This window comes from Spea bombifrons, chromosome 1 (assembly GCF_027358695.1).
Source record: "Spea bombifrons isolate aSpeBom1 chromosome 1, aSpeBom1.2.pri, whole genome shotgun sequence".
NCBI classification, from domain to species: domain Eukaryota; kingdom Metazoa; phylum Chordata; class Amphibia; order Anura; family Pelobatidae; genus Spea; species Spea bombifrons.
The window spans coordinates 155,415,602-155,548,881 of NC_071087.1; the positions used below are offsets into that span (position 1 = coordinate 155,415,602).

General features: G+C 40.8%; 3 protein-coding genes across 7 annotated transcripts; all 3 read right to left on the reverse strand.

Moving 5' to 3' along the window:
* Nucleotides 1-4,528: 4,528 nt before the first annotated feature.
* Nucleotides 4,529-24,604, reverse strand: LOC128465392 (O-acyltransferase like protein-like). The gene is made up of 15 exons (XM_053448163.1): nucleotides 24,452-24,604; nucleotides 21,142-21,281; nucleotides 19,905-19,983; nucleotides 19,612-19,750; nucleotides 18,565-18,767; nucleotides 17,750-17,917; nucleotides 16,872-16,974; nucleotides 13,005-13,106; nucleotides 12,445-12,610; nucleotides 10,737-10,816; nucleotides 9,129-9,242; nucleotides 8,099-8,225; nucleotides 5,528-5,714; nucleotides 5,142-5,284; nucleotides 4,529-4,673 (listed from the first exon to the last, which is right to left on the reverse strand). The coding sequence occupies exons 1-15, from the start codon at nucleotides 24,597-24,599 to the stop codon at nucleotides 4,575-4,577; spliced, it is 1,998 nt and encodes a 665-aa protein (XP_053304138.1). The 5' UTR covers nucleotides 24,600-24,604; the 3' UTR covers nucleotides 4,529-4,574.
* A 2,031-nt stretch (nucleotides 24,605-26,635) lies between these two features.
* Nucleotides 26,636-47,899, reverse strand: ZNF532 (zinc finger protein 532). 4 transcript variants are annotated; one of them, XM_053448169.1, is made up of 11 exons: nucleotides 47,761-47,899; nucleotides 46,430-46,843; nucleotides 45,248-45,343; nucleotides 37,806-40,153; nucleotides 36,524-36,705; nucleotides 35,500-35,676; nucleotides 33,310-33,472; nucleotides 32,869-33,153; nucleotides 29,329-29,441; nucleotides 28,555-28,684; nucleotides 26,636-28,225 (listed from the first exon to the last, which is right to left on the reverse strand). In XM_053448169.1, the coding sequence occupies exons 3-11, from the start codon at nucleotides 45,291-45,293 to the stop codon at nucleotides 27,731-27,733; spliced, it is 3,939 nt and encodes a 1,312-aa protein (XP_053304144.1). In that variant the 5' UTR covers nucleotides 45,294-45,343; nucleotides 46,430-46,843; nucleotides 47,761-47,899; the 3' UTR covers nucleotides 26,636-27,730. The 4 variants fall into 4 exon arrangements, with proteins under 4 accessions (XP_053304144.1, XP_053304143.1, XP_053304145.1 ...); XM_053448168.1 differs by having other exon boundaries at nucleotides 46,430-46,901; XM_053448170.1 differs by having other exon boundaries at nucleotides 47,218-47,899.
* A 26,841-nt stretch (nucleotides 47,900-74,740) lies between these two features.
* MALT1 (MALT1 paracaspase) lies at nucleotides 74,741-109,900 on the reverse strand. 2 transcript variants are annotated; one of them, XM_053448172.1, is made up of 17 exons: nucleotides 109,732-109,900; nucleotides 104,161-104,327; nucleotides 96,943-97,064; nucleotides 94,911-95,061; nucleotides 88,769-88,935; nucleotides 88,148-88,247; nucleotides 85,854-85,898; nucleotides 83,777-83,806; nucleotides 83,008-83,031; nucleotides 82,172-82,375; nucleotides 79,355-79,532; nucleotides 78,833-78,907; nucleotides 77,815-77,942; nucleotides 76,872-77,021; nucleotides 76,178-76,335; nucleotides 75,757-75,882; nucleotides 74,741-75,199 (listed from the first exon to the last, which is right to left on the reverse strand). In XM_053448172.1, exons 1-17 carry the CDS (start codon nucleotides 109,893-109,895, stop codon nucleotides 74,840-74,842), a joined length of 2,349 nt encoding a protein of 782 aa, XP_053304147.1. In that variant the 5' UTR covers nucleotides 109,896-109,900; the 3' UTR covers nucleotides 74,741-74,839. The 2 variants fall into 2 exon arrangements, with proteins under 2 accessions (XP_053304147.1, XP_053304148.1); XM_053448173.1 differs by lacking the exon at nucleotides 85,854-85,898.
* Between the last annotated feature and the right edge of the window lie 23,380 nt (nucleotides 109,901-133,280).

Here is a 133,280-nt window from a genome sequence, read left to right on the forward strand (position 1 = left end):
AACACAGGAAGGCCAGGTGCAGCTGGACCTTGAGATTTTGGAAATAACCTGTTTGTTGGCTCTGTAGTTTATTTGATAATAAATAAAATACCTTTGTTGATAAGATAATTACATTGTCAACATTTTAATTTAAGCTATAGGTTTATATATATATATATATATATATATATATATATATAAATAGTTTATATCTATATCGCCATATATCTATAGAGCTATCTATATATCTACGTGTATATATATATATATATATATATATATATATATATATACATATACAGGTAAACTGATGAAAAATGTATCGTCTGTTATTGCTATGTTAATAAAGCTGTGGAAGTGACAAGTCTTGGAGGAAGCCAAGCTTTTCAGTTCTTGACATAATACAGGAAGCCATTTTATGGTTACATTTGAGGAAAATCACCCCCTCACAGCCACTTCCTGTATCAGTTCGCATAAACTTGGCGCTAAAATACACAGCCTAAACCCATTATACTGCACAGTATACTAAACAGAGTTTTTCTTACAAAATAACATAATAGAAGCGCAAGTAAATAATAGATAAACGCCTAATTAGTGGTGTACATTAATATCTTATAGAACAGACTAAAAAAAATAATATGCACCGTGCACCTGATACCCTTAAAAACATTACTTGCACTGTTTATTTTAGTTTTTTTGCTCAAATCTGCTATTTTTTCCCTCTCATTGGCAGCTTGAATGACCACATTAACCATTTTTTTGAGAACACAAATATATTTTTTTGATCAGTACAATAAATGCTATTTATTGGCATTTATCTCCAGTGGTTAGTGAACTAACAGACTAGGAATAACCTAATGTTTCCCAGCAGCATTATGTATTGAAAGCTTTGGTTTAATAGTTGAGGATAATAGGTGTTGTAGTTCAGAAACAGGTGTGGAACTGCCTTCTGGTGCCTTTTCAGCTTCCCAAATCTGCAGAAGTATACCAGCGGATATTGTACGCACGTCCAATTGCTTTTCTGCAATAAGGGCTGGCTTGAATCAATGAGTATTTGTTTCAGTTTGGCCGGTGATGCCAAGTACAGACAGATGGGATGAATGTGTACAGATTTTTTTGTTTTTGCTATTAACTATTGTTTTAAACTAAAAAAAATTGTGTCGTTGAACTACAGGTTTCACTACAGAGTGAATATTTCTAGCCATAATGGATGGTTATTAACACAGCTCCTTGTAAGAGTAACAATCTAAATTCATGGGTTCACCAGATGGATGTAGGAACCACCAAATTTTAGTTTGGCACAATGACTACTACCCCAGACGGCATTGACAAAAATCCTGGCTTTGATTCATTTTGATACCACAAACTCCCTTTATCTGCAGATCTGGAGGCCGCCATTGTTGTTAGTCGTGATATTTTGCATTATTTTCCCTGCTTAAACACGACAGACACTGAGCTGATTCTTTATGGCAATGCTGATGAAGTCCTGTTTGTCCAATGAAGTCCTTTTCTCCGTAGGATTTCATGGTCTAGCTGGGCGAGTTCACTCTATTGTATAATAAGGAGTCATGGTGATGGTCTTGCAAATTTGGCTAATATAATAGAGCTAGAACACATATAAATGCCTAATAAAAAAAACACATATCATGCAAAAACTAGAACTATTTTTGAAAAAGAAAGCAGCACAATACCTAAAATATATTTTATCTGACATTAGTAATAACTGTAGGAGTTCCCTTACCATGGTGATTAGCTAAAGAGATGATTGGCCACATTTATGCTCAGGATTGTTTCACACGGGCTGAATAGGGCTAAGATTTGTGACATGTGACATTGAGAAGGCTGATGAATGTGCATTGTTTAGTGCATCTCTCTCCTTCACATATCGTATAGAGAATATAATTATTTACTATGGGTGACAGGCTTCATTAATTGGGCTAATCATGCTCATATACTGAGGGCAATACTGGAGGATTGGGGAGGATGTCACTGCAGGGTCGCCATTTTGGCAGAAGTCGCTGCTGGGTTATGTCCGCGGAGATGCGGAGGAAGAAAGATAGCAGATGGAAGATAGAACAGAGGAGAGAAGAAAGAAGATGAAGCTGCCACAGGGAAAGGAAGCCAGCGTTTTCTCAAGATAATGCCATCGTGACATCACCATAATCTGTTGCAACACACATGATTTATTACCTGTCCCTCGATATCCTGTTCCCTCTTGGGCTGGGTTATATAACTCTCCAGCCTGTATTGATTATATAGAGTTTATATAAATTATTTTTAACGTTTCAAGATAAATTCACAATCTACTGGGTTCTAGTAGCATATTTTTTTTTTTAAAAAAACTACCTATGGATGTCATAAAACAATGAAATATACTAGTTAATATTTATTATACGGTATTATTATATTTTATACACGCTTGGATGTTCATCTGATAAAAATGCTTGGATTTGGAAATGATACTGCATCCAATATAATCTACTAAATTAAAAGCATAAGTGTAATATCAATATATTGGAAATATAGAAAGGTTAAATGATTTAGGGGTTGAGTATACATTTGACACACTTCTTATGTTTGAGAAGGTGTTAGTCCAAACCTACCATTCGCTCAATATTACAGCAGAACCCATGTGCGTCTTTTGCTATTAAGAAGGGAATGAAAAGGTCAAAGTAATACCTTGGCCATTTTATTAAATATTCTTGAAATACCGAACTCCCTGTAGGTGGGAATGAGAAATAACATTTGGATCGTATATTGACAGTAACGTACTTTTTTACTGAAATAGATAGAGTAAAAGAAGAAGCAAGAGTGACCTTTGTAACATTTTTCACGATATGTTTTATTAAAGTGTTATATTCTGTGTTTTTACTTTATCACTTTGTAGCTTGTTTTTTTAAAAAAAAATCTTTAAAATCCCTTCCTAATACATAAAATGTCAGGTTTTCTTTTTTTATTACTTGTTTAAACATTTTTCCATGGCGTTCCTTTCATAAACTGATAAAGTTCATTGAAAAAGACTGAATATTTTCAGATTATGTGTAGATGAACATTTTAATAATCATTTAATTATAATCATTTTGGAAATACATAGAAAAAAAACAGCAGACAGAAGCAAGTTTGTTTTCCCGACACATCTTGTGTTTCTTTACTTGGAAGCCAATGATTACAACTGACACAACTTACAATCTTCAATACAGATAATGATACACTTACTGTCAGATAAAGTGCTTCTCCGGAGAAAAAACCCTGGTTTATAATAACCGTTTGCTCACAATAGCGTAAATTCACTGGTATAGGTTTTTGTATCCTTGTTTGTTTGTCTGCTTTCAATCTGTGGTTAATAGAATCTTAGATTGTAGGATAAACTAGCGTTGTGTATTTGCCATGGATGGCAGATTGTGTTATCAACTATCGGTATTAACCAATCCTTATGCATATATCATTATGTACATAGAAGAAATCCTTTACTCTAAATACAACTAATAGCAATAGCCAGTGGGGGGTTGGTATTTTTAATTGCTGAATAAATCTGTATGTATATATATATATATATATATATATATATATACATACAGATTTATTCAGCAATTAAAAATACCAACCCCCCCACTGGCTATTGCTATATATATATATATATATATATATATAAATATATATGACACTTTGGAGTAGTGCCAGCATGCTAAATGGGTTTAGGAAGTGTTTAATTCTGTATGTTCTGGGCATTTGTCTTCGTAATTCAGCCTTATGTTCACCAAGTTATTTCCCTTTAGCTTTTTTATAATTCTACTTCTTGTGCCTTGTTAAATGACATTGTGTACTAGAGCTATAAATTCATATGTCCCATTCTTCATCACATTTACTTATTGCCAGTTAGACTGGAATTTTAATAAATTAAGGACACTTTTCCGGTATCTTATCTGCTGTCAAATTCTAGGTTTATATGTTTCTACGTAGGCTGTGACCGTACCCACAGATCTATTGTACGCTGTCACTGGGAACAAAAGGATAGTCTCTAGAACCCCAAATGTATTTCCTATTTGCATCGTCGTTTTATGTGCTGCAGAAATTACACACTAAGAGTTGCGCTTCGGTCCATCTATTGTTCGATGAAGGTCACTAAAAGGTTAAACTGGATATAACCCGTGGACATATAATGCATTGGGCCATGTTGATAAGGAGACGTTCTAGAGGAAGAAACATTCCTCTGGTTCTTCCACATTTCAGTTGTTACCGCAGAAGGATAAAAATGCCCCAAAGAGCTTACACTTTTCCTAAAACAATACCTTGGCCCAAGGTAAGCAATCTAAGACATTGTTATCATTTTGAGATAACTCCAACTGATTTTTTATACTAGAAAACCTATAACTATTCTAAAGATGATAACTATATACGTTACTCGAGTTCTTTGGTTTTGTCACATGGTCAGGAAGTCATATTGCACCCACTTTTATTGTATATACCTACTGATGGAGGCTTTGTTGCGCCTAATAGAATGGCATTGCTCTGATAACTCTTAAGAGAGAAAAAAATACAACAGTTTAATAACTGATCATTTAATATAATAAAACATTAGCAATGTATACAAGTGGTTAACTATAAAACAATTGTTGGAATGGTTTTTCAACCAACACTGTCAAAATAAATCCGGCGGTGATCGTCAGCATCGAATGTCCAATAAACATGTAAAACTGGGAAATAAAAATGGAGAATACATAGTAAATTAATGTTTTAGTGGAAGCTACACATGTACGAAGGAGGACTCTTTCTTGCTCTTGTTTATTCTTTATTTTGATATATATATATACACTATATGTTCCTATTCTACATAATTCAGATTCAGCCCTAGTAAGAAAAATACATGTATACTCCAGGCCCTAAGGGTCACACACAGACCTGTTTGATGTCACTGTGTGAGCTGTCACTACTCAGTCTGGGATATACTGAAACTCCGGCCTCGTTGTGGTCTTCATGGCAATCTTTGCTTAGCCTCCTTTCCATGCTTTCTCCATTCATCTTTATTCTTTTTTTTCTTTGTTTATTGTTATATTAACTACATTCCACTTCTCCCCAACATCTCTAATAATCAACCAACCCTTGTGTTCCTAAATTCTGCATTAAAGAAGCCAACTAGATATTTGGTAGTAAAGGGACCTTACCATGTTTATGTCCAAGTAGTGAAAGAGCGTTTCCTGGAGTCCGCAGTAAAGGATTATAATTACGGGATGTGTTAGGTAGCAGGCGTAACTAATCCTTGACAGGAAGCTCCATGTGTTACAAGACAGTAAAGTATTTATAAAACCTAAACATGAATGTTGGAAACAAACAAAAAAATCCTTTATCAACCAAAGATTATTCCTTCCAAAGGAGAATTCAAATTTTTGAAACGGTCAATGGCTATAGCTCAGTATAGATGTGCTTTTCCATGTTTTTTATGTTTTGTTTTGATTTGTGGTATAGGAACATTTGAAATAATGTTTTTTTTTCTCTTGTTTATATTAGGTTGATGTCTTCTAACTGCATGGAGGACTCTAACCATCCTCACCTCCATATCCCTCCTGACATGAAATAATAATCCAGGCAACAGCAGCCGCCCATAACGTCCTATGGAGTCCTTGGTAAATTGCAGCCATGATGGAGTAGGAGGTAGGGGTGTCATCCAAAACAAAGCACAGTGTAATTATCAGAAGCATGGTGAGAAGTGAACAGAACCAACCAATAACAGCATGTACCTGTAGAAAAACAATCAAGTAACATGTCACCTACTTCCCATAGTGCCAACTTTACCCCCAAACAGCTTGTCAGTACATTTTTGCCCCAAACAAATTACAAGTTCTACCTTTTGCCCCCAAACAGCTTCTCTGTCCTTCTCTGTCCCCAAACAGCTTGTCAGTGCCATCTTTGTGCCCAAATAACATACAAGTGCCATCGTTGTCCCACAAACAGCTTACCAGTGACATATTTGTCCCCAAACAGCTTGACAGTCCCATCCTTGTGCCCAAACGGTTCTTTGGTGCCATCTCTGTTCCCAAACAGCTTGTCAATATCATGTTTGCACCCAAACAGCTTGTCAGTGCCATGTTTGTCCCCAAACAGCTTACCAGTGCCATGTTTGTCCCCAAACAGCTTACCAGTGACATACTTGTGCCCAAATGTTTCTTTGGTGCCCTCCCTGTTCCTCCAAACAGCTTGTCAGTATCATTGTCAGGGTTTCTGCCTGGACCCTGTCTATTTTATACATTGTTATGCCTACCTGCAGCCACTAGTGGCCACACTTTCTTTCAGGAGCACCAGTTTCTAATTATTTGGGACAGCTGAGCCGCTTTATCTGGATGTTAGCCCTGCCTTTATGTACCTGCTCTGCCCTCCAGTCTGGGCCTTTGCATCGGGTGTATACAGTGCTGCTGTTTCTCTGCTTCATGGCACTGTGCTGTTTCTAGCAGTGTTCTACCCATTTTGACCCGGCTTGTACTGACCTTGATCTTGGTTTCTCATTTGGCTCTTGTTCTTGATCTCTTGTTGCTGACTCGGCTTGTCCTGACCTTGCTCTCGGCTTCTGATTTGGCTCTTGTTCTGAGCAGTTCCAGCCTTGTCCCCTGCCAAAGAACCCAGTCTGCTCCAAAGTCCCCTATCCAAAATCTGCTCCTCTGGTCCCCAATCTGATGTCTGCTCCAATGTCCCATATCTAAAGTCCGTATCGTGCCGTGGTGCATCTGCCTTTGTGCCTTTATCACGCTTGTTAACCAGTCCTGCCTCTCCTGCTCTGCCAGCACACTCCAATATAGACTGTTATCTGTATATATATATATATATATATATATATATATCCAGCCTCGTGTGTTTTTATTTGCCTGTGATGTATTTACATTTTGTGTCTGAGAAAGTGTTCTACATGAGCTTGATGGGACATTAGAGACAATAGGACAGTAAAGTAACCTTCGGCATACTAGGGGTTGTGTACTCTAATCCCCATAATGCATGTGCAGGTGTTATAGTATGGCCCTCATCAGTATACAGTTAGCCAGACATAAATATCATACAGTGAAGCTATATAGTGAGCATAAGCACATAGTGAGCCTGACTTATGTGGTACAGCATAATTCACATTACAATATATAGACACTGATGGTTGAACTGCATAACTCACATCATTAAATCGTAAGCCGGACACTGAGGGTAATACAGCATAACTTCTGTCATTTTATACTAAGCCTGGCGATGGTACAATATAACTCCTATCAATATAAATGAGCCTGAAAGTGGTAGACAACTACCATCATTATATAGTGAGCCAGACACAGACAGTGGTACACCATGACTAATCATTATATAGTGATCCAAACACTGAGGGTGGGAAAGTATATCTTCTACCATTATAAAGTGATCTAGACCAGCGGTTCTCAACCTGTGGGTCGCGCCCCCTTTCACAGGGGTCGACTAAGACCATCGGAAAATACATATTTCACAATATATAATTACATAATTTTATGGTTGGGGGTCACCACAACATGAGGAACTGTATTAAAGGGTCGCGGCATAAGGAAGGTTGAGAACCACTGATCTAGACACAGACGGTGGTACAGCATGCCTCCCTATCAATATATGGTGAGCCAGACACAGAAGATGGTACACCATGAATCCTCTCATTATATAGTGATCCAGACACTGAGGGTGGCACTGTATAATTCCTATAATTATATAGTGATCCAGACACAGAAGATTGTACTGCATGAGCTCTCATTCTCTCTCATGCTCTTGTTAACTCACCCACTCTCTTACACTCTCTCACTCTCACTCACTCTGTCTCTCAATTTCTCCCTACCTTATCAGCTGACCGCTTCCATGTCCCTGCCTCCCTCTCCCCACACAGTGAGCTCCCAGCCCGATGTTCCCCTGCTATTAAGAGCACCCGCCTAGGCGTGGCCCTAATGGACAGTGATATATTTGGGTCAATACTCCTGAGTGATTCTAACACTGGACACACTTATGTTACTGAGGAACAAAGTACTCCAGGATGAACATGTATGATAAGTAAATGTAAAATGTAAAATAAACTTTATAAATTATGTTTAAGAAAAAAAGCAGTTATAGTTATATATAATATGATTCCAGTTACCTTATATTTAATGCAAGGCGATTCCTTTTTGGATATCCAGATTGCCAAAGTTATACCAATCAGAAATGGTCCGTATCGGCAATAAGGTTTTGTATAATATTCAACCCAGTAGTTCAGACGAGAGTGGCTGTGAAAAATACGATTTTTTATTTGTACTTAATGATAAATTTCTTTTCAGGTGTTTAAACCTCTTTCACATTATATAAGTAATTTTTTTTTTACCTTAATCACATTGATCAGTAGTTCCACCCACATCTTCCTTTTTCATTCTTGTGCATTCTCCAGCCATTTTTGTCATATTGTCCCCAGATTCTAACTAGGCCTGCCTACAGCATCCCGTGTTATTATTTAATTTTTTTTAAATTTGCAAGGAGTATTAAATGCAGCCCTACGGATCATCCGATTTCAAATTATAGTTCAGTATTATTGAAAGTGAATCCTATTGACTCGATGGCCAAATTCGCAATACATATTCAATACACAATTCCACACAATATGATAAAAACCATGCAGATGCAATATTACTACTTTAAGGACAACAGACTTGGCAAATTTTATAATTTATTAGCCCATTGTCCAAGCAACCGGAACGTAGCTGTTGTTTTCTTTTTTTATGCCATAATATCATGTTCCTTATCTATAGATAATGTAGTTGAGTAAGCCTTGAATGTCATCCTGTTCAGAGGGCATAGCCCCAAGACATTACCATCTTTATATGTGCTTGTATGCAGGGTATATAATGCAGAATACACCCAAAAACCATGTACCACCCAAGATGGTAGCATACAAGACGGTATGTTCTGATGGAGTAGGGGCAAAAGTGTCCAAGCTCCTGATGTGCTGCTTTATTTTCTACATTGTAAGGTCATTTGAGCAGGGCCCTCCTCATCTATTGTTTCTTTGTCTTCTTGTTATATACTTATTGTTATGTCTTTTCTACTCTTTGTCTGATGGCGCTATATAAAACAATAAATAATAATAGTAATTTTTAGGCTATTGTGTGATAATACTGTAAATGATTAACAGATACCTGTCCCCTGTTGGATACCGGATTGAAAGTTGAAGATAATACGAGAGTAAAGTTGTTACGAGGGATGAAGTGAGAAGTAGCAGCACCGCCACGGCGAACAGCGCACGCTTGGCTCTAAGAGATGAAAAAGAGAGGAAAAAGACTGCTAAATATATACACTAAATATTTAGCATGCTATCCCAGTGTGTTTGACACTTGCACAAGTTCCATTGCACTAGGAAACAAAATCAGTTGAGACAAATGAGACTTCTGCCTGCCTGTGTATGGATAGTAGCATGCCCGCTCAACTCCCAGATATATATAACAATCAGTGTCATGTGCAAGAAGGGCTGCCAGCAAGTGTGGGATTTCAGCTCCTGTTGAGTTGGGAGGTAAGATGACTTGCGCTACTACTCATGCGAGGGCAGGGTACTTAAGTATGCTTCCTGCTTGAATGGATGCAGGCAAGGGAGGAGGAAATTACACAAGAGCTTAATTTGCTAACTTGCCAAGTTAGGGCGTAATAGTATTATGCACCAGTTGAAACATTTCCCCCACGGCGCATGGTAGATCAGATGAAGATCAGATGAAGTTTAACATTCTTAGAATAAGCACCAGCTACACTTCCATACATTATGAGTTTCCTTTGTTCTCATTCTTTTACAATGATGGCAATGATGTCACGAAACACGAAAGACTTACGAAAAGAAGGTCTATCTAGACCACAAATAAATCCCTGATGACCTTATGTTGGCTAATTGCTGGTACAACAGTCAGAAATGCAGACAGTAGAATCCTAGTGACATCGCTGGGCTCTGTATAATTATTTATGGTTGATCAGCCCCTCCTGCCGCACAGATGCCTCATGTGTGGTGTGCAGAGGAGGCTTTCAGTTCTTCAAGAGACTCTTTTGGGTTAAAATGCAGTCCCACTGATTCAACGCCTTGGTAAGCAATATAGCCATGAAAAATTAGATAGGACTCGCCAAACTTGGGGTATTTTGACATTGTGGCGGGCTAAGCGATATATGGCCATAAAGTGTGACGGAATCCCCAATATTTATGCCTTCAATAGGTGCTTTTGAATGGTATACACTTGGTATGCGCTGATTTTTTGCTTCGTTTTGTATTATATTTTACGTATTGCACATTTGTTATTTTCATTTTTTATCTGCTTAAGAGAGAAATGACTGAGGCTTTTAAAGACCCCAAATTTATCTGTAGTCAAAAAACCTTAAAGTAAAAAAAAAAGAAATAAAATAAATACATAAATTGTTTGCCAAAAGATTGCAGTATGGAGGGCCATGGAAGCATAGGGAGCAATGCATTGCACATCTTTCTGATAATAATAGTAAAGGTTAACCTAAGATTGCCTTAATATTAAAAGTCACAGTCTATCTTCCTTAATTAGTCATCTGATGCTTGCTATAAAAATACTCTTCATTTTTTGTTACAGTTGGGAATTAATTGCACACATATTGTTCATAGACGAGATGACACTTTTGTGGGATTTTGTCCTTTCAATGATCTATGTTGTTAATATTGGCTATCACCAGGGACTTCAAAACAATCTACCCCTAAAAAAGGTACCGCAGCCCAAATAATTACATGAGGCTGCGGAAACACTTACTTGACGTAGAGGAAGATTAGGACTGGTGTTGTGAGATGGAACTGGAAATCGTTTGAGAGGTACCATGCCCAGCCGCTGCACTGAAACATAACACAATATCACACGTTAGCCGCCATTACTCTAGATCAGCTGTGGACACAATAAAAGTGTCATATCCCGGGAATCTGATTTTATCAGGTGCAATTACATTTGTGACAATGTATTGATTAAACACAGATCCACAGATCGATGGTAGAAACCCTCAAAATATACCCCGCTGAAAACATAGAATTGGTCAGCAGACAAGGGTCATTTGGTTGATCTGCCTATTTATAAGATCTCACACAGCTTCTTAAAGAGTCTCCTTGAACATAAGAGGTTTGTGTGTATGTATGCATATTTTTATATATATAGCACATTATGTATTCACCGCTTTACAGTTTACAGTAAAATAAAAAGGGAGGTATAATATGTGCTGTCATATAATAAGTACAACAATTATGCAGACATCTTCATTGAGGTACATTTGCTATACATACATTAGGAAAGAAGGTCCCTGGTGCATAGAGCTTACAGTCTAAGTAGTAGTTTTATTAAAAGATATAATATTGTTTTAGTGTAGGAATATATGGTATTTAGGAGGAAATGGAGTATTCTGATTAAAACAAACTACAGGGGAGAAATATGGGAAGCAGGAAGACCCCGGTAGGGGTGATCTTAGGGCTTCTGGTGGTTGGGTACAGGATTGTTTTGGCACCTACATTAATTTACGCACACACATACATCCAGACTAAAACACACATTCTAACACACACTCACTCTAACCCTAACCCTATATGATAACAAACACTCACTCTCTAACAACATTCTCTAACACACACCCTAGCACCATATGCTAGCACACACCCTCTATCCGCTGTCAAACACACATACACGGCTGCCTTCTGATTCTTAGTTAAAGGGTGATATTATCTTAGACGTTAAATAAATTATTAGGGTCATGCACTGTATGGGAAATGTTAGATTTAGCTCAGGTGACATCCCTCTTAAACTTGCGCAAGGTCTATCTTGTGAGCATTCTATGTGCGTTACATTGTGTTATGTGACCCTGTAGAGTCATTCACAGTCATATTAAATATGTATGTTTTGTGACATTAACTGTAGGTGGAAAGATAACAATCTCAATTGGTAGAATGAGCTCCAAGACAACTCTTCCACTATATGGACGAAAGTATTGTGACACTTGACCATTACCCCAACAGGGATGGTCAGGGCTCTGTGCGGTCGGTCAAGTTCTTCCACACCGAACTTGCCCAACCATGTCTTTATGGACTTTGCTTTGTGAACTACTATACGGCCAACATATTGGGACACACCTCCTAATTATTGAAATCAATGTGGGGTTAATTATTTCCAGCAAAGGAAAATGTAATTGCTTCAGCATACCAAGACATTTTGGACAATGCTATGCTTCCAACTTTGTGGGAACAATTTGGGGAAACCCTTTTTCTGTTCCCGCACAAAGCAATGTCTATAAAGACTACAAAGGGGGGGACCAACATCCTATAAATGTCTACAGTATGTACCAAAGTCCCTGTTGGTGCAATGGTCAGGTGTCCTAATACTTTTGTCCATATATTGTATAATGTATTGCTTGTATATTACCGGTATATATTTTTTTCAGGAAGAAGGGAAAAACGATAATAAAAAATATAATCAGAAAACTCACTGATTCTGCAACAGACACAAAGTTGGTTATCAGCAAGACATTAGCCCACCAGACACGTCGGCAGTTGTCCCACTGATGTTTAGGGAGCTCCCAGAAAGATCCCCAGTGGACCAATGTGATCAGAGCAATGGAAAAACAGATAGAAGCCAGATGAAGGGGCTGGAGCCTAAAACAAAAAACTTGGGGGTCAGATAATTGCTAAAGGGGGCAATTGACCAACCTGGCATTATGCCCTCGGCACTGTCCTGCAATCTCCTATAGCTATTGATGATGCCAATTCATGGTATTAGTAGGAGAGTTTGGGGTTAAATCAAACCTGGTTTTTTTCTTTGCCCCATGGAGTTTTTGGTTGAAATTGATACCTTTTGTTGGGTCTTGTAAGTGCTAAGAACATATTTTTCCACACTTACTTATGCCACATATAAAAGTCAATAATAGAAAATATTTAGCCATGTTTATATTTTTACAAAATCATTAAACGGGATACATAAATCTACGTATTTGTTCATGCAGCCGTACTTTAGCCACTATTTAACTGTTTTTGCGTATTATAAACTTACCTCCTTAGTCTCCTGCATATAAATTTCATCATTATAAGAGGCGTTAGGGTTTTTTCTGAGTTTTCTGTTATTTTAAGGAATGATATTGCACTCAAGAATCCACTATAAAAAAAAGAAAGCACTTTAATAGCAGTAATAAATACACTATTATACATTAGGATAATGGAGTCTTTAGTCTAGGCTGATACCATTTATTGAGTCAAAAATAAGCTTTCGGGACCTCAGGTCTCCATAAGAATGAGGGTGGATGAGCATATTGAGAGTTCCATAGGTTCCATATCCATCCCCTTTCCATGCAGGAAAATCGATGCCCGATGATAATTATCCCTTTCTTTTTTGTTTGCTGAATGTAATGAGAATTCTTGTGTCTAGTGACTGGAGGAATGGCTATTCGGATGCCAGTGTAAATATCCCTGCCAACCGTCCTGAATTTTTTAGCACCATATAGCAAATGTTGATTGGCCCAAAATGTTCCGTTTATTCAGACTGCCGTCAGCTTTGCATACTTAGTGCTCAAATCACGCACCGTGCATGTGCATAGAAAGAGCATTCAATAAGCAGAACCTTCAGCAATCACGCCGCTGCGCGTATGAGCAAATACTCAGAACGCCACCTTGTCTGCCAACATAGACCCCTTGCAAATGAAGTAGTGAATTCTAAAGGTTTATATGATGTAGTTTAAAAACATTACAGAGATGCAACTCTAGGAAAGTTTGGTCAATTCAATAATCCCCAGAAGTTTGTGGAAAGTTTGGTTACTGTATTCTGCTGGACCCTAATGGTGTTGAAGGCTCTACCAAGGTCACTAGGATATATCGAAAGTTTCTTGTTGCTGAATTTTAGCAAGCTTTGGAGAACGCCTTGTTTTGAACTAAAGGGGCAGAAGTTCTGGGTGTGATGTAAGGCTGTTGAAATGTGGGACAGCCACCCAGCAGGTCCCAGCATGCATGGGACAGGCATATGACTATCCTGAACCCTGAAGAAAAGGCCAAGGAATGATTAAGGTTTTACTCTTTACAGGGGGGGAAACGAGCAGACTTGATGGGCCAAATGGGTCTTATCTGTCATCAAATTCACTCGCATAACCAAATGAAACTCAAATCGGTAGAGGATATCTCAGGGCTGACATTCTCAAAGTTTAACCCGCCTAATTTTATAGCTACGTTAACGGATTACCTGTGCCCCTCTGCCCTGTCTGCCTTGGGAAATGACATCATTTTATATAGAAATGTTACATTAATGTTTTTATAAAGCTGAAATAAAAAACCCTCCAAATCATGCAGTTTCAGGCGCCATAGACAGATGCGATAAAAATCAAATTTAGGTTTCCCAAGTTTAATTAGTGTACTCAAGGTCTACATTAGCTTTATCTACTTGCTATATCTTATTTATTAAAATGGCATCTTGAATCCCATAAATGACTAGCGGGCGATTTCAGGGAGAAGAAGTAATTAAGTCATGTTTTATAAGAGTAATCAGCGCCTTTTCGCGTTTACGTACATCCTCCATGACCCCATTAGAGTGACAGCTCTGTGACATTTCTGTTAGATATTATCATAGAGCGCATAACGACTTCCCACCCGCAGCTGCAGGACACATTCAGTGTTCGTATTTCCTATCCACGTGAAGAAAGAATGAAGAAAGTACAATTTCTCATCTTGCCAAATTACATTTTGACCCTGAGAAGGATAGAAAGCTAAAATAGAACTTATAACAACTTGGTTGTACAGGCGCTATGCATTTTGACTGCATAGCATCGATTATTTAAAAAGAAACTCCCAGGTAAAATGATGTTGTAAAAAAAAAAACTCAGTCTACAAGACAAACACCCTGGCTCTTTATTATAATGCCACAATAGAATGACACAGTCGTAGCCCCTTAGATGCCCTTAGGACGTACCGGTGCATCCTTAAAAGCTGCCAACTGATCTTGTGTAATGTACTTGGCACGAGCGATAGAACATTCCCTTCCAGTAGGTTCACAGTTCACTGATTCTGATTGCTCCCCCTGCTGGCTGATCACACATATTGTGATCAGCAATGTACAGCTACGGAACCCTGCTTGCTGATCACAGTTTGATCAGCACAGAGAGATCAGGGGGAGGAGATGGAGACCCTTTCCGCTCCGGTTATCTAACGCAGCATCGCAGAGGTTAACGGGAGCGGAAATCCGTAGGTTCGCTGTCAGGAGTTAAAAAGGCCGTGCGAGTGAGCCTATTGGTCACCTGCAGGATCTTCCTCTGGCATCAACCAATCCTAGTCAAGAAGTCCCATTGTTGCCCCCCACAAGGGCATTAATGTATTTGGAACCCAAATGTAGGCATAGATCTCCTGGGCATGTCCCCCAATGCACTGCGGAGCCCTGTCAGGTATCAGATGAACTTTTATACAGTGGGGGCATTTTCTGGGGTGACTACAATTTCAATTTATTATTTATACCCCCTATAAATAATTATTAATGTAGCCTATATTGAAATTATCTGGTACCTTTCCATAAAGTGATACCTTTAAAACGTACAAATTTCCACTTACAGCTACAAAAGCCTCATTAAAACATTATAACCTGATTAAAATTAATGATTACGACCACCATAAACTGTCATCTGAGAACATCAAAACTTTAGCCGGAGACTATTTGCAATGTACATAAATTAAGGCGATATTCAGAGCCGTGTCGCAAACAGCATGCCAGTGAATGTCAGGAATTATGTGCACCGGTATAAAATTGCGTACATCAAACATTTTCAAAATGCCTTTCTAATTATATTACCTTTTTTTGCTAAATGTCTTTTCAGCAAACGTGTTAAAAAGGCCAAAATCATTTACAGCCCGGCTAAAAGATCACGGCAGAGCTATAGCCAGACGGAACTTACCATTTTCTGGAAGTTTGTTAATGTGATAAGCAGCTAAGGCATGCCAAGTGAGAGGTATCTCTCCAGTCTTGTTATTCTGTGGAGTCTCTTTGTGGTCTTATGTCTCAACAATTAACACGTTGTGTCCATTTTTATATTTATGTTCAGCAATTTAACGATACATGTTCTTTTGTTTATTATTCAAACTTATCCAACTTGGCTGAAGCCCACCAGAGATCCAGTCTTCATAACTGGGGACTTTCAGGTTCCAACCAGATTTTAGCCAATCAGCACGCTGCAGAAGTTGTGCCAATGGTCACTATTATTATTATTATCTTTTATATATATATATATATATATAGCGCCAATGTCCAACAGCCATGAGGATTTAGTGCTACCTGCTGAAGTTTTATATTTTATGCTTTTATTTTTTAACGTTTCCATTACTTTTTTTCCGTATGTTTGGTTGGGTCTTCAACTAATATTAATGACCATCAACTAATATTAATGGACATACAAGAAATGTTTAAGTATTCGTTCCTTGCTTTGAACATTTTATACATTTCCAGCTATGTTCCTCTAAGATAGCATACTGGTTTACATTTTCTAGACTGTTGGGTGCGCTGGTCGTTTTATTTGCCCGGTTTGGTATTTATGGAGTCTTCCAAGCCCTCTTCATTTTGGAGAGTCCAAAGTTTGTGATACTCTTAAGTCAACCAACTTGTGCAAGATAAGACGTAGAATCTCATAAGCTTTCAAGACCTCTGTGGTCACCTTAGATAAAATTGTATTATGTATATTCATTCTTTTTTGTGTGTAATATCACCTGATGACAGTAAAATAACCTGATTTATTTGTATTTTATGCATTGTTCTCTTTCGAATCTTCTTTATGTAAGCCCCAAAACAGAAATCATATTCTCAAGCAACCCAATTGGTACATGGTAATAAAAGGATGTAACGGTATATAATGTATGTTCTACACATAGTCAATGTAACAGCACGATGTGTTTTTACCTCAATAAGAAAAAGGAATCCACTCCCAAGTACACCGGCCCGCTCAATGTGTAGAAATATACCGGCTTCTCTAGAACCTTTGACTTCCATTCAAAAGAATTATCTGCAACACAAGTTAAAGAAACAGTCATTAGCGCCTTTTAGAATTTATTTTTTAAATGGATGACCTCCTTCCCAGTGCCCTGCACCATGTAACGTGTTTCCCCTTCTCCTCGGTGTCAATGATCTCGAGCGTGTGACATGTCAAGGGTTCCTCTGGGTTTTGTCTTAAAGGGGAGAACAACGGTTTACAGAGAAAGATTGAATCACGGATTATGAAACACTTTGAGACGTTTCCACCAGTTATTGTGTTCAGGTTGGTTAGGCACAATATATGAAAAAATATATATATTGCTCAGATATTCATGTTAATTAAATTAGAATTTATCAGAATACTCAACAAAATCTAAGTTCCATGGGGCTTGGTTAATGTATTTGTGCCTACTGTACCCAGTTCATGATGTCGATATGACTACTGTACTTATAACTCACTTGCTTCACCTGTCCTCATCGAGAAGATCATGAAGGTGGCAGTTTCAAGGGAGGCAGCTTAACCAGGGGCAGATCACCAAATAGTGTCTGTAAAATGCAGGTTGCCGAGATATGACATCATATCCTAGGAGAGAAGACAGCAACTGCGGAGGGAGCAGCTGGGGCGCTGCCCTGGGTCTGTTGTGTTTTTGATCTTTTATTAGGGAAATGATACCAAAATCATCCCATGCATTTAACGTATGATATTGGAAGACTAGGTTTTAAAATCATTTATGTAGATCTGGCATTGTTGCTGAAAACGCAAGGTAAGATGGAAGGCATCAGAATGAAAACATTAAAATTTATACCCATATTAAAGACTGACGCGAGTTGACCAGTATGTCCTGAAACGATCCACAGGAGACTGAGAACTCTGATTCCATCCAACGTTGGATATTCCCGGTTGGTTGAACTCTTCAATAAAGTGGAAATGTTCTCTTGTAAGCAAAAACTCTTCAAAAGGTGATCTATACAATCTTTAAAAAAAAAATAGGCGTTAATTTTATGAAACGGAAACCCTTCACAAATATTTTACTTATGTTGAGTAAATTCATGGAGCCATTGGAATTATTTAACGTCTTGAGCGTTGGGTATATTAATGAGGCACACATTTACCATTCTACTGCTCAGATTTGGGTTGATCCCATGGGCGGATCCATAGGCAGCGAAATGGGAAATTGCCCCCCATGATATTTGGGTGCTTTTGAAAGTGCCTCACCAGGCTGAAGAGTTGTTGGTGGAAAAATTGCCAACATCAACAAGGACATGACGTGTCACATGACCCCACGCCTGGCACTGCTATAAAGCCATGGATGTAGAATGTACACAGTTTTCCTTTCGGAGATTGGGCTCTGGATCCGCCAATGGCTACCCCAGAACTCACAATATATAAGGAGCTGTGCCTCAGTTTTAGGGTGAAAGGGCATATTTTTAGGGTCATGTTCTTCTTCTTGATTTTCTACACTAATTACACCAATGTATCCTTTGTACCATATTGAAACGTAGACGTTGACGGCAGATAAGAACCCTTTGGCCCATCCAGTTCCCAGCGTGACCATTCTTGATCTGTTTAAAGGAATTGTCTCATTTATGTTTTAAGAATAACATTTGTAGTATTGTTTACTTCTTGTCTTTTTAGGGCCATCATTCCCAGCCAGCGGCAACGAGGATTTTAATGCGAGTTTATCGCGTTCTGTGCTGATGGCGTCTTTCCTTTTGGAATTAATACTCCTGAAGCGTGCAAAAGACGGAGTGACTTTTAGCTGCTGAACTCCGGTGTAAATGGATCCAATTATAGGCAGGGTGATTAGAGCACCACAGAGACATCTGCGGGAAAAACGTATAACTGGTTATTTCTGCAATAGCACTGGAGGGATTGCTGAACAATTTACCCAGTTTCTTCTCTTTAATTTTGTATGTCACAAAGCGTTAAAAAAGATATTACTTTGATTCATATTATGGATTATGTTATGCGTGTTCGCTAGTAATGGGACAGGAGTATTATTCAGAGCAAAGGTCTATGGCCAACTATAATGTTTACGTATGATGCCACCCTAATTTTTATTTTTTTTTGGGGGGGGTAAAGATACATCATCCAAGGCAATAAACATTCTAATGTAGCCATTGTGTATTATATTTGTTGCTTAGGCTCCCTAGTTGAAGGGGGTATCTGATCATGTTTATTTATAGCCCCCCCCCAAATTAAGGTGAGCAGATATGGCCCAATTAAAAGGACATATCATTGATCCTATGGGATTTTGTTGAGAAAAGTTAGAAGATTACATTTACTTTTGGGCTTTGTTCACCTCTGCGGTTTAATAGATAGCCGGAGACTGTATATATTATATGGAGGGGATGGGTGTCTGTCTGTCTGTATATATCTGCTGATATGTTGCCTTTGGCTTGATAATAGGGGGTTAATGATGGACCAATTCTAAAGAAATGTAAAAATATTCATTTTTTTGCATACAGTAGTATATAAATATATATATATATATACTACTGTATGCAAAAAAAATGAATATTTTTACATTGCAAAGAATTGCCAGATTCTAAACAAATTCTGAAAAAAGGACATGGAAAATGATGATGTACAATTTTGAATTTGTAAACAATTCTCACAATTCAACAGATTTTTGTATCTTAATTATCTTATTAAACTTATACTTACAGGCAAACAATTGCAAATGCATCGATCGCAAAGAGCCCTTTCACGCACGTCGCAGTCATCACTGTTAGTGAACTCTCATTTTGGGTCAAAACAACAGGCAAAGGAGCCAAAAATGAAGTGCCCTTATATTCAAAAACATCTGAAAGAGAGTATATTAGTAACACTGAGCCCTATTAACCACGCGCTGTTAGCGTTAATCTTTACATCAGCACAAGCGTCTCCATCGTTTCAAAAACAAGGACATTTCTAAGTGACCCCAAGCTTTTAAACGCATGTGAATATTTTATTCTCACCCATTTTTGACAGCGAAGTTATGTCTTGGCTGCTGCATGAACTTGGAACACAAATCCCGATGACAAATTTAGTTCCTTCCTTTAATGGAAATAAAGTAAAATGTATACCTTTTAGTACACTTGCAGTAACAAAATATTCAATGGTAACTAACTACATCGCATCACCACCTTATTTCAGAAATAATTTATGCATTTTTCAGGAAAGATGGACGACTGAATTATCTGTGTCCCCCGTATTAATACCTCTTCACCCCGGTCTACCCAATATCTACCCAACTCTAATGCTTACTACACAAAAACGGTATCTGTATAACCAGAAGGTAGCGATCCCTCCAGCCAAAATAACAATAATAAAACTTCAACTGTATTAAATCATTAAAATAAGAAAAATAATTAAAAGCAGAACCTCCACATTCAGTTCCTAGTGTTGGTAGTAGAGAGAATTGAAAATACCAGGAAGACTCCATATTATAATATAATCAATTGGTTTAAATTAAAACCTTTTTTTGATGAAAAACCTTCCTAGGGCAGGTACACACGAATAAAGTTACAGTAAATTCCTTCTTCATATACGTTACCTAAACCCTAAGGATTAAACTCTCAGCAGCCAGGGCTTGCTTCAACTCAGGGGTCTATTCTTTAAAGGAAGTGTTTGCAGGAAAGTTTTTAACTCTTTGATTTCACTATTCAATATGAAGGGCCAACACTGACAGGTTTCTCCTACAAGAATGGCTGAGCTGGCCCTGTAAAATGCATAATTCAATGTATAAGGAGATTTCTTTATATATATACATTATACAGGGCCCAGCAAACAGAAGCTCATCGCGGACGGACCTGCCTAGTATACAGCGAAGTCATGGAGCTGAAACACAACTCTCCCGTAAACGCCCCCTTTAGTGAATAAGCCCCTCTGTGTTTTCCTGTTGTGTTTTATGAGTGTGTTCTTACATTTCTACACCAATTCCTCACTATCTAAGGAACCACTTCAGTGCGCCTTTTATACTAACCCCTTCTTTCACAAACGACTTCCCTTCAATACCCCACATAACTCCAACCCAATCCAGCAGCCATAGATTAATGACATTGATGTGCTCCTCGCTGCTTCCCATTTGCAGCGTCACCAACACCAACTCCGCAATAGGAGATTTCTTTATTTTTTCTATACTCCGCAGCTCTAGCCAAGGAGCGGCATGGGGTATTTACTGCCGCAGTATCCGAATGTGACATTTTCATACACCTGTTCCACATGCAGTTTACAATATTCCCCTGTGAAGTTCCTCGAAGGAGCTGTAACTGAGCGGCATTGGCTGTACGATCCTATTCTGTCGATGTTCCCACTCAGAAGGTTGCTTCCTTGTTTCCCCAAAGCATCGTACACTGCAACAGAAAACACCACATACATTGTCATCAACCTAACGTTAAAAGCACAAAGGGTTAAAAAAAAACTTTTTTTAAAAAAATAACATATTAATTATTTTGTTTCGCTCTTAACACAAAATATAGGCTTCACTTCCTCCCTTGTTCTTTATAACGGACCCAAAATCCATCTCAAATAAACATTTCAAGTCTTCAGACGGAAGAACAGAGGTTACCGTATCATACAAAGCAGTCACCTCTTAATAACGGCACGATTCGGTAAAGTCCTATGAGATGATTTTTGGGGAATATTTTATGTTTTTACTTGGATTTGCCGAATTTAAGAATTTATTAGACTGCACATATTAGAAATATCACTGCATATCTGTGTCCTTCGAGGATTACTGCAAAGGCGACTGTTTCTTTCCTAAATAATGTAAAACAATAGTATTTTATTGCGAATATATTTTTGGTCACTTTTGGTCTTTTCATAGGTAAATAGTGCACATTAGATCTTAACAATTTATAAGCACAAAAGTGGAACAAAAAGGTACTTTAGCCTTAACTATTTCTGAAATGTATATGATTCATTGGCTTTTTCCAAAAGACCATGAGCCTAAATTTCTTTCCCCTTTGCTTCTTGGGTCCCAGAATTTATGGTGTGTAAAACAGGGTTGCCATCAGAGGGTCCAAAAAGTACTTGTGTATCGGCCCAGGGGGAGGGTGTGGGTGTATTGTGTCTTCTTTTCGGAATATGGCACCTCGTGGCCCTTTTTCTTGGGATTGGATCCCAATGATGGCCCTATCAGGAGTATGGGGCATGTCTTTAGGTTTATACCAGGCATCAAGATTTCTGATAACAGCCCTGCTATAAGCATATTTTAAAATAGTTATCCCAAATATAAACATCGCATCTCCCCCAAATGTATTGAATACAAAATGAACGCAGGGCTTAAAAATTGGCCTTACGTTTAGCAGGAATCAGATTTTTTTTTATTTTGACATATTTAATCGTCCATATAATATGGGCGGCCAGTGTTTGGGTCAGTATGGAACATCATCTACAAGTAGACAGTTTTCTTTAATCAATTAGAAATCTCAGGGAAAATGACCTTTTAAATTATATTTCTTTTCTGTCTGCCAATAAAAATCATAAACATGCATAAGATATACAGATATGTAACTAACCCTATATACAGGAATAAAAATAGGGTAAACCACTTTACAGGCAAATTCCCGAGATTGGGGAGGGTGGCACGTTATAATTTAATAGTACACAGTTATATGAATGCTTTTGTCAGATTACTTAAACCTGGCCAACGTGTGGTCTGTTCACTCAAAGATTTCATAAATGAAGGGACCCTTGCCATGAAGATCTTTGAGTGGTCTCTGCGCCTACGGAATTGATGTCTCTTGTTTTACCAGCAGGTGGCGCCAGGGATCTAATGGCTAAAAAGTGGTGCATTGAAAAAGTGTAAGTGTGCCCCAAAATGTCCATGTTTAGCCTCACCTAGGTGTAAAAACTGTTGGTGGCGCTAGGGTACTCACGGAATATGAAAGGTACAATTATTCTTTATATATATGCTATTTAGAACAACAATAATACATTTTTGTTATAGAATTTAATCTATAAACCCATTTCCGGCTGTTTCGATATACATTGCAGTCACTTTTAGGGCTGTAGAACCCTGCGATGCCCTCATAACCAGCAAACATTCCGAGCTCCTAGAAACGAGGGGCATCAGGGGAGGAAATTAAAATAGAAGGATTTGGGTCCCAAAGTGGGACCATCACTCTTAAAGAGGGACACTTAAAAGATATGAGATTACATATTATCAGCGGTCCTATCCCGTTAAAAAATGAATTTTACAATGTATCTTAAGCTAAAAAAAATTGCTTTGTTTCATCTCCATGGAAAAACAAAGAAAAAAAAAAAATCCAATATCTAATGTACGGTATTTCCCCTTTGTACCCATAAAAGATGGACTTTTATTATTTTTAGAGAGTTCTCAAATGCTTTTTATCCAATATTCTTCAACGCACATGGCTGTGTCTTATAATATATTGAGCAGCTTACAGCAGGGGTACTCGGAAAATATAATAGTTCTAATACCCAACAGGTTTACAATGCAATACTATCATTAAGAGATGCAATCTTTAGTGAATGAAGTGCAGTGCTTGAGGATGTAACATTTGCAGTGTGTCTTCCAGTTCCCGGGAGCTGTAATAACCCCCCCCCCCGTTGCTTTTAATGACGTAGTGAGATAGGTAACAGGCTATTAAGCCGAGAAGGGGCTTATTCTCTATGCGGAGTTCTTCGCGTGGAAACACTCTGCAGGAAAAGGGCCGTCTGCTAAAATACTAAATACTAAAATGTATGGACTATGAGGTTTATTCACTAAAGACGGAGTTGGAGTTCCAGCGTTGCAACTTCACTATGTATTTAGTAACACAAACCTTTGTACGTTTATTCTTCGAAAAGAGTGGAGATGGCCCTCGTTGATTTACTAACCAAGCTCTTCTTGCATGAGAATCTCGCTGGGCTTTGCCCTTCCCAATGCAGAGTACTACTAGAGAGTTGATTCCTATAACTCTCTCGCAAACTCCTGCTTTACTGAACAAACGATGAGTAAACTATGACTCAGATTATCAAAGAGACCTACAAAGAGAGGCAATGACTAATTGACTTTAATACCATATTTTGGACAAAGCACATTAGCTCACATTGGCCCTTAGAAGCACCCAAATGTGGTTAGAAAAAACAGAAATAGCGATATATATATATATATATATATATATATATATATATATATACACACATAACAGTTACAATCAAACACAATAAAATAGAGTCAAAGCCTCCTAAAACCATACTTAACCCCTTAAGGACAACAGGTTGCCCTTAAACCTATTAGTGACAATGCATTGTGAGCCCGTACATGTACAGGCTTTGTCATGAAGGACTTAAATACATCCGTAAAATGGAAACAAACATTTTGCCAGAAGGTAAGAACCATTTGACCCGTCTACTCCACCCCTTAATCAGTCGTTGGTCTCGTCTCAGATTCAGGAGCCATATGTCTATCCCATTCATGTTTAAATTCTCTCACTTTTTAGCCTCTACTCATTTTGTTGGTAGTCCGTCCCACCTATCGACCTCCTTCCCAATAAAGTAGGGTAGATAAACTTACTTAGGACAGCATACGGTTGCGGCTCCTTGGAATTCAGGTCAGATAAGAAATCCAGGGTATCTCTGAAACATGTTGAAGATACGTTTGTCGTGTTTTCGGCGATGGAAACCAGAGAAGCTGTCAAAAGAAGCAGCCTTGGTACAACCATTCCGACGGGACGCCGCCAACCTTTGAAGGGCTCCATGCAACGTTCTCCGTCTTTTATAGACAGCTGTCCGTGTAGCAGACAAATCAGGGAGCGCGTTTGCGTCTTGCATCTGCTCCAGCTTGTTTTCCATTGCAGATGTAAAGCATAAAGAAACAATTTGTACACCCGCCATTTCTCTGAATAAGAATCGTCTCCTGTTTCCTGCCCTTCACGTTGTCTAATCCAGCTGAATCTTCCGGTGACGCAAATCAAATTAGCTACAATGAAAAATGTCTTACAAAGTAACTCTACAATACCTGATGGACAAGACGTTGTTTTCAAGAACCGCGCGTCACGCGTCCTTTCTTTTTGAGTCAAATAACTCTGTTTTTATTTACATTTTCCAATATGTTTAATACATTTTTTTTTCTTTACAAGACACAAAGTATGTATAGAAACATCTGGACAGCAGCAAGACTTCAGGAACCGGTCAAACACAAACATAGATCATGCACTTTCAATATATACAGAAAACAATATAAAATAAAAAAAAACATACAAAACATATTGATAGTTAAGAAGTAAAAAAATGGAATACGGATCCTAGAACTCTCACAGAGAAATATATCTTAAAGGGACAATAGCTGTGCCTTTCCTGTGTCCTAAAGTGTACACTCTATAGAACCTATAGAAGGACTAACTTCACAAGAACTGTGCAAATTCATAACGGACTCACAATAAAGTAAATCACACGATCCCGATAGCAAAATGCTAGCAGAAACTGCCCCCCCGTGTATCTTAAAATCACAAATTCACTAACTTTAAGTGCCCGGGGGCCGATTGCTGTGGATTTGCTCTCAACCTTTACCTTCTGGGGCAAGAGGGGGATATGCAGGCCACTTGTATGCCTAAGAATACGAGCATTGGTTAATACATACAGGGCTTGTAGCAATCTAGGATATCGGTGCTGTACCCATATGGGAAAAAAAAGTAATAGAACATTTCTATTAAAAAGTAATAGAAATGTTCTTTTTTCTTTAGAACAATTTTACACGGCAGAGTGCCTAACATTTAGAACTGCTTGATGTTCCCTTTTAGAACATATACATATAGGATGGGAAGTACATATACACACTACAATTCAAAAATGTGTTGCCACTTAGCTGTTTTCATGGAAAACAAAAGAATTTCCAGCTGTAACATAATTGCAAAAAGGTTTCTAACAATCAATTAGTGTTTTAAACTTAAACTTGGATCAGTGAACACAAAGCACCATTGGACATAGGAGTGATGGGAGTGATAAAGGGCCATTGGAACACAGGAGTGATGGGAGTGATAAAGGGCCATTGGAACACAGGAGTGATGGGAGTGATAAAGGGCCATTGGAACACAGGAGTGATGGGAGTGATAAAGGGCCATTGGAATACGGGAGTGATGGGAGTGATGAAGGGCCTCTGTACGCCTATGAAGAGATTCCATTAAAAATCACCCGTTTCCAGCTACAATAGTCATTTAGAACATTAACCCCGTCTGCGCTGGATTTCTGATCTATTTTATGTTATTTTAATGGACAAAATTTGCTTTTCTTTCCAAAACAAGGCCATTTCTACGTGACCCCAAACTTTTAAACAGTAGTGCGTTTATATATAGGGTGGAGCTTAGAGAGAGAGAGAATTGGAGATTATAGAAAGGTAGTGATACCTTTAATGTAGAAAACATTCATTCATCTGAGGTATTTTCATATACACACACACGTGGAACTGCTGGTCTCTTCGCTGCGTTACGATGATGGAGCATATGCTAGACGCACATTCTAGAAATGCAAATTATAGGTAACGTAAGTCAAGGGGAAATCAGGATCAAGTGTCCTTTTTCATCAAAACAGACGTTACTTCTTTGCTCACATTATGATGCAAAGCAACTTAATAGTTTATGATCTTTCCCATTTTGTTAATACTGGTGGAGCCAGATCCTACTGGCATATTATACACTTCAAATTTAATAAACAGAGAACACATCCGAGATCCTTCATACTAAACAGTCAAAAGGATGAAATATTTTATTAATCCGCCTACGTTCTTTTTATCTTGGGGGGGAAAAATCCCCTTGGTTTGAATACTTTAAAACCAAAACGGCATATTGAAGAAAGGGGTATCTTCATTTTACTTGGTCTAGTAAAAATACTCTAGATTAACGAGAGAATTGCCCTGTGCCTTTAAGTGCTGAGGTCACGGCGCCAAACATTGTAAACCGGGATATTAAATGTACCTCTGGACTTGATATAGACAATTAAATATAACCACAATTCCCTTCTGCAGCTTTCCAAACAAATGATTAAAAGAAAAAGCTTATTCGTACCAACCAGATCGGCACAATCAAATAAGATTAGATTTGATATATATATATATATAAAAAGAAACAGAAATCTTATATTGTGATGCACATCGATACAAGAAAGTAACAAAGAGTATAAAAATTATTAAATATATACATTTGTCGTTTATTGTACGTTAAATACTGCTTTAATACTTAATGAGAATGTTTCCTAATGAGGCAGGTGAGATACAGGAACCGCACAATGTATTGCCACAAGTTCTAAAGTTCTTTTCAGATCTTTACGTGCGGATATTATTTTTCCACAATGCAAACGACTTAAAATACAGGCATAAGACTGATGTCCAGAGGCTAGGTGTGGGGACCACGATCCGTATCGCTCCTTGGTGGAGTTCCGTCCTTACACCCATTCCATGGGTGAGCTGGGTAAGGACAATGGGACATATGGTCTACTGGAGAGTTGAGCACCTTGTTACCGTCAAGAGAATTGTAAGCAGATCTTTTGATAACTTGAAGGCCATGTCATAAGTAGGCTGGATGGGGTTGATGAGATATATCCAAGGCCAGACAAATCCCAGGAGCCAGGTAGCCATGCCTACTAAAATCTTGCTGGAGACCCATTCTGTGTGCTTGCTTCGACTTGCATCACCTTCTAACTCCTAAAATCTTCAAGTTGGATCTTAAAAAATACTTGACCAGCACCTACATTTTCCGTAGATTTGTCCACCCTTGGATATGCTCAACACGAGCCGACGAGGCGACAGGTGGCCTATGTAAGGTCCACCCGACTTAAGTCTTGTGTTGGTTTCTGACTCCCGTCACTTGTCAGTAGAGCTCATTCTTTTTGATTTGATGAAGGCCATGCCATGAGTTCTCATGTGTGTGTTTAACACAGCTTCTGTTTCGAACGTCTTTGCGCAGACTTTGCATGTTCTTTCGCAGGTGATGTTGTCGGCCGCCTCGCTGCCCGCGCTGGGTTTGTTCTCCTGTTGATTATCTCCAGCGGAACCGTTCTGATTTGGGGAGAGTTGAGGCTCCTTTAATTTGTGAACGATAAAGAGATGCCTGGAGAGAGAAACGTGGGAGGTATAGCAGAGGCCGCACTCTCTGCACTGGTAAGAGGATCCGTTGGATTTGTGCTGAGGTATGTGCTCGTGAAACTCAAGGAGATTTTCGGTTGTAAAGCCGCACACCGCGCACTTGTGGACTTTGAAGACGTTAATTTTTAACTTTTTTAATGGCTGTGTTATGGCTCCTCTGGGTGGTCTGAACTCCAGAACTGACTCTTCTAGCTTACGCTTTTGGGTTGGCACCTGTTAATACATAAAACAGACAGTAAATAGTGAACCATGAAGTAGGGTATTGTGGCCATATCAGCCGTTTATTGAAAGACACGTATGACGCGTGTAAAGTGATGTCCCCTGCACCATGTGTGATGTATAACTGGGTAACTGATTCAATTTGTTTTATTGTTTATGGGGTTTTTTTTATATTTTTTTCTGTTCATGATACATTATATAATAAATTGAAAGGTATTCTTTAAAGGAATACTGCAGGCAGAAGTCACAGCCTACAGTTTAAGATGCGCTATAATAAAAGCCGCACTTTGATTTGGCCGCTGCTACTCTTTTAGTTGCGATACCTTCGAGTCCTCCTGGTCGGCTGAGGTCTCTGTTGTGTTTGTTTCAGGGTCCTTGATGCCGTGCATGAGCTGAATATGCTTCTCTAACATCACCCGTTTGGTAAAGCCGCGCTTTGTATCCGTGCAATGCCTACACGAGAAGACGCGTACAAGAAAGTTATAAGAAATCTAAGTCAACCTAAAAAATTGAGAATTACATGTTTTAAATTAGTTAATAATTTAGTTCCCCCTTTTGTGCAAAATACACAATTTGAGGGTTTTTGGCCCTGCTTTCAGTGGTGTCATTATGTACCTCATCTGTTGAGAAGTGGGCTTAAAAAATATATAACTAAACAACCCTTGGTCATCAAATGGTTAAATGACTTCTTATGGATCCTGGTAGTCCAAGGAGCACTTATAGGAAGTGGAGTTCAGATTCCTCATAAAGATATATCCGGAAAAAACACGCGGATATAAATATTGGTTCTTGTAGTTTAATATTAAATTTTTTTTGCTTCAGTCCCTAAAAATGACCCCTTCAAAAAATACTTAGCGGGCTTTTCACGCACACACTGCCCCCGTGTGGTCAGGTTCAAGACTGACGCCAGCTGCGCCCTGTCTGTTCTGTAGTAAGAGACACCCCAGGATGCAGGCTTCACCAAATAACTTGTCCAATAATAACTGATAGTTTATCCTGGCCAAATATTATTTTTGGGAAAAAAATGGATAACAACATACAGTAAATACCCAATAATAAAATGTACATAAAAAAACAAAAAAAATGTCGGAACTCACACGCAGGTGTAAACTTTGCGAATGCCCTTGTGTTTGATGCGATTGTGCCGACACAGACTGTGCGAGGAGCTGAAAGATTTGTCACACTGGCGACACGGGTGCTTTTTCATTTGCTGCGGGGGAAGAAAAAAAGTATTTATTAAAATGTGTACAAAATTAATTTGAATTGCGTTAAATATAAAAATATATAGAGTAACATCCAAAAGAATGTTCTTGTAACGATTTAGCCCAAGGGTGGGCAATAACATCTCCAGTTATGGACTCCAATTTTCTATCTTTTTTTTTTTATGTCATATTTTGGGTGACGTCTGGCGATTTTGCTTTATAACTGGGTTTTCTTTCCTATATCATGGATCCACAGTAAAATGTAGATGTCCACGTTTACTTCAGATGTATAAAATGTAGTGGTGTCGTTGTTAAGTGGAAACGTTGGCAACAAGGGCTCCCAGGACCATCGTGGCTTCGCCCAGCTTGTATAGAGGGGAAGAGAGTGACCTGGACCTGGCTAAATCCCTCATCTTCCATAATAAAACGTTCACACACATCCTTAAGGACACACATGGACGCCCTTCATATCTGGCTCAGGAACAGCTTGCGCTCCATCTTGTGTTATTGCGGCACAACCAGCTCAGCCACCTTTATTCAATACCTCCTGATGAAGCCACGTTGAATATCTATAGGGGGACACTCACACTCCAGGCCTTATGATGCCCACCCCTGGGTAACCCGGTGACCGCACCAATGTACCCTCCTTGGTTTTTAAGAGTTCTCTAGAATAAAGCCATTATTGAGTTCAACAGAAACTCCATTCTGGGACTTAACTTGGTGAAAACCCATCAGACGCAAGCTGCCAACGAGTCTACCCCAAAGTACATGTCAACTTCACACCACTCAGCATAAATAAATTAACTGATCAAAACTATGTAGGACTTCTGCTTTTTCTTGTGATATTTAGAAAAAAATTAGCTTCCCTTCCTCAAATCTTCCTATTTTCATTAGTTAAGACGGGTACTCCTGGTAGAATGCAAGATGGGTTTCTAATAAAAGATATGGCTTTTTTCAATCAGAGCGACATATCTACTTTAACCCCTTAAGGACGGTCCCTAAACCCATTGAAAACAATGCATTTTTAGCCCGTACATGTACAGGCTTTGTCATTAAGGGGTTAAACAACTTAGATCACATTTATGATTTGTATTCCGTGATCCCAATTCTTAGTTTTGTATTCGGCACGGCTATTTAACAGCTTTTCAATGTAATATCTTTAGCTCGAGCCCCGTCACACCATCCTATATCTTTCATTTATTTCAATAATAACAGAGCTGCGGAATCCGCCGGTGCTCTATAAATGGAATGTAAATGTTCTCTCTTCTTCCTCCTGCCCCTTTTTCCCTTAAATCTTTTCAACATTTTCCACGGCCAGAGGGCTTTGATATTTTAGTAAAAGGAACTTTTCTGCACTTTCGCTCTTAAGACCACGGATTGTTACAAACAAAAAAATAATAATCGGGCTGCATGAAATGAACCTGAAAGGCTTACTTGCCAAGGAGAACCCTTTTTTTTAGCTATAAAGCTTAGCACCTGTTAAATGTATTGGTTTATAAGCGCTCAAAGTGCCTCTCGCTTTTACCTTTCATGAAACATTCAGAAGCACTTTAGAAATGCAGTTGTTAAAACAAGTACAGAAGTTCTACATTTGCAGAGTCATTTAAATAACCCAGTCCTCCGCCACACAAAACTATGGATCAAGAAAGCAGTTTCTCAACTAGACTTTTGGATATTATTACATTTTTGATATTATATCACAGCTTTTGTCCTTTCCGTGAGCGGGTGGCTATTTAACCATACATGTACGGGCTCAAAATGCATTGTTTTCAATGGGTTTAGAGACCACCCATTGTCCTTAAGGGGTTAATTGGCATTGTGGCTATTTATTTAGACACATACACTACCTGTGGGCATTTGATAGCCGAGAGGCTCTATTAAATGTTTGTGGCATCCCCCCTATTCCGCAGAATCCCCCTTTCCTCACCCTCAGCTATATGTCGAGCCCATCTCCATGCCAGGGAAGAGTTTTCCTGCCAATGATTGGCTGCTTCAAGAAACGTTGGACCATTGAGAAGGAGGTCAGTTGCAGGGCTGCAGCTTCTACTACAGTTAGGCGCTTTTTTTGTTTTGGAAAAAGGCATATTTAAGTACTCTGTAAATACACATTCTTCTTTAGTGGGGGTGTCAAGGACAGTAATCTGCCCCTTTAAACGAATCCAGGAAACATGCATTGTAGGGAGGGACAAAGAAACCCCTCTATGACTTTACAGTAGATTTTATGCTGCAGGTACACACTTTTAGGTCAGAAAACATCCTTTTTATGGATCTGCATCTTCAGTTTTACACAAGTAGGGGACTCGTACACCACCATAGGTGCTTTGTATAGAAAGTAAGAATAAATATTTAATGCCTCGTTTAATCTTGCTAGGTTCTGTCTGCTTCGCGATGAACCGTATTAATCCTGCTACCTGTTGTGTGTTCAAAGTCTGCAGCACTAAAAGGGTTAATTATAGAATCAAACAGACTACAGATATATTAACAAGATATCATTGCTGGATACATTGGACGTCACGTGTGCTTAAGAGTTTGGGTGACCACATCAGCCATGTTTTCCGGGACACATATAATTTTTACATATTGCCAGATAAAATGCTGCCCTGCAGTATGGAGGATGTATAACGGACTAACTGGTTCCCTTCCATAAGTCTATACACTCCCTATACTGCAGGGCAGCATTTTATCTGGTCTGGTCAGCTACATGTAAAAATGATATGTGTCCCGATGTGGTCAACCTATTTAGAGTGTTTGGACGTGTTTGTTTGGTCTTTGCAATGTGTGACTGTCCAACATTTAAGGAGATTGTTATTTACCACTGGGTCAGGCTGCTGCCTGAAGGGGGCAGAATCCATTGACACATCAGGTCCATCAGCTGGAGGTACAGCCTGTGCTGTATAAAGCCTAGTCTCTGCGGCAGGGAAGGACTGGCGAAGACAGGGTGGTCCTGGCTCCTTAAGGCCAACAGCCCCATGCCCACGTAGCCTGCGGCCAGGCACATCCAACCGCTGGCTGCACTGTGCAGCACCCAATCTGGCACGGGAGTGATCTGAGTTGAAGGGGGCGAGGCACTATGTTGACACAGACCCCAAAAATGTCATTTATTGGAGGTGCTTGGTAGCTGCAAATTGATGGAGCAAATTGCTGGCCCTCCAATAGATAAAGCACCTCTCGGTAAGCACTGTGCTGCTTGTACCACCCGTCACACCATGTTGTTACACCTGACACGCCATGTGAATACTAGAATAAACCATCAATCAAGTATACCGTAAATATATATATATACAATAAATGGCAGGATTTTTTTCGGCTTCGCTGCTATTTTATATTTTTGGGTTAGAAAACAGGGGAATTTTATTACATATGGCCAGCATTTCATTTGGTTTTATTTGCTATTTAGCTTTACTGCCCCTCTGCGAAGAGTAGAATCCCGCATACCTTTCCGTGTTCCTTTCTCATGTGTGTTATATAAGCCTCTCTCTGGTTGAAGAGCTGATCGCAATCCCAGCAGGTCCAACCTGAGTTGGTGGTTTTCTTGGGAAGATTTGGAGTCTTTTTGTCTGCAGTTACGCTTTTTCTCTCCGGCTTCTCCGCCCCGTTGACCGGTTTTGGCTCTTGCTTGGTGGGACTAGTCGAATTCTGAGTGGTGGGTTTGGTACTCAGAGGTAGATTTATACCAAGCTTCGGAGGGCCTTCAACACTCTTCAAGGTCCCATGCATAGACTGAAAAAACAAAGACTATCATCATCATCCATGGTTCACATTTTTGGGGAATTCCTTTTTCTAATTCAAGAAACCACATGTATGAAAATGTAGCACTGCAGGCTTAAAAACAAAAGAGTTGCACTGACGGTAACGAGTTAGATATAATAACCGTACCTTGATGTGGTCCATCATTAACTGCTTCTGTGCATACAAGAGCGAACAGTCCGGACATTTGAATACGGACACCTTTTGATGTTCCAGATGTTGGTCGAAATGGCGGTAAAGCAGCGGCTGAAGAGTAAACACTGTATCACACATGGAACACTTGTAGATAATTCTAAAAGAAAAAGGAACATTTGGCTTAATCCGTGGTACGAACAGAGAATTCTCACGGTCAGGAAACAGGCTAAGAAATATTGAAATATAGTATAAAACCCTTTTTTATTCACCCTGCTGGCTTTTTCAGAGGTTGAAATGTAAAAAAGAAATTCTTTGAATAAAAGCCCATTGTTGTAAGTAGGGAAAGTGCACATTGGGATTGGGGGGTGGGGTTTAAGTATAATGGATAAAGCAACGCATAAAATAATGGGAGGGGCATAGGCGGAACTGGGTGAAGAATGTACAGGATTGGGTAGGGATAGTGCTAAGCCCCTCCTCTTTTCTGGCTCAGACCCCCAATCTTTATTATTAAAACACACATATACGACAATAACCCCCAATGCTATTCCGATCCATTGCTGGTTTTATGCTTAGGGTTCAATAAAACACCCAGTGTGGAGTTTTTTTTGTTTGTTTGGTTTTTTTTTAGAAAAGATGGGACTTTTTACAGATCCTTTACATGAAGTACATCATATATGTTGCCCAACGCATCCTTAACCCTATGTATGCTGACTACGAGGCAAGCCGAAGCAATTGTCAGAATATCGCAGTCATTTATCTTTAAGTATAACATTTTAGCCGTCGCACAGAACGTTGAGGAATAAATGTGCGATAATAAAAGAAATTTCCTCCAGCATTCAAAGACAAATGAAATGTGTGATAATTGCGGGTGCAAACATCTGCATCCGGAAACTTAATACGGCATTGTGAATGCGCCGAGCTGCTAAAAGCAGAACGCTGTCTTTTCTCGTCTAACACAAGTTTTCGAAGGCAAAATTGCATAATTTCTGAATAAAATTTCCTTGTTTTATTTTTTTCCGTCCTGGGAGCCCTCTTCAAAGCCCTGCATATTTTATAAGGTGAGAAACAATTAAAGATGAATGAGATGCCCCGTGTTACTTATTTCTCCATAAGCATCTTACGTCTTAAATAGCAAAGTGATAGAACAGAGTGATAAAAGCCCCTGGTCCGTAGGAAATAATTCTTCACCATGCACTTTTGTTTCCTGGTGACTTTTAGAAACAGTATTTTAATATAGTGGGGGGGTAAAGGGCTCCATGTAAATGCCGTATTATCTGTCTGCAATAATTTAACAGCGGCGGGGACAGCAACCATTACTGATAAGAGAACCGTTCATACAAGAAAGGGGACATTTATAAGTAAGTCTCTTGTGCCATTCTGAGAAAGCTGGCTTATCAGGGCAACGTCTTCCTTCGGAAAAGGCTAATAAAACTACCCTCTGAAGCTCTGACGTACGCCGTTGATCTGGGTTTCGACATCTATGTAGAAGACAGACTGGAATTGGGATATTGGAAGACGACTGCTAAAATAGTTAATAATTATTCACGGGGATCTGCATGGTGGAGCTGGAGGGGGCACTTGGCAAATCTGCCCCTCCCCTACAAATCCTCAGTTAATACTTGGCTAGCTATGGGCAGTTTTCTTGTGAACAATGGTAGGAGATGGCCTTCTACATTGTATGTGCTTGGGGAACCTCATATCATATGTAAATGTAGCCTAGGCTTTTGAATTCTCTGTAACCCTTCCCATCTAGCTTCTTTAATGTGCTAGTCCGCTGTAGGGTATAACATACTATCATATAATTTTTATTGTAAAAAAAACAACAAAATCCCACGGAGCACCCCTACTGATCCGCTTTTGGGAACGAGTGAGATCATGGGCTGCTTTGGGACATCCTCTGATTTCACCTGACGGGTCAAGTAGACTTATGTTCCTGCCCACCTCCAAGCGTGTCCTCCTAACGATGGTGCCCAGATTTGGACACCAGAAATGGTGAGGGGTATGAAAATGTATTCCGAGTCACTTTCCTCAGAAGGCTATTTTATACTAGAAATAAAAAAGTATTACTACAAGAATAATGACATCGACCTCTTTCAGTGTCACTTATTCTTCCCAGTTCCAGACCTCTCTTATCATATAAGACACAACAGTATGTAAAGAATATGGTATAAGATCATTACGTACTTGGGTTCTCCTATCTTCACACCCGGGTGATGAGTGTATGCATGGGAGTGTGTGCTTGGGGCAGATTTAAAAGCCATAGGGCAGATTGGACATTTATAGAAGACTTCGCAGTGGGATCCTTGAATGTGACACTTCAATGCAGCTATTTCGGAATAAACCACATTGCAATGGATACACCTAAAAAATAGAGACAAAAGAGAGTCATTATTTTTAAACACACACGTTTAATATGCTGTATCTGAGCAAGTGCCTACTCCCTGAATGTGGAAGCTGCATGCGTAACATATGTTAAACTAAATAACAACAATAAAAATGTATTTACTTCCTTAAAAAGAAACAAAAAAATGTTGTAAATCCACAGAGAGAAAAGAAAGACCAAACTACAAAGGGGCTACTGGTACTAAAACCCTTACTTGGCGGCAGATCTTCCCGCCGTTAGACATGTCCCGGGTGGTCTGCAAGCTACTCAGCTCATGCACCCTGTGACCAGCGGGAATCGCTGTTCTGTAATATCTGTAATTTTAGCCAACTGTGAGGCTGCAGTGAAATGCGGAGAGGCATATGGGCCCTGAATCTAAGACAAGACCAAGCACTGGTTAGGATGTGAGTCTTGACAGCGGGAAAAATGGGCCGGCTAGATGGGCCGAATGGGTCTGATCTGGCATCACATTCTATGTTCCTTCAGCTGACACAGATCGGCATGGGGGGGGTATCCATCAAAGGCATGAACTGCCCCCCATAAAAGGGAGTGTCAGAATATGATTACATCATTACGGAATTATTTTTGGGAATTCCATCCGAAGAAGAGACTTTAGGTGACTCTACAGCTTTTTTTTTTCTCTTTGGCCCAATGAAAGGTATCGACTTCAACTGAACACTCCATCTCTACCCTCTTGTACAAATACAACTATAATGACGAGAGTTTGGGCATCCACGGTAGTAGGAACAGTGTTTCTGCATTTAGTTATAAAAATGTTAAATGTAGCAGAGTAGACGGAACAGCAACTTTAAGCACAGCACTTACCGGAAGCCTATCCTGCGTGTGTAGTGCAAGCAGTTCTTGGTGACGTGTGTCTGAAAGTGGACAGACCGACAAATTGCTCCGCATTCAGGACACGTGTATGGGGATTTGTGATGATGTATTCGTTGGTGGCAAGAAAAACTGCATGGGTTCGGTAGCAGCATCATACAAACACTGCATGTCCTCTAGAAAACAGCAACCATCAGAAGACCATGAGCTCAATAAGTATCATAAACACACCCATACTTAGCGTTGGAACTTTTATGAAAAGTAATATTAAAGTAGGTTATATACATGTAAAACGTGGCTCCAATGCAAACAGCCCCTACAGAAAATGTAGTAGTTATGGCTACCTTGTGTCTGGAACTGGTCTGGTTTTGTTGGGAATGTTTATAAGAATCCACCGGGATTTCATAAAACGTCATTAGACTTTAATAATAAAAGAATGAAACTATATTAAAATCCTTGCTGCTTTATATGATGCATTTTTATGCATCTTGGATTCCTGGTTTGAAGGAAACATCTTGTGGAGATATTTCTATAAGAAATCTGGTGACCCTAATTTAAAGGAAAGTTGATGGGACCTTATGCGGTGAGGAGAAATTAAACATTATCAGCGTGAATTCCAGAGGCAGACATCTCAAGGTGTTCTGAGAGCCATTTGGCTTCCCTTTTACCCTGTAGTCCAAAATGGCCCACGCAAGCCTTGTCTCTCCCAAATGAGGTCCACGTGTGGATCCTTTGCCTATCCCTATTGCCTATCCCTAAATGTCTTCTTAGTTTAGAGTTTTACTTAAGGAAGTCAGGTTGATTAAACTAAAGACACATTCTTCACAATACATAAAACAGTGAATTTCTAGTTGATCTAGTTTATCACAAACTTAACTATTCTGCCTCTTAATTTCCTTAAAAAGCCGGCAACTTTGCATTCCATTTTACGAAAATATAAATAATAATAAACAATACCAACGCAAACCGAAACAAAAATAAGAGACTAAAATTCAAAACTGGCACACATTGAGACATTGGGATCTATTTAAAAAATGTTTACTATACATTATGAAGGACCAACCCCAGTGAACTTCTGCTGCAAGAAGAGCTTGACTGGCCCTGTGTAATGTATAATTAAATCAACAAGATTTCTTCATCGCTGAAATTCTGCATTACACAGGACCAGATCATCCTTTGTAACAGGGGAAACCCAACTGTCCTTTTAAACTCTTCCTAGACCCCATTGTCAATCAATCTATCTATATACATATACATTAAAGAAAAGGTACCATACTTGTCCACTGGAGTCTGTGGCTTGCTGATAGTGTGTAGCAAGTGAGGTTTCATCTTGGAAAACTTCATTGCATTCCAGACACTTAAGGCTATGTCGACACAGCTTTGATGGGTCTTCATCCAAAGGCATAGCAGGAGTAACAGGTGCACTTACAGGGGCCGAGATCACAGGCCCTGTGATGCCAGGCTGTACTTTTGTTATGGTGTGCGCCACAACAGCTACAGGGCTTTGACGGGGAGCTGGGCTCGTTGTGGAAACGTTGCTCTGAGGCGAAGAGATCATCTGATCTGTGGGAACTGGTTTCAGGATTAAGTGTGAGCATTGCATTACCACTCCTTTTTCTTTATGTCCTCGTGCATGAGAAAGAAGGCTGCATTTATTGTAAAAAACTAAATTTTTGGTGCAATGGTTGCACGTTACTTCTATCCGTACACTCCTACGATCGTAGTGTTGCAAAAGACTCTTTTCAAGGGCAAAAGCATCCCCACACTCCAGACATTTGTATCCCCGGGCTGGCAAGGTGATTCCTGCATTAGTTGGAGGAGTGAGGTTGGGGACGTATACTGGAACTGGATTAACGCTGCTCAGCACCTTGTTAAATGCTTCCACCACTGAACTCTGAGAGGAGGCCACCACTTGGACTCTGGACACCTTTTTCGCTGCCGGAATTCCAGCGGCTGATACAATTGTTTGCTTGATTTGCTGCTGAGGTTTAGTTAATACTTGGCGAAGCTCCGAAGTAGTCTGAGAGCCTTGAGACAAGATATTGAGATTGGCAAAATGCACCGTTTTTGGCACGAGTTTAGCGTTGGCAAGACTAGATGCTGGAACCACTACCGTCTGCTGCTGCATAGCATTGGCAGCTTTAATAATGGCGCTGCTGGCGCTCTGGACAGATGCAGCAGATATTACAGTGGCTTTCACTGTAGTATTGTTAGCAAACTTCAAATTTATGACTTGTGACCCTGCAGTTTTAACTGCAGATACAGGAAGGAAAGCAGTGGCCACAGGTTTAATGGTAACTTGCTTTGGAGTCACATCTATTGACGAAGCAGCAGTGGTGGCCACCGTTGGCTGCAAGGATGCCCTAGTTGGGGAGGAAAGGACAGTACCAGAAGTAGGCGATGACAGAAGGGATGAAACTACCATAGAGGTTGTCTGGTCTGAAATATTTTTTTCTCCTTCCGCTTCAAAATCAGGCAACACTCTTGTAACCGTCCTCTTAATTTCACCAGATGATGTCTTAATGGTCTTAATTCTGACCTTGGGAATCGCAGGAGTTGAGCCACCAGATGATGGTGAGTCTTTGCAACTGTTTTCACTCGAAACACTTCTGGGGCTATCGGGTTGTTTTGAGATCCCCCTTTTTGTACCATCAATGAGATTTTGCACAGTCAGTTGAGAATCTCCTGATTTATCATTTGTAATGGAGCTATCCCCAACTTCTTTTGGCACTGGAGATGTTTCCCCAGAATTCAGTTCTAAATCCTTTGAATCACATACTGACTTTTTAGCACTTAGAGCGGCGATTGCAGCAATGCAAGAGGAAAGCTTTGCAGACGACCTCGACTTTGATATCTCTACTCCATTGGTTTCACTTTTTTCAGTATCAATTACTTTATTTTCGAGTAGTCTCTGGGAGCTGTCCTTAAGCTTCTCGTCTATTTTTCTTAGTCTAAATCCATCATATAAATTTAAATGGGTTGAGCTATGCTCTAAATCTCTTTTACTCTCTTTGTGTTTGTCCACTCCGCTTAAGACGACACTCCCAGATTTAATCGAATGCTCCCCTATAAGCATCTTGTCCTTTGCATAAGCCTGCTGAGAGGCTGATCCTGTCAAAATATTGGCACTGAAATTTGAGCGTAACTCTTCCCTGTCAGCGGGATCGTCTACTTCGATTTTTTCATCATCATCAAATTCTTCCGCACTGGAAATAGGACTGAATTGATTGAAAGTGGAATCTTTGAGTATGGTGTCAGATACGACGGTACTGTCTTTAAGGGCTTTCAGTTCTTCTTTATGAAAACGTTCAAGATTTGACACGGTGAGAAAACCATTGGGCAAACCATTACCAGAATGATGACTGTCTTTTTCGGGCACCTCCGCAGAATCAATGGTCCTCACGTTTTTCACTATAACGCTTACACCAACATCAGACGATGATGGCACATGACTATCATCATCTACTTGAGAGGTTTGTTTGATATGTCCATCGTGATCTTCGTGTCCGGACTCAATAGCTGCTTTGGGATCTACCATGTCAGGTATGTCGAAGGCTGCAAGAAGGTCATCAAAGTCTGGGGTCTTCATATCTCCCATGTTCACGTGCTTGATTTCATTCAGTTCTAGGACAAAAATAGACAACCGTAATTGTTATAAATGGCAACAGAAATTCGAAGTAGCCCACAAATATTTAACTAGGTGCGAAAACTCATTTTGAATTTCTTGCTTTCAATATATATATATATATTGTTTTATATTATGAATTAATTGAATGAGACCACTTTTACAAACATATGCACAGTTTATTAATCAATTAAAACGTTTATATATATATATATATATATATATACATATATATATATATATATATATATATATATATATATAAATATACACCAATCAGCTATAACATTCTGATCACTGACAGGTGAAGGGAATAACACTGATAACCTTGTTATCATGGCACCTGTCAGTGGGTGGGATGTATTAGGCAGCAAGTGAACATTTTGTCCTTAAAGTTGATGTGTTAGAAGCAGGAAAAATGGGCTCTTGGGGGGTAGTCCCGGTCTGCAGTGGTCGGCCCGTGTAGTCAAATCCAGCAGACAAGTTACTGCAACTTGAATTGCTGAAAGCGTTAATGCTGGTGTCAGAACACGCAGTGCATCGCAGTTTGTTGCGTATGGGGCAGCGTAGCCACAGACCAGTCAGGGAGCCCGTGCTGACCCCTGTGCATTGCAGAGAGCACCTACAATGGGCCCGTAAGCATAAGAACTAGACCGCAGAGCAATGGAAGAAGGTGGCCTGTTTTGATGAATCACGTTTTCTTTTACATCACGCGGATGGTCTGGTGCGTGTTCATCGCTTACCTGGAGAACACATAGTACCAGGATGCACCATGGGAAGAAAGCAAGCCAGCGGAGGCATTGTTCTACTGGGAAACCTTGGGTCCTGCCATTCATGTGGTTGTTACTTTGATATGTACCACCTAACGAAGCATTGTTGCAGACCACGTACACCCCATTATGGACACAGTATTTCCAGATGGCATTGGGCTCTTTTAGCAGGATAATGAGCCCTGCCACAAAGCAAAAATAGTTCAGGAATGCTTTGAGGAACACAAAGAGTTCAAGGTGTTGACTTGGCCTCCAAATTCTCCAGATCTCAATCCAATCTAGCATCTGTGGGATGTGCTGGACACAAAAGCTTGATCCATGGAGGCCCCAACTTGCAAGTTACAGGACTTAAAGGATCTGCTGCTAACATCTTGGTGCCAGAAACCACAAGACACCTTCAGATGTCTAGTGGAATCCATGCCTTGCAGAGCCAGGGCTGTTTTGACCTACTCAATATTAGGCAGGTAGTCATAATGTTATGGCTGATCGGCGTGTATATAATATACGCCTATCCAAGAAACAGGAGTCTACACCCTCCACAGCAAAACTCAGTCCTGCTCTATTGTAATATCTGGTTCCGGGTGACCAATGGTTTTATAGGGGAAGGATGACAGAAATGGGCACAAAATGGCGATGAGATGGCTCAGTTGGTACATGCTCCTAACTGCAGAGCCTATTCAAATCTCATGGTCTTAGGTTCAATTCCCAGCAGGGTCAACTCAGCCGTTCATCTTTCCGAGGTCAATAAATGAGTACCGTTGGGTAATAATCACTTTGAGTCCCATTGGTGGAAAGGCTCTACATAAATACTAGGTACTAAATATGCTAGAATGACCCTGGGTTGCCTACTTTTCAGACTGTAGCGGTTTTGAGATCTGTGAGTGCTGTTGGAACTAAGGCCTCGGAATTCTAAATTTTAAAATATTACAAATTTGGAAAAAAAATATGTGCACCTTTTAATATTTGCCCTATAACTGCCAAAATAAATGAAAATCCTAGACGTATAAATATATATTGTGTGTTTTTGTGTCTCATTTGTACTAGCTGTGTACAATTTATAACAAGTAAAACTGTAAAACAATGTGTTTCCTTCACTATTTTTCCCAGATTTATGAGGGAATATGAGGGAAATTGCAGTTGAACAAAGACATTCATTATGAGAGTCAACACTGGCAAGTTTCTCCATTAAGTAGGTCAGAGCTGGCCCTTTATGATACATAAGGAGACTGAGAAATTGCGCTTTCCACAGCAGAAGCTTATTGTGGATGGGCATTCATAATCTATGGTGAAGTCAAGGATTTGAAACCACAACTATCCTGCAAACTCTCTCTTTCCCAGTGGTATTAGTTTTGTATTGCGAACATAAATTGTAAATAATTACAAGCTCCTCTGCCTAAGACCTTCCTTAACCAATTATGACAGAAAAGAAATGTTTACACAGAACACTTTCCAGTAATCCTTAAGTAACTTTCTTTATTATTTTTTGGTTACATTTCTGCTTCTAGAAAGTCACAAATCCCTTTCTATATAAAACACTACGACGGGGCTTGGCTGCGTACAAGGTAATCCTTTATGTCCCCTCCTTTACAGGAAAGCAGCAGACAGCCGTGTAGAGCTCTTAATGTCTGTCTGGCGGGAGGAGAGGAAGTGAATGCCAAAGAATTTCACAATGCGTGCGGAGGAAAATGTGTCTGTCTCCAGCATAAAACCCGCCTTATTTATAACCGGCAAAATGGCCCCTAGAAACGGGGTGATTCTACTGTTGCGTTTAGCTCTACTATCCCACCACATTCAAGATATGTAGCCTGTGCCCAAACAGAGTTTATAAGCTCCCCACATTTCAAATGGCCAACGAGGGCCACGTGTTTTAAGCGTGACCGCTTGACGTGTAGCTAGGGGTAGCACCACCATCCACCCCCTATCCGGCCACCATCCACATGATGTCATATCTCGACACAGCCAGTTGGGGAGATCAGAGATCTCCTCGTAGCATGGACATTCAGAATGTGGTATTAGCTAGGGGGTCGAGATTTATCAACGTTTTTGGTAGCTGTTTATGTAACCAAGGTATTTAGAAAAGGAGAGTTTTAATTTATGCCACTTAACCCTTTCAGCCACATACACTACTGTTCCAAAGTTTGGGGTTTTCATGGAAAACAAGGACATTTCTAGCTGTAACATAATTGTAAAGGGTTTTTTAGCAATTAGCCTTTTAAACTTTTGGTTGGTTAAGCCTAACCTAGAATACAGACACATGGCTCATGTTGAAAATACTTTCTGTAGTATATTGGGATTGGTTTTCTATATAAATTGTGTTTCTTTAGTTTATTTATGGTATTCAATCCCATTTTATGTGCAATATACATATATATATACACATATATGTATATAAACTTTATGATCAAAAGTACGTGGACATCCCTCCTAATTACCGAGTTTAGATGTTTCAGCCACATCCATTGCTAACAGGTGTATAAAATCAGGCAGGCGGTCGTCTCCATAGACAGACATTGGCAGTACAACGGGTCGTACTGAAGAGGTCAGTGACTTTAAACATGGCACTGTCATGGGATGCCACCTTTGCCACAATTGACTGTAAGGGCTATTATTATGAAGTAGAAGTGTGTAGGAGTAACAACAGCTCAGCCACGAAGCGGTAGGCCACACACACTCAGAAAACGGGGCTGCTGAGTGCTGAAGATCATGGCACACTGTCCTCTGTAGCATCACTTAGTACAGAGATCCAAACGGCCCCTGGAAGCTACATCAGCACAAGCCCTGGCCAGCCCAGGGATGTGAAAAAAAACATCAATGGTTGCTGATGTGCAACGGCACAGACCTCTTTTGTAGCTACTACCTTGGAGCAATTTGGATAAGGTAGATGGGTGGTCATGCCTCCCACCCACTTCTGGGTCAATCCCGCCACTCCCTGCCTCTTGGCACACCCCATCAAAGATTTTCCAAATTTGGACGCCTGAAATGTTAGGGTTATACATGTGACTGTACTGGTAATGCAGAGTAACGTAATGTGACTTAACTGACCTACCACCGGTTACTGATATGTGGCCGGTGTCCGTGCACTGGCAGAATATCCTTTAGCACACCAGTGCCCCCACTAGCTTGTTGCCCCTGGGTGGATGCCTATTGTTTCTAATGGATAATCTGCCACTGGACACCCTATAGGTCTACAGAAGCATGCACACCTTTTCAATGAAGCCCAGGATGTCTCTAGCCCTTTGTCGTGTCACTTGGTCAAGGTATTTGTGTCAATGCCCTCTGTCAGAGTAGTCCTACAGTAAGGATCCCTGGTACCAAATATCTGACCCCATAGGTATAGGTTTTGTGCCAGCCGACACGCACGGTCTATTGGGCTCAAGAAAGTGCTGCGGAAACAAAGCCCTCTTACTAGAAAAGAGGGAAGCACTTGATTGGGGTCTTGCCAGGTTTTGAGATGAAGAAAGCACACAATACATTTGGCTGATTAGAAAAACCATGAAGAATGGAGATCCTCTACCAGCTGCTTTTACCTTCCTCCATCCAGCAGTCTACTGTGGTCCAGCTGGAGCATATAAACATATTTTTAGTTTTTGCCTGAATTGTTAAAATGAAATGTAGCAAAACATGTTGCTTGTAATCTAGCATTCTGCAGTCTAGTAATTAGAAAATACAAAACGTTGCAAAATAAATAATCCGTTGCCGATTCACTTGCACTCCAGTTATGCTCTGTTACGAGATACAAGACATGTTTTAAAAAACACTTACAATCATTTCGCACAATAGCCAAACCTGAACATCTTATTAATATGATAATCATGAATTATGTATATATACGGTATTTTAAAAAAATCGATCAATGAAAACAGAGCAACCAATAAAAATTTTATGTAAACATGACAAGAATAAAAAGATTTTTGAAAAGCAATTTTATAATCTTTTTTTTATTTTTTTTTAAATAAACCAAAACAGAAAAAGCAATACTATAGACCCATGGCATTTAAACAAGGCTTAACCTGTACTATATGTCCCCAAAGCAAGGAACACCCATAGAGTTCTGGAATGCATTTCAGGATAATAAGAAAAAAAATAAATTACTAATGTCGGTAGAAGCAAAATCTCATATATAAAGAAGCTCAGGGTACTACCTAAAAAAGAACTAAGATATAGTATTTTTTAAGATGGACTTAGAAAGCATTTCACCAGAATATCAAAATATTCCCAAAATATAAACCGTGGTTTCGTTCTTTAAGCCGTGTATGAATGACGTGTCCAGAACATTGCTATATTTCCATGCTGTCATTCCCACAAACAGAAATCAAATCCTACCTTTTTTTGTGAGCATCAAGGCCCGTCTGGCAGAGAACAAAGACATGCTTAGTGAATGGGGCCTGATTTTTCCATTGCAGTATTTATCAGGCCTACCTACAAAAAAAAAAAAAAAAAAAAAGAACAAATGACTTCAATGTGGCCAGTTGCCTCTTGGTTTAATCTGCAGGTTTTTTTTCCCCAGAAAATAGAATATGATATACATTAAAGTTTAGGATGGAACGTACAGTTATTTTTGTGTTTTTTTTTTTTTTAATTAGTCTTTTCTTCTATTCATCTCTTTCAGCCAAACTAGCAGTTTCCACGCATAGATTCCTGCTCGGGAAGCAGGGTAATACAGCTGCAGGCAATAACATTCAAGGGAGAGAAGGAAAAAAAAAAAACGCAAGCCAGACAGGGCCTGCCTCTGTAACGCTAGCCGTAAACAAGGGGCCCTCCAACCATTATGTTCTTCAATCCAGTGTCCTATAGAGAAGCCACCTAAAGACACAAAGACTTCACCGGTCTGCAATTAAAGCACCACTGTTCACGCTAACCCTTAATAACCATACAATAGGCCAGGAGAAGCCAGGAGAAGCCAGAGCAAGAATATTTATACGAATACATGGACTAAGTCTCTAAGCAATGCAACATCGAACAAAGGCAGGCCTTCATGTCACACCTAAACCCACCGATATCTCGTAAACTGATACATCTATCAAGCAGAACAGCTCAGGGGATACTGCATGCTTCATAAATGAATTCTTTGTTTCCATCAGGATTCAAAGAACAGGCTAGCCAAAATTCCATACTGGCCGTGACATTGCCCCCCCCACCCCCCCCCAAATAAGAGCCACATTTACCACATTTAAAGGCATTTAAAAGCAAGACACAAAAACACTATCTCTTTTAGACCTTAATGTCAACCTAGCTGTCTGTAATCGGATGCTGAAAGACCGAGAGACAAACAGGGAATTTGCCTTTGAAAGAGGAGGAATTTCCGGAATGTTTACTTCCCTGCACTGGGCAACGCTAAAGAAATATCTGAAAGCTAAATCCCCGAACATTGATGGTCAACAAAGCATTAGATGTACTGCAGATGACTGTGATCAAGAAGAATACAATTTATATATATGTATCTATTCTTAAACACCGTCTGACGTCAAACATTAGGGTCTTCTGCCCTGCGGTTAAGCAACTTACCCAGTCCAAAATTTCCCAAGGCTTTATGGGCTGCATTATGCTGATGTGGGCAGTACAAGGATCCCTGTGTCACACTGAATAACTGAATACATGTTCCCTATAGATCTCCATTTTTTTCCCCCTTGATTGAAGTTCACACAAAGCCAGCTGAAGGCCGGAGCCGATCTTAGAATCGAAGTGGGCGAGATCGCAGGGGCTGTGGGTTTCCTGTTTTAGGAAGTAACAGGAGATTTGTCCCTTTTTTTTTTTCCAAGACGGAATGTTTAGCAGTCCATTCTCTCTGCTTTATATGCGTTCGTTCGTCCTTTCGACTCATTCACTACAGCTGCCTTCGTACTCCTGCGTGTCCCTCTTCTGCCACGCTCTCCCTTCTCTCTCAGGCCTCCAGCTTACAAAACAAGATGCACACGCCAGCTTCAAATGAAAGCACATTTTTTTTTTTTAAGAAACAGGTTTTGTTTAATTTCCATAACTGTGAAATTGGAAATGGAAAAAAACATCAATTTCGCATTCGACAGACACAGGTCCCACACACGTTCTCCTTATTTCATTTAAAATGACAGCATTTTTTTTTTTGTGTGGATATTTTTCATTAAATTTTTTTTTTTTTTGTCTGAGTTAGGAAAAGAGGCGTTTACACACATATAGGGTAAATCGCAAGATTTAGTAAGAGTCGACATGCTGTACGTTATTTTTTTTAACCCCATTGGATTTTAAACGTGTAAAATACAAGCAAAAAAAAGAAGATGGTACAAAATTTGCATCAAAAAATATTTTTCAAAACTCACCGTAAAAGATTAAATTGTGGTCCTGAGCGCGTAACATGAATGTCATAAGAGGCGCGCTCAGAATGCCACAATCGCATCTTTTTTTGAACTTTGACCTTTCGGTACCTGGTCCGGCGCGCAAGGGGTTAAACCCGAAGCGGACACTGTTACTTTGCAGGTATCCCGATCATGAAAATGCCTGTTTGACGCGCTCTCACCTTTGATGCTCGCTAGATAAAATGTATCATTATTCTTTTTTTTTTCTTCTTTTCTTGGGAACATTTGCAAGCAGCACATAAAAACGAACACAGAAGGCATGCACCGAAATACACTTCATGCAACAGAGAAGAACCCCTCGACCATGTAACCCCCTTTGCTTCTTAAGATGTGACGCTTGTTCTGTTCTCCTGCCCTAGCCTATGCAATGATTGCAAAATGGCATTTCAATCTCAGATCTGTTCTTTGCTTAAGGAAAGAAAAGCAGCAGACACGACCCCCCCCCAATCCGACCCTTTTTACCCCCAAAAATATGCACACATATGCACGTGTGTTTTTATCACGTACCAGTGCTGTGTGTCTATAGTGCAATTCATACTGACTGGGGATGATACCTTCCTGCAATCTCCTCTGCATGCCATGTAGGAGTTATCCCAATGTAGCTGTGACTGCATTGTTACATGAGCTGATCTGCCTCAAACCAGTTTCAGCCGGATCTGGACACCCTACGTTAAAGCCGGTGGCAACCCTAGGATACATGCATTAGTTCCAAAATCATAGGCCTTTCTAAATAAAATGCCCCCAATATTTTACACCCCACCCTCCGAGAACAGGAGAAGTGCGTAGCCGGTTTAATTTGATCCTGGTTAATAAACGTTTAATAGGGTTTTATCGATCGCAGAGAGAAGCAGAGCAGCTGGGCCTTGCCTGCCACAAGATTTTCTTCGATGTTCTGAGAGGGCTTGGTCATTCTGGTCCTATAGAATGTATGGGTCAAAAGTCCAAAATAACCTTCGACAGCATGGCAGTGTCGTAAATCATAATTAGTTCCTAGCGGACATTGGGGGTTTCCTAATACACGTGTTAAAAGCTCTAGGGAGTTCTTGTTTTAGTCAACATTCTCAAAATAGATTACAAAAGATTAACAATAGAGGATGCAGAAGTTGACTCTTATAGCCCTATATGTACAGCTGGCCCACCGCAACCTCAGCTCTTGTGTGATATGTCCCCACCTCCTTCTAGATTGTAAGCTCCTTTGAGAAGGGTCCTCCTCACCTTTTGTTCAAGTTCAATTTATGTGACACTCTACTTGTCCAATTTGCGAGCTCTGTGGAATATGATGGCGCTATATAAAACAATAAATAATAATATTCCAATAATTGCTCTAGATTGTGTAATCCTCTGGGGAAGGGGTTCCACTACAATCAAGGTGGTCGCCCACTCGAGGTGAAGCCCAGTTGTATATCCCGTTTAGATATGAGATGACAGCTCTGTTAAACCCAACTGGAACTTCTGGATCATCTAGAATGATACAAAATATCCTCCATAAAATGCACTGCACATCATATAAATAATTACCTACAGCAGTCTCTTTTCCACCAACACTGGTGGGGTCTATGGACAGGGGAACATGAGCAGGACCTTCTGGTCAATGTGTCTACTAAGCTGTCTGGACAAAGACAGAAGAAGACTTCTTAATACCTATTGTTTCCATGCAAACTGTAGAGTGAGAGTTTAATAATGAGGACCGTTTTAACTATTTAATTGCTGAATTGCTTAGTGAGAATACTACCCCTGACCGCCCCCCCCCCCCACACACACAGTAAGGTGAGAGTATGTGGGGGATGGGGGATATTGTTACATGTAACAGATTGAAGATGATGAGTCCCGCAATCACTTTAACCCTCCTGCCCACCATAATAAAGTTTCCTTCCCCGATTATTATATAATATACATTATATTTATTATAGCTTATATAATATTATTGTAAAAATAATTGTACATATATATTAAATATATATATATATATACTATATATAAAAAAGCTTTTCCCCAATTATATATATAGTTTAATAAATAACGACATTAAGAATATCATCATTCTACATGGATTTTTTAACTTAACCAGGAAGAATATATCCAGTGTATATTTCATAGAACAAAGTTACATATTTATACATAAAAAGAAAAAGGAGGAATATTATTATTAAAATAGATATTATGTATTGATTTATTTAGCACCATCATATTCTGCAGCGCTGTACACAGGACATAACAAGTAGTGCATGGCATAACGATAAAGGTAAGGAGGGCCCTGCTCAAAGGAGCTTACAATCTAGCATGAGCATTATTTGTTTTTAGAACATTTAATATCACTGATGTTATTTTAAGGGTTTTATTCAATAATATTAATTGGCTGGCAGGGATTATATAATGAAATTCATAATGGTAAATACAATAATGACATTTGATGCAAAACAAAGTTGCTTATGCAGTATAGAATTTATTGATAGACTTGGGACCAATTTTGGGAGACAAAGAGAAATCAGAGAACTGCCTCCTGAAAACACAGACAAGATAGAGGTACCCCATATGGCGTGATGTTTACATATATATATATATATATATATATATATATATATATATGTTTACATGCATGCATCTAACTAGCCCATGGTGATGAGGGGCTGCTTTAAGCACTAATACCCTGTAGAGGCCTCCCTGGAAGCTATTATTGCACCGGCCTCTGTGATTTAAAGCTCCTCCTTACTTTCAGGACCAGTATATTTAACCCCATCAGTGCCAAAGGGGTTAAATTCCGCAGGAAGGAAAACCGGCCGATACCGCACAACGACCGGGGAGGGTTCCAAGAGTTTTAATCTAGGAGGATCCTCGGAGCAAATCAGAATTATAACAGATGTTTGATAAGCGGATGATAATGGTTATGATTTCTAGAATGTAATTTATTAACCCATTTCCTGCTGTTTCTATACACATTATAGGGGGGTTTTAGGGCTGTAGAACCATGTGATACCCTCATACCCAGCAAACATTCTAGGCTCCTAGAAAAGAGGGGCATCGGGGAGGGCAGAAGCTTCCTATGAGTATTTATTAACATTTTGGTTTCTTTTGTTGTTGCACCTAGCAGCGTATGATGTCTTATTTTATATCACAACACGCTCCATCTGCAGAACCGGCGGGCTTTGTCCTTTGCGCATGCGCTATCCGTGTTTAGTCAGGATCCTGTTTTCAGCCTTAATAAGTCTTTCTTCGAGAGGCCCGACCTCGGCTGCGGAAACACCAGGACTTTATTTCTAGCTGCTGTATGTGTTGACAATATTCCAAGTCTGACTAACTAGGGATGCCATATTGGATATTTTTTCCCAGGACACATATGTATTCCACTTGTTACCGAGCAGCGTATGTAAAGTGCTGCCCCCTGCAGTAATTGGGGTGTATAACCAAGAGACTCCCTTCTTTTAGTATGGAGGGGGGGGTGTTGCCTTGACAACCCTAGTTACAGCAATTGATATTTCTGTTTGGTGCAGTGAGGTATGGCTGCTTAATTCTCCTGCTGAGTACTTAGAAAACGTACTCCCCGCAGGGAAGCCAACAGAGCAATCGAGTTGCCGTAAATCGAGTCCTCATTGAAGACGGTCCATTGGGTTTTACCATCTCCATACACCCACCCATACATGGGTTGCCTAGCAACCCTCTGAGCTTCCTTAATATCCAGCTGAAGCTGTGGAGGTGAGAAAACAGACAAGAGTACTTCCTGTCTAGCAATTCCCAATACACCCCCTCCCCCATATCTAATCCCACCAAGGCTGCTGTGGGGCCTCCATACCTGGGAACTTTCTAGAGCTGACCCTGAGACTTGAAATATTAACCCTTTAATAGGTCACCATGAAGATTATATTGGCAAATGTGTTACCCAAATGGCCCCTAATACCGGTCCTCATGGAAACCTTGATTTGTCACTATTAAAATTAGTCACCTGCATTCAAGCAGGAATACCAACCAAAACATACTGGTAGCAAAATAACGTTTGGGAGTGTTAGGTATGATCACAGCAGTGTAGAACAGAAAGTAGTCAGCCAGACTGTGTTACTCTGAGAATCTGCCTCTTCACCCTGAAACTGGGGCAAAATCCTTGAGACCTCCCAAGGTCACCTGTGCTTTGGTAGAGGGCCGCATGGTTATTCCTCTCCTGTGGTTAAGTCGGTAATGGGCGGTGCAGGGAGGAGAGCACTTTAGGAGAGGAAATCAATCAGAAAAAGCTAATTCTGATGTTTTCTCTAATATAGCTCTGTTTCAGGAGTTAAAATTTTAAACCTTTAAGTGCCAACAATGTATTACAAATCTGGACCTAGCCAGCCAAACACATGACCCTTTCCTGCTGTGTAAGGGGCTGGAAATGATAGGACACGGGGACAGAAGTTTATATGTAATGTAAGAAAGTTTTACTTTAAGTGGAGCAGCCTTCCAGCGGAGGTGGTAGAGGCTAATACAGTGAGGGGATTTAAACATGTATGGGATAGGCATATGGCTGCTGAATCTAAGACCCAGAACAAACAACTGATTAGGGTCAGGAAAAAACAGGCAGACTAAAACTATGTATTCATGTAAGGTTTGCAATCTTACAACAAGAAGATATAGATATACTAGATGGTCCAAAGCCCCGATCACTTGGCTCCTATGATTTGCCTGGTCTTGAGAATAGCTTAATGTTTAAACCACATACCTGCTGATAAGTGTTTATTTATGTCACTCGTACATCCTTTTGAGGGGAGGGGGAGGGGAGGATAATGGGAATGGGATCTGTCTGAATACAGAGGAGGAAAATACTAGCTGTTTGTAACACAAAGGACTTCCAGCTGTCTCTCTGTTTACCTTCCATGGCAGCCATTGTTAATCTGGAGGGAGACTTGGCAGTGTGACGGACCCCCTGGAAAGTGAAAATGTATAATTTCTTCCTTTAATCATTCACACTTCTGTAATACGTTTAAGGGGTGTTATTTATAAACCATGGAACGGGGTAATATGTTCTAGTTTTTAGTTTTTCCATTGAATTACTTATCTTCCCGTGACATGAATAATGACGCGTGTGTATGTAGCCTCTGACGTTACCCAAAGGCAGACTTACCGGTATTATCGAAATAATGTTGCTGTTGCTACAACAGGCCAGAGCGCACATTTTGGGAACCATGACATTCCTGAGATCTATCTAAATGAGATTATGCAAACAGTAACCCTTAAACAGCCCTTCACCAATATAAGAGAATTCATGACATACATATGGTCTTTATGATGACCATGGCTTTTCACTCACGATATTCTGAATTAGGTCACCTGTTTTCAAGCATTCCAGCTGTGATATACTAGTGAGAAAAGCACCAGTTGTGATCTTTAGATACGTTGAGACTTGGGGCAAACCCTGACAGTTCCCAGGTGGCATTACTATAGGTGGCACAAATGTGCTTAAATCTTGAGACTTAAGTATGGTGACCACAATGAGCTTTTTTTCCATGATACAGATTCCCCCAGTGTGCGTCAGCATAAGTGTGTAAGTGTGTGTCGAGTAGGAGTACGTTTAAGTTTGTGTTAAGTGTGTGTGTGTGTGCAGGTGCGTATGTGAGGTGGGGGGCAAGGGTCCGATGGGCTTTATTTGCCCCTTGGGCCAGAAGGTGCCAGCACTTTACATGTGAAATTGATATCCATCCTGGAAAACATGGGTGATATAACAGCACTGTAAGGGCCAAAAGTCCCAAATTTTCAGAGGCAATTGAACTTATCGATGTCTCGGCAGGTGCATTGAGACTTTTGACACCCCAAAACATTTCAAGCATCTAAACCAAGGCACCTTTGCTTGGGGGTGGGGCTTTAGGCAGATAGGATGTGGTAATGGGTGGAGCCGGGGGCAGGACCATTACTAGGATATGACATCATGTTCTGGTGCACAGCATTACCAAATCCCAAAAGGGCCATGTGAGAGCTTTGATCGATTTTATAGCTCAATGAAGAAAGGAGAAAGAAGAGCTTCTTGTCAGAACAGCGCCAGAAAATAAGGAGTCTTGGTAAATATTCATCTATGATGTCATACCACCACCGTTACATGATATTAATAGGCCTATGGTACTACAGTACACAGTATGTGTCTACATGGCAAAAATACTGAGCTCCCTTTTCCTTTGACATTAGTACAAAATAGACTTGCACATTGGACGAAAGAAACGAAAAAAAAAATGTGCGCAATGTGAAAATCTTCGTTCATTCGTTCATTCATTCCATCGCAGCGGCCGCCATTTTACACTAAGAGGAGGAGAATCTCAACTGTGCCTGCACTAAGAGCAGGGACATTGACTGAGCTGATCTTCATTTGTCCAATCAGCTCACTCCTGTCACATCATGCTGATGGCTTGTACATTGGCTGTGCTGCATCTTTCAAAGAAAATAAAAACAAACTAGTAATGAAGAGAGCCTATATAAGAGCAGAGCAGGCAGAGGATCCGTTCATTTCACTGTAACTGCTTTATGTGACCCTGCTGTGCAGCCTCTGAGCATTTTACAGAGTGAGATTCTTCTGTATAAGACTTGGTGAGCCTCTACCTGCCATTTCTCACAGTGTCTAAGACTCTCTAGCTAAGTAAGATCATTTAAATAATTAGCTAATTTAATTAAGATCATGTAACCAGTCCACTACTATCCTTAACCAGGGGAGGGCTGGCAGCCTAAGGCCTGGGGGGCAAGTCTAGTCAACTGGCACGCACCGCATGCCTCAGCTCTTCATCACACCCCTTTTAAGACGTGGGAAGAGGAGCTGAGGCATGGCTGTTGGGTTCTGACAGCCGCATGATGCAGGGGCGTACCTAGAGGATTTGGCACCTGTGGCAGACCCTGTATGTGGCACCCCCCCCCACACACACACACACACTTTAAAACTGCATAGTTTCTATGGTTAGGCAAACATTGACAGGGGTACAGCAAAATTGTTATCATTATATACTTAGGGATTACGCAGCACCACCGTCAATGTGTGCCTATACATTGAGCCAGACACTGACAACCCCTATCACTATATACTAAGCCAAACATTGATGTGGTGTAGGCCTACCACTTTAGTGACTGGCATAGTATATGGTAGGGATGCACCGAACTGAAAATTCTGGACTGAAACTAAAAATTCAGCATTCACTTGGCCAAAACTGAAAAAAAAACCTTTAAAATACTTTATTAAAAGTAACACCAAAATTAGACAAAAAAATTAACAACAATATTAACATATATATATATATATATATATATATATATATATATATATATATATATATATATATATATATATATATATATATACACACATATATATAACAACAATGACAATCCTATCATGCCCAGGTTCTAGCATGTGCTGGCTGACTTAGCATGATAGGAGTGTGATTGCTGTTTGCAAATATATATATATATATATATATATATATACCGTATTGGCTCGGATATAGGCCGCCCCCGTATATAGGCCGCACCCTAAAAGTTTGGTGCTTTTTTAAAGAAAAAGTTTTTTTTCTTTAAAAAAGCACCAAAAAAAACATGCTGCCACTCTGTCCCCCCCCCGAGATATGCTGCCACTGTCCTCCCTCCCCGAGATACGCTGCCACTGTCCTCCCTCCCCGAGATACGCTGCCGCTGTCCTCCCTCCCCGCGATACGCTGCCGCTGTCCTCCCTCCCCGAGATCCGCTGCCGCTGTCCTCCCTCCCCGAGATCCGCTGCCGCTGTCCTCCCTCCCCGAGATCCACTGCCGCTGTCCTCCCTCCCCGCGATACGCTGCCGCTGTCCTCCCTCCCCGCGATACGCTGCCACTGTCGCTGTCCTCCTCTGCCCCCCCCCTCCTCGACTTACCGGAGCAGACTCCCGGGTGTCTTGCGGGGCCGGCGAGGGACATCTACGCAATACGCGTATGCAACTTCCGGTACCGGAAGTTGCATGTGCGTATTGCGTAAATGTCTCGCCGGCCCCGCAAGACACCCGGGAGTCTGCTCCGGTAAGTCGGGGGTGGGCAGAGGTAAAACGCTTAGATAACCTCCCGTGCCGGCACCCCCCCCCCCCCCGTGGGAAGTGCTGGCAGGGGAGGCTGTCTGAGCGTATCGGGGAGAAGGATACAGGTCCCCTGCACCGCTGCGGGGGATCTGTATCTTAACCCCGCTGCCTGCCCGGCGCCCGGGACTGCATGTCCCGGGCGTCGGGCGCTAGAGCCCGAATATAGGCCGCACCCCCACTTTAAAAACTTAAAGTGGGGGAAAAAAGTGCGGCCTATATTCGAGCCAATACGGTATATATATATATTAATACTGTCATTGAATTATTTTAACACACCGAAGTTGAACCAAAAAATAATTTATAACAGCAATCACACTCCTATCATGCCTAGGCAGCCACTACATGCTGGAATCTGGGCATGAAAGGAATGTGATTACAGACTCCCTATGCCAAGCTATCCCCCAACACTTACACATCCATGCAATCTGAAACCCTCATTCACAAACATTCAGCATAACACCCGTCACTCTCACACACTTACATTCAGCATAACACCCATCACTCTCACACACTTACATTAGGCATAACACCCATCACTATCACACACTTACATTCAGCATAACACCCATCACTCTCACACACTTACATTCAGCATAACACCCATCACTCTCACACACTTACATTCAGCATAACACCCATCACTCTCACACACTTACATTCAGCATAACACCCATCACTCTCACACACTTACATTCAGCATAACACCCATCACTCTCACACACTTACTAATCCACTCTCTCCTACCTTTTCTTCTTTCACTCTCACTTTTCCTCCTCTTCTTCTTCTTCTTCCTGTCCTGTGCACGGACCGACCCCCCCCGCCAGGTACGCATGACGGCCGCATTCAATCCTGCTCGCGGCCGCTTAGTTTTTAACTTTGCGGCCGCAGCCGCATTGAATGCTCGTCTGCCGGTCGTCCGTCCGGCCCACCGGCCCCGATTTAGGGCGGCCTGGGGGGCAATTGCCCCTGCCCCCCGGCCCAGCCCGCCCCTGTCCTTAACCCTATAACTCTAAGCTAATTTTGACCCTCTTCCTTCCATCCATTGGTCTCAAATTCCCTTTTCAACTTCTTCTACATGTTTATTTCTTGTTTCCATGGCAACCAAACGAACAAATGGGAATACAAAGAACATGTTTCCAAAAAATGAACACAAATTTTCCACCAGCAAAAAAGTCTAGTACAAAGCATATAAAATAATAATAAAAAAAAGGCTTTGGTTATATATTATAGCTCCTAGCATGTTGTCCACACACCCTCGGATACTGTAAAAATAACTTAGGAGAAAGAACGTTTATATGTTTCCTATGTTATTGTTCCAAGGGTAATGGGGAGAGGACCACAGTCTGGTTTTCTATCATATTGATTAATGAATTATTGATGACTAGAATGTAATTTACTGTAAAATATCTTTATGATAAAATAAATGTGAAGCAGCTGTGCATAACTTCCAGCGATTATTATCCTTTAATAGCTCAGGAAAAAAGAAGCATCCCCTGAATGCCACTCTCTTAAATTTGGTGGGTCCCTGCCTTTCTGACCCTGTTTCTACTATATGTTTTATTCAATTGGATAGTCAATATATAAGCATGTCAACATGAAAATCTCTGCTGTTTAATTCATCTTAATACTAAGCAGACAGCATGGCCAAATTTTACAACATTTTCATACTACTGTGATACATGCAATACATATTTAACCCCTTAAGGACCAGGCTGTTTTTTTTCATTTTGCACCCTTCGGCTGTTTTCTAAGGTATTCGTGTTTAGCTGTAATTTTCTTCTTTCTCATTTAGTGAGCCCACACAAATTATATATATATATATCTTTATATTTTTGTTTCAGGACAAGAAATTTCTTTAGATACCATTCATTTGATGGTATGATATAGTTTTCTATATAGTAATAATAAAAAAAACTGCTCAATATATTATACAATTTAGAAATACCCAATGTTTTTTTTTTGCCTTTTTTTGCACGTTATAGGGCATTAAGTACAAGTAGCGTTTTGCTATTTCAAAACCTTTTTTTCAAATCCGTGTCCTATTTGGGACATCTTTGAAGCTGGTCAGTTCAATTTACCCCCATCAAACTGCAATAAACGCTTTTCAGATATTAGTGCAGATATATATGCATTTAGGTGAAATAACATTTAACTTATTTTAAGCTTTTTTTTAGCTGAGTGTCATATTAAAATTGTATGTATTTGTTACATATTTGATATTTAATCATCAATCATTTGCAGTTTCTGGATATGTTTCCAAAATAAATCTACACATCATCACATTCCTTTAACAAAGTACTGGAAAGATAATCGAGTTACCGGCTTTAATAAGGTTGCGACAAATAGACCCATTTTTTTTTTCAAAAACATTGTGTTTATTTTCTTCACACGCTTGAGTTTGGGGCCATTTGTTTTCTAAGAATCACTATAGTAGCTTATTTCAAATTGGATTTGACCCCCTCTGGGAAACAGTAAACGCTATAGAAAGCAGATTTAAAATAATCAGAAACACATCAGATGTAATGGCATTTTATATTGATCCCTTTAGGTGATTAAACCCAGACTCACTGCTTAGTTTTGTATAGCCATCCACAGATAGGATCCTAGGTAGAAGGCACCATGGGCAAGATTCAATGACCCGTCTAAATGTTTATTGGTGTTAAAGCTGGCAAGAAAAACCAATAAACTACTCCGGGTCTGCAGATAAATGAAGTTTATTGAAACTAAATGGTAACGTACAGTATTGCATATAACCAGGGCCGGCCCTACAATGGAGCCAACTGGGGCAATTGCCCCAGGCGGCACTTTTGAAGGGGCGGCACATTGCCGCCCCAAGCGCTTTTTTTTTAAGCGGAGGAGAGAGGGGCGCCGAGTGGTTTTCGCTTACCCGCTCGACGCCCCTCTCTCTCTCCTCTGTGGCGAGTCTCCGTGCTCTGCCACGGTGCCGGCTTGTAATGCTGAGCTCAGCATTACAAGCCGGCACCGTGGCAGAGCATGGAGACTCGCCGCAGGACTGTTTAAAGGTAAGTACCGGGGGGGGGGGTTAGGGTAGATAATGGCGGCAGCAAAGTTTAAAATGCCGGGGGGGGGGGCGGCATTTTAAACTTCGCCCCAGGCGGCATTAAGTCTTGGGCCGGCCCTGCATATTTATGCTCGAAGGAAAACATTTTTTTCCCCGTGTCATACCAGATGAAGCACAGTAACGGGTGAAACATGTTGTGGAGGGAAAGAAACCTGGCATCAGTTTTGAGGATCTCCATGTGCACTTACCCTTTACCCTGTCTTCTGGTGGATATTATCTGATTTTACTGTAAGATAGATGTTGGCTTAATACTTGAGGCTTAATTTTACCCTCCATAACTTATGTAATGGTATTTCTTGGTTACCCCAAGCCTCAAGTATTAAGCCAGTATCACAACCTCGTGCTGACGAGTCCCATTAAGGATGAAACAGCTGTCCATGAGTGGTGATCTGGATATTGTACCTCTTCCCGAGTTTTGTTTAAAGGCTGTCCTGTACAGCGGGCAATTTTAAGGCAAGACAGGAGGCTTCCTATTTTGCATATCTTCCTTTACTCCTCACAGTAGCAGCAAAGAAAGAGTTAACAAGATAAGTTGAAAACAACCAATCGCATAACAGCACGTCTGAGGTATAAGAACCCCTAAACCATCCTCCTCTTCCTCTTTCTTTGCTGCTCACCGTAGCTGCAGGTCAGTCCTCTTCCATTTATCCTTATTAAAGGAATTATTTGACTCATTTTCCTGGTTTCGATATATGATATATATATATATATTTAATTGTATTTATATAGTATTATCTCTTTTGATTATATGTCGTTTTTAGATTTTATGATTTTTCTCCGGTTTTAGATTCTTTTTTCCCCGGACCTTTTGGTCCGCTTGGGGTTATTCCCCTTATTTCTCTGTCCAGAGGGGCTCCCGCCCCCTCCTTTTTCCCTCTTTGCCTTTTTCCCGGTTTCCTATCCTTCGTTTTTTACCTACCTTTCTTCCGGGAGTCCTCTCTTCTTGCAATATCTCCCGGCACTTTCTTTGTCTGTCCCGCTTTGCAGTGGCTCTCCCCTCCTGCCCGGCACCTTTCTCGAGTTGTTCGGCGGAGTTTCGGGTCTCGAGTCCTCGCGGCGGCTCTCTCTTTTTCCTGCTTTTCGCGCGCTTTGCGGCGGCCATGTTTGTGTTCCTCTAGTGCGGTTTTGCCGCGGCCATCTTGGGATTGGCGGCCGGACCACGTGTCCTCTTATCGGTGTTCCGGTGGCTATTTTCTGTGTTTTTTCCTACGAATCATTCGTTTTTCTCTCCATTACAGCGGTTATCTGGTGCTTGCACACAGTGATTTTTTCAAATCTTCATCCTTTTCAGTGTTTATTTGCAGGTGAGTCTGTTTATTTTTCTTTCCCATTTTTCAGGCTAGGTTCCACTAAGGTTCCCTTTAGTTTTATGCAGGCTATTTCATTTGGCTACATCCAGGCAGGCCTAGTCCTGCATTACTATTACATTTATGTCACATTTATGTCATTATTTGGGGGATTTATCGGCTATGTGAGTTTCAGACCCTGTGGATATATTCAATTGATTACAGTGTGCCTATTGCTACTGCCCACTTTCACTACCCTCATTTTCCTTTTTCTCTGCAGACACTATGTCTCAAGATAATATGCCCTCTCAAGATGCCTTTATGGCTTGGCTTGAAACCAAATTTTCAAATTCTGTGGAGTTACTCTTCTCCAAGATGTCAGCTAATATTCCCCAGGCTCAACCACCTACCCTCCCAGACCCAACTTCAATTCCTTCGGGATCAGAGTCTGATAAATCTGCAGGGGAAACATCTGGCTCTAAGCGACCCTGGAAGGGCAGTAGCATCTCAGCTGGCAAAGGCAAAGCACCCGCCAAACGCCCCAAAACCTCTGGCACACACATTGAAGACCCACTGTCAATAGTGGATGAATGGCGGGCAGGTTCTTCTAATGAATCTGAATTGTCAGCAAATCTGGTTTCGTCCAGAGACTTAGACTCCGGGTTCGTCCGTGAGTACCTGGTGGATGAGCCCCACCATGCCGATCCCCAACAGGCACATACAGCCTCCACGTCTACTGACCTCCCGGTCATTGACCCTACTGGGTCTTCCCTGTTTGACCCCTCTACTATGCGTCACCCTAGAGCCACCGAGTGGGCCCCTCCCGAGCATATAGCTCTATATCTGCATAAGTGGCTGCGGAAATCTCTCCCTAAGGAAATCCGCAATAAACTCAGAGCGGAATGCCCACGTCCCAGCATTCCAGATAAAGTAGCCCTCACCCCAGAGTTCGACCCTAATGTGGTCGCTTTACTCTCTATTAATAAAAAAGACCCCAGGAGAGGCTTAGAACAAGGCCTGAAATCGGCACAGGATAAACTCCTGGATTTAGTGGGGCCGATTACCCAAATTTTATCCCTGGCGGACAGGGCTTATTTACAAAACACACCTCTGGATGCCAAAACTATTCGTGACTGGGCCTTTCGGGTAGTTTGCCTGCTAGGGAATGCCAATGTGTCCATAGCTACCGAACGACGCAAGGCGGCTTTACTTCGCATGGATCCCCGCTTAGCGGAGTTAGGCTCTAAAGATTTGGGAGCTGCCGCCAATGGCCTACTTTTCGGCGACACGTTCGTTAAAGAACTCAATCGTCACGTCTCACTGATGACATCCTGGAATAAAGCCAAGTTATCTATGCGTAAAGTTTTTCAACCTAGCCCCCGTTTTTCCGGGAGGGCTGGACGACCGCGGGGCCGGGCCGCCAGCCGATCTGCTTCCCAAGGCTCCAGGACCTTCCCACAAGCTCCAACCTCGTACAGACCGCCTTTCTTCCAGAGATCCTTCATTCCAAGGGGCGTCAGCAGAGGCAGAGGCTCTCAAGGATTCCCCAGAGGACGTTCCAGTTTCGGTAAGTTCCAACATTTCTTACCTTTCTTTCCCTCTTCGGGTTGGGGGTCGCATATCCCATTTTTCCCACAACTGGGAGTGGATTTCGTCAGACCCTTGGATCCTCCAAACGGTCCAGGGTTTCCGAATAGATTTTATTTCCCCACCCTTTCAGGTATGCCGTCCTCGCCTCCCCGTCAGGTCTTCGACCGATCAGGCCCTTATAGAGACGGAACTCCGCGCCCTAAGAGACAAAGGAGCTATTCAACGGGCTTACAATCCCAGGGGGTTCCTCAGTTCCATTTTCCTAGTGCGCAAACGCACGGGAGATTTCCGCCCCGTGATCAACCTCCGGGCTCTCAACGCCTTCGTGGTCTATCGCCACTTCAAAATGGAAGGCATCCACCTCCTGCGGGACCTGATGTCAGAAGGCGATTGGTTCACCAGATTGGACCTCACCGACGCATACCTTTCCGTCCCAATCCACCCAGATCACAGACGTTACCTCCAATTCCGCTGGGGCAGCCAAGTTTGGCAATTCAAGGCTCTTCCCTTCGGCCTCAGTTCGGCCCCTTGGTGCTTTACAAAGCTCCTGAAGCCGGTCATGGCTTTCTTCCGATCCAGGGGCATCCGATGCATTATTTACCTGGACGACATTCTCCTGTTTTCAGGGTGCAGGGAGACTCTGCTCACCCAGACGGATTTTGTGGTCCGTACTCTTTACGATCTCGGTTTCCTCGTGAATACTCTAAAGTCCGAACTTGTCCCGAGCCAACGCATTCTCTTCCTGGGCTTCGAGATAGACTCTCAATCGGCCATGCTTCGACTCCCCAGAGCCAAGATCGTCTCCATTCGGAAGGAAATCAGGGCTCTTCTTCGCCAGGACTCTTGCTCCCTCCGTCTCCTGGCTCGGGTGGTAGGTCTCCTCTCGTCCTCTATTCAGGCGATTTTTCCAGCCCCGCTCCACTATCGAGCACTCCAACGCCTCAAGGCTCACCATTTGCGGAAGACGCCTACTTACGACCAAGTGGTCCACCTGACTCTAGAAGTTCGCCAGGAGCTCCTCTGGTGGCTCCGCCACATGGAGGCTTGGAACGGGAGAGCGATCTTCGGGTCTCAGCCGGATTTCATCCTCGAATCCGACGCCAGCCTACTAGGTTGGGGAGCGGCCTCCGACTCAGAGGCGACCGGAGGTCGCTGGTCTATGGAAGAACGCTCACTCCACATCAATTGCCTGGAGCTAATTGCGGGCTCATTCGCAATCAGGAGTCTGGCCAAAGACCGTTCGGACTGTTGTCTTCTCCTGCGGATGGACAATTTTTCGGCGGTCCGTTATATCAACCGCCTGGGTGGCACTCGGTCGAAGCAACTCACAGAGGTTACGAAGGACATCTTCGACTTCTGCCTAGATCGCAACATCACCCTGCGGGCGGAATATCTTCCAGGTGTCGAGAATCTACTAGCGGACTGGTTCTCCAGGCATTGGCGAGACGCAAGCGACTGGAGACTCCACAGTCTAGTCTTCCAGGATCTCCATCGTCGGAGGGGCCCTTTTCACCTGGACCTTTTCGCCTCCAGGACGAATCGCCAGACGGAGAAGTTTTACAGCTGGCTTCCGGATCCGGAGGCTCTGGCGACGGACGCCTTCATGCAAACGTGGCCCACCTCCGGTGCGTACGCGTTTCCCCCTTTCGCCCTCATCTCCAGGGTCATTCACCACCTGCGTCGCGGCGGAGGCTCTTTGGTCCTGGTGACACCTCTCTGGCATGCGCAGCCGTGGTTCCCAGCCCTGCTGCAGTTGTCTGTTCGGGACCCTCTTGCGCTCCCTTCCTTCCCGTCTCTTCTAGCGGGCCCGGAGGGTCAGATCCACCCTCTCATCCAGGCAGGTCATCTCTCCCTGGTGGCGTGGTCGATTTCGGGAGACCCCTCTCTAGCGTGGGCCTATCGGAGGCAGCTCACTCCCTGCTGCGCGACTCTTGGGCTCCAGGTACCCGAAAGTCGTACCGGGCAGCTTGGCGAGCTTGGGCTGCTTGGTGTTTGGGACGACAGGTGGATCCCCATTCGGCCCCTCTAGAGTTCGTTCTTAACTTTTTAGCGGAGTTGTTTTCCTTGGGTAAATCGTACCGTACGATTAACGTTTTTCGTTCGGCCATTTCCTGCAGTCATGTGGGGGTTTCAGGTGAGCCGGTTGGTAGGGCTCCCCTGGTCTGCCGCCTTCTTCGCGGTATTCGGTTGTCCAGACCTCCGGCATCTCGCTATAGTTCCCTGTGGGACGTTGCTTTGGTGTTGGATTTTTTGCGGTCTTGGCCGGATAACGATTCCCTTTCTCTTCGCCAATTGTCGGCTAAACTTACGCTCCTTTTGTGTCTTCTCTCCTTTCGTAGGGTTTCAGATGTGCGGGCTCTCGATGCGCACGCCGTCTCCTTTTTCCCGGAGGGACTGGTGTTCCAGATCCACAGGAGAACTAAGACTCTTTCCTCGTCTATTTCCTACCCTTATTTCCTTGACGATCCTAAAATTTGTGTGGCCAGATGTGTTCGGTCGTATCTGTCCCGTTCTGCACTGGTGCGTCCACCTTCGGAGTCTCAGCTCCTCATCTCTTATGTTAAGCCGTTCAAGGCCGTGTCTTCCCCTACGCTTGCTCGCTGGGTTCGCTGGCTTCTCTCTCTGGCGGGGGTTGATGCTAGCTTCGGGGCGCATTCAGTCCGGGGGGCGGCGGCGTCGTGCGCCTTTCGATCCGGGGCTGCCTTGGCTGATATCCTCAAGGCGGCGGATTGGTCCCGAGCCTCCACCTTTCGGGAATTTTACTTTCGCCCGGTCTCCTCTGCGGCAGTGGCGTTGGTTTCTGGCGTTAAAAATGCAAAATAGGAAGCCTCCTGTCTTGCCTTAAAATTGGAAATTATTCTAGCCTAGGTGCACGAATAATTATAATTTTAATAAAGACAGGAGGCGAGTATTTTCCCTCCCGGCCCCTCCCGTGTTGGGTAAGTTTGGTTTAATGGCTCTTATTACTTATATGTTTTTTCCAATAGCTTATGTGCAGGATTTTATTTTATCCGGGTCCGTATTTATGTGGGGTTTTTAACATGCCTGAGAGAATCTGGTCCTGTTATGGCTTCTCTTTTTGTTTCAGCGTGATGCCCTTTGGGCTGGTTCGTGACTTGGCTGTCCGTTTTTGAGCTCCGTTGGCTGAATTCGGTGTGGCTCTGATGATCCCTGGTGGATGTTGATCCTGGTTCCGGTTCCGTTTGCCGTTTCTGGTCGGTTCTACGCTGCTGCTCTGTTGGAGGACGTTTTTCTTCAGTCCGGTTCACAGCGTCGAAAGAGGAAGAGGAGGATGGTTTAGGGGTTCTTATACCTCAGACGTGCTGTTATGCGATTGGTTGTTTTCAACTTATCTTGTTAACTCTTTCTTTGCTGCTACTGTGAGGAGTAAAGGAAGATATGCAAAATACTCGCCTCCTGTCTTTATTAAAATTATAATTATTCGTGCACCTAGGCTAGAATAATTTCCAATTACTTTCTAGGGATCCTTGTATAAACTGGATATAGAGGCAAAAGTTGATAATTGTTAACCTTATTTGCATGCGGCTACCCAGAATCCCTTGTGGTTGTGGCAGCACTATAAGATTTCTGAGGAAAAAACAAGCCTTCTGGCTTGTCTGGTGTCTGTAGATGAGTGTTTAATAACGCTTCTACATTTCTTAGAAGCATCAACATTCAGATTGTTATCTAGTCTGGAAAATAACAGAAACACAGTGCCCTCTAGTGCATGTCAGAAGAATTACACTTCCAATATTCTGTACTAAGAATGCTTTGCAAAGAAGAAATAATCAGTAGGTATATTAAGCTCCAGCATATTCAGTTTAGCTGTATGATACTTTAGATGTAAAAATATCCGAAAAAAGTGACAAACCCATAATCATACTCATTGACCATCTTGCTTTATATAAAGCTTATTACAATTGCAAAAAAAAAGGAAGCCTTCAATGGGTGAAATTTTGTTTGAGGACGCATGGCTCTAAAGTAAGGCCTATATTTCACCATATGATCATTACATTATTTTTTTTTATTGAAAGTAGAAAAGTTTGATCCCAATTCCCTGCCTTTTAAAAAGTGATTTTTCATTATGGTAATCCATTTGAAAGGAAAGTTTATCACGTTAAGATACAGACTGGGGACGCATATATTAATTACTTGAAGACGTAGTAGTAGTAGTAGAATTAGGCTGTGAGGGTCTCACGATGATTTTAAATAAAAGGCTGTTCCAAAATCATAATCTTCAGTAATTATAGAAAGCACAATCAAATATAGTTGATCTCAGCCCCAGAAAAGAACCCGTAGATCTATACCCCCTGTACCTGGTTCCCTTCCTGGTTATATACTTGAATAATGACTTTATTTATATAGCGCCAACAGATTACGCAGTGCTCCTACAATAAGAAACAGTAAAAATAAATAATATAAAACAACACACATTAACTCAAACTGGTACAAAGGGAGTAAAGAGGAAAATATGAGTTCAAGTAAACTAAAGAAAGGAATGACTCATATCACAAGAGACCACTACCGGTAACCGCAAGTGGGTCAAAAAGTGGAAAGTGTGTGGTCCAGTGAGAACTCAGATAACATGAAAGAACAGAACAGGACATTTCAGACACATAGCGTGAACCCAGAATACAATTCCAAATTGAAAAATATAAAAATGTACAAAACACTCATTAACCCCTTAAGGACCAGGCTTTTTTTTCTTTTTGTACCCTTCTTGACCAAGGCTGTTTTAACATTTTTACGGTGCTCATGTTTAGCTGTAATTTTCTTCTTACCCATTTAGTGACCCACCCACACACACATATATATATATATATATATATATATATATATATATATATATAAGAACAAGAAGGGCTTTCTTTAGGCATGTTTTGCAGCACCAGTTAAGTGTTAGGTAGCTGTTAGTTTCGTTGCTTACTGATGAGGGCAGTCACAGCCCATGAATTGTCCCTTTGCAAATTACTACATTGTAAACAAGAACTTGTGTGCACATCACCAGGTTTATTTATAGATGGCAGCTCACTTTTGTCATTTACGATGTCACAGATTAATTCATGATCACATACAGACAGAAAATGATTAATCAGATCCACTTTCTGTATTTATATCAGTTATATAGTTGCACTTTACGTATATAAAAATCCTTTTAGGAAGATGACTGGTCCGTTTCTGGAAAGGTACCCACTGTCGGACTAGAAGATCAACTAGTCAACGGTGGATCTTCACCCCAACTGCTTCCCCAAAGAGGTAGCCTCCAGCGTTAAGTGGTTACAGGGCAGTGAGTGGAACCACATACTACTGCCCTGGTCATACATCAAGCCCTAATGGTTTTGATAACTGGAGTGCCCATCATGGCCAAACCCTGAGCTCCCAGGTACGCTCCGAGCAATACTACTCTTATCAGAGCTACCATAATAATAGGCAGCCAATTCCCAAATTTCAGGAATAGGCTTTAACTCTCACCATGCTTTGCCAGTTAAAATAACACCAAATGGATATCAGAGGTAGATGGTTGTTGTACTTGGCATATGTCTATGTCAATAAGTTGAAAGCTGGTATAACTATCATTCCTCTTTATTCGCAAATTCCATTATACAATTTAAAAAAAATATATATATAAATATAAAACACACAGGACACTATAGGACAATACGTACATGCCATGAAAGTATATATAGTTTGTAGGTCAGGTCATCAGTAAATAAGTGACACGTGACAGATATGTGAGTCATTTTCTAGTAAAGCTTGTTATTGAAGAGTTTCCAGTAAGAAAATAAGCGTTTTGTTTCTAAATGTGGCTCTTACCTAGTGAACTGCGACGGGGAAAGCACTTTAGAGAAGGTCACCTATGAGAATGTTACATTAATCAGCAAAGAAACAAATGTTGTGTTTTCTGACAGCGATCAGTAGTAGTCTGAAGTTCCCAAACATGCCCATGACCAGTTTAATCCGGTTTTAATGTAAAGGAACGTTTTAAAGAATGTCATTGTTATTGTTGTGATAGGAAGAAAATAGGTGAGGGGTAACACTGTCTACCCCGGGGAAACGCTCACCTCGCTGATCTAAGTTTCTATCGACAGGTACATCACAAACGTAAAGTCTATGTCATGCGAACGCTCGTGATGTAAGGCTTCAGGTAATTTCACTTGTGGCATGAGGTCAGTGGGTGTAAGGGTGAAAAACGCTGGCGGTGGTGTATACTGGACTAGGCTGACTATGGCTATGACGCCACGTCTTGTAGGTCAGGGAACGAATCGCACCTTTGGATGATCAGCCCCCCAGTATCACCAGTGCTAAATGCCCGGCAAGGAAAATCGATTATCCACCTGGCCTTTTAACACTATGGCGAGTCAGTATAGCCTCCATCGTTAATTTATGCCCACTCCATCCTTACATGGCAGAGTGCTGAGCTATGATGTCATATCCCGGCGCTCAGCATCAAGAACCACTGCGAAAAGGAGGGTGTCGCGGCTCTAAAGATAAATCCAGAACTAAACTCCGGTTAATGCATTTTCAAAATATTCTGTATATTCTACATTGTTAAGCTTGTTTCCTAATAGTACGCATTACTTATTATTTCATATTTACCATTTGTACAGTTCTTTGGCATATGATGGTGCCATGCAAACCAAAAATGATAATAAAATATTTTGAACATAAGTCATAAGGCAATTAAAAGCTTTTGATGACACAACGATTGACGCTGCCAATGTAAAGATCCACCTTGAACCAATTCTTTTATCTACCGTCATACCTTTTATTGGGCCAACGTAGAAAGAGTAAAACCTGTTAGAGGGAGAAGTGCCATTGTTTTTATGAAGAGTATAATCGACGCAACCAACAACAAGCAACCGCTTTTAGAGCAATATATCAAAACAGACATTATCAAAATAGACATTATGTAATTTTTTTTTCTGTCTGCCACCCTCTTAATTAGATTGTACTAAACCAGCCAAACTGGTTTGGCAGGATACACCGAGTCCCGCGTTCAGCTATAAAACCGCGTGTGTCACGTAACAACGTGTAAGAACAACTTGAAGGTCTCCAAGCATGGATAATGATATGTTTTTTGCCAAAATTGTTTTCATTGCCTTCTACCGATCTTTTTTATTTTAACACATAATAGGCCAAAAATTCTGGAATTACTTGCCTATTATCTAATAGGGGTTTCAACATTTGTCATTATTTATTTAACCAGAGCCAAATTTAACGTAGGCCATAAGGGGCATTTGCCCTTATTACCTTAGGGGCTGATGGCATCTGTGCCATGGGGCTATCAACAGATGCCATAGTCCTGAGGTGGCCAACTGCACAAGCGGCAGCATAGACCTCTCCATTAACTCTTCCTTTCCCCGAGTTCTGCACATAACGTGGTGGGGAGCCCTAATGTAGATGACATTATAACCTGGATAACAGCAGCAGGAGGCATGCAGACCACTAAATGAGAGGACTACACAGATCTCCACTCACACTCATGTATGGGGGCATGGGGGACTGCCTTGTGCATCATAAGTAAAAAGACGGCACAGAATTTAACAATATCCAGACTACGTAATGATTGAAGATCATTTAAAAAGTGTGGTTACATGATACAGCTAAAGATACACAGCACTTCTGTTCCATTTCAGTTCATGCTGTAACTGGCAAACTTTCATTCTAGTAGATTTTGTTAAAACAAAATAAAATTTTAGATCATTAAAGTGTTTGCCAAACAAAACTATTGTACAGTTTTAAAATGATCTGTCTTTTGTCAATTTGCAACAAATGTAGCCAGAATATTTGGCCAAACAATGGTCTACAGCTAAAGACACTATATGGACAAGTATTAGGACACCTGACCATTACACCAACAGGGACTTTAATGACATCACATTGTAAATAAATAGACAATTCTATGTTGCCCCCCCCCTTTGCGGCCATAACAGCTTCCACTCTTCTGGGAAGGCTTTCCACATGCTTTTGGGGAGTTTCTGTGGGAATTTTTGCCCATCCATCCAGTAGAGCGTCTGTGAGGTGAGGCACTGATGTTGGACGAGACGCCCGGCTCGCAATCTCCATTCCAGTTCATTCCAAAGGTGTTGGATGAGGTTGAAGTCAGGGCTCTGTGTGGCCGGTCAAGTTCTTCCACACCAAACTCATCCAACCATGTCTTTATGGACCTTGCTTTGTGCACCACTATATGGACAAAAGTATTGGGACACATCTCTTAATTGTTAAAATCAGGTTTGAGCCGCTTACTTAAAGGAAAATCTTAATGCTTCAGCCATTTTGGACAGTGCTATGGATAGTGGGGGCTGTTAGCTAATGGGTGAATGGGAAAAATTCCCCCAAAATCTTGTGGAAAGCCTTCCCAGAATAGTGGAAGCTGTTATAGCTGCAAAGGGGGGATCAACTGCATATTAATGTCTATGTATTTAGAATGTGATGTCATCAAAGTCCCTGTTGCTGTAATGGTCAGCATATTGCTGTAATTGTCCATACAGTGTACTTTAGATCTTAAAGAATTTTGATTATTTGGTGCCCTTGAGTAATGTATATGTAATTGTTTATAAACCATTTAGACTTTTACATAACACTGAATCACGTTGTACTTTGTACGTTACCAGGAAAGAGTCTAATCAGTTAAATATTTTGTTTGACTGACTGAGATTAATGCTGATTGTGTAATTCTACAACTTTTATTTGTCCGGAAAAACATGTTCACTTGGTGAGAGAAATTCCATTTTAGATGAAGACAATTTTTTTTGTAAACTGTTGACATACAGATACCAATTTTGTTTTACTAGCCAGTGGCATATCATGGGTGCTGAGGGTCCTGTACCTCAAAAATCCAGGTACCTCCACCATAATTCTTTGCCTCTCATGCCCTTACCTTAACACCAGCCGTTCATGGTGGAATGTTGTCTGGGGGTAGTCAGTCAATGAAGGTCCACATCTCTCTTTGCACTCTAAACAGATATACCGGTACATGGGGAACGTCATGTTGTGACATCATATCCTGTCACTACACAATTGATACAGGTCTCATGACTTAGTACTGGAGCACTATGGACATCCCTGTACATAAGGCCCCCCGACGGCATGTTCTCCTGGGAAAAATTCTTGGAGAAAGAGAATCGTTTCTGCACCTCTCTTTCTCTGCTAATCTATCTGCATTATTTCTTGTCTCCTGTTTCTGTCTTCTTTCTTTGTCTGCTTGTCGCCACGTCTTCTTTCTTCTGACTACACATGCCAATATAGACATATCTAAGACTGAGATACCTACATTAAGTTATTTTTGGATTCCTTACTCAAATTTAATACAGACAAACAAAACAGCCTTTATTGGCTTTAATTTACTCCGAGGATTATAATATCAAATAAAATTCTAGGAGGCATACCTGGAAACCTTATGGGACCCGGCCAGGACTGCCCGCTGACGTCTAAGGGGCATCCCATTGATGTTACGGGTGGTGCCTGCTGACGTTGCAGGTTGGCCCACTGATGTCAGTGAACAGTCCCACTGATGTTTCGGGCAACACCCCAATTTAACGGGGGAATAAGCAGGGAGTGAGGCGTGTCAGCACCCTTCTCCCGTGACCCGGAGGATTTGGGTGTCAACCTGGAGAGGTGGGGCTTCTCCCAGAGTCTCCAGACAAAACCCGGAGAATTCCCAGCTTTGCTGGGAGGGCTCTGGGTCTCAGATGAAGGAGCGGAATATTCATTCATTTATTCTATGATATGTATCTGATTCCGGTTGATGTTACTGTTGTTAATGTTGTTTAACTCCTATGATAATTTGCATTCCATCAGATTACATCCTTAGGATACTAACCACACAGACATAAATTTACAACAGTATGTTGCCTCATATCCCTCCTATGACTTGTATCCTGTTGCCGTAATGTCTGATTATTGCGACCTAATGTATCGGTTTGTCTTAGTCTGTCAGTTCTTGTCTTGTCAGACCTCTTGAATTTATGTATTGTATGAAGCGCTGCGTAAATTGTTGGCGCTATATAAATAAAAGATAATAATAATGTATTTCTTTCGTCAATAAAAAGTAAAAAAAAAAAAAACAACAAAAAAGCTGGCCTTAATATGCTTTGTAATTAAACTGACCTACATAGAAACATAGACAGCAGATAAGAACCATTCGGCTCACATCCCCTATCAGTACTTGGTCTGGGTCCCATAGTGAGGATAAATTCCCTCCAGTATTAGTCTCCACTACTTCTACTGGGAGACTGTTCCATTTATCTACTACTTTCTCAGCCTCTAGGTTTGGATTATGACCTCTTGTTCTAACATTTCTCCTCCTTTCAAATAATCTTCCCTCCTGTACTTTGTGAAACCCATTTATGTATGTAATAACCCCTCTTTCTTCTCCAATAATCGCTGGGAAAATAGCAGACGTCTTCATGCGTTGAGTGCTTTGAGGCAGGCATGGCTTACATTGTATGCTCTAAAACCATCTTGGGCAGGTTCCACAAGGAATTCAGAACCACGGGCGTGCCTCGGCAAAAATAATAATCCTAATAATGTAAACATTACAGTAACAATATCATTACTGCAATGTCCATAATTATAAAACATTCAATCAAGCGCTTCCCAAAATAGGGAATGATGCTTAATATAAATAAAAATGAATCATGTTCGGCCGGTTGGGCAGGCCCACCGTATTGCCGAGACTGTCGGGCGCGAGCAGGAAACGTATTTTAAAATAGACGCTTTGTGAACCGCAGAGACACAGCAGGAAGTGAGCAGACACCCCGTCAGAAGGAAACGCTGCGCAGTAACAAGCACAGATCGCTTTCCTGGGAGAAAGGCAACTTATATATCCAGGAGACGGCTCGCTGGAGTGGAAATCCGCAGTTGCTTCCACTCCCTGGAGTCTATTCACTAAAGGGAGAGTTTGCAGGAGAGACTCGTTTCAGCTATTATACAGCTGGTCCTGCATAATGCATGTCTCCCAACTTCTGTCCCCGGCGAATCGGGAGGTAGGAGGGGCGGGTCTTGGGAGCATGTCACTCAAACCAGCAGAGCTACATGTGCACACTGTGGGGACTGAAGACGCAAAGGTTAACCCCTTCAATATGGTGATTGTGTCATCATTGAAGGAGTTAACACTGCACAATAGCTCTCATACAGTAATCATGCAGCATGAACTAATTTGTACTCGGGGTATAATACACACACACCCCTCCTTTTCAGAACTCTTGAAAAAGGGGTGCATTTTGTGTATTATACTCTGGATTTTTACGGTACTTGGAAATTCTCTAAATGTCGATCAAAAGAAATAAAGTATTTACATGCCCATAAGAGAAAACCAGCGTTTTGACCCACAGGTCTTCCTCAGGGCTAAAAAGACAAACTAAAGAGTCAGTTTGGTTAATAAATAATTTTGTGTTTAGCAAAACAATTTTACAACATTTAACACACGACTTCTTAAAAAAGAATAGGTTTTTTTAGTTTTATTAAAATATATATATTATATAATTATCCTAATATTCACCATTTACTAAATAAACCCCTAATATGAACTTTAATTTGAAAGTGAAGGCATAGAGTGATTTTCCGATGGATTTTACATCGTGTAAAAATCAATCCTTTTAGTAGCAAAATAATATTAATACAGAAGGCTTAATAAAAGATCACCATGAACATAATAAAATAAGATCAGGATTTATTTTTAATGCAGAAATAAGTAAAAAATTGATAAAAACAATATATTTATTCTAATATCTTGAGAACTCATCCATTGGCTGTGTAGCTACAAAAGATATCACCATAACAAAACAAAAAAAAGAATTTAATGCATATGATAAAAAAAAGTCAAGAAATCTAGAATTCTATTACCCTCAAACTTTAAAACCCCCATAAGTGAGAGAACAGGATAAATACTTGCAAACCACGCATACAATCTCTGGATCTCATTGCATCAAGTTTTGTGCGGACCGAAACAATTTAATATATTATTAGAAAGAAAATGGACACATTATACTATGTATTTCACTATATGCATCTTCCAGGGCCAGGTGTAGCAATAGGTGCTAACGGTATTGATAGATACTATAGATATAGTATATAGTTTAGCTTTCAATCTGTAAACATGATAGATAGATAGATAGATAGATAGATAGATAGATAGATAGATAGATAGATAGATAGATAGATTGAAAGATAGATAGATAGATAGATTGAAAGATAGATAGATAGATAGATAGATAGATAGATAGATAGATAGATAGATTGAAAGATAGATAGATAGATAGATAGATGATAGATAGATAGATAGATAGATAGATAGAGATATGAGATCATTTCAATATCTGTACAACCTAGGTCTACAGTTGATAAATAAGTGCTGAATATTGCAATAAAAATGGACACAAAACTGTAAAAAAAATCTTCATGTTGTGCTAACAGTTTGAGAACAGGTCTCCTTCCTAACTGGAACGAAGGTTTGGAATACTGACACTGGGAAGGGAAAAAGAATACGGCAAATAGGACTGACCTTAAAGGATATGGGAGCAAAGCAGCAAGGTGCAGCCCGACCTGTAATATATCCAGCCAAAGAACACACAGTTGGCCATGGAGTATTATTATTATTATTATTATTATTATATATAGTGCTGTACAACGTGGTATGGAAACTGTAGATAAAAACACTCACTACTTACTTGGCCCTTGGTCTTGCCTTGATTTAGACTATATCTCCCTTACTGTATTAACTTCTACCACTTCTGCTGGGAGGCTCTTCTGCTTATATTACACCCTCTCAGTAAAGTAAAACTTCCTTACATTACATATAAACCGTTGACCCTCGAGTTTTGGACATACATATCGCAGTACCTTGGAGGCTTTCACTTTTCCTAAAAAGCCAAACAACTGCCTATACTATTCCATGGTAACGTTGCACTGTATGTTATTATTATTATTATCGTTTATATAGCGCCAACAATTTACGCAGCGCTGATTTTATACTTTCCCCAACTGAGTAAGTGCCTATGCTTTATGCACTTTATATTGAGTATATATATATATATATATATATATATTATATTGCCCCTTTTATTCTTAGCTATCAAGTACAACGGTACCATATTCTAAGGGGGAGAAAATAGAGCCCATAATTTTTAATGTATACATCAACTATATATCAGGTATTTATATAGGGGACTTATGCATGGTGTAGCACCACACAAATGTATTTTGGGGGCATTTATTGTTAACTAAAGTCACTTCTAAGCAGAAGTGGCAGCAGCAATACTGGGGAATGGATCATCCACTTGGCCAATCAGGGCTCCCGTTATGACACTACTCAATGGGAGAGCGACCCCTTTAAACTGTGGAAGACATTGCGGAGCTGGCGTGGTCCCCATAAGATGCATTAAAAGCATCTGGGATATGACGTCGTACACTGATGCTCCACAGTGAGGAGTCTGGCCTATAGGAGTGCCCGAGGTAAATATTTCATGAGACATAAACTGCTATTAAACTGGGGTAGTTGAGACACCTAGAACACCGTTATCACTGCTTTCAGAGGGCCAGTGAGGGGTTAATCACAATACTGAATATGCTATGTTGGCAGATTTTCTCTTACATTATGGAAGGAAAGTCGCTGTATTCATCAGCATTCTCCTCTGGAATATTCGGTGATGTTGAACATTCCGGTAAGTAACCCAGTCTAGAATCTGGACAAACCCTAAAGTACATAGACTGCGAATAGCTTGGAGGTTGAACGTAGCGTCTTTGGTGTGACGTCGCCCCGAAGTATTCAGGGACGTGACACGGGCTGTCCGGAAACAGACAGCTCTTTGAGCATGGATTTTGAATTCCAGAATGAATATCCAACTTTGAAATTAGCGGTCTTCCTACGTCAATTTCCTTGTGTTCGTCCAATATGTCTTCGATGCCGTGATACATGTAGCTTAAACATACTGTGAATGTCAGGTTTTCCTGAAAATGCAAACATTTTAACATTTAAATACATAAAAGGATTTAACAAAGGAAGAGGTAAAAATATAAAAGTAGAGTGTCAGAGGATAGCTTAGGTGTTAGAGGCTAATACGCTATTGAAAGACAAGACAAACGACAAATGTGCAGACTAGATGGGCCAAATGGGTCTTCTCCGCCATCAAACTGGGACATAAAATCCAGGTAATTACATTAAATAAAATAGGTTTTACTTTTATATGTATAACATGAAATCATTTTGAGAGCAAGAACAGATTCCAATACTTTCACGCCAAACATCTAAGCTGTCCTATAAGCATCTCTTTTGCCTGCCTCATGGCGAGCGTAGCCACAGTCCAACCCAACTTCCACACTTAATTTTGGGATGAGCTGTAAGCCAGGCATACACCTGCACCAGACATTGGCTTTTTAATGGTTATCAGCCTATAGTGAGCGGCAGGAGCGTTAAAGGGACCGGAGGTTTGTTTAAGGGATAGGCAGGAGATGACAATATAGGGTGAGCCATTATCAGAAGAAGACGGACAAGTCTGCATACCAACCTTTAGTGTCTGCAAAGAACTGAGACGGGTATACAGGCAGTGCTTGGGAAGGTCTTTAGACACCAAAAAACTCCCGGTTTCCTCCGGAGTTTGTTTATTTGCTTCTTTGGGGTCCACGTATAAGTCCTGTCAAGTAATCATTTGAAAGAAAACTATTATAAAGCCATTATATTTTTTTTCTTCTATGGGATGATTTTTTGAGTGATATATTTAACAAGAAAACATACAATTTACATTTTTTCCCAAAACTAGATTAATAAATCATCTGCTCTTATGAGGGGTGTATGTTTTTAATCATAGCTTACTACTGTACATATTTTTTCTTTTAATAAGATGAATTAACTCGTTACATTTTCACTAATTCTTTGGCAGGTTTTTCTCTGTCATTTACATCAAATTACATGAAAAAAAGGTTACTTACCAATGGGAAGTTGGTGATATTTGCATTGCAGTTAATTATATCGGACGGCTTCTCCACTATCCTTGTGTAGATAATCAGGACGTTGGAAAATTCTGCTGCAAAACCAAGCTGGATTTTAACCCCACATTCAAATTCGATGCACATGCTTTCTGGGAGTTCTAGAAAAGAAATGACGTTGTTATTAGTTACACGTTTGGCCTTAGTGTCTACTTCCAAAGCTGGGCAATTTTTAATATTAATTTCCCTCTAACTACCAGGGGATGATGAGACTTTTTGTCCAAAGACACATGGATCTGGCATGGCAAATCTTGACCCCCAGGGAATGAGGCCATTTACTATGTTTGGAGGAGCCATAGTTCCATCTTAAACAGAGACGGACATTCTTCACAATAATTAACCACCCGTAGAGGCTTTACCTTTATTCTTTTTAGATTGTACATCTTTTAAATATTGTTGATCAGAAATGTTATTCTCATTCTATGTACAATCAGATTAAGACTGTGGGTCTCACCTTCATCTTGATTAGTGCAATTTCAGATATCTTGAACAGCTTGAACTTAATGGATTTATGTCTTTTTTTCAACCTTATTATGTAGCTATATAGACAACAATTCCTATGATGCTCTCCCTGTCCTATTTATGGAAGTTAGAAGATCTGGAATGCCAGATGAGCTGAGCTACAAACGCATATTACCATTAGCCTTTGCCCACTGTAGGTTACTCTTGGAGGATTCCAAAGAACAGGCCGATTGTTGTATGCGGTCAGTTAAGGCCCTTTTTGCTGATAAGCTGCTGCGGATTTCCAGAGCTTGCATCCCTTTAGTTAGCTGGCACCGGCCCATGTCTGGAAGAAATATAAGAAGAATGACCATTAGCAGCTGCTCGCACCAGGAGATGTTGGCCAACATGTGAGAAAAACGTTACTGCCGTTGGAATATGGAATTGCCAACACGCAGTGTCTTTCCCCACATGAATTACAGAAACCTCTAACATGGATCGACACCTTCATAGCTTTTAGCACCAATAAATGTATTATTAAAATCTATCCACAGTTTGACGTTTTCTTATGAATTAAGGGTAATTGAATTGGAATCATTTTAGTTGGAGTTTCAGTAGCAGGTGAATCAAACCCTGAATCACAAACTACTTCCCACGTACGCTCTTAGTCCAACTCTAAGTCAGAGTTCCCCAGGTTAAACTGTAAGGGCAGATCATATAAATCCTATAAACTAGTTATATTGGTTTGTTTAGCAATCGCCATAGCAACCAATTATATTTTCCTGCTAATTGCTCTGCTTCTACCACTCTGCACAATAATTGTTCTTAACAGATAACCACCATACCTGGAGGTCACCCTTGTCTGAGGGAGTGGCTTTGGGAATGGGTGTGGCAACCAAGGCTTTAGTGGGAGGGAACTGGGTAGGGTGCAGTGGAAAGTGGGTGGGGTGGAGTGGGCATGGCCAAACACAGCTCTTCCGCCCAGAGAGAGAAGAAACCGATGTAGAGACCCGAGGAAGCAGGGCTGTTCCCAGATATGATAAATGCTATTTTCCACTTGCAATGTCTCTTGATTCAGACATAATGCTGATTTCAATTTGTAAGCATTGTTAGTTTTTTTAAGTAAAAACATTCGCTACCTTCTGCAACTTGGTCTAGTAGAACAGTGATTTTCTTTTCCTCCAAAAGGCGCTTTTTCAAGAACTTCATGAAGATTCCATTTGCCAAATCCGAACGTTGGATTTCAAAAGCTTCTGCTCCTTGACACCTAAAACAAATGGGGATTTAGTGTATGTTTCTCAGGGAGACAGGTCCGAAGTGGTGGCAGCCCCTAGGCCCACCATACTATGGCCATATCAGCTTAAACTTCCGTTCCAGGGAGTTTAGAATGTTTGGAGGGTACGGAAGTATTATATTGTCCTGCAGCCACAATAAAGTTTAGATAAAACAGCAGGGCAAAACAGAAAACATGTTTTTAAACTAAATTGTATAAACAGGCAATAATTGTGTAACAACAAAATGCTACCTAAAAGGGAAAACAATGGTATGAGAGGAACACAAGATTATTCTTGCTTGGGGTGTCCTAGAGCAGGGGTGTCCAACCTGCGGCCCTCAAGCTGCTGCAGGACTACATCTCCCATACTCCTCAGCCAGCCCCTTAGCTGAAAGAGCATTATGGGAGATGTAGTCCTGCAGCAGCTGGAGTGCCAAAGGTTGGACACCCCTGCCCTAGAGGCTTAATCATTCTACTTGCAATTCCATATACAACCACTAGAGAGTACTAAAGATTTTAGGCAGCATTTACATTATGGTTGGATCCTTTTTAAGCCCTTTGCTCATTTTGTAAAAAAATACTGTATCATCCAGTCCTGCGGACCACAAATTCACTCTAAGCAGCCTTATCACTGATCAACCTGATCTTCAAATGAGGGCAATGTTTGAGGTAAATTACCACTTGGTCACATAGTGGTCTGAGGTTACCGCAGGCAAGAAGAGGCCGTAATAAACCAAATCGCTGATACTGTTTTCAGAGCAGTATGGGCAAAAAAGGTCATGGGCTCAGGAGTGAATTTACACTTTTAGACATTTTAGGAGCAATAAGGGAAGTATTTTCTCAATAATGATATACAATAGCCAGTAAGCGGTGATAAAACTTACGTAGCGTATCCAAAAACGATGTTAGCTGTAACCTTCAGACTGTCTGGGATCACTATGGTGTCATCATACTGATTCCTACAATAAAAAAACCCATCAAATGTTATCCTAATCAAAGGTTGCTAAAGGGGCAGTCCTTATAAAACAAAATAATCAATACATATGCAAATATATGATAATTTGAAGCTATATTCCAAGAAGGTACCGCCACGTAAACAGATTAATCAGAGTAGACTTGTAGGATATTAGATGCATGAAACACAATGTCCTGATAAAGTTATTAGGTTAAATTTAATTTCTAAACAAACTTTAAATCATAATCATTGCATATCTCAATTTATATATAATTAAAAACTATGTATACACAGATGACATGCAGCATTCTCCGCTGTGAGAACCTATAATATATTCTTTATCAATGAATGAACCGCGTGAAAATTGTAAATAATTACAAATGTTACCAGGATAATGCAGGGTAACGCATTAATACTATCTGTAACGATGATTCCTAAGAGCAAAACTCACCGTTTTCTACACATATCCAGTAGGAAGACGTTAAGCCCCGTCTCTTTCTCCTGCATCAGCTTCAATATACTTTGCACACACATACAGTTTGAGGATCCGTAGGGTTTGGGTGCATCTATAGGCACCATAAAGCTGTTCCCATAGTTTTCATATCCATGGCCTGCATAATATAACAAACCTAAAAGACAAAAAAAACAGTGTATGTAGGGGAGTGTGAGCATGAATGTATGAAATTAGTGTGACTAAAGGACTTCCAGTTCACCTGTAATTGCATTTTATGTTACACCTCCCAATTATCTCCCTGGTACCCAAATCCCCACATCTCCCTTTCCTCCCCTGATGCCCCTCTTTTCGTTTGTTTGCTGTGTATGAGAGGATCACACTGCTCTGCAGCCTCAAAAGTCACAATAATGTGTATAAAATACATTGAAATAAACTAAAACACATCATTATCTTTCTAATTGCCTTACTCAATAATAAAGATCCCTTAATAGGTCACAATGCCATGTAAAGTGTTGCTAAACCCCTGCTCCTGGCTACACTGCTGACTTATCCCCTTTTTTCGGTCCCCAAAAGTCTCTTCTTCGATGGACCTTGGAAGTCTTTAGATACTTTTAGATGCTTTTTTCTTTGTTAGCCCAATAAAAGATATCAACTTCAACTAAAGACTCAGACTTGGTCCAACATAGCTATAACCAATTTTCTGTCTTGGTCCAATAAAAGGCATTACTAACGATGGAGAAGTCTTGGCAAAGGGCCAGCTAAACTGGCAGTTTTAATGGGAAATGTCCCTTTTGTACTAGATAATAAACACCTGTGCCTGTCATACACAACATGACGCCAAGGAAGCCCATAAAATTTCTGGCAACATCAGTGTCACGCATGTAAAAGATTACTCAACATTGGAATTTCACGATACAATAAAATGATCCATCTGTTTAATTCTTTTGTTTTGCCTACTTTTCCCACCCTTTAATAAAAAAAAAATCAGATTTTATTTTTTTTAAAGAAATTGATAGGTGCTTTCTCTCTAAATCTATGCGCATTAAAGAGACATACAGTACTTAAATAATTAAACGTTTGAATTAGTTAAAATGGTGCTAATTTTTCCCGTAATCAGTATGTCAGACAGCGTTCCCCCACCCGTCACCTTTGTTTCAGTGAAATAAGCGACGTTTCACTTGTATGCGTCCAATACATTCCTCACTAGGGCATATCTACCCTTTCAGGTGGTTGGGGGGTAACCGGAGTGGGGAGGGGGGGTCAACGGATATGCCAAACAGCCCCACGATTCTGCAAAAGTTGGACAGCGAGGCAGCTGGAAGGGACAGCAGGACAGTGCCCAAAAATCAGAACTGTCCCACCAAAAACGAGATGGTTGGGAGGTATGCCAAGGGCGGGGTTGAGGACTGGACCCTGCTGGTATCCATTCACGCCAATGGCACACTAGCCATGCCATGGAGACATGAAACCTTGCAGAGACACTGTGCAGAGCAACAAGAGCCGCCAACCATAATAGACTTTTTTTTTTTTTTTTTTTAAAGGAGCAACTATGTAAAAATTAAATTACGGTAAATGACATGACTGTTCCTTTAAGCCAACTCGGTTGACCTCAAATTCCTTGTGTGCAGACCGTAAAAGCATTTCGTTGTGGAAAAACAAACAATACTACATAGTTCTTAAAAGATTCTAATCTATTATCAACAGTGGATGATCACATAATCCTTGCCGTGTATATATAATTATCTTGCTTACCGTATGTAATAATATTTAAAGATTATAATGCTGTGTTTATCATTGATTTTGAGCAGGCTGTAACGCTTATCGGAATTTATTTTTTATCTACGTAGCATCTCTATATAATTATCTTGCCAGTGTCATATTATATTATTGCAGAAGTACAGTGCTACAGAAAATCATATAATACAATTGTGAAAGGGGACAGTATAATTACATATTTTTATCCAATTTAACTCAAATGGGAACGGTTAAACTTTACCCTATCCAATGGCCATAAAAAATAACATAGAAATGGCATATTTGTAACGGCTTAGCTGTTTTTAGAGATATTTTCTTTTAATAATCTTTTTGCACATTTCTCATTCATTACACTACAATTTATTTATGGAGCGTCAGTAGCACTAATCCCTTGCATTTTATTTGGCATCGTTCCGAATACTATAATTGATGGGGAAATTGGAGAGGAGACATCGCTGTTTGCCTTTTGTACATTCATAGAGCGGCCATGTTGAACTCTATAACAAACAAAATCTCATATTTTCTTTGGAATGCATTGTTTTTTTTATTTTTTCTGATTTTCAATTTTGTCAATGATATTATTACCATGGCAGCAGGCAACCATACTAAACTGCCTGCTCCGTGTACTGATCCCTGCCTGTATCTCTCTATAGCATATGCCAAATGTGACTTCTATATTAACTTCTAAAAGTGATTATGGGATTAATTAAAAAAAAATAGTAGCATTCATTTTTATGTTCTTATTTTTGAATGTTCTTTCTAGTAACACAACTAGTGGGTTGACGCCTCTATATAAAATCTAAAATAAATAAAAAAATAAATATACTGGTATATAAAAAAAGAAAACATTGGTGCAATATGTAAGAAAAGCCAGAAGAAAGAAAAGGAAGTAAATATCTCAACCAAGTTCCTCAGGCAATTTGCAAAGCTTTACCACAGGAAGTATGTGGGTACTAGAATCATGCAAAGCAACCTAAAATTACCAAAACATCCTGTAAGTATAGTAGTTAAAATGAACTCTCATTAGGATATCAATTAAAAAACAAAACAGTTACTTACCATAAACTCCTTTATCGAGTAAAAGCAAAAATTCTTTCACAGCATTCCTCATTTCCAGCTCAGTGAGATCAAGTAGAGACACGACCTTAAAATCGAGTTGTCTGAGTAGATTAGTGAGTTCGTAGACATCCACCATTGGAGCTTTGAGCTGAGTGTGGTTCTTGTAGGACATATTCCCAATGAGTAGTGCAACCTTGTCTGTGGCTGAAAAGATAAAAAATAAAACACATCTTGCCTTCACGAATGAAGAAACGAGACACGCCTGATTTTCGAACTCATGAGAAAGGGACTGCGATGGCACGGGTTGGGTAGACTTTCCTCTAAACGAGAGGCGTCAAACTCTTGGTCTTCAGGGTCATAGCCGGGCCAGTTTGACTGGTGATCCATGCACGGGCACTGACAGCTCAATAAAAATGGCAGGAACTGATTAAATCAAAGCAAATATTCACCTAAATCCTGCTCTGCTTCTGGATTTTAATTTCGGCCCAACCACTCTCTCATCCCTTGCGTATTTTGGTAAGTGTCAAATAATCATAAAAGAAGAAACGGTAAAGCAGCTCTGTTGTGCCGTTAAATGAAACAGTTCCATCTTAAAAGTTATTGTTCTTTAGAATATTCACTTTTATGTTATATATAATTACTGTATAATTAAGCTGGTTTTTAGTCTTACATCACATATACATAATACTTGTGGTCAACGAGGCAGAACCTGTCTCCTTAGACAACATCTTTCGATGCATTTTTTTTTAAATTCATGTATAAAAATAGTAAATGTTATGTTGAGGTAAATCCTATACACGGAAGTTAGTTGTTCATGTAACGTTGTGTATACTTACCAAAAAACGTGTCTTCTTCCTTCTCTATAAAACAGATGAAAACAAATTAATATCCAACAGAATGCTATAAAAAGAAAAGATTTGCATACTCAACGCTGTATCCCCAAAACATTTGGATTGTAACTAGGTGTGGAGGAGTCTCCGGTAAAAGCCCAGGAGTCATCATACTGACCTTCCACTGAGCATGGACCCAACCTGATGGCCAGAAGCAGCTGTCCAATCAGGTCAGCCTTTGGGCCGCTTAAGGGATTTTCTGCCAGTGTGGCCACTTCTAATGGGATATCTCAACATGGGTCTGTTTCTAAAAATAATAGATGGTAGCCTTTTTTGGGGGGGGGGGTCGTGATTCTGATGTGGTCTACAGGTGGCCAATGGAGGGGTTCCAGCAACACTGCAATTGCATTTCTTAATATTCCTATCCAAGTTCCACAAGTAAAGTATTATTTTAACCAACAAGAACCAAATAATGAACCTAGGCTTACCACAAAAAGTAAGAAACAATGTTATTGGATCACATGGATTTAGCAAAGCCTTTGCAGTAGGAGGTCCTCAAGTTTTTTCCTAAGATCAAAAAGGACAATTTGCCTGGGGCCCAATTAAGCTGAATTAAAAACATTTCCCTAGATTGTGGCAAGTTTTTACTGCTGCGTGTGATCCAAAACGTGTGTTTGGATAGATGTAAAGGGCAAGACAAATAACTGTACTATTTTAAATCACTAGATGACATTTGTTACTATATTTTTAAATAATTCTGTCATTCTTCGCTTACCATCAATTTCAAGGACACTCGTTAACTCCTCTAAAAAAAAAAAAAACATAGTATATTTGGTTAAAACTGTATATTTTTGGAACTGTAAAATGATATTGTTACACAATGCAAACAACTTTGTTTCTGCATGATCTACAGGAATTTACAGATTATACCGTGTATTCCTTGGTCTCCTTAGTCCCATATATATATATAATAATGGCACCACTCACTTAACCTTTGCTGCTGCTTGGTTCAATTAACAACAGTATTTTATATACTATACATATTACTATATTCAATTTATATTTACAATTTAATCTTTCAAAATAATTCTCCATAATATTCTGAATAGAAACTAGAATATTTGGCATCTTTAGTCTAGAATTCACTGAAGCAGTTGTTGGCCGTACAATTTTTTTTAAATAAATAATTATTTTGATAAATAATATTTTCTTAAGGGCATAGAAATTATTATCAGTGTTTTGCAACAGTGTAACAAGATTAATTTCATATTAGCATTAGACTGAACAGAAAAGTCACACCTGGACAAAAGCTGATACTACTCATGCATCAGGTTTATTACAAGTTTTTCCACGCATTATTAAAAAAATACAGTGATAATTAGCCAATCAAATTGCAGTTAATAGACCCAAACCAAGAGATACTTTACGAATAAAGAAGCAACACCTTGGAAATGTAAGAAGTCTTTCACCAGCTGCAAATTTGGATTTATGACAGATTTTCACCCAGCTATTTCATCTTTATATTTTTATATTTTTCATCTTTATAGCTTCATATTTATATTTTTCTCCTATACAAATCAGATGTTTAGAAAATATATCTACCCATATGAACGTCAAAAGAAAGATTAATGAGGCTTTATTGGAGGTGAAGCTAATTCTACAAAATTATTACTAATTAATGCTAAATACTAATTGGAAGCGCTTAATCAATTGCTGTAGTGGGGGTTGGACAATAAAAGGTTGTGGGATAGTCTGAGTTTTTCAAGAAGGGGCTGAGTTGCTTTTAATTGTAGACTAAAAGTTTTAGTTTTAATAGACAGGACTATAGGGATGACCAACAAACTCTTGGAATGAACCTATATAAATGAATGATATGGACAGTACAATGGAGCAGGAAGAGTGCTGGAGAGGACACTAATGGGTTGAATAAGGACATCTGATATAGATGGCACTGGAATTGGCAAGGCTATTTGAATGATGAAGACCCAACTGGTTTGGTGGATGGTTCTCATGGTCTGAGCAAGGTTAATGGATGATGAATGAATGAATATGCAGCAACTCACGATTCTAAAGGAACATGCTAATGGATGAAGAGCCAAGTGATGGTCATTGCTGGACAGAAGATTCTGATAAGGTGGACAAGGCTGCTGAAACAGCTGTCTGACATGTTGTAAGTACGGAAGAATCATAGAGGCCAAATGAAAAAAACAAACCTTTATTATAAGAATTTTCTGGCTAGAGGGAATTTGACTGCAATATGTAAATAGAAAGTAATTAAATTAAGTGAGCTGGAAAACTGAGCAGCTTAAAGAGACAATCTAGCTCTTTAGAGTCAACTTTACATAGGCGCAACTGGGCATTTCTGTTACTTTTAACTCATAAAGATTATTAAAAGGTAAGACTATTGTCTCATCTGGAGTGCATGTAATATAGACTGAAATATGTATTTTACGTACACAAGGGGGCTGGGGTGATCTTTTAAAGATGCTGTCCCACTGTAGACATTAACAGGTCTGTCATTTTATTCTTTAACCTTTTAGTTTCTATGGCAACCATCTAAAACAGTCTGCCTGAATAAGGCTCGATTTTACAAGATCAAAGAATTATTTCTGGCAATGGACATTCAGCAGTAATAGGATGTTTCTTATGTTACGTTTAGTTATCTTTTTTGATCTTTTGCTGTATATGTTTTATGCATTCTATTTTTTTTTTTTGTTCATTTCCACATTATAGCGTCGACTGCTTGTTGTTCTGTAGCAAAGAAACGTAGAGAATATCTCAATGAGATGTTAGCAGGGTGAAATCGCCAAAGATCCAAAAAAACATGCACAATATCTGAAATGTTACGCTACCTTCTGTGCATTCCACCGCAAAATTTTTCCTGTACTGTCCAGATCCTTTTATTTTAAGAGAAAAATATCATTGAAAGACCTGTTTTGGTTTAACGCAAAGGCTTTGTTGAAAAGGTGACACAGATGCAAATATGGGAAGTGCTGGAAAGCGCGTCGAATCTCCTAAAAGGCTAAATAATCATTTAAAATATTCAAGCCAGACTTTGCTGTCCCGCCTCCAAGAAGTAGCACATTTAAAATAAGATAAAAAATATATATTTGTGCAGAAAAAATAACAGTTCTTTCCTTGATCTGGTACTGACCAGTGCTCGTTAAATATGGCTTAATTCTTAATCAATAATTATTTGAACAGGCTGAAACTGAAACAGTACCAGTGACATATTCACCTAATGGATTTAACAAGGGGCAATTTCAGCCCAGATTCTGCTAAAAAGCAAGCTTTTGCTTAAGAATTTGCTGAAATGGGGGCATCATTAGTCTTTGTGCATGTGGTGTTAGGGATGGAAAAACTGATCCCTGATATTTTAATACAAGAAATATTTAGAATTCTATATTATTAAATATAACGTAATACCAGATAGCAGAGATCTTTATTCTTATAGTAATCAAGCAATATAGATCCATCTTATATAGACAGGGAATAATTCCAGAAGCAGCGGCATGAGTTAGAACAGCGAGACAAGCAGGACTTCACGCAGGCAATGAGGGGTGTAGTATTTCACCTCAATGCCTACATTGCTTGCACAACATATACAGTTTTTTTCACATTTGACATCTTTATACTTGTGCGTGATATGGTAAAGCTAAGCAACAGAAGCACACTGTTACAGTAGTGAAATATTCATACACACTTCCTCCTTTTAGGAAACCAGCATTATTTTTAGACGTCTCTTTGAATTCTCAGAAGGCTTAGAAGCTGCTTCCATCTCCTAACTCTTTCCCTATCCGCTAAAGCCGAACACTTAGGGCTTTATTCACTAAAAGAGGGAGTTTACAGGAGAGCTGCGGTGTGTGCGTTATTTACGGTCAGAGGCACTGATCTCCTACAAGAAGAGCTGAGCTGGCGAGTTACAATGATATAACACACTTAGTAACATATACTAACATTCCTACACACAGTAACATACTTAGACACACTAACACACACTCACTCAGTAACATGCTAAGACACAGACACTAACATACTTAGACACATACATTAGACACATACATTAAGACACACACCTAACCTTTACCTTGGCTCTTCTGCCTCCTGCTCCCTCGCGGTCCTCACATGCTGGCTGCATCTGAGTGCCAGGAAATGAAGGCATATCCCTGCGCTCAGATGCACTCAGTGTGCGGGGACTGAGTGAACTTGGCCTGGCGGTATACTGCCTGGTGGGGAAGGGTTTGGTGCCGCTGATGTTCGATTGCCACCTTGCAATGCAGGGGCTGAGGGACCGGTGGAGAGTGGTTTCAGTGGAGCTGGTGAGGCGCTGGTGACAGCTCTTCCCAAAACCCTAGGTGCCAGAAAGGGATTTCCGGTCACCATGGCGACCTGGTACCTGGGGTTTGTTGAACCCTGGTGAAAGTTTAGTGGGTCTACATGCAAATCAGGTGGTCTTCTGAAATTTCACTAGCAGTTATGTTATGAAGATCAGGGATTCCCTGACAATCAGCAGTCCGGAAGAAGTAGTGTTAATACTTGGTACTCAACCAAGATTCAAACCCTGGTTTATAAGGGTTCTGATACTGGCTGCTGCACCTACGGACTATTGGGGTGGTTGAGGAATGTTTTCAGTCTTAAGGTTATTAGGCTGTGGGATCCTTGTGTAGCTCCTTCCGCTGCAATCAGTTGCCTCATTATACCAGCCCAATAGTCCAGAAGTACTGCAGTCAGTACCAGGTCCCTGACGGACCAAGGTGGGAATCCTAGGTGAGCACAAGATGTTGGCACTACCTCACCCGGACTGCTGGTTGTTGAGGGACCCCTTATCTTCATGACAGTTTATTAAATTAGTTCTGGGTCAAGCCCTTTTTAAAATAAACATGTATACTCTGATGACCCCCACGATCCAAAACAAATCCAACCACCCCTTCCGCAAATTCCAGAGCTTTACTGCCCTCACTGGACCCATAGATTCTCAGATCGTAACAGTGGCACCTTGCCTGTAAAAAAAACAACTACGGATACATACCCTACACATGTACAGCACCTATGTTTACAGTACTGACTGCACCATACATGTGCCACGGGTATTACATAGATATTGCAAATCCAGATGGTTATTGCAATCTATTTTCAAAACTCTTACCTAGAACTTCCACATCAACCTTAATACTGTCTTCAGATTCTTTTCCGCTGGTTACTTTGCAATGGTACACTCCACGATGTTCCACCGAGACGCTCAAAACCTAATACAATAAAAAAAAAATGATGTATTTAACAGTGTGATAGAACAAAATGTGGTTTTGCAGAGTTAGTGAGAAAACTAAGCCAAAAAGGGAACTTTAAAGTTTGTGCAAAATGGAATTTTGTTATTTTTCTGCGGAAATCAAAGCTTAGAGTTGAATGGCACAAAATGTGCGTTCGCAGAGCTAGAATTTGGCGTTTTCCACATTTATTTTACATTCAGGTTTCTTTTGTAAATTTTCAGATGCAGACTTGAATGTTAAAGCGAAGAGGCTTCATTTGTTAGCGATTACATGCTTATTTTGTCCAGTAATCAGCTTTATTTTAGTTATTATTTCAATGTTGGAGTGATAATCACTGGACACCAGTATATGTGCTTTAACATAGTAGGCCTTGGCGTGGTTTGGTTGGAGGGGTTTTTGGTGTATTTTTCCTTTTTTGGGGGGGAGGTGCATCGTTCGATTCTTGGTGCCATGTCTGCTAAGTTACACATTTTTATTAGATATCCCGTTTCTACGCGTACCGTGTACGGTTTGTTAGTCTCATCCTGCAGCGCCAGTCCGTTTCGGTACCACTGGTAGGTAGGAAGGGGCTTCCCAATTGCTATGCATTCCAGAAGCAGCCTGTCGCCTGTGATTAGTTTTTGTGGCTTTGGCTGGGTATGGATGTGGAGTTTGTTGTCGGGTATTCCTATGAATAACAAGACGGTAAAATCATTATTTTTAGTAGCCTCCAAACCTAAACATTTGCCACATTTTAGTAACCATTCAACATTTTTAAACACAACAAAAAATCGAAATAAAAATAAATCAAAACCAACCAAAAACGGAAATCGAATATCAGCACTGCCCTACGCCTAACCCTGTCCTTATGTCATGTCCGTCCATAAGCCGGTAAACAGAGTGCGGTTCTTTTTGGCAGGAGATCACACAAGAAAAAGAGCAAGGTGCGGTATCCGGTCACAAAGCCGAGGTTGAGGCAGGCTGCCAGAGTCGCGGTTTAATAGAAAGGCAGAGGGTCTGGTACACAGGTAATCCAAATAGTAAAAGAACGCAAAGGTATGGGGAGTAGGACCAGCCGATACATGAGCAAAGTGTATAAGGAGGTCAGGGTTTATGTACCTTTGAATCATAACGTTGTTTTTTTAAGGAGTTATTATTCACTGCGGTTTAGGGCTCAGGGGGTGTTATTTAATTCATACAACTGAATTTGTAGAATCTTGAATCACATTTCATAAAACTATTACCAGTTTATACTAGTTATATGAAAAAAATAAAATACTAATTAATAATAATGCTGATTTTCTCGCTTATACATCCCAACGTGTTTTGCATCGCTATATATCCTGTACTGATAAAAAAAACTCCTTCGCATGGCTAATTATTACAGAGATCAGAGGTTCTCTCTACCTCTAGTGCAAAGATCAGTTCCAAACTTAAATAAAACTCAACAGCAAACAATGGAGCGCATATACATGGGGGGAAAAATAAATACCAATAGTGTAATATGTAAACCAAATGAAAATTAAATAAAGTGTAAGATCCACTCACAAACGGGCTGGATATATGAAGCTCATCAAAACGGACTCTGGATAAACTTGAATATGGGAAGCTGTAAAACCAAGGAGAACCACAATGGTGCAGTATCTTAAAGCCGCAATGGAATAAATCAAAAATGCACTTACATCAACGAAGTGGCACAACTCAAAGAGTAATGTGCAAATGCCTGATATATAGGATACTCCGGTAGACAGCTGTAAAACATCAAATTTTATTGGTCTCGACGCGTTTCGCCGATAGTACGTCGGCTTCTTCAGGAGACAATAAACCAAACGAATAAAATCAACTTAAAAAACAAAATGAATTAACCGTATAGATGTCTGTAGTCCGTATTATATGGGTGCTTCCGGGTACGTCATCGCGTTATGTGCGTCGAGGAACAAGTCCTGGCAGCGTCATCACATCAATGCACAAGTCCTGGCGGCGTCACCACGTCAATGCACAAGTCCTGGCAGCGTCATCACATCAATGCACAAGTCCTGGCGGCGTCATCACGTCAAAGCGCGAATCCCGGCGGCGTCATCACGTCGATGCGCGTCATCATGTTATTCCCTGTAGGTGTCCGTGGATGCCTTTACTCGCCGTTGCGGTTATCGCACACGGCAAACGAACGCCATTTACAAGTTAAATGAAGAAGGACACAGCAGCTTGCTCACAGGTCCCGATACGGAACGTTCCCAGGGCACAAACACGGACATATTCCCTTTAGCATCCCACATATGTAATATTTCGAATAAAAGGATTAAAAAGATTAAAATCAGAAACATGCTTTGTTTGTCTTTTTGATAAATATACCTAAAATCAAGAGTAAAAAGGAGGATTAATCTATTATAGACAATATTAATATTAAAAGGGAGAGGATAATCACTACAAATCCCAGGTAAGTAATAAGTGTAATCATTCAGGTAGGTGATAAGTGTAAATCCAACAATATATATTCATAAAGTGCATTATATTATTTTGTTTTGTTTATAAATTTAAAAGTTCATTATTTTCTCATATAAAGTGCATTCTTATTTAGTGCATTATTATTTGTGCACTGGACAATTCATTATCGTCCATATTTGATAAATCTCATTTCAAATAAATAAATGTGAAAAAAATCAAAACCAAAAAGTGCAACGTGCAAATTCAAAGCTTATAAATTCATACATTAAAGTGCAAATTTTTTTTTTTTTTATTTTATTATTCATTAATAAACGCAAGAATATCAAGATCGATATTTAAACCCCCTCTTTTATGTGTCTGAAATTTAAAGATCCATTCCGTCTCTTTCTTTGCCAGCACTTGTTTCAAATCTCCACCTCTCCAATGGGGTGCCACAAGATCTATTCCAATCACCCTAAAATCAGCCAAGGAAAAATCCTTACAGGTGTTACAGTGTTTGGGAACACTGTGTTTCACGCTGTTATTGCGAATACCCCCAAGGTGTTCGAGGCCTCTAACTTTCAATTCTCTTGTGGTTCGTCCGATGTACTGTATGCCACAGCTACATTCCAAGAGGTAGATAACATTTTTGGATCCACAATGAATAAATTGCTTATTCACTAGGGGCAGAACGCTCGGGGCTAAAATTGATTTTAAACTTTCAACTTTCTTATAGATTATATTCGGTTTTTCTGGGAGGTGGTTTTTTAAGACGTGATCTTGATGTAAAATGGGCCAACATTTTTTAATTGCCTTCTTGATCTCAAACGCCTTATTATTATATTTTGTTAAAAACGCAAAATCAAACGATTTTTTAGATTTATGTTCCCTCTCTTTCAGAAAAAAATCCCTCTTGTTTTTTGTTGTACTCTCCAGATGTTTCTGTAAAAGCTCTTCTGCACACTTCTACAATTCCTACGGATGCGTGCGAATTGTCCTTTAGGGACATTCTGCAGCCAATGTGGGTGATGACAGCTAGCATAGTCTATATAACTGTTACCATCTGTTGGCTTAAAGAACGTTTTGGATTTTATCGTATCATCCTCTATGTAAAGTGTGAGGTCTAGAAAGTTAATCTCTTGGGGATGGATGCATGATGAAAATTTCAAATTATATTGATTATCATTTATATAATCTAAAAACTTGTTGAGGTCCTCTGATGTCCCTTTCCATATAATCAGTACATCATCAATGTAGCGCCGCCAGAGGACCAGGTTCGCACCAAACGGGTTATCAGACCAGATGGAATTAGCCTCCCAATCTGCCACATATAAATTGGCATAGCTTGGTGCGAACCTGGTCCCCATGGCGGTACCACAGAGCTGTAAGTAATAATCATTATTGAACCAAAAGAAATTGTGATGGAGGATAAAATCAATACAGTCCAAAATAAATTTGCTTTGCAAGGGATCCATATTGATATCTCTCTGTAGGACTTTCCTGATGGCCTCCAAGCCCCGATCGTGAGGAATTGATGTATATAAAGAAGCTACATCAACCGTAATCCATAAATAGTCAGATTGCCATTTTATATTGTGTAAAACTCCAAGAATGTGCTTAGTGTCCTGAATGTATGAAGGAACATCCTTTACGTATTGTTGTAAAAAATAATCTACGTATTGGGAAGTATTGCTCGAAAGAGAATTAATCCCACTAATGATGGGTCTACCTGGAGGAGATGTAATACTTTTATGGATTTTAGGTAGGAAGTAAAAAACCGCCACTTTCGGAAATTTGATGTTTAAAAAATCATATTCTTCTTGTGTATTTAAAACTTTATTCTTTTTTTTTTTTTTTTTACTTTATTATTCTTTATACACAAGAATATGATTTTTTAAACATCAAATTTCCGAAAGTGGCGGTTTTTTACTTCCTACCTAAAATCCATAAATTTGGCCCTTTAATGTATGAATTTATAAGCTTTGAATTTGCACGTTGCACTTTTTGGTTTTGATTTTTTTCACATTTATTTATTTGAAATGAGATTTTTGACATTTATTTATTTGAAATGAGATTTATCAAATATGGACGATAATGAATTGTCCAGTGTACAAATAATAATGCACTAAATAAGAATGCACTTTATATGAGAAAATAATGAACTTTTAAATTTATAAACAAAACAAAATAATATAATGCACTTTATGAATATATATTGTTGGATTTACACTTATCACCTACCTGAATGATTACACTTATTACTTACCTGGGATTTGTAGTGATTATCCTCTCCCTTTTAATATTAATATTGTCTATAATAGATTAATCCTCCTTTTTACTCTGATTTTAGGTATATTTATCAAAAAGACAAACAAAGCATGTTTCTGATTTTAATCTTTTTAATCCTTTTATTCGAAATATTACATATGTGGGATGCTAAAGGGAATATGTCCGTGTTTGTGCCCTGGGAACGTTCCGTATCGGGACCTGTGAGCAAGCTGCTGTGTCCTTCTTCATTTAACTTGTAAATGGCGTTCGTTTGCCGTGTGCGATAACCGCAACGGCGAGTAAAGGCATCCACGGACACCTACAGGGAATAACATGATGACGCGCATCGACGTGATGACGCCGCCGGGATTCGCGCATTGACGTGATGACGCCGCCAGGACTCGCGCATTGACGTGATGACGCCGCCAGGATTCGCGCATTGACGTGATGACGCCGCCAGGACTCGCGCATTGACGTGGTGACGCCGCCAGGACTTGTGCATTGATGTGATCACGCTGCCAGGACTTGTTCCTCGACGCACATAACGCGATGACGTACCCGGAAGCACCCATATAATACGGACTACAGACATCTATATGGTTAATTCATTTTGTTTTTTAAGTTGATTTTATTAGTTTGGTTTATTGTCTCCTGAAGAAGCCGACGAACTATCGGCGAAACGCGTCGAGACCAATAAAATTTGATATTTTACAGCTGTCTACCGGAGTATCCTATATATCAGGCATTTGCACATTACTCTTTGAGTTGTGCCACTTCTTTGATGTAAGTGCATTTTTTATTTATTCCATTGCGGCTTTAAGATACTGCACCATTGTGGTTCTCCTTGGTTTTACAGCTTCCCATATTCAAGTTTATCCAGAGTCCGTTTTGATGAGCTTCATATATCCAGCCCGTTTGTGAGTGGATCTTACACTTTATTTAATTTTCATTTGGTTTACATATTACACTATTGGTATTTATTTTTTTCCCCCATGTATATGCGCTCCATTGTTTGCTGTTGAATTTCGTATACACCTTAAGGAAGAGTGTTTATGGAAGCTGCTTTTAGTGTGGGGAAGTATTGATTTTATTATTTTATTGTTTCACGTGGAACATTGGTACTTTTTTCTGTTTGCCAAACTTAAATAAAATCAGGTTATTTTACTGCCCTCCAACATTTACTCTTCCTTCCTTATTGCGCTATTGCAACGCACTTCCTCAAAGGCAAGCGTGTCGATGCTGGCCCCTATTATTATAGATAGCCCTGCTCAACGGAAAAGCATTTGCCTGCATCTTCCGGAAATTTATTGATTATAAAAACTTACAATCAGATGGCCAGTGGCCAGTGGGTAATAAAGCACATACATGAAGCAGCATGATATAATTTTACAGGGTTGCACACTAATGGTATGTGCCAGGACTGGCATATTCGGCCCTAGGCAGACTAGGCCTAGGGTGGCAGTTCCAGGGTGGTGGCAGCCCACTGACAGCATCGGACCGCCCACTGACAGCATCGGACCGCACACTCCACATCCTGAAAAAGAGGGTTCTGGGTAGCTGAAGCCATGAACTTTTTTTGTTTCAGCTACCCAGAGCCCCTCTACCGGTACGTGAGCAGGAAGTCCCGCTGATGTTGTGGGTGGGTCAGCTGACGTCGGTGATGTCATGATATATCCCAGCACTCAGCATAGGGGACAGTGGGTGCAGTGGTACGTGGTGGGGGGCCAGGCCTAAGACAGCTCTGTAATGGATGCCGTACTTGCCCAACAATTTGCCGAGTATGCCAATGGCCAGTCTGGGCATCATACGGCCTATAATCATGGGTGAAAATAAAGTAAGCTATTCTTGCCTGTTGCTTTGCAGGAAACATTCTATTTTTCCAAAACAGATAAAATATGCATCAAGTATGATTGTAATTAGTTGAATCCATCCTTTCAGAATGAATATGCTATGCGGCGGAGCCCAACTTACCATAACAGTTGAGGTTACTTTCAAACACATCCAGCAGGGCCCAGTCACTGAAGTTAAATGAATATCCGTTGTTGACTCTGCAGATGTAATAACCAGCGTCCTCTACGCGGACAGGGTTAAAAACCAGCTCCGATGAGTTCCCATGTAGCACCTATAAGCCAGATATCAAAATGAGGAGCCATCTCTCGTCACCAAAAAACTCTTAATTACTTTTCTTCGCTGAAATAACGTATAATAATCAGTCACATACTAATGTTTTAAGATGAAGAGCTTTGTTTAATACATAAATAATTATTTAATCATGTCATTTCTCATTAGTCATTCAAATTATTCATAGAGGGTGGTAGATAAATGTAGCAGCCTCCCAGCAGAGGTGGTAGAGGCTAATATGGCGAAGGAACGTAAACATGCATGGGATAGGCGTATGGCTCCTGAATCTCAGACAGTACCAGATACTAAATAAATCTTTACAGCAGGGAATTTGGCGGACTAGATGGTCTGAATGGTTCCTATATTTTTTTTTTGCCGGGAATACTTTATCATGTGACACTAAAGCAGGCACTGATAGGCCGTTGCCATAAAAACTGAAAAAAAAGGTCTTCTTAATGTTTTTCTTCTTTAAATGTTTGTGATTATACTTTCAATGGAAACGATGAAACGTGGGATCGTCTAAGGGTTATTCTCTTGAGATATTACAGACAGCAGCCAATGTTTTGCGCATTTAATAGCAGACCCAGCATTAATGTGAAAAGCTGGCTTTGGGACTATGACAAAGTATCGAGACACTGCAGAGGATAATAAACTGTGGTAAATCTACACATTCCTTATTATTAATCGATAAATCCCCCCCCCCCTTCAACCATCACTTGAGAAATGCCTTTAATATCTTTATGTTTGCAGAAAGCTTGACTTTGGTAATGGAGTCTGAAAGCCTAAATTAATGCTTTAGAAAAAAATTCCATTCGATTAAAGTCTTTTCTGTTTGTTTTTTTTGTTACAGGGAGGTAATCGGATGCTCGGTTCCCTGTGCATTGCATTGGCGAATCAGTGCATTCTATATAATAATAATAATATATATATCAGTATATAGAATGCATAATAAATGTAAACATCAATATTCATTTTAATATTTAGCTAGGGGTATTTGAACCACCAAAATGCCCAGTGAGCAGCATCCATGTACTGCACAGCCTTCAGACTAATCTCTATAAAGGTGAAGGATGGATCTGAAAGGGTACGGTACCCAAGATGCTAAAATATACCATAATATGACCTACGTACTGGGGTTCTTATTGTAGATGTAATGTATAGAAAATCTCAGGCACCTTAGGGACTATTAAACATGTGCAAAGGGGCCAAAAACTATTTGGATTTGGACAATTTTTTGCTCAGTTTTTGGCCCATTCGTTTTCGGGCAACGAATTACGAGTTATGTATCCCTATTAGAGTCTCCCTCTATGCTTTGCTACAGTCTGTTGGATTTCACCACAACGGCCACCCTTGGCCCCCCACTTGCATCAATAAGCCTTGGCCACCCATGACCCTGTCATCGTTTCACCACTTTTCCTTCTTTGGATCACTTTTGATACTGGGGTACTGACCCCTGCAGACCGGGAACCCCACAAGAGCTGCAGTTTTGGAGATGCTCTGACCCGGTCGTCTCGCCATCACAATTTGGCCCTTGTCAAGGTCGCTCAGATCCTTACGCTGCCCATTTTTCCTGCTTCTAACATCAACTTTGAGGACGAAATGTTCACTGGCTGCATATATCCCCCCCCACTGACAGGAGCCAGGATAACAAGATTATCCGTGTTATTCCCTTTACCTGTCAGCGGTCACAATGTTACGGCTGATCGGTGTATATATAAAAGTAACACTCTATGAACCAGGAAGTTTCCCTCGCTTAATGTTTCATTTCCTTATAACTCTTTGTTAAAAAAAAGTGGTAAAAACAAAAACCCTATATCAAGAGAGCCAACTATGTATTCATTCTCCTAATTTAAATATAGATTGTTATAATTATTATTATTACCTCCTTATTCATCTTGAACCACTGATAGTTGACAACAGGATGACCACTTGCTACGCAACAAAGCTTCACCATGTGTCCCGATAACACTGCCATTGAACCCGGTTGCACAGTAACTTTTATTCCTAATGGAAAAAAAATACAAAATAAATTACTACTAAATCATTAATAATCATTAACACCATAAAGTAAAGTTATGGACCATCCCTATACAAAAATAACAATAAATCACTGTTTGTATCAATTTTTTATTTTTTTGACTGTGACTTTTAAGGCAAATAGAACGACTGACTGTCAATCATAATTTTGGGGACCAAAGAAAATAAGGCATTTTATGCTGAGAATATACAGTACTGCAAATTGAAATATTACTCTAGTAACCATAATCAATATTAGTTATTTTTTATTTGATAAATACTTTAATTTTACATCCTAGGCTGGCATTTACAAAACAGCATAACTAATCGATAAGATTTATTAGACAAGTTTGAAAAAGGATATAAGAGGCCATAATCTGAAACTACAGGGTCAAAGTCTTAGATGTAATGTTAGGAAGTTTTACTTAGAGGGTGATATATATGTGGAACAGTCTTCCAGCAGAGGTGGTAAAGGACTGATTAAGGTTTGAGTCTTTACAGTAGGAATAATGGGCAGACTAGATGGGGTGAATGGTTATCTGCGGATAACTTTCGCTCAGCACCTCCTGTTTTCCCACGATGGTGTCAGCACAGGAAACATGCGCCCAAAGGGTTTCTAAGTTCTCTTTTAGAGACCCAAGGGAAAGCAGTCCGGGGTTTTTTTTTTACATTTATTTGCGATGCTTCAGTTTCAGGGGTTATGTGGAGTGCATTCAGTAAGAGCCCAGAGAATACCCCTGAGATAATCATCTACGGGTGAAAGGTCTGTTTGGTTCTCGTCTTGGGGAGGTCTCATTAGGGCCACTTTGAACCTCAGGCTCGGATAATTGTTATTTAATCCAAATTTTACTGGGCAAAATCAGAGCAAGAAGAGGAAGAAGAGATCACGATCTAAAACTAGAGCCTCAGAGGCTTCAATGAACTGTATGGAAATTTTACTTTGCTGAAAGTCGGGGCTGCCTGGGTCAAAGGATGAAATGCTGCCCCCCCACACACAACAAAACCACTCCCACCGAAACCACGCCCACATCCATTATGCTCAATGATTAATACATTCAGTCTTTCATGCTCTCTCACACTCACATTCTCATTCACGCTTTCCCTCAATGTCTTTCTTCCTTCTCCGCCGACTGCTTCCGTGTCTTCTTTTCCAGTTCTTCTCTTGCCTCTTCTTATTCTTCTTCTTTCTTCGTCCAGTTCTCTGTGAACTTGGCCTCCTGGTGCGCAAAAGGGTGGAGCTTCTGGGCACACCCTCTCCCCCCCAATTGGAGGAACAAGTGAGAGGCTGTCCGCTTGGCTCTGCCCTTTTGTGAACGTGCACCCAGAGGTCCCGAGTAATGCAGATAGATTCCGGGAGAAAGAGAAATGCAGAAACGCTTCTCCTTCTCGACAAATCTATCCGGAAAGAACATGGCTTGGGGCAGCAAATTGCCGCTCCTGTCAAAGTGCCTCCTGGGTCCCGTGGACCCACCGAGACCCATGTAAGGGCCAACACTGTTTTAGGGTGGTAGATGAGTGGAACAGTCTCTCAGTAGAACTTGTGGTAAAGTGTATGGGAGAGTGGTTGATGGGATATATATCTCACCTGGTTACCTCAGCCAGGCATGGTAGCAAACCTAGGTGCTCTCAGGTGAGGCTTCCTAAGCTCGTTACTGGGGAGGAAGCCTTAAAAGAGAGGGCTGTTAGGTTTGCAGAGAGAGGAGAAACTGAATGAAGGAGCAGCTACAGCCAGCGCTGCAGCTCACCAGGTATGAAGCTTTACCCCATACAAAACTGGTTACTTTGCTTTGCGTCAGACCTTAGGCTGCTAGAGAGGTATCCTGCTGTTTAGTTAGAGCCGGACAGGCTTATAGTTTGTTTTGTTTACAAGGTGCTCTGTGACTACAACGTCTAAATAAACGCGCTTTTACGTGGGAAACCTGTGTGAAACTGTCATTGCCGCCCCATGCGTGAGCTGTCCCCTACAATTGGTGGAGAATGCGGGCACAGTGGTGCTAGGAGCAACGGCAGGACAAAACACAGCATCTGAATTTTGTGGACATTTAAAGGGCCGGAAGCATATGTCCTGAGTGAAAGCTGCAGCACTGTAAGGCCCATCCGGCACAATGGAGGAAGTGATAAAGCAGCTGATACAGGCTAACCTGAGACATGAGCAGGCCTTGGAACAGCAACGGAAGTTTCATGCAGAGGCTTTTCACGCCCAGCAACATGCGCAACAGCAGACTATGGCCCAACAACAGGAAACGAATCGCCTGTTAATGGAGCAGATTGCTGCGCTCAGAGAGACTGTTGTGGCTCAGTCCCAACAAGTGGAGGCAAGCCCCCTTGAGACTGTTAACGTGAGGAGGGCCGTTCAGCGGGGCTTACAAAAGATGACACCTGACGACGACGTTGAGGCCTACCTCACCGTGTTTGAGAGAGTGGCGGAGAGAGAGAGACTGCCAGTTGCAGAGTGGGCAGAAGTGATTGCACCCTTCCTGACTGGTGAACCGCAAAAGGCCTACTATGACCTCGGGGAGCAGGATGTCCGGGACTTTACAAAACTAAAAATGGAGATCCTTGCTCGCCTGGGTGTTACGCCCGCTGTTCGGGCCAAGAGAGTCCACTGTTGGAAATACACCATGGACAAGCCTGCCAGGTCCCAGATGTATGATCTGATTCATCTTGTACGCAAGTGGCTGGAACCAGAATCCACTACACCAGCCCAGATTGTGGAAAAGGTGGTAGTGGACCACTACCTCCGCGCCCTCCCGGCGGAGCTACAACGGTGGGTTGGGCATGGAGACCCCAGAACTGCTGAGCAGCTGGTCAACATGGTGGAAAGGTTCATAGCAACCGAGGACTTCCTCCGTGAGGTCCCTGCGGCACCAACACCTTCCAAGACTGTCAGACCCGCGACATCTTTGGGTAAGAGAGTTCCAGCTGGAGGTGTATGGAAAAATGTGAGAGAGAGCAGGGCTCTAGAGTTTGGGCAAGGGCAAAAGACTGATCCTGAACCCCTGGGACCCCACAATCCTAGAAAGGGCTCCCTACTAAGGAGGCCAGGGACCCCCCAGTGCTGGAGGTGCCATGAGTGGGGACACATAGCCGCCTATTGCCCTCTTAACTCAGAGCCCATGGTGTGTGACGCTAGTCGGCGTCAGTCCCTATTTGCAGAACCTGTTTGTGCAGCCATTCCAGAGTCAGAGACTGAGCCACATTTTTGTATGGTGACAATAAATGACTGCTCCGTGAAGGCACTTTTGGACTCGGGTAGCCTGGTGACTTTGGTTCGGGCCGGCCTTGTGGCTATGGACTACGTGCCGAACAAGCACATAAGAGTGCTATGCATCCACGGGGATATTGTCGCTTACCCTGTGGCCCCCATTAAGTTGGTGACCCCATCTGGAACTGTGACCTACGAAGTCGGAGTTGTAAAAAGACTTATGCATCCGGTTATATTAGGCCGCGATTTCCCATTGTTCTGGGAGTTGTGGAAAAGGGGGAACGTTTCTGCAGCGGGGGAACAAACTCCGGCAGAGTCTGTACCCTTCCCTGTAAATAATGGGTCATGTGAGACGGCCATTGGAAACAATGATACCAGTAAGGGGCATGATGAAAAGGATGTAGGCCCACCTGAAATGTATAGTGAAGATTCTTTCCCCTTGCAGGTGTTAGCTGGGGAGGAAGAAGAAGAAACTTCCCTACCCGGCCAACAGGTCTTAGATTTAGAAATGTCTCGGGGTAACTTCGGGACCGAGCAAGTGAGAGACCCCACTCTGGGAACTGCACGGGCAAATGTCACCGTAGTAAATGGGGTACCACAGGAACCCGAAGCTGACCAGAAATTTCCACATTTTGCCATGAATGGGGATCTAGTGTACCGGGTCACCAAAGTTAACACGGAAATTGTGGAACAGCTTCTGGTGCCGAAACCATACCGACACCTGGTGTTGGACATAGCTCATAACCATGTGTTTGGGGGGCACTTGGGGACTAATAAAACGCAAGAGAGGGTCCTCCAAAGGTTTTATTGGCCTGGGGTGTATGAAGAAGTAAAAAGGTATTGTGAGTCATGCCCCACATGCCAGAAAAGTGCCCCAACACCACACTTCCGTAGCCCCTTGGTGCCACTTCCCATCATCGAAGTACCATTTGAGAGAGTTGCCATGGATTTGGTAGGGCCCATTGTCAAATCTGCTAGGGGACACCAATACATTTTGGTTGTATTGGATTATGCTACCCGGTACCCAGAGGCGGTACCCTTAAGAAACATGGCCTCCAAAAATATTGCTAGGGAGTTGTTTTACATGTTCTCTCGCACGGGGATCCCTAAAGAAATTCTTACTGACCAGGGTACGCCCTTTATGTCACGGGTCATGAAAGACCTGTGTAAGTTGTTTAAAATCACTCACCTCCGTACCTCAGTGTACCACCCTCAAACAGACGGGTTAGTTGAGAGGTTTAACAAAACCCTCAAGCATATGCTAAAAAAGGTGGTAGAAAGGGATGGCCGGGATTGGGACTGTCTATTACCCTACCTCATGTTCTCTATCCGGGAGGTGCCCCAAGCATCTACAGGGTTTTCCCCCTTTGAGTTAGTCTATGGCCGACATCCAAGGGGTTTGTTAGATATTGCCAAAGAAACTTGGGAGACCGAGGCCACCCCATATAAAAGTGTTATTGAACATGTGGCTCAGATGCAGGACCGAATAGCGACAGTGATGCCTATAGTTAAAACGCATCTACAAAGAGCACAGGAGGCCCAGAGCAGAATTTATAACAGATCTGCCAGGTTGAGGGCCTTTAATCCTGGGGACAGGGTCCTGGTTTTAGTGCCCACCGTTGAAAGTAAGTTTTTAGCCAAGTGGCAGGGTCCCTATGAGGTTGTAGAGAAGATGAGTGAGGTGAACTACAAGGTCCATCAACCAGGCAGGAGAAAACCCTTCCAGGTTTACCACGTAAACCTGATCAAGCCGTGGAAAGATCGGGAGTCTTTGGGGGCAACCCAGGCAGGGGTCAAAGAAGTGGGGCAACCCGTTCCCCCAGTAACAATAGGAGAGGCACTGTCAGTGCCCCAGAAGCAGGAGGTGAGGGAGTTCCTGCAGGAAAACAGACGCAAGTTTTCGGACCTACCTGGGCGTACCCACCTCATAAAACACCATATTAAAACTGAGCCTCACAGTAAAGTGAACCTGAAGCCATACAGGATACCAGAAGCACGTAGGGAGGCGGTATCCTCTGAGGTCAGGCGCATGCTTGAATTAGGTGTGATTGAGGAATCCACTAGTGAATGGTCAAGCCCCATTGTGCTAATCCCAAAGCCCAATGGGACGTGGAGGTTCTGTAATGACTTCAGGAGATTAAATGAGGTCTCAAAGTTTGATGCGTACCCCATGCCCCGAGTGGATGAACTGGTTGAGAGGCTTGGGAAGGCAAGGTACATCACAACACTTGACCTTACAAAGGGCTATTGGCAGATACCGTTGACTGAGGAGGCTAAAGAGAAGACTGCCTTTTCCACTCCAGAGGGCCTGTTCCAGTATGTTGTAATGCCATTTGGGTTACATGGGGCCCCTGCTACCTTCCAGAGGCTGATGGATCTGATTTTGAGACCTCATCGTGATTATGCCGCTGCTTACCTGGACGATGTGGTAATTTTTTCGTCTGACTGGAAAAGTCACCTCTGTAAGGTACAGGGCGTGTTAGACTCCATTAGTGATGCAGGCCTAACCATAAACCCTGAAAAATGTGCAGTGGGTCTGGAGGAAGCAAGATACCTGGGTTATATCATTGGTAGGGGGCTGGTTAAACCCCAGATCAATAAGATTGAGGCGATACAGAACTGGCCTAGGCCAGTAACAAAGAAACAAGTGAGGGCTTTCCTTGGCATAACCGGGTACTACCGTCGGTTCGTGCCCAACTTTGCCTCAATGGCAACACCATTGACAGACTTAACGAAGGGTGATAAGTCAGTGATGGTAAAGTGGAACCCCGAGGCAGAGAAGGCTTTTCAGAGTCTGAAGTCTGCCCTATGTGACCAGCCAGTGCTCGTTTCCCCAGATTTTAGGAAACCATTTCTGGTTCAGACAGACGCGTCTGCTACAGGTTTGGGAGCAGTTTTGTCGCAAGTGGTTAATGGGGAAGAACACCCAGTGCTGTACCTGAGTAGGAAACTGACCCCAGCAGAGGCAAATTATGCCATAGTGGAAAGGGAGTGTCTCGCCATCAAGTGGGCGTTGGAGTCCCTGAGATATTACCTGCTGGGCCGGGAATTCGTGTTGGTGACTGACCATGCTCCTTTGGCATGGATGAAACAGAATAAGGAGAGAAATGCAAGAGTGACCAGATGGTTTCTCTCCTTGCAAAATTTTAGATTTACAGTGGAGCATAGACCAGGGAAGTTGCATGGGAATGCGGATGCGTTGTCCAGGGTGTACTGTATGGTTGCTGACGCTGTCCAGACCTCTGGTCTGGAGTCGACGGGGGGGATATGTGGTAAAGTGTATGGGAGAGTGGTTGATGGGATATATATCTCACCTGGTTACCTCAGCCAGGCATGGTAGCAAACCTAGGTGCTCTCAGGTGAGGCTTCCTAAGCTCGTTACTGGGGAGGAAGCCTTAAAAGAGAGGGCTGTTAGGTTTGCAGAGAGAGGAGAAACTGAATGAAGGAGCAGCTACAGCCAGCGCTGCAGCTCACCAGGTATGAAGCTTTACCCCATACAAAACTGGTTACTTTGCTTTGCGTCAGACCTTAGGCTGCTAGAGAGGTATCCTGCTGTTTAGTTAGAGCCGGACAGGCTTATAGTTTGTTTTGTTTACAAGGTGCTCTGTGACTACAACATCTAAATAAACGCGCTTTTACGTTGGAAACCTGTGTGAAACTGTTATTGCCGCCCCATGCGTGAGCTGTCCCCTACAAACTGGTAAAGGCTAAAGTGAGGGTGTTTAAACATGCATGGGATACACATGTAGCTAACCTTACTCTAAGCCGAGACCAAGCACTTTTTAAGGTCTGATGGGCCGAATGAGTCTGCTGTTACATTCTATGTTTCTGTTTTGCGCATGGACCGTATCACCAAGATAAATAATCATAAGAACTCACCTGGTGGTTTCAGGATGGTAATAGCTTCCGACTGGCCTATACTTTGTAAAAACTCTGACAGCTCCTTGGTGGTACATCCACGATCCCCCATTAATCTCAGTAAACTGCGAGTGGGGCTTCCTTCTGAATCCAACACTTTCAAGGAACATTGATGAATTTCCTGTGAACTATAAAAAAAAAAGGATTTGCAAAGGTGTAAGCAGCAGAATCATTAAAAGAAAACATGTTGCTTTGTATAAAGGATTGTGTGGAGCAGGAAAATCCATCTGGATTCAGCCTTCAACTGTAAATCCCGATGCTGCCACTCAATGAGTGGAACAATTCTGTTCTACACAAGGCCTCAACGTCATTGCTCATATGCGCCCAACAGTGAGGGGTTTGGGGTTCTCCTTAGTTTAATGCTCGGTGCTTGTCTTTCTGTGATGAGGTCTTTAAGAAGCCATCACTGCGGAATGAACGACAGGGATCCTGCGCTATGGAGGGGTACTTAAGGATCAGATCCGAAAAACATAACATTAGGGACCGCATGTTCAACACCTGCTTCGGGTCACGGCATCAGTGGACAGTTCTGTGTTGTCCCATTGTACAGCATTGTGTGTAAGCGTGTGCCAGTGTGTATGTAATTACCATTGCGGGAGGCAAAGGGCCGTTGGGGCCAGTGGGCTTTGCCTGCCTCCCCGAGCCAGGAGATGCTAGCCCTCCCCTGAAGACTGATTAAGGTCTTTACAGCAGGAATAACGGGAAGACTAGATGGGGCCGAATGGGTCAGATCAGCCGGTCCTCTCTGTGCGTTTGTTGGTCTTACACCATTTGTGAGCCGGAATCCAGGCATTCCTTTAATATTATTAATCGAGAATCCTAATTAATGTTTGTTTTATTGGAAAAGCGACGTATTCCTCCATTTCAAAGCAAGTACGTCATTAAAATCCTAAATACATGCAAATCTAGAATCCGGCGCTAAAAACTCAAAAGCCATTCATTTTTACCATTAAAGTGTGTTTTAGTAAATATATACTTAAACTCTGTTAAATTTAAAAAAAAAAAACTTTTTGCAATTTTTTCTTTAGCATTTCCATCAATAATTACAAACACTTTTAAATGTATCTTTATTTGTAGCATTTACGTTCTGTCTTGCGTTCTAACAGACTTCAGCCAACGCCATGGTCATTGTATTGTGATGTAACATAGATTGCGTACAGTTGTAGTAATTATCTCCCTATGTATTCACAATGTTACTCTGCCAGGTTACTATGCTCCAGCACTGAAACAGTTAAGCTTCTATGAAAGAGATATTTGGCCATTGAATAGGCAAAGCAGGTCCGGTTGGCGGTTGTGCCCGCGCTGTGGCACTTTTCATAATGAGTTCTCTTTTACAGTTTAATAATACAGTTTCGAAAAGCATAGGAGATCACATAGGAGATCACATAGTCACCCTTACCACGGGGCATTTAATGTTACAAACGGGATCAGGTAACCCATTTCGTTCTGGTTCTGGAGGCGTTATCTGACTCACTGGCTTTCCCAGCAGGCATGCGTCAGAAAAGTGAAGAAAAAGTGAAGAAAATACAGTCTTACGAATCAAGAGTCATCAGAAAAATCCTACCATTTCCTTCCTATGATTCAAAGGAGCAAGATATCAAACGCCTGACGATTTCACCGCATTTCTGATGAATTATGACATTGTTTTATGTATCCTGATGTATGGTTTCCCCGTTCATCCATTGTATCCGAATAAACCCAATAATTACGGAAGGACTTAGGTACAGGAGACGTGTATATTTCAAAGGTATGTGAGGACAAGCCATAAAACTCGAGGGTCAGGGGCTTAGATTTAGTGTAAGGAAGTTGTAGTTAGGTGGAACAGCTTCCCAGCAGAAGTGGTAGAGGCTAATACTTAAACACGCTTGAGATAGGCACATGGCTCCTGAATGTAGAATAAGACCAAGGACCACTCCAGTGTCCCATAACATCCCCACCAATGAATAATACATATTAAAGTGCCTGGTAAATACTTTAATAAAAGGTGGGCTGATCTATGAGATCGGAATCCGTGTTTCTAATCAATCCTAGACAAACGTCCTCTGATACATTTCCATCAACACCAAAAATCAGCCAAATGCCAAATGCACACAGCTCACGCTGCTACAGAGATGAAACATTTCATTGACAACAATCACCGGCGAGTATTCACAGACACGTCATGAAAGAGACTAATGTGCTGATCAATACAGCGGTGGTCACCGCGTTAAGTAGGAAAACCCTAATTCTCATTATATACGCGCCGCTGAGATAGACACAAACAACCTATGTCTAACGTAACCTTTTTTCACTATATATGTTGCATGTTACATTATCAACATAAAAAAATATCAACACAAATGGAGCAATTGATATTAAACGTAAACGCACACATTTTTTCCTCTGGGGCTTTATTTACTAAACGCTGGTTTCAAATATACCCATTGTACAGCTCTACGGAACATGATGGCGCAATATAAAATATATAAATAATATTATTTTACTTTGCTGACTGTTATATACATGGTGAACGGCCAACGCCAGTAAGCTTCCCATGCAAGAACGGATATTTGCCCTGCATCATGCATAGATAAACTCATTTCATGAATATCTCAAAGATGGAATTGGGCAAAAAGCTATAATTCTCCATGATCATACATTTAAAGATTATTGAAACTATTTTAAAATATATGTATTTAAAATAGTCGGGGGGCTTCTGCATTTTTGTATTTGTTTATTTTTTATTTGAACATAAAACCCGCAACTTTATAATGATATCGGCAGCAGAATTCACACTACTTATTCCATCTAAAGGAATGTTTTTAGTACATGAAGAGTAATTTGATCTTGTATTAAATTTGCTTTTTATAGGAGGCTTCTTCCCTCCTCTGATAGGGGCCTATAGAGCACTGGGGGCAATAAAAAGTCTTGATCTGGTTATATAATTATACAATATGTAATTATACAATATATATATATATATATAAAATTATACAATACATATATATATATATATATATAAATAGCTTCTATAGCACTAAAGGTCCATCTACATCATAGTATTAAGATGCAGAAGCAATTAGGTCATGGAGCAATAGTGCCCCAGTTTTCCTAGGGCGGGTAGGATACAGCCATACGCTATATGTTCTCATGTTCCTATAAAGTTAAATAAAGCGTATGGAGTTGTGGACCGGATGAAGAGTCAGATATAAGTCTTCTGGTCCACAGGCTTCCATTTAAAAGCCCAAGCGTGAGACGAAAGGGATCTGATCGAGACGGGAGGTGACTGGTGGAGGCAAATGACCCAGTTTACATATCATTTAACAATTTACATAATTAACACCATCATTAAAGTTGTTTATTCCATGTTCCATCATTAGAAGTTTAGTTCTGCTCATTTCATCCAGATAGGTCAAGGTAAAGTATAGTATAACGAGCGCGTAGAAGATAAACGTGACTCAAAGGACTATATAGATAATTAATGTCTACGGCGTGCGCTATGACTAATTGACGTTAAATATAGTAAGAATATTTTTTCATGGCCATTCCAAATACAAAGTACAAGGTACAGATTGTGTCATTCACCATATAGCAAAAGGAGATGTTTATATTTGGCTGTACGCTTTAAAAGATGTATAGTAAACCTTGTATATTCACTAACCAAGACCTCAACAGCAGAGATTTAATGTTAATTATTGTTTAATTTTGGATATTATCCCATTGCGTCTTAATAAAATGGTATAATTTGTTGGCTCTGTGTTTTGGGGACCACACTTAGAAAATGCTGGGCAAAAGGTTCACCGGCATAGGCCATGTCATGGGCAATCTAATAAAAATAGATAAAAAATAGATTAAATTAAAACAAATAGGAAGAAATCACATTTGGAAGCAGTTCCTGCTTGTTCCCACTTGCCATTTCATGGATGTACAGATAAGTTAAAAGCTCTCTCTTTTACACAGTTTTTTTTATCATCCTGAAGACCACCTTCTGGAGTCCTGAGGACAAAAGGTGATTTATTGGCCACCGTTTTGGCCACCTCTGGCATGGATGCCTTGGAAAGGCTCCTATAGGGCGTGAATGTTTGTAAACCTGCTTGTAAACAAGGCAACGTGTTTTGTGAATTTCATAAAGTGGTGCATGAAGAAGACAAACCTAATTAAAGAAGGAAACTCTAAGCACATGGCATTGCGGGCTTTACCAATTATGTATATTTATTAGCAGGCGACCCTGAGCGTACCATCTCTACCAGCTACTTCTGCTGTTTATAACCCAGGAGACACTCCAAAATTATTTTATATACATAATATTTGTAGGCAGCAAAAGTATAGCAAAAATAGTAAACTATGAGTGGAACGTTTCCCCAACTCCCTAGCTCTCATTACACCATAATTTGCAATGTTCCCATTATATTTGTACATACCAATTTCAGAAACATCTCAATGTATATAGAAGCCTAACAACAGCGTCTTATCGTTATTACCTCATCTAAAATAAACAGTAACTAATATGTTTCTTATAGTTGCCAGGGATCCATACACAAACATTTGTGGATGATGAAGGTGACTCTAAGCACAAGTCAGCAAATCCAAATAGAAAAAAAACCCCTAAAAAAACCCATTAAAAAAACAGCTTTTCTGATACTGCAATATATGTAATAAGAGTAAAAATTAAATTTTTTGTTGTTTTCATAGTATTTTGAAAACAATAAGGATTTTGTATGAAACAAAGAGCTTATGATATATGCGGTAGAATACAGACTAACGATTATTCTGATATATATATATATATATTTTATCAGTAATTAAATTATAATTTTTGTTTTAAATTCAAATTTAAAATAATGAAGCCATGGGATTTTAAAACTTTTCTGTAAATTCACAATTTATTAAATTATGACAAATTGTGCTTAGCTGCATCAAGTAAACAAAGCAAATACGTATGTATTCCTTCCATTAAGAGGATTTCGGCAATGTTGCAGTTCCATCAAATATATTTAATAATCAAGTCGGAAATCAATAGGGTATTCAGCTACTCAAATATCCAAAAATACCGCACTAGAAAGACGCTAACATGGGGCACCAAATGGTGTTAAACCACCCCAAAAAGTAAGCCTTTATACCGCATAGCCTATTATAGACTGGCACACAACGGGTTAAGAAATACCCTATACAGTAAGTAATGCTTTATTTTAACCCTCCCCAAAGAGACCACGGTTAAGTTTATTATATCGGGAATGATTCCAACATATTCCACAGCGCTGTGCAAATCTTTCATTTCATAGACCTGCCTATCACACTTACACACATTCTACTAAAAATATAAAGAAATAGCAAAAGAAAGTGCGTCAGAAGAAGAAAATAATACGTTTGAACACCAAGTATCCTTGGATATCTTTGATGGATGGTAGCCACATAATTGAAATTCTAAGCTGCCTACACCTGGCCGGCCGCGCTACCTGAAGTGTCCAAACAAGAGCGAGAAGCGTAGGAGGTCCTCGGAGTGTGATGTCTCGTGAGTTGTCGTCTAAATACGACGTCTTTTACGTGGGTTACCTTAGTTTAAACCTTCTGTCGCTCGCGATCACCGAAGCAAGCTTCTTCCAACCTCTGTCACTCGTCTGGTCAAGGATTCCGCTCACTTTTTGAAGAATCGGTTCTTGTAATAAGTTTATGTTAAGTGAGGGAAACAGTTGCGAGTCCGACATCTCTGCACACATTCTGGCAAAACATTTCCTTCTCATTTCTTCCTGCTTAGACGTGTTACTTTGTATTTCGCCCCGCGCTCGTTAGTGACATCTTCTGGAGAGAAAGAGAGAGAAAAAATAAAAATAAACAGGTTTCACTTCTGCCTCTGACGTCGTTTGGGATCTGCCAACCGAAAGTGAAACTATTTCCCTTGTGTTAAATAAAAACCTGTATTGTGAAACGCATGGGGTCTGCCCTGTGAAGAGTAAATGTGATTTAGGGGGGCAACCTCTAGGAGCTTTTCTCGCTGGTATATCAGCGGTTGAACACTAGTGTGTTGATGTTGTCGTCTATGTAGTATATTGTTAGTATTATTATTATTATATCATTATTGTGATATCACTACGGAATCTGCTGGTGCTCTATAAATGTAATGTAATGGAACGGTGTGGAAATACATGCATATTTTACCTTTAACATACATTCCGAGCAATGACCTCATCAGCTGACGAGCTAATCCGTCGAGGCATTTCAGTCAAACAGTATTTTTGTATCTTGAGATGGATTGATTGCCAAGCAGCTGGCAACGTTCTAGAAAACCAAGAAGCGGCAACCTATATATAGACAGCGAGAGGCAACTAAAAGCGTGCGGTTTATACACCTTCGTTTATTACAAGCCCAGCCTTTGATCAGCCTTTGCTCACCTTGGGATAAAAAAAAAAGGCACAGTCTAATTATTGTTCACAATTAAAAAATGCTTATATTACCTATACAACAATAAATTATTCTAAAACATATATATATATATATATATATATATGTGTGTGTGTGTAGGTATATGTGTTTTAATACTTAGAATGATCTATATTGGTTAGATGGAGTCACTATGAAGAAGAACAAGCGTGCAATCTATGTTTCGGGATCATAACCTATTGTAGGATACTAGCAACAAAAGAGGGACCAATGTTCCACGTGCAAAACAACCAAATTTACAATAAATAACAATATATACTTCCCCACACTAAAAGCAGCTTCCACAAACACTCTTGTAGGATCCACCTGCACCCTATTCGCTTACTGCATATATAGCGTTTCGTTCCCCTTATGGACAGGCTCCAGTGCTTCTATGATTCATTGTGTCCTTGTGTATGTTTTTAGATAACTATACGTTATGTGCAGCCTTCGTTATGCTTAAAATTACCCGCAAAATGGTTAAATGAAAGGTCATAAGTTGGGGCTTTCCATTCGGACACAGACGGTATTAGGTCCTTGTGAAAAGTATCTGAATATCTCGTACTGGTTTATTCATTTTCACTGATGTTTGATTGCGGTTATGGATCATTTTGAGGAGACAGTTATATCTACTGCCAAGATTCTGGTATCAGCAGGAGGGAGACAGGTACTTTCCATGAATCTTATATTGCATGTTTGATCCCGGGATGATCCAGGGTTCCCACCGTTCCGGTCTATATCAGGTTTTATGGATGTGTTTCCTTTCAGTGTGCGGTTTGCTACAAAAGAAGACAGTAGATCAAGTCAGTGATCCCTTAAAAAAGAAGCATTATTGTAACTGTATGGTGCTAGAGCAGATGTGTGTGTATTTATAGGTCATTGTATGTTTATGAGAGGTTTTGGTGATATGAATTGGCCAAAGCATAATTAAGCTCACCCGCCACGTCAAGGCACACTCTCAATAGGGCGAGAACTTACTCTCACCTCCTACATAGTGGGCACACAAAGCAGTTTATATGGCTACCAAAACCTTATTAATGTGTTGGGGGAGGTGCAATTAAACCTCCTCCCTATTAACCCCTGGACAGCAAGCTGCAACCAGACTGATGAGGAGCCAACAACCTCAAATATGTGCAAACAGGGAAAAGAAAAAATGTCGGTGCGCTAAGCTAGTCCCAGGCTCAAATAATACAAATGTGTAAAATGAGGCCTACCAAAACCTCTCATTTATATTATGTTTATATATATTTGTTGCCAACTTTATTAGGGTGAGTTTTGGGTTTTTGTATACACTGTACGGCCAAGACACTGTATTTGCAGCATGCTTACACCTGTTTGGTAGGCCTCATTTTACACTTTTGTATTATTTGAGCCTGAGACTAGCTTATTTCTACGTCATCTTAATACCCTTCATTTAGTAGGACATTTTCATATCCATACAATGTTCAACAATCACTTTCATTAGTTCATACAATTTCACACAGGGGCATAACTAGAGACCACAACTTCACAAGCAACCTGTCCCATAGTGCCACCTTTGCCCCAAAACAACTTATTGGTGTCATCTTACCCCTCAAACAGCACATCTGTGCCATCTTTGCCTGAAACAGCTTGTCAGTACCCGTAAACAGCCTGCCTGTGGCATCTTTGCCCCCAAGCAGTTTGTCAGTACCCACAAACAGCTTGTCTGTGGCATGTTTGTCCCCAAAATAGCTTGTCAATTCATCCAGCTTGCATGTGTCATCTTTGCCACCAAACACCTTGTCAGTGCCCCAGATTGTCTGTGCCAGCTTTACCCTCCAATCAGCCCGCCTGTGCCATCGTTGCCCCTCAAACAGCCTGTTTGTGCCATATTTGCCCCCCCCCCATGGAAAAGTCCAACCTGGACTGCCATATCACTGGGCTCAGCAGTAAGTACAGGGCCATGTAGGATGTGACTCAGGATGTAGGCCTGGGTCAGGCTTATGGCAGCTCCCAAATACGTCAGGCAGCCTTTGTAAAACCCGTATTAGAAAAAGGACATAACATAAATAGTTAAAACACAGATCTCAGCTTCTAAGCTCAAATAGCCCATTACCAAATATAACCAAAACTATTATAATTAAAAACATTGAAAGTTATTTTGAGCTATTTATACGCATTTGTGTAGTTTAATAGATAGCTGGTAATTAGGACATTAAGAATATGAATTATGTATTGGAAAAGAAATTGGGGGGGAAGAATAGAAGGGCAGAGGGATTTGAAGCCCAAAGAGGGACTGGCCAAACTAAATAGGGGCAGTTGGAAGATATATGTGTGTGTATTTACCATTTCAGAAATAGAATAACCTTATTTGAACAGTTAAGTTTGTTGCGGAGCCTTTCTGCTGCTCTAATGTATTTTGCCTCCTAATTTAGCTAAGAAACTTTCAAAAGGTTCTTAAATCTAAATTGCTCCAGGTAATTTAACGAAGACGTAACAGAAGATTCTGTTTAGGAAACCATTTCCAGGTTTAAATTGTTTTTTCTATATTAAGCAAAACTAAAATTTGCATAAATTGTAAAAAAAAAAAAAAAAATATAGCAGCAGATTTTTTTCATTTCCTAAAATGCATTTTATATCAAACAACCTCAAGGAATTAGCCGAATGGCACTTTAATAAATAATAACTGAACCCATATGTGCATTACAGTAAATCATATAAAGGGAGCGATCTGTATTACAGACATGAAAACTGGGGGGGGGGGAAACATGTAAAGTAAACAATTTCCAGAATGCAGAACAGAAAAAGTAGAAAAGTGCACAAGCATGTCATCAGATGATGAATTCACCACATTTAAGTATTTGTCTGGGTAAAACAATTAACGGTCACATCCAAAGCATTTGCTTCATTTCCACAACAGAAATATGTATAAGGATGATAATTACCTTTCTAAAATACCATTAAGCTACAAGCACAGCATCTATCACATTTTTGGTACCTAGTTTACATTTTATAAATCAACCCAAGTTAAACGTCCCCAAGAGAGTGTGCGCATGGACGTATAACATGCCATTTTATTTCGAAGAAAACCAAAAGCCAAGACTATGTTGGCTGAGAACGTATCGTGTGCTGGGCCGGACTGGTGGTGATGAGGCGTCCCTGGCACTTTAAGGCTACAGAAATCTTAGTCTTTCCTTATAATTTTTATCCTACAAATAATTCACCATTTTAATAGGCTTTCTCTGTACTCTCTCTAAAATGTCTGTATCCTGCTCAGTGTGGGGCCTCCTAAACTTTGCACAAATACAATGAGGTGTGACCAGAGAGATACAATGAGGTGTGTGCCACTTTCTACTACGTTCTCCAGGTAAGTGACGCATCAATGAGCCTTGGCCGCTCATGACCTTGCTGCCGGTTCATTGCTTTTCCTTCCCGATAATCTAGCCATCACAATTTGGCCCTTGTCAAAGTCCCTTCCACTTGCCCATTGCCTGCTTCTAACACATCATTTGAGGACAACATGTTCACTCGCTGCCTAATGTATCCCACCCTCTCATAATGTTATGGCGGATCCATGTATATAGCACACATACGGCCGTTTCCTTATGAGAACTTTTGAAATGCATTTTTTTAGTAGCTTTTGGTATAATATAATCACAAGTAGATCTACTGAGTGGACGCTTGGAGATCACTGGCCAAGTACAAGAATCTGAATAGCTAACTAACATTTCAGAAGAATTTTAACAGACACCGTTGGCTGCAGAGGTAATAGATCCGAGCTCAGGTTATGGAAAGAAGATATAACCTCGGCCATATTGTGCATTTCCAACAATAATTTATAGAGATTCCAGTATTCTACAGGGATAAATATTGTGAGCTGGTAAGAGCAGGGACCTGTTCCTCTTCTGTACCAGTATACATACCTGGCAATTTTTGGGCTCTGGCTACCCGGAGCCTACCCTTGCAGGATGTGGCCAGGACTACCCGCTGACGTCAGTGGGCGCTCCCTTCGTCATAGTGCGTTACCGCTGATGTTGCGGGACACCCCCTGATTGAAGGGGGAATTGGGCAGGGAGTGGTGTGTGTCAGGACCCCGCTCCTGTAACCTGGAGGACTCGGGTGTCGGAGAACCGGAGCAGCTATGTTCCCAGGTTCCCCAGTATATCTTAACGCGTGTTCAAGTTATTGTCAGTTTTTATGTTAATGATCATTTTCATTCTCTCGCTATTGTTAATATCGCTACGGGATCTACTGACGCTCTATAAATAAATGTAATGGAACCGTTGTGTCCTGACGCACACGCTTTTTGGCTGTATTTCTGCATCATATCCTATTCCCCGTGAGGAACGTTTCAGTGTTTGTATCAGATAAAGTCCCCTTGGTGTTCTTGTTGACTTTCTGCTTCTGTTGACCTTCAGTGAGAAACTCGTTAAATGAATGAATGCAAACCGTGAGAGGTTGTAAGCTTTTATGGTATATGTGACGTTTTTCCCACTTCCCTTATTCCTTTGTCTTGTGATATATTAAAAAAGAGCTAAAGCCGCTGACCCCACACGCATAGCCAGGAAACCACGCTGTATTTGTTCTTTACTAGCCTATGATATGGGGTTTCTTTCTGAAAATCTTGGGGATTTTACTAACATTTATTTAGGTCGAATTTGGCACCTGAGCTCAGCTGTTACAACTTCAAACCACAATGTAAAATGAGATTTTGTAAAGAAGGGTTTTGACACTTGGTTGTGGTTCTTTCCTCAGACTCTGAATTTAGAAACCTGTGTTAGCGTTTGGACATGTGTGTAAGTGTTATATGTTTAGTGGTGTGTCTGGGTATGTTAGCTTGTGTGTCTGGGTTTGTGTGTGTGTCTGGGTTTGTGTGTGTGTCTGGGTTTGTGTGGTTATGTTAGCATGTGTGTCTGGGTGTCACGCCACCGGGACCTGCTGCCAGTAGACAGGCTGCTGCCAGCCAGCATGGAGGTCCAGAGTGACGTGTAATTACCTAGTCCCGGCTGGCTGTGTGATCATGGTCATCTGTGCGTCCCCGCCGGCAGGGAAATACTGTAGGTGCGCCTGTGACGTGTGGCTGGTAGTGCCGGATTTTAAAATGTGTAGATACCCCAATGGGGTCTTGCTAGTGCATTTGCTGTGTTGGAGATCAAAATTTGCTGTTATTGAACCTTGAGTTGCCTGACTGCTCTTCTGCCTAGTGACTCTGTTCCTGTATTGCCATAACTGTCTTGTCTGACTACCTGCTCTATGAACCAACCTCTGGCTTGCATGACTACTCGTTTAGTATACCGAACCCTTCTGGGTCTCCAGCCTGCAGTTTACCTATACGGGTATCTGGATCTGTCCATCCAGTACTAGACTTTACCTGCCTACACTTGAGCCTCCTCACTGTAAGTAGAGTGAGATGGACTATGTGTTGGAATGAATGTGTATGTTAGTGAGTATGAGTGAGTGTATGTTGGAAGGGGAAGGGCAAGTGACAATGATACCACAGACCAGCTGTTGAAGTTGGGGGGCTCCAGGGCAATTTTCGCACCAGGGTCCTGTGGTTTCTAGGTGTGTAACAGCATCTGCTGTTTCTACAGATCATGATTATCACTACAGAATCTAGATCAGGGGTCCTCAAACTGCGGCCCTCCAGCTGCTGCAGGACTACATCTCCCATACTCCTCAGTCAGCCCCTTAGCTGAAGGAGCATTATGGGAGATGTAGTCCTGCAGCAGCTGGAGGGCCGCAGTTTGAGGACCCCTGATCTAGATGAACATGTTCTCTTATCCTCACCTTTGTGCGGTTTTAGATTAGAATATTTTCTGGCCATTGTCATCCTTTCTGTCGGCAAGTTACCGCCTGTTTTTGATGTTTGTTTTAGTTTTATCATTCCTACGTATCAGTTTGTTTAGCCACGGTTTTGGAACATGCTGGTTTTTACACACTAATCTCTCGGCTCTTTTATTTTGGGTCTGTTATTAGTAAGTTTCTTAGTTCGTTGTTAAAGGTCACCATATGAACTTTAATCCATAGGAGGTCTCTTTAAATTTCCTTCGTGGTCCCAAGGATTCAGCAGAATCCTCCCATACCGTCTCAGCGACCGATGGGCGCAGAGAGATTTCCAGCCACAGAGCAAGGGAACTGCAGCTTCTCTATAAAGAAAAAGTTCTTTAACATGCATTACTTAGTAGGTCTGACCCTTAAATTAATAGGATCAGATAAATATTGTAATCCACTATGTAATAAATCTGGAATTACCGCTTCTAACCTTTTTCCCATTTATATTACCTTTGGCCTAGGGGGTTGACTGTAGCCAGCTTCCTTTGGTTCTAGAACAAGGTCTGCTGACTCTGGAACACACACAATTATGTTTTCAGACCATGATAAAAAATAAATTGGTAAGAAATGATCATAAATATGCAGGAGGGTGACATGAATAAGCAGATTTTAATGGTAGCTTTAATTGTTAATAGAAGCTGTGACATTTCTTGGTACGGTTATGGGGCTACTTGCATAGAATGTCAGCTCAGCAGTCACGCTTCTTTGAAATGACTCAATGCCCAACTCTAATGTCACAGTTCCCTGTATGTATGCGACCTCTGGTGGCTTTATTGTATTACAGCAGAGATGATAACATTGTTTTCCCTAAGAAGTAGACGTGATTAACCAGCTGGTGACCCTCTCAGCCCCATGTTGATGTCCCCACTTTTATCGAAGAGTTTGGAGTATCTCCAAATTCACCGCGCAGGAAGAGGTGCAGTAGCCAAATCACCGCTCACGGACAGCTGTTTCATCCTTAATGGGACTCGTCAGCACGAGGTTGTGAAACTGGCTTAATACTTGAGGCTTGGGGTAGCCAAGAAACACCATTACATAAGTTATGGTGGGTAAAGGTGATGGTGATCTGGCTATTGCACCTCTTCCCGGGTTTTGTCTTGTACAGCGGGCAATTACTTTCAAGGGATCCATGTATAAAGTGGATATAGAGGCAAAGGTTAAAATTGTTAGCCTTATTTGCATGCGCCTACCCAGAATCCCTTGTGGTTGTGGTTGAGGGAAAAACAAGCCTTCTGGCTTGTCTGGTGTCTGTAGATGAGTCTTTAATAATACTTCTACTACCCCCTTAGAATAGAGCTACTAAGTCCAAGCAGTCACAGTATCTGGAGGTTCAACCAAAGGGATATGGGTCTGTCTTGGGCAGAAGACCCTTAGGGTTTCCTTATGAATCAACCAACATGGATACTTGGAGTGGTTGAACTTGATTGACTTTAAATCTTAATTCAACCTTATTTCAAACCATGTTACTATGAAACTATGAAGCTAATGTCTCTTTTTTAAAGCTCAGAGGTTTGGTTATGATGGGCAGCTGCTGGAGACATCATGATAATGGTTTAACCTGGAATTTGTTCATAGGGGAATATTTTTCTAGCAAGGAATAGCTTTTCTTAAATTTACACATCAAATAGGCTGGACAAATCTCCACCCAACCCTTGTCTTTCCCCTTCTCAAACCAAGAACTAGACGATTAAACCCAGCTTTACAAATTAATTTAAAATTTTATATTTTCTAAACAATTTTAGTCACTAAAACAATTTAAATGTCTAAAGATAAAAGTTACTGATTAGAGTAGGGGAGTAAACACATTTCTTTTTGTCTCACTGCTTCTTGTTATATGTTACAGATGTCCAGGGTCCGTCCAGGGAGCATCCGGGTCCAATTCCTTCTAGGACTAAATATTTTAATCATGTTGATGTTACTTTTGTAGCAGGGATGTTATTCTTCTGATCGTGTGTATTTCTTGGATTCAATGGTTCGTCTTCACAAACACCAGCAGCGTCCTCCTCACCTGTAGCAGGACTCCGATCCTGGTCACCAAACCTACTAACCGCTTCTTCTTTCACTCTCAAAGCTTTTGTGGCATCTCAATGTGAGAATAAGCCTTCTGGTAAACTTATTTTACTAGCAAAGCCATGAAAGGGGATTCACCGGAACCTGGTGATGAAGGACCCAATGATGGGGCAAACCACAAGTTGTAGTAGAGCAGAGCTGGACAACCAAAGTGAAGGAAACCTGACACAAAATGTCAATTTGTCTCCAGATTTTGTGTCCTCGCCAGTTTGCTTCTTTCTTACACGTCATTATTTCCCGTGATGTACTTGAGATGGATACCCTTGCCTTTTAGGTATACACCACACTCACGGGATGGGCATAAAGTGAATGACTAACTAGGGTATCTTGGTCTACTACCTCATCTGTATGAAAACTAATATCTTCTTATATGTATTAGTCAGTCCTAACATTGGGTAATTGAGATTTTTTCAAAGTGTGAAATTACTTTCAGACATATGGCAGCCAGCCACGACTGTCACTACAGAATGGAGTGTGGATACATTTGTGATCATTAGTACTTGTAACCTTTTTATTATTATTATCATTATTATTATTATGTTACAAACTATGGCTTATCCTATGGGTTGTCTTTATGTTGTTTTTATGGGAGACACATTGTATATGTATATGTGTTTAATGACTGTATAGAAATGCTAATTACAATGGTGATACGTTATCATATTTTCACAGTACCGATTGTTAATTATGTCCTCTTAGGGGTGTAACTGGACTGTTAGTTTCATATAGGAGGGGATGTAATAAGATACAGTATATACATTAGTGTTTCATATAGAAATACATCTTCTGGCTGATTTGGTTTTTCAGTTCCAATAATGAAGCTAAGCCAACCGATTTCCACTGCCTTGCGAGTTAAATTTTGGCTGCAATAAGTATATGGCTTAATAAAAAAAAATGTTTTAGGAATGTTGGTTTTTAGGTTGTGCAGAAGGGCTCTCGCCGGGGTGCCAGGTATTCTTGTATAAGTTGTTTTGGTGATAAGCCAAAAGGTTTGTTTCCAGAATTAAGCTAATAATGGACATGTCCACCAAATGTGCTGGTCTGGCCACGGAGTATAATCTTCTTCCCATACAGTCATATGGTATATTGTGTGAGGAGGTTGTAACAACAAGACAGTGATTTTTGTGTCTTATCTACGTTCAAGCAGTAATATAGTATTTTATGCATTGAGAAAGTTGTTTCCATCAAGTGGAACACTTAATAGTGTTAAAGGTCAGGCTTGACGTTGGAAGCCCATCCTTTTCTTGAATGTCCGTAAGGTACCGCCAAAAATGAGTCTACTTAGGTTGGTAATGCTGTGGCTTTAGAGTAAAGGGTGAAGAGGAGAATGCCCAAGCCTCCTTTATTTTTTGTTGGGTGATTATTGTAAATGAATTGATATATGAACACTTGGGCTTCTATAATGGCCATGTTTTTAATGTTTTTCTTATTGTTGATATCTACATTGACATTAAGATTCCCGTTAACCTCACCTTCACCTTTTTTCTTAAAACTTCCATCACCAACAGAAGAAAAACGGAAGAATGCAAGAATATCGCTTACAGCCAGGGCTGGGCTGGGGATGAGTAAGCGACCCTGGCACTTTAGGGCCAGCAGCCACCAAATGACATATGTGTATCAGTAAGTATCCAATAGGCATTTGTCTGGTGTGCCAGATGGTCGGTCAGGGCCTTCTCACAGGCATGCACTCACTCAATCATTTGTATGCACTCACTCAAGGACACAGCTCACCTCACTCAAAATAACTCAACACTCACAACACTTACAGTCACGCATCCTCTCCGTGCGCCATGATAAAAAGCAGACTGTCTTCTTCACACAGACATGAATGTTCACCAGCTCAGTGCCGTGGGGCTGTATGAGGGGGCTCATGTTTGACAACCCTATTCTGTGTATTCTGTAAACCCGAATTTGTGTACAAAGCTGTTTTTGTATATATTTTAGACTGCTGAGCTATGTATAGATGCTTTTAGGGTTTCATAGGCCAGCTATCTATTTTAATTGGAGACCCCAAGACACAACTCAATTCAGGAAGCCTTCTTTATCAAGCATTCTCAGCATTGTTGGTTCTATGACGGCTTTGATTATGGTCTCATCCTTCCTGCCGTTCTGTGTTCTTGTACTGTATGTCAGTTGCTCTGAAAACATAAGAATAAAGAGTGAAGGATACAAGGACACACCATACATACGTGCATTTTTGTAATGTTGCTAAATTCTTGTGTGAGATTGTGTGACAACACAGGTATTCAAATATACATAAACATGGTCATCTCCCCTTCTTACATTTCATTTACAAAAGATCCTACTGTTTCACCGCTAGACAACTGCACAAACATTACCATCGACTTTATGTATCACAGAATCCGATATTGCCTTGAAATCGGAACCACGCATAAAGGAAACTCAAACTGAAAGCTTCTTTATGGAAAGGAACACGATCATTAGACAAAATGTTTCCTGTCCGCTCACATGAACTCTGTTAATAATTCTCAGTATCTTGATGTGCCTTAAATGTAGATACCATGATTTCAGTTTTCTAAATGCATAAGGACATACGGTTGTTTTAAATGCACATGACATCTAATGTAGGCTTACGTCAGCGCTAAGCTTGTTAGGCTAACCCTTGGTGCTCATGTGCGGTCAATGCCCCAGAACCCTGACTTCATCAATAAAGCCGACCTAAAGCAAGAAGACAGCGTCCAGGGGATGGATCACAAAATACAGAGACCACTATTATAAAAGGTCCACTTTATTGATTCAGTAATAATGAAGACATGTCAAAAAAAGAGTATCCATCACAGAGTTTTGTTCATCATGGTTTATGAGGTCATCTTTACGGGTGAAATGTGTCAGAGGGTGCCCTGTTTCGCGCACTTATTATGAAGTTGGTTTCTGTATTCTTTGATCCATCCCTTCATGCATCATTCTTTATTTGTGTTTCAACCATTAGTGTCCAAAAATAACATCAGCAATGATAGCATTCATCAAAAAACATAAGCTCTATTGGGCAGGGAACTCGTTTCCTACATAGTAGCAGTCATTTATGTTGAAAAAACACGACATGAGCACATCAAGTTCAGACTCCTAATGTATTCATAACTATTGTGCCCCAATCAAAATGACTACTGTACTTATTATAAATATAAAACATAATATAAATATGATAATGCCCAATAAGTGAAAATTACGCAATCCTAAAGTCTTGAAATAGAAAAAAATTATTTCACATTTTTATTTAGATATATTTTCTTCATTTACGTTTTTTGGAAGAGCAACATTTTCTTTCCTTTCTTAAAAAAAAATAAAAAATTCCGACTGCAATGTATTGACATTTTATCACCCCGTATTGCTGTGTTCTGCAAAACCCCAAAATACTTTAACATATTGATAAAAGCCGACTATCTTTTTAAATATTTAGTACTATGAAGATTAAAATCCATCGGGCGTTGAAATCATTTTCAGTGTAAGTGTACACCGAGAAGCACGCATGTTAAAGGTGTCGGTTACATTTACTTGGCAAATAGATAAAAATAGATCCAGGGAAAGCATTAAAGGTTGTATCCTCCATCAGAGTCTTTTATCAACTACTGATCAGATGCAAGGTATGTATAAACATCACTTTGTTCAAAACTTTTGAACTTTGGAGATGCAGAAGTGTCATTCATTAGCAGTATGATGTCTTTACTACGGCATAGGGGCTTCCTCTGAAGGCAAAGGCGGACAAGTTCATGTCTAACCCATAATTTACGTACCACCAACAATGCAAGTTTCATGGCAGGAGATGTCTTTAAGGGTTTGCTTGTGCGTTTTGTCTAGATGGATGGATCCAGTATATGGTCTGTTTGGATACTAAAATGCCAACTTATAGGAAGATTGCGTTGAGTAAGACGGATTGCTAGAGCGTAACAGAAATCATTACTGTTTTCGCGTTTGGTAATTGCTGGTTTGATCTCTGCTACGTTTCTTGAGAATCCCAGACAATAACTGTGTTTGTTCAGGTGATTGAGATTTTCTCTGGGGTACTTTTGTCCTTGGTTGTGGAATGTTAGAATAGCATTATTACCATGAAATAAACTTATTGATATTCTTAGAAATGAATCATTGAGCAAGCATTATGGTCAAAATGTGTGGCCCATATTGTTGATGGTAGTAGCTCTAGAAATGTCAACTTGTTTGCTAAAATTCTGAAATTGGATCTATTTGAAGAAGTTGTTTGATGAACTGAATGATGTGTTTGTTAGGAATAGTTATAGGAATCATAATCCAACATGAAGAACAGGGAATAAGGTTCCATTACTATCCCAAATCTAGGTAGACTCTCAATCTCTTCTCTTCCTAAAGCCTCATTGATTCTCCTCATATTTGGTTCAATTGGACTTCAAAAGGCGTTGCTCGAAGACTGGCACTATAGAGAACTTTTAGTTTGGTTTTACTTGGTTATTTGATGAAAATGATGCATTTTGGTTTCATCAGTGAAGATTATGGATGTACCTTTTGAGAAGGTTTTGGTGAATCAAATCACTAAAACACTACTTGTTTTGGGATGGTCTGGAGATGGTGCTGAGCTGATGCAGGGGTCCGATCTTATAATAATAAGACTCATTATATGAATAATAAGACTCTTCAGATAAACCTGACCTCAGCACCAGGGAAGCTACTGATTAAAAGCAAAAACTACTTGAGACAAGAACTTTGTACCTTCCTCCTCAAAATTCCACAAACAACTCGGCAGTAGTGGGAGAAATCAGGATCTGGCATTTAGTTAACATGAATTTTACAATCAGTCGACTATTTGATGATAAATACACAACTCAGTAAGCGCTGCACGAAAAAAAAGTTAGATACTAAGACACGGACCCAAAGCTAGGGACTGCCTGAAGAAATTTGGGGCAGCTGGCATGTATTCTAATGTCTACAGCCTTGTTATCGGATACAGCGCCCCTTCCCTGTGCCATGGAGCACAGGAATGTGTCTGTGTGTGTAATATGCAGACATGCGAACACATGCTTCTTATGCCATCGGATTAACTCTAAGCCTCATCCTCTGTATCCGTCACTGCAATAGTATTTAACCCTTTCAGAGGTAAGGGGCAAACAGCGCATTTGCGAAGGGAGATTCTTTATACATATGGATACGACTTAGTTGTTGATTGCAGTTGCGCTGACTTGTCCTTAGAATCCCTACGCCTTACGCTTTCCCCGCCATGCAGACTCACAGTGTCCCCGCGAGGAAGTTATGGAGACAAAGGACGCCGCATATCGCTTTACATTAGCCTTGGAAAGCTTAGACAGGCGCAGCTACTGCTAGCAGTTGTAACTCTTCAATGGCCAGATCCAAAAAAGTTTCCCAGCATGTAAGGATAAAAACAGTCAAATGCAACCATTTTCAGAGTTGCCGCCAAGAGAATCATGCCGGTAATATGAAGGGCACAGGTTACGTGTAACATAGACTTTAGTATAAATAAATTGATTTATTAAAAGTACATATAGCTCGTGCTATTTGTTTGACAGTCGGCATAATTGTTTTGGAGTTAATTCATTTAAAAGATGACCTCTTAGAAGCTGGGGGTGCGGCCTATATATTCGGGGTCAAGTGCCCGGCGCCCCTAAACCTATTTCTTTTAATTTGTAGAGTAACCTTTTATGCGGAACCGTATCAAATGCCTTAGCAAAGTCCAGATAAATCACATCTACAGCCACCCTAGGTCTATATTTTTACTAACTTCTTCATAGAATGCTAATAGGTTGGTTTGACAAGACCGGTCTTTCACAAATCCATGTTGACTTCTACTAATTGGATTATGAATCAAGATATGATCTTGAATGTAAACCTTTAGCAACCCTTCAAATAATTTCCCCACTACCAATGTTAAGTTTACTGGCCTGTAATTGCCCGGTTGAGATTTTGATCCCTTTTTAAATATGGGCAGAACATCTGCCTTGCGCCAATCTAATGGAACTATGCCCGATCTGAAAGAATCCCTAAAGATTAGTAACAGTGGTTGGGCCAGAATTAGGCCCAATTGGGCGTTGATTTATTTAGTGCACAATCACATTGTTTACAGCAGTTTAAAACAAAATGTTGAATTGATTCAAGGGGCCTCTGTCCTCTCGTGTCTATCCTAATGGTTATTAATGAATGGTTATTCCAAAGGTGTCTCTGAATATATCATGACTGCTTAGGCCTATGGCATCCATACAGACAGTGGCGACTCTAGAAACAATATATAGGGGGGGCACACAAGATGCCACAGTCAAACTGGGGGGGCATTAATAATTTCCACCATTAAATCATACCACTGAAAAAACACACACACACATATATATATATATATATATATATATATATGTATATATATATATATATATATATTGCCAAAAGTAATGTGCTATGGAATGATACTTTTGTTTTTGGACAATACAATACTTGATCATTCAACATGGGAAGCCTGAAGCCACAATTTAGTACGACTAATCCTTGAAATCCTTTAAACAACACAATACCTTAACTTTTCCACTAAATGATTTCAGGGCCTAATATTAGTCCCTGCTGCCGATATATATATAAATATATATATAAATATTACACCCTGCTGCCGATAGCAGGTATAGATCAACACATTAACACACAAACCCAGCTTTGCATGTATAGATCAATTGAAATTCACTTGTGATCTCAGCACTGAAGGTATATATCAAATAAACAGAATCAGACATACAAATCCTGTATTTGCAGGTATACAATAATAATATATGAAATGTAGCTTTGCAGGTATAGATCAAATCAATACATGGAAACAGCATTGCAGGTATTAATCAACTGAACAAGCAACTGAACATACAAACCCTGTATTTGCAGGTATACATAAATAATGTATGGAAACATAGCATAGCAGATATGGATCTACAGAAGAACACACAAACCAAGCTTTGCAGGTATAGATCAATTGGAATTCACATAAAAACACGGCATTAAAGGTATATTTAAAACCCCCTAAATTACAGGCATAGATCACAGGTTGCACACCCCAAAGTCAGCCCTGGCCAGTGGCGTACCTACCGGGGTCGCAGGGGTCGCGACTGCGACCGGGCCCCGGCGGCAGGGGGGCCCAAGCCAAGGGGCCGCACGAAATCGGGCCCCGGCGGCAGGGGGGCCCAAGCCAAGGGGCCGCCCGAAATCGGGACCCGGTGGAAGGGGGGCCCAAGCCAAGGGGCCGCCCGAAACCTTTTTACGTTTTTTTTTTTTTTTTTTTTTTTTTTAATAAGGCAAGCCGTGCCACGGAGCTGGCAACGGCCACCTAGTGATTAGAGCAGTGTGAGGGGTGAAAGCTCCGCCCCCTCATGCTCAGACTGCAGGAGCACCGTAATGAGAGCAGCATGAGGGGTGAAAGCTCCGCCCACACAGACTGCTGGAGCTGGAGCACCAGATGTTGTCACTCACTGACATTCTGTTTAAAAATAATACAGCAGTCTACATCTATCAGGGCCCCAAAGTAGAAGTAGGTAGGTCAGTAAAATAATGTATTTAAAAAAAATAAAAAATTGTATGTGTGTATATGTCATTAAATTATTATTCAATTATTAATTAAATTATAAATATAAAAAGAAATCTATCTGTGTGTCTGTGGAGGGGGACAAACTGCATAAAGTTTTTTTTTAATTATTTTAAAAAATGGAGATTACTAGACTTCTTTTTATATAGATATATTTGTCTAGACACATATATAAACACTTATATATAGACACACGTTCAGCTCCCCAGTGTCACCTTTGTCCCCATCCAGCCAGGCACAGGATGGGCTGTTTGGGGACAAAGATGGCAAACCCTACGTGTGTTATCTGGGTGCTGGCCAGGTTCTATGTGGACAGTGTGGAGGCCAGGGCTGGTTTTGGGGTGTGCAACCTGTGATCTATGCCTGTAATTTAGTGGGTTTTATCTATACCTTTTAATGCAGAGTTTTTATGTGAATTCTAATTAATCTATACCTGCAATGCTGGGTTTGTGTGTTATTCTGTAGATCCATATCCGCTATGCTATGCTTCCATACATTATTTATGTATTCAAAGAAAAAAAGGGGCCCTATGTACATGCGCCCCTTTTTCTTTGATTACACCCTATGTACATGCGCCCCTTTTTCTTTGATTATGCCCTATGTATATGCGTCCCTTTTTCTTTGATTACGCCCTATGTACATGCGCCCCTTTTTCTTTGATTATGCCCTATGTACATGCGCTCCTTTTTCTTTGATTATGCCCTATGTACATGCGCTCCTTTTTCTTTGATTATGCCCTATGTATATGCGTCCCTTTTTCTTTGATTACGTCTGGTCTTGAACATCCTGAGGAGTGTTTTGTCGGGTTGCTGCAGTGCATTGCTAGGGGAGTCTTGTTTATTATTTTTAATTTTCACTTTTTAATTTGAACACATATCACGTGATAGGGTGATCTATATTTGTTTTTAAGCCTTATTTATGTATACCTGTAAATACAGGGTTTTTATGTCTTATTCAGTTGATCTATACATGAACGTACTGTTTACATGTGTTGTTTATTTGATCTATACACGAACTACAGGGAGTAAGAGGTATGGTTTAGTGAATGAGGGACAAGGGGACTCTGGGGATGATTAAGGGGGAGAGTACCATGGTCAGGGTCAGAAGGAGGAAAGACTGCACCCTAATGTTAGGCAATTTTTTTTACCCAGAGATAAAACGCCCTTTCTGAATTTGTAGTCACTTCAGTGGACAAAATATTCAATCTGCATATTTTATTAAAAATGATTAGTGGCACTAAATTGTGGCTTCAGATGTGACATGACTTTTTTAGTGTATCGATGTACTTCCAATCCCGTCACAAAAGATTCTATCTCATACATCTGCCGAGCTCTGATGTAATCTTTATCTAGCATACATGGATGGTGAGGAGTTAATATTCTGTCCATTCCCTGCTACTTATTTTGGCCTTTTAACACTTTTGGTTCCTGGGATTGTAAAGTGGTATTCTGTTATTGTAAAAAGTTGAAAAATTTGACAAATATGATTCAATATGTAATTTGTTGGAAAAAAAATTGTTGTGTAAAAATCATGTTTTTTGGGGGGTGGGGGGGGCCCATAACAGATTCTCGCACCCGGGCCCTGAGGCTTCTAGTTACGCCCCTGGCCCTGGCGTCCACACTGCACACATAGAACCTGGCCAGCACCCAGATAACACACATAGGATTTGCCATCTTTGTCCCATATACACCCTGCCTGTGCCATCTTGGTCCCCAAGGCTCAAACATCCTGCTAGTGCCATCTTTGCCCTTCCACAATTATACATATATGATACACACAATCACATTAACTCATGCTCTCCCTCATTCAGACAAATCATCCACATATTAACTCATGCTCTCCCTCATTCAGACAATTCATCCATTTTAAGAAACTACACCCCTTGGAGCTTCAAATGAGGGGCTACATGTATTTCTAGGACAAAAGTTGAGTGCACAAATAATGATGGAATATGTCGCTTTGGCTTGAAAATATGTTTTTTCTAACCCTAACGACATGTTCATTTGTGTCTTGCGCACTCCAGGTTTGTACTAGAAACACATGCAGCCCCTCATTTGATGCGCCAAGGGGTGTAGTTTTTGCAAATGTGTACTTTTTGTGCCATAATTTAACTTCCTACGTGAGCAGTAATGCCACGTCAAGGCTAATTACTGACCATTCACACGCCTTTCATATCTCCATTCACTCACAGAAGCACACGCCATTCTTTCCATACATTTACTCACAGTAGCACACACCATTCTTTCCCCTTACAATCCCAAAGAAATGATGGTAAAGGGAGAAAGAACAAATCACTTTTACAGCAAAAATAAGTTTTGCAGTAAAAATGCAAGGCGCTCCAGGGATGATATGGTTACTCACGTACCGCACAGGCTAAATGGCTGATTTTAATAATATTTGCAGTTCATCAGGATTTAAAAAATTGCCTCCCTCTACCGTTGGCTAAATTTAACCCCATGATCAAAGGGATCATAGGATTAAAAATTAGTATCGGCCATTTTTAAAAAGGGAATGTGACTTTTTATAGCTATATGATCGCTGTGGTAACATTGGCTACCACAGTGATCATTTAGCTAGAATACTTAAACTTTTTTTTTTTTAAGTTAAACTACTTTATGTTTAAATAATTTAATTTGGGGGTCTCTAGGCAATTTTGATCTTTTTTTATCTGCCTTTAGAGACCCCAAATCATTTTTTTTACATTTTTATTTTTTTTAACTTAATATTTTTTATTCTTTTACAATCTATATACCGTTGGAAAGGTGAGGCGATTACCTTTCCAACGGTATATGTTGGGGGTATGTAGCTGCTTAGATGCCTGAGATACAGGCATCTAAGCAGCATGCCCCATACCTCTTTAACTGACAATTGTCAGTTGTTAATAAAGTTGCGCGGTGACGTCATCGCGTCATTGCGCGAGACGTCACCGGGCAGATCGGGTGGCCCCGGTGATGCCCTTCAGTGTGAGGGGCAGATCACCGGGGTAGGTGGTGATGGAGGTCCACAGACCTCCATCAAGGTAAGATAGTGCTAGTGACGGCATGGTGCCGTCGTTAGCACCTGACTGGGACTGCTAGCGACGGCACCATGCCGTCGTTAGCAGTCAAGGACTGTCCTGGGGGGTTATAAATTCGGCGGGGGGGCAACAGGGGGGGCAAGGAATAACCTAAAGGGGGCAATTGCCCCCCCTTGCCCCCCTGTAGCGACGCCACTGCATACAGATATCAGTAGAATAACTTTACCCTTCCCCAATAAGACATCAGACACAAATATGTGGGCAAGGGCTTCACCACAGCTTTATTGAACACGTATTCACCGCCAGGCCAACTTGAGGACGTTAACCACCTGCCGGCTGATGGCTGATTTAGCACATCAGGCAGTTACACCCAATGGATACACCAAGAGCTTCACACCAGTATCATCAGCCCACGCTGGCTCGGTCTCTCACAATTTCCACAGTTGCGGACACCATAGCTGTGACTAAACAGAATATTAATCCATATTAATCACCAGAGAAATTGAGGAATAAACCATTGGCAGCTGACAACCAAGTCAGCACGTCAGGCAGGTACACCCATCATAATCACCAAGAGCTTTAAACCAGTTGTATTGGCCACTACTGGCTCAGTCTCTCCCAATTTCTGCTGTTGGAAATACCAATATTAATCTTCTTAGCAATCCATTCCAGGCGGCAGGATGAGAAAAGGCAGATCTTCTCCCTGCCTGATCCTAGTTGAAAAGGAAGTAAGAAAATGCCACCACCTGCATAGACCAGCAGTCATATGGCCTTCCCCATTGGATCAGGGCCCCCATTCCACATGTCTGAAATCAGGACTCAATTATGTGCAGTTACCGAAAATACCAAAAACTAATCAGCAGCAGATGCCACTAGTTCCAGCATTAAAGGAAATATTTAAGGGGCCCCCAAAAGACCTGGGGGCCCCTTGCACAGAGGGGGCTGTAGAGGCCTATGTGAAGCTGTTGATACTTATGTGTGTCAGGAGGTGGAAACATGCACCTAATAGAATAGTTCTTACCTGTAGCGTGGTCCGAGCGCCATCCCTGTCCAGCATCCCTGGGGCCCGCAGCAACTTTCCCAAGCCTCGCTGAACAGAGTGTTTCTGCAATCCCCAGAGTGGCAGAGCGAGGTGTGTGCGCCGCAATGTCACATGCCCAGCATGCATGTTCATAAGTCGAGTTAAAGGGCCATTAAATAAATTTTACCCTGCCCCCCCAGCTGTATCAATGGGAGTGCTGAGACTAAGGAGGGATATTTAAACCTTCAGTTGGTGTTTAATCATTGCCTGTGATAGTGCTTCACAAGCATTCCTATTCATATTATTATTTTAGACTCCTGCTGCTGACCATGGTCCGCCTCCTGACTACTGTTGACCGATGCCAGTCCCTGCATTTTGCTTGTAACCTCAATTGTTCTGACTTCTGCCTGCTGACTACCGTTGATCGGTGCCAACCCTGACCTGTGCCTGTGTACCCGATTATCCACACTGGTCCTTTATCTGTTACGCCTCTTCTTGTTTTGGTTTGGCACCTAGAGGGCGCTCTTCTCCATTTCTGCAGTGAGGATCTACTTCTGTTTCTGCCACAGAGCTACAATATTGAAATACCTGGGAACTCTCTGGGACAGTTTCTTTTTTTGTGACGAAGCCCACCCAGACACATAACTAGCCCCACCCATTCATTATGTCACTCCCCCCGAAGAGGGAGAGCTCCAGGAGGACAACCCTGAGATGTTCCCAGCTATGATAGGAGCCCGACAAGTGAATCTCAAAATGTCTGAGTGATTTAAGCAGCTTGCCGTTCCACAAACATTGCACATTGGGCATCAATGTACAGGGGTCTATTTTTCACTATAAGGCTACTTACGCCCCAAATCAGACATTAGCCCAGCAATGTGGATATAAGAAATGTAATGTGTACATTAATGTACATTAATACTTAATGTTTTGTCTTACGAACGCTTTGTGGTCTGCACCTGGTCTGTGGTTTATGGTTCACACCTTGGAAAATGTGCTAGTCAGACAGGGGTAAGATACAAAAGGCGTACAGATTTCTTATGGGATTCACAACCATTTGTGTACTGGGAAACCTCTGCTTTCTTCAGATTCATACTGTATTTAACTGGGACAGTTTTAACCAGAACTGTCTCGATTGCCGGAAACACTTGTGAGAAAAGAAGAGACGTAGGAGGGTCTGCCCAGAACCTGCTTGGATCTCTGATTGCATCCTATGCTGGCTGACCACACACATTGTGATCAGCAATGGAGGGCTATGGAGCTCTGCTTGCTGATCACAGTGTGAGATCAGATGGAGGAGAGGGAGAGACATTTCCTTCCCCTCTATCTAGAAAAAAGGAATTACCAACATACTGTATTGAGTATTGAGAGTATTTAAAACCTTATGCAATGAAGGGCTTTGTATCCAGACAAGTCCAGCCCGTATTTGTCAGCAATCTACGTTTGATAAAAATCTTATAATCTTGCTCAGAAATAATTTTCATGACTAATACAATTTTAGATGTGTCTCCAACTAGCGACTATTATTAAGCCCCAGTATGGGAAGAGTAATATATAAGAGTAATCTATAATTTTGCTGGGAATACTCAGTTGAAGATGGCCACCGATATTTAGTAGCTAATTATAAACAGTGACACAGAAATGTAGAGAAGTATTCAGCAGACACCGGACAAAAATTCTAATTTGACACGGCCTACATTTGATGCCGAGAATGTTGTGATACGAGTCTTGCTTCAAAGGTTAACTAGTCGCACAGTAGCTTACGGTATAAAACCCTTTAATGCTCCCAATGACTGATTTATCTCGGCATCCATTTATGAGACCAGCTCTAAAAGTAGGAGTCTTCTCAATCTTCATGCTGACTTTTTCTTGCATGCAGCTGATTTCTACAATTTTAAACATGTGGCCATTAAAAGCTGGAAATATTTACAATTTTCAACAAGAACCAGGTCCCTATGACTGGTAAATACACAGTTATGGTCCCTATGGTCCCTGTTCCATATAGAAGTTAGAAGCTGGGTGGAATTGGATCAGATGAGAATGGGCCACCTGCATTGAGAGGGCAATCCCACCTGCAAATGGGTAACAAGCGTGTTGAATGGCACTTTGCCACAGTTTTACGGGGCGGAACAAAGGAAAAAGATGGAGTCTAGAAACATAGATGAAACATTTTAAGGCAGATAAGAATGATTTGCCCCATCTAGTCTGTCGATTTTTCCTGATGTAAAGACTCAAATAGTAACAGTCTAATAGGGGCTCTTGAGCACTACAAAGATCTGACAATGCTCACCCAATCCATTGTAAGAATGTTCCCTCCAGTTTTATCCATAAATATCCCTTTTACTCCAAAATGTTTTTTGGGTGTGGTTGGCGATGGCAGCAGTCCGGCACCCAGAATTTAAATTTGTCGCTGACCAAAGATGTTCTTCTGTAATGATACTGTGAAATCCCACATATAATGAGACTTTGAAGTAAGTATTATACATTATATATATATATATATATATATATACAGTATATCTAGTAAAAAAAAACTATATAAGTGTATTAATGTATATTAATTAACCTGTAGATGTCTGGTGGTGACTCTAAGGTCAGCAGGACATGTTTCTAGCCAAGGGATATGAAGGAGCCTAGTTAGACAGTATGTAATGCATCCCTTGGGGTATATGTAGGCGAGGTCAGCTGCACCCTTTAATGTCACGTATGGTATACTGACCATGAGACACCTGTCACTAAGTTACAGCTTTGGTCCAGACAAATACGAACAATGCCTGTCTGTCACCATCATGAAAAAAGTGCAGCACGCAGAACGGTAAAATCAAGTGTGTGTTAGTGCCTGGAATGCCACGCGGAATGAATAATACAGGCAGCTGCCAAGCGCCCATCACCAACGGAGTCCTCACCGATGGGCCCATTGCATTTTTTAACAATAGCTGTTAAGGAGTAAGAACTAGAGAGGCCAGAGAACCTAATACAGCGACAGACAAACCCCCTGATCACACCTTTTGTAATTTAGGGGATTAGACCCCTCGTTTATCTCAGTGCCGGCTCTCGTCACCCTGTCTGTATCTATGACGTCTGTGGCCCACGCAAAACATTTACTACTATCGTCTCAAGCACTCAGTTTACACATATGCTTTACGACAGAGACACATTTTCGAAAAGCACAGGGCACACGTGACTAATTTACAACCGGTAAAAGAGAAACGTATGGAGTCCCCCAGGTCCCCGCA

Excerpts from the sequence above, each read along its gene's own strand:
- ZNF532 (XM_053448169.1), bottom strand. The coding sequence starts at position 45,293 with ATGTCTTTGTTCTCTGCCAGACGGGCCTTGATGCTCACAAAAAAAG. Across the intron at positions 33,473-35,499 it reads GTGAAGATAGGAGAACCCAA|AATTATCTACAAGTGTTCCA; the intron begins GTACGTAATGAT and ends TTTTTCTTTTAG. Across the intron at positions 28,226-28,554 it reads CCGACCAGGAGGACTCGAAG|GTGCCAACCCAAAAGCGTAA; the intron begins GTATCGCAACTA and ends ATGTATTAACAG.
- MALT1 (XM_053448172.1), bottom strand. The coding sequence starts at position 109,895 with ATGTGTGCAGAGATGTCGGACTCGCAACTGTTTCCCTCACTTAACATA. Across the intron at positions 83,807-85,853 it reads TGCGGTGGAATGCACAGAAG|AGGAGTTAACGAGTGTCCTT; the intron begins GTAGCGTAACAT and ends TTTTTTTTTTAG. Across the intron at positions 79,533-82,171 it reads ACTCGATAAAGGAGTTTATG|GTTTGTTATATTATGCAGGC; the intron begins GTAAGTAACTGT and ends TTTGTCTTTTAG.
- LOC128465392 (XM_053448163.1), bottom strand. The coding sequence starts at position 24,599 with ATGGTTGTACCAAGGCTGCTTCTTTTGACAGCTTCTCTGGTTTCCATC. Across the intron at positions 10,817-12,444 it reads TTGTGTCTGTTGCAGAATCA|TGCAGCGGCTGGGCATGGTA; the intron begins GTGAGTTTTCTG and ends GTTATGTTTCAG. Across the intron at positions 9,243-10,736 it reads CTAATCTTCCTCTACGTCAA|AGCCAAGCGTGCGCTGTTCG; the intron begins GTAAGTGTTTCC and ends TTCATCTCTTAG.